Source organism: Ischnura elegans, chromosome 10, assembly GCF_921293095.1.
Source record: "Ischnura elegans chromosome 10, ioIscEleg1.1, whole genome shotgun sequence".
In the NCBI taxonomy this organism is placed as follows: domain Eukaryota; kingdom Metazoa; phylum Arthropoda; class Insecta; order Odonata; family Coenagrionidae; genus Ischnura; species Ischnura elegans.
Window position 1 is genome coordinate 74507858 of NC_060255.1, and position 102819 is coordinate 74610676.

The window sequence follows — 102819 nt, forward strand, 5'->3', positions numbered from 1 at the left end:
CAGGTAGGTCCCCCCGCAATAATTTCTGGGGTTTCTGGGAGAATCGGGGATTGAAAGAAAAAAATTCGGCGAGGGGGTGGTTCATTTAGAGGGCGAACACTTAAGACGTTCGGAGTGGGGTAGACTTCCGTGTGCCGTCCGCGTTGTCATTTTGATGGCGACGTTTCACCCACTGTGACGCATCCTTTGACCTCTTCGGGGTTGGCAGAAGTCTCTTCTGCCTACACCGACAGCAAAGTAGGGGACTCATCAAAATGACGGCTCGGTCAGAACCAAGAAGTTACTGCGAATCTGAACGCCGCGAAAATATACATCAGAAACTTACGACCCTATCTACAGATCATTTCGGGGAATAAATGGGGTCGGGGGGGGCTTCCACCCAGATCGAACCCCTTGTCCCCACCCCCGCTAGAAACGGCCTTCAACGATGAATTTCATGGCCTAAAGTAAACGTAGGCCTCCACGAAAATTGAAGAATAAAGGACGATCCATCACTTCCACACCGCCGGTATGGTTTCAGTAATATTACGTATTATTCGTTAAAATCGTTATGCTTCCATAATGAAAATTTCTCTGTTTAAAATATAGAATACCCATTTAGAAGCAACATTAAAAAAATACACAGCATGAAAATGTAATCGCTGAATTTTCTCTCTTGTCATGTCAGCAAATTTTCATATCCGATTTTGAGGACGGTAAAATGTTAACCCTGAAACTTTCAAGACGATGCCATATAATTTAATCAATAAGCAAGAACGGGAAAAAGAAAATCCGACTGGTCGAGTGAGAGGGATGCACTCGCTCAATGCGGATACATTTGGCATGGACGCATGTAAAATTGGGACGAGGAGGCCAATCTCCCCCACCCCCCCCCCCCCCCCCGAAATGAGGAAGAAAAAGTAAAAATCAAGAACCGTAATCTATATTATTTTAATCAATTTTACGCGGGGCGGTCTGGGCCCTTGGCTGGGGCTCATGATGGGGCCCTCCCCGGAAAAATTTAGGAAATTGTGTGCCCGAAAATTGATTTTTACGCTATTCTGGCTCCTAAAAACTAGATAAAAGTTAATAAAAAAATAGCAATTTCGCTAGAAAAAAATACTGTAAAAAGTGGGAATTTCACAGCCTATAAAATTTAACAAAGCAAATCTAAAGAATCCACTAAAATAAGCTATTCGAATTTGAGCTTTGGAGGCCCCCCCACAACGCTCGTGTCTATCATGCAGGCGGTTATAAATTCTGCGTTTTCATTAGTTGCTTTATAACGAATGATACTCAGTGTAAGAATATTATGTAAAATAAAATAAAAATAAAAGTGTGAGAGGATAAGTGAGAACCTGATACTTTTGAAAGGGTATTTCGAAAAGGTTATTTTTGAGGATTATAAGATTTCAGCGTCGTTTCAAGAAACAAATCCTTAGAATTACAGATAAAAGAACCGTAATACAAAATTGAATTGTTTGAGCAGTGAATTTCTCACTTTTCATAGTATTTTTTCTCTCGAAACAGTTATTTATTATTTACTTTTATATCTGGTTTTCAAGAGCTAGAATAGCGTCAAAATCAATTTCCTGGCGTGAATTTTCCTAAAATTTTCCCGAGGAGGACTCCCGATTCCCCAGGCAAGGGGGGGCTCTTTTCGATGGCCCCCAATCACCCTAGACCGCCCGCACACGGATTGAAGATCTATAACATTTTTTTATACAATCGAATTTTTGCTCTTTCTCCCAATCCGAACAGGGAGAAGGAAAGTTCAAGACGAGGAAACGAAGGGCAGAATATTCTCTCTCGCGAGAATGACCCACACGCGATTTCTCATCGAGCAGTTTATAAATTTCCGCGTCAGACCGTTGGGTGTACCTACTCCTACGCTATGCCTTGCGTGCTGGCGACTCAGCGAGAGATTTCTTTCCTGTTACGTAATTTTACGAGATTTCTTTCCTGTTACGAGATTTCTTACGTTACGTTTCCTGTACGTGTCCTGTCCTCGAGTTACGAGGAAAAATGAGTCAACAACGTTGCAGCTCGTGACTTGAATTGTTGCGTAAGAGTAATTTTTTCTTCCCCGGAATTCTGGTACGACTCCACGTAAAACGAAGCATTAAATGTATTTAATGCATCGGATCTTAGCGGTAAAAATATCGGTTCCATTAAACTTCCGCATGTGTACATAACATGATTTCTGGGACGGATTAACGGGTGTTGTCGCGATCGCACGGCCGAAATTCTTGGAAAAATAAGATGGTAATCATCGCGGTGACGCCACAAAAGTTTTTATTTCACCCGCTAAACAAAAACTGTTAAATAGAAGACAATTACGAATTATCTCTATGCCACTTGTCTATTCAGACGCATTATCCCCGAAAGATAGCGACGACGATCCTCGAATTTGACCGAATTATATACCCGTGGATGGTCCAGCTGCCGGTGAGTATAGCACCTCTTCAGCGGTGATGAATGCACGCAAAGTGCATACGTGGGACAATTTTGACGATACAAGTATAAAGGGACCAGTTTAACCTTTCCAGTGTTAGTGAAGGATCCCTGAAAGATAGCACCAAGGCGCCGTGATATAAGTAGTGAACCCCCCAAAACAACGGCCCTGAATGGTGCCCTGTTCGAAATTACTATAGGTACCATTTATTCAATATTTCCCGCGATAGGAACTGCTCATGTAACTGCTTAAATATGATCGTAAGATTTCAAAACCAGGAAAGGCGGTGATGATAAGTATACTCCTCCGTATCGCCCGTACCTCTTTCCGATGCTGACTCATTATGACCTATCAATGACGTGTACCTTTAACATCGCGGAATTCTTTCCTTTCCACACACTGCCGGCGGGAAATGATGAGTCCTAACTGGGCGCTGCTTGAAATGAGGGGGTGAAGGAGGGAGCCAAGGCCGTAGCGGGCGGGGAGGGAAGGTGGAAGTATTTCATCTACATCTACACAATACCCCGCAAGCCGCATAAAAGGCGTGTGGCAGGGGGTGTTTGGACACCAGCCATTTACAAATAAAAAGGAAGTGCTCTAAGGAAATTACGACTAGCATTTATTGAAATCTTTTATGGTTCGGGGGAAAAACGAATTCGCATATCTATCCGTTCGGCAAAGCATCTCTCTTAATTTATCGCTTCTGTCGGACCTGGAAATATAGTGCGGCTCTAACATTATGTTCTCCGTGTCGCTTTTAAAGATATCCATTCTCAATTGTTCAAGCATTTTAAGCCTACCGCGCAGCCTCCCAGTCTCCAGTGGGTCCCATCCTAATTCGCTCAACATCTGGGTAACGCTGTCTGTACACCTGTAGCCAAGGCCGTAGCCAGAAAATATTCTCGGGGGGGGGCTCTATGGAATAGACCGCTATATAAGATCGTCGTGTGAGCACCAAGCGAGCATAAAGTAGGTAATATCTAATTTTTTTTTCATTTCGGGGGGGATCAATCCCCCTTGATCCCCCACCTGTCTACGGCCTTGCCTGTAGCGGTTTTTGACGAACCGCGCAGCCTTCCTTTGTATTGATCTGAGGTTTCCGCGGCGTTTCTTCATATGAGTCTTGGCTTCCGGGCGTTCCTCCGCGTTTAGATGTCCATTGTATTTTTTTCAGTTCGCGATTTAAGTCTTTCTGCACCGGATCCCATACGCTCGCTTTATATTCAAAGTGCGGCCGGACGAGTGTGTAAATAGCACCTTTCTTTTATTTTCTCATCTCATACTTAAAACATACATAGGAAAACTGTAGGTCTAAGTGAAACCTCGGGCCTGATTTACTATTGGATGATTGGGCTTCGGCCTAGAGCAGTGGCGTAGCGAGGGAGGGGGTCCGGAGCCCCCATCGAAATATAAAAACACATTTAGTTTGCTTCATCCTAAATGAAAATTTTTGAATGAACATGAATTTACAAAATATTTCTTGGAAAAATTAAGTTTTTTCCATAAAGAAAGGCATAGGCGGATTAAGGGTGTGAGGGGGGCACGTGCCCCACCCCAGACGCTTAAAAAAATAGAAAAAATTTTGGTATATAACTTTTTCCATATTTTACTCAAAATATGCATATATATTGTAATCAATAATTTTGCTCCTAATTACCCTAAAATCACAGATCGCCATAAATATTATTCTGTTTTAGTGATTTATCATACATCCAAGTTTTAGCGCACCTGGTAGCTGGTTCAAATTTTTTGAATTCTTTCTTAAAAGGGCCAATAAATATCAACAATAAGGAATACATTTGAAAGATAATTTCCCACATGTGGCAGCAGCAGTGGGTATTTTAGAACATTGGTGGGTAAGCCCTATCCTTCGTGGAGTGTAGGGGAAGGGTAAAGGAAGGGTTGGGCCAGCCTCAATGAAGGGTAGGACTAATATAAAAACTAAAAATCCATAAATTAACATGAAAATTAAAGAAATCGCTAAGCAACTTAATTAAACGAATGGGGATGAGTTGTAACGGTGATTTCTAAAATTATAAGACAGAAAAAAAATAGCCTTCACTTGTGCGAAAGATCCATAGAGAAAAAATCATTTGCCTTGACCGGAATTCGAACCCAGATCCCCCGATTTCCGGTCGAGTGCCTTAGCCAGTTAAGCTACCGAGGCGTCATTCTTCCCTGTGGATATTTTTCGGACACTACCGGACAAGGTGTTACTGGACTGCTGAGCATATGATGCCACAAGCAGAATCCCGGTCAAGGCGAATGATTTTTTCTCTGTGGATCTTTCGCACGATTGTGCATTGCGGGTGACTCCCGTAAAAGTTATCACCGAGGATAGTCCCAGTATACTTTAAACTAGCCTTCACTTGGTCTTGAACCCAGAACTTACACATTGGAGGATGGTGAAGTAGCGCCTTAACAACCTCGGCTATCGAGGTACTTGTGACTTGGTGCTTCTCAATGTGACTTATACTATAAAAAAATTGAGATGAGATTCGCACCCGGGACTATGTGGAAGAAAGCTGTGACTTTTTTCTACCATTCCTATTTCGTTTCAGAAAATAAGATCGGCATTCAAATACCGAACATCACTCTCGCGATGTATCATTGTCAGCCACACAAATAGGTTACATCCTAAAAATGTGAATGAAAGAACTTCTGAATGAGCTTTTTTCACACAATTATAGAAACTATTGTGTACAGTGGCGTAGCCAGGAATTTCATTTGGGGGGGTCCAAAACCAGGTGGGGAAATTTTTGAAAAAAAGGATACTAATTAATGGGTTTTAAACTAATTCAAACACTTTTCATAATCGAAAAAACTTCAATAGTTAAAGAAATATTTTTCAAATTCATTATTTTTCAATATTTTGTTTTCTTTTATGAAGGAAAATGATTGTGTTTTTATATTTTGGGGGGGCGGGGGGTCCGGACCCCCCGGGACCCCACCCCTGGCCATGCCACTGAATATGTATATTATTGCTTTCCTTAGGGAAATTTTAAAGATTAGTTGTGCAGCCCGTATATCTTTGCTTTCAAAGACTGCTTACGTTCCTGTACAGAACTCAATACTCTTTAGCAGGTGAGAGTAGCTGAGGAGACACTTTCAGGATATGTTTTCCTCAGCAATAAATGCTAAGTCCCAAGGAAGGGTAGACGAAGGATATTCCTACACTTCCCTTACCTTTAATGGCGTGTAGAGGAAGGGTAGATGGATGGTAAGGGAAGGAGTTCCAAGGAAGGGTGGACAAAAGATTTTTCTACCCTTCCCTTACCCTTAATGGTAGGTAGAGGATGGGTAGACGGATGGTAAGGGAAGGAGTTCCAAGGAAGGGTAGACGAAGGATTTTTCTACCCTTCCCTTACCCTTAATTGAGGGTAGAGGAAGGGTAGATGGATGGTAAGGGAAGGAGTTCCAAGGAAGGGTAGACGAAGGATTTTTCTTATTTAAAAGGTTGTATGAGTGTTTCAGGGGATTGCTTTTTAAAGTGAATGTCATCAATGCTGATTTTGAGTGGTTGACCCGCTCCAGCCAAGTAGAGCACCATTCGGAGATAAAAGTGAGAGCAGATTGAGGGGAATGTGAGTGGGTGGGGCAATCTGCCTTTATGAAAATCTTGCAATTGCCCATGTACAGCAGAAAATTACAGCAAAAAGGGTTAATGCCATCAGTAATATCATCTATGAAGAGTGCAAATAGGAGGGGACCGAGGACGCTTCCCTACTGTGCACCAAATTTAACTCGTAAGAAAGAGGATGAGATGCCATCAATCAACACACGTCGGTAACGTGAACTGAGGAAGCTGTGGATAAGAGATAGAAACTTTGAATGTAACGGTGTTTAAGTTTATGCATGAGTAATGTACGGTTAACGGTGTCAAAGGCTTTGGAGAAGTCTACATAGCAAACGTCGAGCTGTGAGTTAAGACTCAAAAGAGTTGGTAATATGGTGGTGCAGTACCAGAAGGTTAGAGAGACACGACCCGCCGGGAAGGAAACCATGCTGATGGGGAGATATGTAGGGGAGGGAGAAGTGAAGAAGATGACTATGTATGATTCTCTAGAAAATAATGGACAGTACAGGTAGAATGGAATTTGGACGATTATTTTCAACGATTCCTTTGGAGCCAGATTTTAAAATTGGTGTGACATTTGCACTCTTTCATTGTACAGGGAATGCGCCAACAGAGAAGAACCTATTGAAGAGGATGGATATAGGGATGTAAAGGGTGTTGGCAGTGTGAGAGAGAAAGAGGGAGCCGATATTGTCGTAACCCGTGCCCTTTGAGGAGGGCAGTGAGGTTAGAAAGGACAGAACTTCTTTAGGATTGGTGGAGATGGATGACAGGGAATGGTGGCATATGGGTTGAAGCTTCAGGAGAGGGAGTGTTGGAGTGGCAGAGTTGAAGTTGCACAAAAATACTCATTGAACACATCCTGGTGTTCAACACCTTGAGAAATCAATCCATTGCAGGGCACAGAGGCAGGGATTCTCTGTGGCTTTCTTCTGGCATTAATGAGGGTCCAGAATTGTTTAGGAATGTCACGAATTCCGACAGAAATTTCTGGTACATGGGTCTTATAGTCCCGGCAAATGAGGAAGCATGCATGGCGCCGTAGTGAAACAAACAAGACGCAGGACAGGGAGCTAGTTATGTTCAAGCATTGATGGAATGTCTATGCATTCAAGGATAGGGGAATATTATCAGTCGAATTTTATTGCGAGTTGAAATTGAAGTGAAATATTATTTTCCTGACTCTTTCAACGTTCACCATGATTGACTTTCTCTGATATTCCAGTTATTCCATAGTATTGGCCACTCTGCCAATGGAGAAGTTTAGATGGAAGGAGAGGAAAATGAATAAACATTAGTACAATTAGCTTTGAGCAAGAGTGAATAAATGGCTGGAGATAGACGTGAATATGAACTGTCCACATTGTACTCTTTGCCAGCTTTGTTGAGTAAATCCTGCCAGGACAGGAAAAATTTTTAACCAATTATTGGCTGACATAGGAATTGAATATGCTTACGTGCAAACTGCAGTTAAAAATAAAAAATTGAAATCACATCTTTCTAAACACACCCATTATGGAGAAAAGCTTTAAATACAGCAGTAAGAGGAACAGCAATAAAGATAGCTATTCTAAAAGGAGACGTCATTCATAAATGACATTTTTTTAAAGCAAAGTATGTAGTATGAAATGTCCTGTGAGGACAATATACAGTCTACTTTATGGGTGATTAATGAATACTTCAATCAAATAAATGTTGCTTAGGGCTCAAATATTTCCACATTAGTGGAGTAAATCTGGGTCATAGGTAAAAAATAACTCAAGCTATCTTCATTTAAAGCATGTCTACACTGAGAATGGGCTCCTTAATTCTTTCATCCCTTAATTGGCCAACAGAATAGTTAATCCTGATTGGTGGGTTACCACAGTGACTTAAGTAGGTACCTTTCACTGTGTAGCAGACAGGGACAATGTCCTAATACGACCCTTCATTCCTGACCTTTAAGATCATTGACAAAGTTTCCCTTTCTAGACCTTCTTGAAATGTCGGAAGACAAAGTGCTCCACTGTGTGACCCTTACAATCTTATCGAGTAATTCACTGATTTATCCCGGAGGAAAGGCAACCCAGCCAACATCTACACCCTCTTAACCTAAAGCTGTGAGTGTTTGAACAACTCCCTCCCAGTAAACCAAGCACAAGAGAAGAAATTCCAGATTCCCAGAGGATGATGAAATGATCAAGAGGTAATTTATACTTAAATCATGCAGGTTGAGGAGAACATCTAAAGCCATCCATTACCAAACAGAGATAGCTATTAAATCCTAGCCATAAGACAAGTGAACTCCACCTAATTATTATCTAATAGGGATGTGCGAGTACTAAAAAATTTGAGTCAAATTGACTAGTTGGTATTGGACTCAAATGCTTTGAGTAGCATTACAAATGTTAAGACAAGTTGAGTAGTTTTCGTTACAGAGCTGTCGAGGCTAGTAAGTTCAGAAATCTGCCAACAGGAGACGCTCTCATGAAACTCATGTGATAATACAGTTTTAAAAGTGAATACAACCTTCTAATGCCTTCCACTAGGAGTTTCAGCTTGCTGTATACATATCTGTCAAGCACTATAGTTGTCAACGTGGGAGTCAAATACCATTTAAGCAGGGACATTTAAAAAGGTCAAAACATAGCTGTGGAGACATCTATTAGATACATATATGACACTGTAAATTATTAAAATAATTTCTATATAATATTTGCCCGTGCTACATCAAAGAAGCATTATTTTGACTGATATATATTAAAGAGGGCACGTATCTCAAGATCACAAATGTATGTATTACATTATCTGATTTAACTTTTAATTTTACAATTGCTTCTTAATAAATTCATCAGGATAGGTGTTAGAGGCATACCCAATGCTTGGATGGAATCCTTCCCATCAGACAGAACCTAATAAGTGGTTATCTCTACAAACGGTACAACTTTTGTTTCCCGGGGTAAGATCCCAATTCGAGGTGTTCCTCAAGGACCTGTCTTTAGGCCTGTCCTGTTTCTTTCAAATATCAATGATCTTGTAAATAGTTTTCTACACATAAATGGTACTACCCCCATGTTATCTACAGATGACACCGACATTGTTCTCACAGCACCTACTTTTGGGGGATTAACAAAAAAATGTAAACAGGTGAGCCATACTTTACTTATTTGGTGTCAACATAATTCTCTTGATGTAAATATGGGAAAGTCTAACCTAATTTACTTTGCAAATAGAAATAAAGCTACTAAATATATAAAATAAAGTGCTTTCAGTTGAAGTTGATGGGAAGGTGATCTCACAGGTTCAAAGTAATAAACTCCTGGGCTACAATATTCATTTTCAAATCTGTTGGGATGATCACATCTTTAGCTGGTAAGCTAAGCTCAGCCTTTTGATTATATCTATTAGGCGGCACTGTTTCTGTTGAAGTTCTTCAGGGACTCTCCTATGGTGAATTTTATTCACATATCACCTACAGCATCATTTTCTGGGGTTCATCTCCTAAGTCCTTGTCCATCTTCTGAATTTAGAAAGTAGCCATTCGGCTCATGACTTTTTCCAAACATGATACCACATGCTGTACCCTGTTCAAAGAATTGGATATACTCCCAGTTCCATGTGAATATATATTTCATGTTCTTGTAAATACTAAAAGAAATGCATATAACTATGTAAGCTAAGAACTGTGACATTCACCATTATTCCACGAGACAGATCAGCTGCACGTCTCTTATGTACGCACTAGGAATACAGGTGCTGGTCCTAGTTGTATGGGCATTCAACTGTACAATAAACTAGCAGCTGAGCTGCAGGCTCATAAAAGTGTAGCTGTGTTTAAGAGTAACCTGCTAAGGTATTTGAAATTAAAATGTTTTACTTAATTAATGAGTTTGTTTTAGCAATGTTTAACAAGTGACCTGCATGCTGTTGAACACTATGTTTAACCTGACATGTCCTGTATCGGTGCAACTACTGTAACACCCTGATCTCTGGACAGATAAGGCATTATCATTATTACATATCTTTATATTTTTTCGTTTGTTAAATTTAAATGAGATGATAGTTGAACTAGTTTTAATTAATTGAACAATGTTTAAACTGTGTTTTCATAATAAAACACAAAAATAATAGCATAAATTTTTTCATTATTTACCGCATACATTATTACTTGTTATAGTAGTATTAGCATTGTGATTTAGGGTGTGTCGACGGCTACATCATTGCACCACTACTATATCATTGAATTCCGATATTTCTATGGAAATAGAATAAAAAAGATAGCCACTGTACATTTTGACTTCTTAAAATGGGTGAGTAACCTTAAATTTTATTAAAAATACTTATTTCCTTGAGGAACCGAGGGGTATTATTTAAATTGGTAGTATGATCCCCTAGAAGAGATTCTAGATCTCCCACTAGATTAATCTGTCTCTGCACGTCGCAAAACTTCTCACATTCTATGAGGATATGTCAAATACTTAACCGACATCTACAATCATCGCATTGGGGAGGTTCTTTATCTTCAGCAAAGAGATACAAATGAGTCAATCCTCAACCGTGTAATTACTACCTCCTCCCTCCGATTGATCCGGGAAGAGGAGGGCCACGCTGCTGCTATGCCCTTGATGCCACGGAGTTTGTTATTTTTCAGAGTCCTCCATCACTCCCTCCACTGTTCCAATACAGCATTTCTGAGTGAGGCTCTCAGGTCCTCATAGGGAACTAGCATTGACGCATACTCTTTGTCACTCAGAGCTTCCTTGGCCATAGCATCTACTTTCTCATTCCCGGCTATCCCCTCATGTCCTGGGACCCAAAGAAAACAAATATTAACTCCCTTTCTCATAAGGGTCAGCAGCAGGGAGTGTATTTCTTGTATGATCAGGTGCACGGGTGATAAGCCAGAGATGGATTGTATCGAGCTCAGGGAGTCAGTGCATATGACGAAGGAGCCATCGTCGTCACTTAGGGCTTCTAGAGCTATCTTTATAGCATAAAGCTCTGCTGTGTAAACACTAGACATTTGATGTAACTTTGCCCTGATGTCTCCATAGAGAGGGGAGAATGCTGCACATACACAAGCAGTTCCCTTTTGAACAGTCTGTGTAAACAGGGGTAAGGTTGGGATGATTCCATCGAAACATTGCAAACAGACGCTGGTACTCCGAGAGAGTAGTGGAGGACTTCGATCGAGATCTTAAAAACATATCAACCACTGGAGTGGGAGTCATCCAAGGAAGGGGGGTGTACCGAGTAAGAAACAGGATACACTTTAGGCAGCCTTATACTTGTAACATATTTATATTACAATTGCAAAAAAATAAAAGCCAGAGACCTATTGATACGTCACATATGGCTTGCAACATCTCAAAATGTTTAGGAAAGTTTGGTCTGATTGTACATATTTAATTTTTTGTAACGCCACTGAAAATATGGTTGTTTTATAACATACTGGTGAAAATGTCATTGTATAATGTTTTAAAGCAATAACTATTTATTAAAATAATTAATAAATTAAATAGTGTAACACAATATTACCTATACGTTTGTTTACCTGGTTTGTTGGCATGATTTTGGCCTAAAATAATATAATTCATATGGTGATGGTGAAAGTTTTTTTTCTTTCATCCATTAAATTAGAATTACATAGTTGAATTTAATTTCTAATCCATAATATGTAATATCAATTCAATAATAGTCTATATGAATCATCACCAGGTGGGGGTAGCATCAATGGTAAGATGGAAATCCTGATATGCACACGCAACTTACACCAGTCCACAAAATTTGAATGAGTCTTGAGAAATCATATTCACAGAAATATCACAAAATACTGCCTTCAACAATTGAGCTTTGCATTGCGAAGGCTTCCAGTAGGTTTCAGGTATAGGAAAAAACGAACGCCTTGAAGGCAAAGAAAAACCATCCGTAAATTTGCACACAACGAGTGCATAATTTCCACAATCTGCTTCAATGAGACGTGAAAATCAGTTAAACAATTTAACACCAACCTGAGAGTCACTCAATTCAATATGGATTTCACAGGAGGGCTGTAAATGTTCTCCTCTCTTCCTGTCACAACCACTACGCATCAATCACTGACGTCCTCTTCATCACTGAAGTATGCACTAGGACGTATCTTCTTCTTTTGAGAAGAGGCAGATGGAGCATCATCATAGTTCCCTGTAGCAACTTTAAGTCGGTATGCTTCCAGCTCAGCCTGCTCTTGCTGGAATAGGTAGAAACAGGTCATATGCATAAATAAACAGATCATATCAACCACAATATAAATGAGAGTAAAATATACATATAGAAGTTAGGTTTTCCAACAAGCTAATGAGGTAAATTCTTCAAGCAGGGGCGGATCCAGTATTTTGTTCTGGGGGGGGAGAGGGGGAGGCACAAGGATACCTCGTAATACAAAACGAATGCAATGATAATGGGACTTTATTGAAATTTTCCATATTTTTTAAGGTTCTGGGGGGGCACATATCCCCTCCTAGATCCACCTATGTCTTCAAGGGTTATCTACAGCATCAGGTCTTTGGCTGCTGACGTTTGGATGGCTAACACTGCTATGGTTCTAAGGATGTTGATAGCAGGTTAAGAGTTTCCCTCCTTTATAATGCTCATTATCTGGTCAGGTAGTTCCTAACTGACTACTGATTATTAGCTCTGTGGTGTGTCTTCCTCCTTATTTACTTGATTTGCAGATGATGGGCCGCCACGATTGTCTGAGAGCACAACCCACATCTCTTTTGAATTTTCTCTCCTCCACGCAGATCGCGAAAGCTTCTTTGGTCTATCAGTCATAGCATCTGCCTGCTCTACATATCAATTTGGTCTTGATGAATCAGGCAGAGTACTATTGCCTAATCACACAAATTCATTTCAACAGGGAGGAGAAAATTGTGTCACAAATTTTGAACCCTGCATAGCTGATACCAGTATGAACCAGAATTGATAATGATACTTAGGTCGAAAACGCACCATTTTTAACCTACAGAAGCACTCCAATTGGCTTCGAGATTGCTCCATTGCCGAATGTTTTGGACAACTAACGACCTTGAAAGCTTTGACTGTCAGAGATCATCCGATGCATGATCACTAGCTCAGTGGTAGCGCACAAAACTCACGGCCAATCAGAATGCTTGGACCAAACTTTCTGTAGTTTAAAAATAGTGTGGTTTCGATCTAAATGTTATGAGTCATTTTGGTTCCTACTGGCATGATTTATCCATCTACGAAAAATCTTTGAAATGTCCTTCCTCATAGGAATTTTTTTCCTTTCTGTAGAAACATTAAATTATGGTTTCACTAGTAGTACGACCTGTCCGCCTCTGACGGTGCGGGATTCTTCATCCCAACCATCCCTTCCACACCTATCCTATCCCAGGAAGCATCGTCGGGCTCCTATTGTGGCGGTGCTTCCTTCCTTGTCCTCCCCATCCCATAGTGAGGGTGAAAAGCAAAGGCTTAGGACCCTGCCCCAGGAGTGTAACCTCACGAGCCTGCCCTGCAGTCTTGTTTCCACTGGCATGATTTATCCAGGATTAACATTTCGAGACACAATTTTTCACCACCTGTATTAAGGCCACAAAGTCTTACCCAGGAATGAATTCCTTCAGTTTTATGGCAGAGTTATACCCAAACTTAATCAGCAGAGGACTAGACCCAGTGGAAAAACCACAGCGAATTAACCTGAAATGTGAATATTAGCAAGAGCACTCACTTCCAACTTAATAGCAGCACTAAGTGTTTCCAAATCAGGCTCTTCGGGCTCACTGTGAGAAGATTCCTCTTGTTCGACACCCACAGAGGGCTTCAAATGTGACGTTTTTGAAGTATAACTCTCATCCTCTTCATCTTCCACTTCACCATCACTATCATCCCCATTATGTTTCTTTTTCTTCTTCTTTGGAGGCGGTTGTCTGATGCCAAGGGCATTTTTGGGGCACTCATAACTCAAATGGCTATCAACTTCTCCACATTCATAACACCGACTTTTGTCCGGATAAGATCTGCGGCGAATGAATTCTGATGCACGGCCATTGTCATGAGCAATGCTGCACTTGAGAGTCCTGCCAAACATCTGTTTTGAAGGAAAAAGAGGATAAGATAGCTGTGATGCTGGTACACTGATTATTCTCCAATTACAAGAAACCAAAATCCTCATAAAGAGGAACTCACTTCTCTGTTATTCACAGCTCTAGCACATTTTTGGGCATCATCTTTGCTGAAGAACAAAATGAATGCTACCCCTTTACTCCTACGAGTTATTTTGTCTTTCACGACAGTAACTCTGAAAATAAGAGTAAGAAACAAGATGAACAACTGCCAGGGTACATCTTTAGGACTAACTTAACAGGAACTGTTATTTAGTCCAAAATCAGATTGCTTAGCAATTCATTGCTAAATGATAGGAGAAATTCCTTGATGTTTACAGAGAGGGAGAGAGACTAATATCATCCCAAAGATAGGGTACAAATGCCTCTGTCAACTGCAGAAACCTTTCTCTTCAGTCTCATTCATCATACATTCTGATCAGTTTCATAAAACAATGGATTATAAACAAGATAGATATATATGTTGGAGATGAACAGTTAGAATTAATGTGAAGGAACAAGAGAAACTCCATGACTAAAATTCATTTAGGAAAGACGACTGACTGAATATGTACATCCTCTTAGGAATTAAGGCAACAGGACCCCATCATTAATTTAATAAAGAATTTGAAAAGGTAGATTGGAAACTGCCATTTCAAACTTGTGTCACAGTCTTAGTTGTACTGCACAATGGTCTTAAATTATTTTCGCAAAATTAAGCCCAAAGGTTTAAGTAAGTTACTTTTTAGAGTTGATTGCAATGTTATTTCACCAAATAACGATGGCGACAAGATAAAGCATATTACCCAGTGTAATTGGCTTACTAAGCCCGCTGGACGGGAAGGAGGAGTCCCACATCGAAAGGTTCAATTTGTGTGTGGATGTGACAACATAAAGGATGATAAGAAGTTGAGTACTTTCCTCACTGTCAAAGGAATGATAGCTGAGGACAAACAAGCTTTCTATAGAAAGCTCAATCCCTAAGCGGACAACCATTTCTCGCTGTGATTGCAGTTACTTTATCAGAGAAGAACAGGACAAACAAATTTATGAGGACTGACTAAAGGACCCCATAGAATAGTCGACTGAATTAGTCAGCACTAATTTATAAAATATGAGGCTCCACGCATTTTACTTACTTCACTACTCTGCCATACTTTTCAAAGATTTTATGAAGATCATTATTCGTCAAAGAGTAAGGAATATTGGAGAGATACACTGTGCTTTTACTCGGAGCGAGGCCTTGACTCATCTTGAGACCGAAGAACTAGCTTCAAAAATTAAACAATTGCCCGGTTTCATTCACAAAATGGGTGCAACATTCATGTATTATACATCATAAACAGAATACTCTATTTATCCTGAAGTATTGAAGTCTCCATTGACTTCAAAACTTCCACTTTTGCGCAAAGACATGGACGCTGCTCATCTTTTCAATTCTTTTTAGTTCGCATTGATGCCACCAATGACTCTCGGCCAATATTTTCATTACAAAAAGATAATGATAATTTCCCATATGCAAGATAAATATTATAAATACAATTTTTTGTTTTTATGTAACAGTATCTTAATCGTAAAACTCGTACTTAATGGTAAAGGACCAAATCCGTCGTGCGAGGTCCATTGAAGCGGTGGTTAGTGTCGTCACTCAACTGTTTCTCCCGCACATGCGACCTTACTGAGCAATTTACTGTGTTCTGTCGTGATTAAACGTAAGTTTTTATCAAGGATCATAAATCCGCTATTTTTTTATAAGATTATAATTTTTGAGAAAATTACAAGGTTTTTTATATTCGCACTTTTGACCATCGTCTTGTGGTTACTGCATAATATGTTGAAATGTTTGCGGTCCATCGTTTTCGATGTTATCGTCTGCATTATTGATATATTTCTGATATTATGCTCTGTTTAACCTTATATGTATTTCCTGATGTGCCTCACAATGTAGAGTTAGTCGCCACTAATATCTGAATTGAATCCACTGTTTGAATTCCCTTGTTTTTTAATTGAAGTAAGCTGTCATTCCGCTATGGAAGTTACTCATCAGGAGAATCCTGCGTTGGCTGAAGCGACACAAACTCTGCAGAAATGGGTAGAAGATCATCAGCAACCAGGATACGACCCAGTGCCAACTCTTACAAGGTATGTTTTGATGTTCGGTCGACCTTTGAAAAGAATTTATTAAGATTCGTACTACAGACTTACTCTTCTCCTGTATCCTGTTATACGTCATCACTTCTCCCTTCTATATGTACCTGTTCCGTATTTATTTTCCATCGAAATATGGTGATGGTAATCGCAACTCATTCTATGTATTTCATCGTCCTTAACCTAATACTGTGATGGTGGATGACCTCTTGAAATAACATTTCATTACGTGGTTAAGTTGAGCTCTCGTCAGTGTTTAAAGATTTGCAATGCCTGATATTGAGGACATCTTGTCATTGGCATGGTCATTTGTCAAATTAACCACATTTTTTATTCCTGCTAATGTGTTGTTTTCAGTTGTAAATATTTTTGTTTTCAAGGTTGGCAGAAATCATCGAAGCAGAGACAGAGAATTACATGAAAATGGACCCAGACCCATTTGATGATAGACATCCTTCTAGAGCCGATCCATCGTGTTCTCTTGGCCAGATTTTGAAAGTCCTGTTTCGGAGAGATCTTTTCATGACAAAGGTACCTTGGAGCTAAAAATATCTAGTATCTATGTATCCCAGCAATCAACTGTGTTATTCAGTATGACATTAGAGGTTAAAAACAATGGCCTTAAGTTTCTTATTGAGAGAAGTGTGAAGAGTGCTATGGCATTTGCGAATGTGTGACTTATGAGCACTTGGAAAATTTTTAGATTTATACTACTATGCCTAAGTCTTCATTGATTATTAACGACGTATTAGGCTGCATGAACTATGTCTTGGGTTTGTGATCTTAAATGAATACCTGAATTGAATTAATTGAGCACTGACCTATTACTTCCCATTAGAATGTTTTATAGTAATAATACCATTATTGCTAATCGATGTCACAGGAGTTGCAGTATGTGCAATATACATGCTAATTGTAAATCAAGTGAAGTTTGTATCCTATCTGACCAACTAACATCTCATCGCAAGTGGCCAGCATCTGAATTAGGAAATCGAGTTGAACCTCACATGGTTGTACATGAGGGATAGAGAGTTAAGACTAACCCAAGTGTTCAAGTGATGAAGATTTGGAGTGATTGAGTGACTGAATACTCAAAATTATTTCAGGAATAAACTCTTGCTGTATATGAGCATGATCACCCGTTTTGTGTGTTCAAATTAATGGGGTGAAAGACAATTGGCCTGAATTTCCATACACTGTCACGTTGGAGTGTTTTTGAGGTCTCGGAGGCTAGCCGTTAGTAGACTCCCAAATGACTGGATGGCACACGCAGGGGTGCAGCTAGGAATTAAGGCTAGGGGGGTTTCAGGCGCAACTTATACTGGGGTGCTTGGGGTATTGCATACCCACCAGGGTAAGCGGGAGGTGCCTTCTGCCCAAAAAAAAAATGAAGAGAAATGGTTCAAAATGGTGATTTTTACGGCCTTCTGAGGGATATTTTATTAACCCTCACACTATTATATAAGCAATATTAATCCAATTAAGTAAAATAGATTTAACTTTAAAATTTCTGTGAGCTCTGGGAGGGGTTTTATCCCCCAAAACCCCCCCCTTGCTGCGCCACTGGGCACATGTGCAAACCTGTCTGCTGCCTTTTGCTTTTTTCCGATTCAGTGTGATTCTAGAGTGCTGTGAGCTCAATAACGTGAATAAGGAACCAAGGCTTTCCTGCCATTTGAATGAATTCTTCTCTCGTTTCTTACTGGGTTAATGTCTATATATATGGTGTCAACATTGCGTTATGGGTCTTTCCCAACATCCTCTGTTCTGATGATGCCAATATCTGCTATGGTCCAGTATGTATACACCTCCTCCTGCAGGCTGGAAGTTTGTGTTCGCTGATTGCTCTAAGTCTCAGCTAATGACTCAGAAAGGAAATGATGGGACAAGAATGTACATTGAGGTTGATTTAGGTAATACTTAGGAGAAAGTATTGGTAATGGAGAACTTATTAAAGAGGGTTTTTAGCTAACTTGTGAAGGTGAAATAGAAAGTGCAAAAGATAGTAACCTGAATACGTTGGAAAATACAGAAAGATGATACTGAATTAACTTGAGATTTTTTGCCTCCTTACTATGTACATATGTTGCAGGAAGTTGTTCCTTGAGCTTCCAGATCCATTCACAGTGTTAACCCATTTAAGCCCACAATTCTGGACTCGATAATACCTCCAAATGCCCACAATTCCAAAAATGTTTTTTTAGTGTTTTGGATGTTAAATTTGCATTAAAATGTCACACAAGTGGCAAACAAACAAACAACATTTAAAATTTTAACCGTGAAAATTGTTTATCTGGTGAGGTCGAAAACGACCACTTGGGATAATGGGACATAAATTTACTCATTGTCAGCTCCCACTGATCCCTAATCTTTTTCTTTAGCTCACAAATAACATAACTCATTTTTAAATTAAATTTTCAAGCCTCTGACTTTATTTATTTCAAACAATGTTTAAATATTAACAGGCATTCATAATAATCATTTAAGTGTGGAATGGAATGAAGCATTTATCATGTAAGGGGACATTACACGTTTCACATGCAGTCACAGTTTTGTTTTTACAATGAACACAGTTTCTTCTTGGTTGAGCAGTTACCACTAAATGCCTCCCCAACTCTTTCTGACATTGACTTACTCTATTTTTTTTAAATGGACCACTGACCTTTCGTTTTGTACCATGGGTTTTGCAGAGTGAATCCACAGCCTGACGTAAAAACTCTAGCTTATCCCATCTACACCCATACGATTTACTAAGAAGCCATGCATTGTTCACGCAAACATCAATGGTCCAGAACAAAATAGGCATGTACCATTTTTTACCGCGCATTCCTATCTGATAATTGGAAATATGGTTATCCATTTGATCCACTCCACCCATATATCTGTTGTACATTTTAATTATATTTGGCTCAGGAATCTCAATTTTTCGTTTCTCCTTCAAGGAATACCGCGTTGCTTTCGATAAAGGCTCTACACCAAATTGGTTTGACATAAGTAAAACTGCATTATTATCTTTCCATTCCACTGCGATAATATTTCTTCCTTTTTCAACGCGTTTGTCAATTGTTCCTCTTTCCATTTTTTTCATGTCCTTCTTTGACGTGATGGTGCATTTTTCCGTTCGATTTTCACGTACAGTACCAGTAGCACCTAATCCTCTTTCTGAGAGTTGTGAAATTACTTTAGAGCTGGTAAAAAAATTGTCAAAGAACAAGGAAAATTTAAATCCGGGGTATGAACTCTCCAATAAATCTACAAAACTGAAAATAACGGACCCTCCCAAGCCAAATTCTTTCTTGTTCTCACCATTTGAAGTATCTTTTCCCTGATATAACATAAATTGAAGACAATACCCTGATTTCAAAGCCAATGACCATGCTTTATAACCAAAACGTAGCGGCTTTCCCTTCAAAAACTGTTTGCAGGAATGCTTTCCAAAGTACCTGATCATAGATTCATCAATTGATGCAAAACTCTCTAATGGAGCAAATCGTATGAAAAGTTCATTGACTTTACTTACAAGTGGTCTAACCTTAGCAAACTTATCATTGGCGTCCAAATTCAAATTATCACAAGCGTGAAAATGGCGAAATAGTTCATCGAATTGATTCCGTCTCATGGTGTTTTTCACTAGTGCATTTTCGGTGTCGGCTCTATTTTCCCAATACATTCTTCGGCGAGGGCATGAATTATAACCCGATAGAATTAAAATCCCTATGAACGCGTACATATCATCATGATTCACAAGGAGGGAACCGGTAATTCTGGGAAGAATACATTGAAGTGTGTTTCACCAAACCTTCGACAATTTCTTCATTGAGAAATAGTTTCAGGAAGTCAATTGCCTCGGAGTGTTCCTAGATCGTGAGAGGAGGGAGAAAACATTTTTCTTCAGGCACTGATATAGATTCCACATCACTAATACTTCCGTGGACCCATTCACATACTTTAAGCTTCTTAAAAGCACTTGCACTTTCGTCATGTGGTATGTCATCACTCCTATCCTCACGGTCACTGAAACGCACTTCCGCCGGAGCCGTTAACTGGTTACGATTCAATCTATTGGGGTCAAAATCGTCCTCATCTCCAGAATCTTCATCAGTTTCATCACATGTTTGGATAGGAGGCAATACATAAATTGAATCAGGAATATCATCCTCACTCAAGCGCTCACACTCCTCTATTATTTCTGCGGTGGTGAGGCATTTCCCTCTGAACAGAACAGAAAACACGTAGGTACATAGCTGTAGGTGTATGAACATAGGAACATAAAACTAATAGGTTGTACGAAAATAAAAATATTCAATTAAGCATTTACAGAATTTATACTTTCAGAGTGGGGGACAGTCTTAAACCCATAGGCAAAAACATCGGGACAACGAATCCTTCATCTCACGATTCGCTACGGAAAATAAGCAAGCAGAGCATGCATTATCCCAAGTGGTCGAAAACGACCACTCATAGATAAATAGGCTCTAGGCTCAATAGGACTCTAGATAAACATGTAATTCTCTGGTATACAATAAAACAGGCTATCTATTTTATGAAATACATGTTTTTTTAGTGCTTAAATAAAAAATGGAAAACTTACCGAGACATTTTTCCTGACATGCCAATGTAGAATAGACTTCCCGAAGTTCACGAGGCCGATCTCTCTACCACACTGACTAAATTGCGAGATCTCAACCCCACATAGTTCCGAGAAGTCAAATGTTACATTTAAGTTACATTGTAGATACATCGGTGGATTGCCGGCGCGTAGAACAAAAAAAATACCCCAAGGTCGTTTTCGACCGCTTGGGATAAAATGATACACTGGTCATTTTCGACCGCTTGGGCTTAAATGGGTTAAGTGTGGTCTATCTATAATGCTGTCAAATTCAGAATTTTGTGCAAAGGATGTAAGCCCATGAAAATATATGAGAGATATGATCACTGTTTGAAAATCTGATGAAGAGCTCGGTGCCTATTTACAGGTTAAGCTGATATAGTGTACCGTCCTTGAATGTGGAGAGCAGTCATGAAAGTCTGTGCCTATTAGAATTAGATGTCTCTGAAAGATTTGTAAATAAATTTTAAATTTATGGCTTGTACGTTTGTTGAAATGTCATATTTTTAAGTATAGAACTACTTGATGCAACTGAGACTATCATTGGGGAGTAAGTGTTAGTTAAGTTTTCTAATTTATGTGTATTGAAAAAGCGGCTCTTGTTAATACTAAGTAATAACGCCTAGTGACGTCTAATCAAGATGAAGGTCCAAACATACAACATGGCCATAATCAGATGACGTCAACTACCATAATCAAAAGATGACTTCCATGTTGACTGAAGGAAAAGAGTGACTCCTACCCTTAGGATAACCAAAGACAAGAAAGTTCATTAGGAAAATAAACTTTTGTTTCAAATTGATTTCAGTTTTTAGATTCAATTTGAGGAGAGGAAATGCCCTGTGAGGGCTAATGAATGTTTAGTTGCCCTAAGGACTGGTGTTAGGGGCACTCTAAATCCAGTAAACTGTGATCTGATCTGAATCCAGACAGGACTGATTTTATAACATGTTTATTTCGACAGATACATCTTAATTAAACTTGTCACCCCCAAAGTACATGCCTTGGCTGGCAACATACATTTGCCCACGTTTCTTCCAGCTCTCGAACCCTGCCTGGTAAGCCGCCCTTGGTATCTTCTTCAGGTCTGCTGTACAATTAGTTTTAATGTCCGCAATAGAGTAATCGGTGCCCTTGCAAGGTAGATTTTAACTTAGGAAACAAAAATAAAATGTCAGATGGTGCCACGTCTGGAGGGTAGGGTGGCTGCAATATCACAGAAGTTCTGGTTTTGGTGAAAAACTCAGTCACGATCAGTTTGTGAGTTGGCACATTATGGTGGTGCAAATACTATCATGAGGGACGAATTTTATGCAACGCGTGTCATGCCCAAACTGTCTATCAAAGTTGTCTGACAGGATCCTCAACTAATGTTTACTTCATTGGTTACCTCTCTAACATTTAAACGGCAATTTTCCAGCACCAAATCGTTCACCAATTTGACATGGTTAGGGTCTGTCGATGTGGAAGGCCTTCGCGAAATGAAGTTCGCGAAACTTCATTTGTCAAGGTTCTGTCCGATTTAAATGACTGTACCTCTCAAAACACTGGCTTTGACTCATAGTTTTATTAACTTAGGCTTACTGAATCATCCCAAAGTCTCTGTAGTACTTTTACCTTGTTTGAAACAAAATTTCACGCATACACGCTCATTCATTGCTGCCGTTGCACGCGGCAATGAACAGGTTAAGACACGTAGGGCTGCTGCTGCCTAGCGACTCAACGCAAAAAAATGCAACACCTCGTTTTAGTCGTCAGATGTGTCGCAAGATAGTATTTTTTGTTTCGCTTAGATCTGTTGAACGGTTTATGCAAAATTAAATCAGTCCGGTCTTTTTTTGATCACACCTTGTAATTCACCATTTTTTGCATTAATTAGTATTTTAGAGCAATTATGGGGTTACTTAGTGGCTTTTAAACATATGTCGCTTACTTGGATAGAGGTGAAAGTGCTTGGTGTAGGTTTGGGGGAAAAAATACCCTCAATTTATCATGAGTTGGTGAAAAAGAACAAAAAGCAAGGTTGTGTTGCAGGTGGCATAGTCTCTTCTAAGATGGCATCTTTGTTTGTGTAGAATATCATTAAACTCAAGAAAAATTTTTTCAATTTTTTGGTATTATTGGCTAAATTTTATGATTCCTGGATCTTTGAACTTGAAAAATGTTGTTTTATTACTGCACTTTGACTGAAGGTAGGATAAATTTTTTACTATGCCCGAAAGTCTTATATTATGTGTAAACTCTGAATCTGATGAACCTATAACAAACATAGTTGCTGTGCCTTCATCTCCACTAGCTGCCTCACCTTCCCCTATAACAATTTCTCTCATCAGCCTGTTTTTTAAATGATTATATCATCTTTTGGTAGCAATAAAATATTTTTTCCTTTTCTGCCTTTGCTTACCCCTTTTTAGTTGTTGAATTTACTTTGATAATGTATCCTTAGGTAGAGCCTTAGGAGTGGTATGTTTGAAGTGCTCTAAGTCAATCATCCATAACTTAGGTACTTTTTGTATTTAGAATCTTCTGGTACTGAAGCAATCTGATTTGCTGGCAAATTCACATAAGAGTTGTTTCAATTTCAAAGCACTCATATTGTTCTTTCCTTTCTTTATTGTTATGATTTTCAGTTGGTGAATGACTATTTACGAGACAACTACTGGGAGCGTCTGGGTATGCCAGAAAGGGATTCAAGGCAGTTGAACATTAGCGTATGCCGCCTTGTTCTGGATATTATGCCTGGACTAGAAGCCTCAGCAGTTTTCCAGGTTCGTTATGGTTTAAATTTAGTGGATTCAAGACACTGATGAACATGAAATTTTGAACATGGCATCCCTGTAACAGTTGCAAATATCGGAAAAAACTCAAAGGGGGGGGGGGGGGTGCAAAAGATATTTTGAGTTACCTTTTCTTTTATCGTAATGAAAAATAATCAAGCCGTATGCGAAGTTTAAGAAAGTTTTATTTAAACTGATTGTACACATATAAAATGCAATGTCATCATAACACATTGCGTACCGGGGTAAGCTAATGTTTGGAATATAACGTTACCCAATCAAACATTATGATGCATCAATTCATATGAATAATGAACAACAACTGAAAACGTACTAACGAATAAGTATTGTTCGCTTTAAAATTGTTTAGGTTGACGTGCCTGAATGACAAGAATCTTCGTCATCTGTCCGGAACGTTCGGGAAAAAAATGACGAGAATTCTCGCCATCCGTACGCAACGTGTTAAAAAGAGCTACAATTGTGGCTCTGCAGTGTTAGGCAATGCGAGTGGCCCCACAAGGGGGGGCAAAAACCTACATATGTATCCACCACTGCCCTGTAAACATGCTTAACTGGAAAAGTGATGCTAGAATTTTGCATAACATTTGGGGAAAGAATATCATTAGTGGCCATACATCATTGATGATACTAATATACATGAGGGTTGTTGAGCTCTGCAACATGGTCAATCGAACAATCCAACCTATGTAGTCTACCATGTTCCATTGAATGTTTATTTCATTCAATTTCACAATTATGAGAGCTATGTAAAACATATTAACTGAAACACAAAAAGAAAACCAAATTTGTTCATATTTTGCCCATTCTCTTGTAGCTGATCCTTCCTAAGCCACTCATTGTTCTGAAAATGGTTGTTTTTTTTTGGCCTGGTGGAAAGTACTGAGGAACAAGTGGGTAGAGTGGCAGAGTTGTTGGATCTTTCAGACAGGTTCTCTCAGAGGAATTCTCTCATTCACTAGATTCTACTTTTTTTAAAATGCGTTATGAGGAGTTTTTGCTATCCTGGGTTACAAATTTTTTGCTGTTCAAAATTAATTTAATAGAGCCTTGACATAAGAAAATTCAAGAGGCTCAAAAAGTAGCGATTTTGTTATTGTGAAATTCATTGTGGCTAAGCTAAGATTTTTTCACTAAATTTCGATGAATTTTTATGTTTTAACATAAGGTTCAATGAATCCTGCAAATTTCTTAAACATTGAATTTATTCTTCTTATTAACTTTTAAATCAAAATATAATGTACTGCTGTATTAGTAATGTACTAATGTAATGTAATAGTTAGATGTATTTCCAAATACTTCAAAGAACATGTTTAGTGTTGAAAGAATTTTTTGGAATGGAATTTGAATAATTTTTTCCGTCTGGAATTTGCATTACACTAATTACAATCAAAGACAATGAAAAGTCAAGGGGTTACAGTTATTTTATAAGTACATCACTATATTATGATTTTTCAAGAAATATTTCATACAACATCGACACAATTATGATCTAAGTGATTTCAGTGTCAGAGTAAAAACCATGTGTGTGAGCTTGTGTACTTATATGTTCTGCTTGTTTGATGTGGTGAAAATAGCATGTAAAGAGAGGTGTTGTCTATGAATAACAACTTAAGGTTAGATGCATCTCCTATATATGCTACTTTTTTCTTCTCTAAATCTGTCCTGTGTATTTGTTTTCTCCAAGCAGGATATGGAAGGACTTATTTTGCGTTTGTTTTCCTGGGCGGAAAAGTCTATTGAGCCACTTCAAAGTTATGCAACTGGTCTTTTAGCTTCAGCAATGGAAGTTCAAGATATAGCAGCCAAATGCAGGTGATTGAACTTTTCCTATTTTTTTGTGTATGAAGACTTTGAGTCAATGCTATTGAATTTAATCACTTAGTGATAGATTACCGTATAAGCTTGTGTAAGAGGCGCACACGTGTAAGAGGCGCACCCCTATTTTGAGGAAGGAAGCTATAAAGAAAAAAAATTTTACGGTATTTTTTTATCCTATCGTGCGGTGTTGCAGACGTATGCCTGGAATTTCGACAGTTATCGAAATTTCCTCTTTCAGTACTATTTGAAAGAGGAAATTTTGATAACTGCGGCGGTAATAGCGGCATAAGAGGGAGTAGAAAGAGTTCCGATCCTCTCTTCGCATACGTCATCGCTCTACGTTGCTTGTCCTACTCACGAACAATTTCGTTTAAAAGCTCTCGCAGGAGTATTGCAATAGAATTGCAGCCGTGGAAAATTTTAAGGCAAAACACGACAGGCACATAGCATGAACCTTCCCAAGAGATAGGACAACAATCGGGGCAATCTCAGCGCCTTAGGATAATAACCACGTCGTAGATTTAAGGCCCCTTGCACACACACCGATTTTGGACGGCCGGTAAAATATCGGCCGTCCACATTCCAATAGTGAACAATGGGAGAGCATTGGAGCTTGCACACGTACCGAACACGCGCCGGCACCGGCTAAATGCCGGTTAGCTGCCGGCCATTGTCACTGTGGATCGCCGTCGCCGGCTCAAAAACATAGCAACTTATCGTTTGACCGGTAAAAATCCGGCGTGTGTGCAAGCATCGCTTCGCCGGTAAAATATCGGCCGATATTTTACCGGCCGTCCAAATTCGGTGTGTGTGCAAGGGGCCGTTTTTTTCCTTCCCGGGACTCCATAGGAAAATAGGAAATTATCAAGTTACAGGGGATCAATGGAAACGCGTTTCATCCCTACCCCATCTCACCAACTGACCTTTTTCGGTCTACCAGGTTCAATTCTCCGAGTTTCTGGAGGTCAAATGCTAGGTGAGTCACCTTCTGAGCTCGAAGATATCTCGATATCTTTCAGCAATTGTATGACACGCACGAGGTTCTAAAAAGAATTAGACCTAACGCGACGTAATTCTGACAGCATTTAAGTTTTTTGAGCTCTAATTGATTGACACAAAGATTTATAGCTAAAACAAGGCTACTAATATTCAACATAGTCCAAACAGCACAATTTCGGAAGAAACAAGCGTAGCATGAGCGCATTCAAACAAGACGAGACGGACTGGAAACTTCAGGCAACGCAAACTGCGTATATCACATTGCTGTGCCTTCGCCTCTTCACTTCAACGACGTCACATGCAAGATCGGACGTGTTCTTCCCTTGCTCCTTCGCTCATAGCCTCGTAGCTTGAAATATGGAGCGCGCTCCTTCCCCTCGACCTCTCCTTCAGCGCTAGTCCAACAATGAACACACTCGTTCGAATTTTTTAAACCGCAGGTTTTGACACCAATATAATTTTCAGTTGCATAAATCCTCATATTAGCGTCTGAAGATAATTTTTGAAAAATCAGGTGCTCAGCGTAATGGAAATTGCTCGGCAAGATAGATGTTGACGAATCAGGTATGTCCTTCAAAACTACGCGTTTCTATACGTTTGATAAGCGATTACTATATGCAGTATAAATGCCGCGGGATACCCACTCGTGGCAGTAAATTTAACGCGCGCTCCGGAGCGAATCACCCCGCGCGATCTTTTCAATGTTCACCTCTGGGGTACCGACGTGACGGCGCGATGCTTACGAGAAATTCAAACAGGAGCATTTTAAAAACACGTCACTAAGGGAGAAACTCCCCTACCTGCCGCTTGATTTTGACCCAGGGTTTCAGATGACTGACTCACGCTGTAAACCAAGGCCCCTCAGTTCCCCTTGGACTTGCGACCGGGTAGGGGAGGGGGGGAAGATAAGAAGTTTGTGTAAGAGGCGCACCCCCATTTTCCGCTGCAACATTTGGGAAAAAAGGTGCGCCTCTTACACGAGCTTATACGGTACTCATGCACTGATAATGTCTGTTAATGGGTCTGTGTATAATGTCGTGTACTGTTCCTGAAAATCATGATGTTACTTGAAATGATAAAATGAAGCTTGAAATCCCTTGATGTCAATGGTGAATATAAAAATTGCTTCCTTCACTCACTCAATGTTTCAGCCAGTACGTTGGTTTTAATTGGTGAAGGTATAACCACAGAGTAAGAGCAAAAGCTTACTCTATGGTATAACTCACACCAGACTTGGACACGGATGTATACAATTCATACACTCAGGGAAAGGGGGTCAGTTCCTTTCCCTGGGCCATCCTACACTTCAAAGATTTTTGGGTGGGATGTCGAAAGGCTTCACTTGGGATTTGAAGTCCTCATACAACATTTTTTCACGGCTCCTCCGTGAGATTGTTTAGAGAATTTTCTGAGACATTGGTAATGAAAGAAAGGTCAATTTATATCATTAGAGTGATTGGCTGACTTCATCAGTAAGGTTAGTTGCTCTGATAAGATTCCCTATTCATGTTTTGCAATCATAAAAACGTATGTTTTTCTTTCTATCAATGTGTATCATTATGTATTTAGAGTGCATCAACGCAGGTTTTAAAATCAGAAGCAAACACGCCTTGTGAATGGCATATAAGAATGACACGATGGAGTGAGTCGGAAATAGTAGCTCAAGATTTTGAGGTCCATTGAAGCATTCATCCCCTATCCCGGGCTTAGAAAATGTTGTGAATCATCATCAAGAATTTCCATTCAAGGCTATGATAAAAGTTTAGGTAGGACAAATAATTGGAAAATGGATTCATCTAATGCATCTCATTGACAATACTTATGTATTTGTCTCTCAGATTGAGTCTTACCGTATTCATCTGCCCAAAAAATACTATTGTCTGAATATAGTCCCCGCTTTTTTTTTCCAAAAATGCCTGTGGTATAAGTAAAGGGGGAACTATATTCCTATGCATTTTTTAAAATTTTTCTCAAAACTGAAGCATCAAAATTAGGGGGGGGGCTATATTCAGAGGGGGACTATATTCGGAAAATATGGTAATGAAAGATATGCATTCTGTGTATTTAGGATGTGCCATGATCATTTCACTTTTTATTTGCTCGTTTACTATTTGAACAACTTTATCATGAGGCTATTGTGATATTAAATGAGTGAAGATTATGGAAGTTGGTTGACATCATTGTGAAAAATGGGATGACATTAACTGGCAATTCACTTTTTCCTAGTTTAAATATTTGATTATTTGGGTTGTCAACTCTGTTCTGAAATTGCACTTCATCAAAAGATTTCAGTAGATGTAAAGGTCCGATAGGTTACAATAGAAAAAGAAAAAAAAATCCTCCTCATGCAGCCATTATATCACTAAGTCAATTAAAATTATGAAACTCAATAGTTTCTGCCATCTATTTATGACTTGGTGGAGATCTGGTCTCACAATGTTGTAAATAACAACCTACAACATGAGGCTGACGCGTAAGAATAGCAATGAATCGCAGAACCACTCAGCAGGAGTTAATGAAAAAATCAATTTATTTCTGCAAATGAGCTAAGGCTATCGATTTATTATGGCAATTAGCTTGAGAAGTTGGTGAAGTGTCGAAAAATGGGTAATATAACAACATGAAATAAACTTTTATAAAACAATGTTTTTCTCATAAACTAAAAAGAAAAAAAAATAATTTTACTGCTAGCCTAAGAAGAGCTTTAAATAAATTGGTTTATATTCAACTAAAAATGTTGGATGCATGTACAGAATACTCCCAATTATCCGGCTGCGGTTTATCCGTGAATGAGTTTTACACTTCTTCGACAATGTCCGCGATCCTTTTAAAAAAAATTAATCAGACGCAAAAGTGCCAGGATATTTGTGTGTTTTGTTTTTGAGCTTACTGGGGGTGAAAATTCAGCTGATTACCGGAAGCATGGTTGTTTATAAATTTTTGGTTTGAAGTGATTGTGGAATTGGAATAAATACTTATTTTCGATTCAGATTCTTGGCATAGAATAGGATGGTTTCCTATTATTTTTTTATCGCCTAAATCGAAAGATTATTACTCCTGCAGTACGTATTTCATGCTTTTAGATTTTTTAATGATAATGCCTATTTTTCGCGATTAAATGAAAAGTGAAAATTTTCAAGTGCGCGAAAACGCGACAGCTAAGTATGAATGCCGGGAAAACCCCGTGTGATGTCATTCTGGTTCCCACTGTCCCCGTGTGAGGTGACCTTGGGGCGAGGCTTTGAGCGCTGATACGACGCAGGATGCTAGCAGGTAGCCGAGTACCCTGCTAGCTGGTAGCGCTTTGCTTAAATAAGGGTTATTAATACCTTATCAAATGAAGACAACTTTCCGACCTTAGCCAGTTTTAACAGGTGATTATCAAGACATGTTTCCCTGAGCTCTGTGCCTCATGCATGCATTGGTAATCTCAGACGATGTAAAACTCCTATCTACTCATATAGAAACTAGGTCCCTGTGACGTCACGTGGAGTGGCACCGCATGGGCACCAATCTGGCCTTTTTCAAATGCGGTTTTAATTGAGCATTGCCATTCGTCTAAACTGGGATTTCTAAAACCAAATAATTTGTATGTTTGGAATACACTAATGGTGGGTAACGAATCGCAATCAATGCCTTTCGTTTTCTTTAATGAAGGCTACCCTATTGCTGAATTGAATCAACCCATCACGAAAATAAACCTTAATTTTCAAACCATGCTTTTTTTTGTTTTTAGGGAGCAGAATGCCAAGTTAGTTCCGCTGATGTTGCAGAGACTTCACCAGCTACAAGCTCAAATGGCTTCGAATCCTCATGGCCAAGGGAATGCGACCACTCGACCATTTGCTCATCTTGGAGCAGATGACTTGATGTTGCTGAATGGAGAGGGCACTGTGAAAGGTGGTGTGGAAGAGGGAGGAGGGATGAAAAGTCCAGATGCTAAAAGGTTCTCTCTCACACCAAAGAAAGGTAAAGGTGAGTTGTCCTTCAAGAGATCTTTTCTTTAGCATACCTCACTTTCATTGAGGCCAGATTTTATGTCTCTTCGCCAGTATTAAATTGATTGCCATTTTTACATAAAAAGTCTGTTATATTAAGTGCTGAAGCTTCCTGCAAAATGACTCATTATAATGCTATCTCACTACAGCCAATGTATGTAGGAAATACGACATGAAAAGAAGAAAATTTAGGTCATTTCAATAAATTCAAATGTAAATGCACTTATATATTTCAATTTATTTAACTCATTATTATGAAGGTCCTGGGACAAAAAATATGGAAGTTCGTATTAACTTTGTATGAACATGTCTTATCAGAAAATTTGTTATAAAAGTACATTTTTCATGTTATAGTTGTCAAATACTTAGTAGTTTTACACTCCTGATCATTATCCTGTTAGCTATGGAGGATTATATCCCCTTTCTGCTCACCTTTGAACTCATTCTCATTTCCATCCTATATAGAGTACATGTTTGTATCTCTGAAAGTCGAATGTTCGTCAGAAGAGGACTTATCGTACAGCCAATTAATGATCAGTAAAGAGTGCGTAACCATGATTCCACACAAATGAAGCTTCTTAAATGATGTTGCGTGGATACTAAAGTATCTCCTACTGAATGAAGAACCAAAATTGACGCTCTTGGGCACATTGCACGAGGAGAACTTAAACGTAGCATAATGATTATGAGATGGCGTACTGTTTATCCACCTAAATGCCATCGCTTACCCTTGTAACTTTGTAATAAAGTTCATTTAATGACCACCTGGACTGAGGTTCGTAATTTTGTAATAATGTTTATTTTACTTTAGATTAGATTAGCCTTCTTGTTGGGCCCAACGATTTACTTCGTAAAAACGAGAACTTCCTCATAACATTGTTCTTACTAACGAGAGTCTACTTATTTTTCTGGACCATTAAATATTACTGTAGTGAATTTAATTAGTTTATAATTATTTTTTTCAGCTCCATTAAAAACCCTTCACAACGGTGCTGTTCACAGCAGCTTGCCGAGTGTGGAAGACGACTCGGCTATGGACACTGGGGAGATGGTGAATGGTGTTGGAGGGGCAGAGGATGCCTTATCCCCCAAGCCCTTGCAGACCGGCCACAAGAGGAAGTCTATGGACACTCCTCCCAGTCGAGTCGGCACAAGTCCGTTTGCGATACCAGAGTCATCCCCACAGTCTCATCAATGGACGCATCCCAGTGGTTTGTCCCCAGCTCATGCTCACGCACCCCATCCTATTGTCCCTCCTTCGGTGGGTGAATGCAGCAATTCCTCGTGGGCGGAGATGGAGTCATATGTAATCGGCACTGTACAAATATTCCCCCCTACCCTGTCGACAAGGCAAATTCTAATACTGCGGTACCTGACTCCCATGGGGGAATATCAAGAGGTGAGGCTTTTAAATTATTCTTTGTTATCTAAATACATTGAAGCATTCTTGGGTAGTACAGGCTTTGAATATTCTTGAAATCCAGGAAAATCTCTTAAGATTGAAATGAAATATCTTTATGGGGTTAATTTGAGTCACATTGTAGAGCACAGGGCATTTATTCTTCTACTTTTGTTGCTAAAGGTTGACTGCCGCTAACACTCACTAGCCAGAATAAGGGAGTACAACAATTGGTGTCCACAGCTTTTGGGAGCAGCTGCCTATTGAGCTTTGTCACGTGAGCTTTTCGCGGCCATTGCAGGTCGTATCATCAGGTGATGAATGGCTTCATGATGGAATCATTCATCGCATGATGATGCGACCTGCAATAGCCGCAAAAGCTCGTGTGACAAAGCTCTGTATGCAGCTGCTCCTGAAAGCCGTTGACACCAATGAATTCTCTCTGCAAAAGCGTACATTTCAAGGAGTACAACAATCATAGTCATAGTCACTGATTTCTTTGCTGGAGTTGGTGACAGCTAATAATAATCTGAATAAACATCATAAGTGGTAGATCAATCAAGATTTTCTTGGTAGTTTTTACATCGGTTTCAGTTCCATGTTTGGTTTAGTGATTAATTCATTGAAAATCTCATTGTCATATAGTTTTACATGGTTCCTTTTTGTTTCCTTTTAGTAACTGGTGTTGTCTTGGCATTTATTATTCAATTTTTATTGTTAATTTGTAATGAAATTTTATATGTAATGCATAATTTTTTATGTCCAATTTGTTTTCAGTTTCTCAGTCATGTTTTTGAGCACAATGCGTTGGAGTTGATCCTGAAATACACAAATGTAAGGGAAACTAAAGATGCTCGCCTGGCATTTGAAGCCCTGAAGTATCTGGCTGCTCTACTTTGTCATAAGAAGTTTTCAATAGAGTTTATTAACATGCAGGGTCTTCAGGTACGTAATTAAATTTTTTATGCCAATTAATCTTTCATTATTTTATGCTCATTTCTTCAATTATTTAGTATTAAATTTTGTTTAGCATATGAATGTGTAATAATCGCAATGGAAGCATATACTTGAGTTGCTGTTCATGTGTTGTTGCCCTTAATGAATTTATCATTTAATATCACAGAATGGGGTTGGGAATCCGTTTTGATGAGGCAGTGAGCCTTGCTTTTATCACTTGAGTTCAAAACTTCCACTGAAAATAATCCTCATTGCTCTTTAGTATCGAAAAATTTCTTTATCACTCACAAACTTCACCCACTGTAAATTGTGAGGCTAATCATTGTAGCCATTGTGAACTAATGCAACAAATCAGAATGAAGAAAAGAGCATTGAATGTACATTTTCACTGATTATGAACGTGTGCCGATAGACCTACATTTTAAGGATTATGTCCTAGGTCTTTTTTCCCACATGATGCATATTAAAATTCTTTTCAAATACAGAGGCTACTCGAAGTTCCTAGACCAAGCGTGTCTGCTACTGGTGTATCTATGTGCCTGTACTACTTGGCATATTGTGAAGATGCCATAGAGAGGGTTTGCCTTCTACCTAGGCATATAGTTGCTGATCTAGTCAGGTAAGTCTCCTTTTTTTCTCTATCATAATGTTGCACTGGTTCCATTTATAATATCAGTCAATGGATGAGGAGATCACATTAGAAAACGTTGGAAAATTTGGTAAATATATCAAATTAGATAGGTCAATTGTTTTTCTACTAATGGCTAAAGAAATTTCTCTGAATTATTATTATGGAGTTCCATTTGTGAATCTTTTATATAAACACATTATAGGTGGGTCGTTTTGGTTTATTGGTTCTCATTTCCATAGGTTCTTGAACTTAAGACCAAAACAAAAGCCTTAAATAATATGTTTGTATATTTAGTCATCTTAGTTCTTTCTTGGAAAGTAGTTTTAAACAATTAGAAGACTGCATTCCTAAGTATGCAAGAAGTGTACCCTAATTTTTATTGTTCTTTGGCTTCCATAAGGGTGATGTGCTGGTTCAGATGATCCATGCCACCAACGTTTTGGAGGAAGTGTTAATCTCCATGTTCAGAGCTTTTTTCTGATGCTGGTCGGAGTGTCCGTCCTTCTCTACTTCTGCCCTGGTGTCAATCCAGAACTGAGCGATGCAGCCTTTTGCTTTCAGTTGAGATTGTGCTAAGCTAAATTGATTTCAATGGTGAAGCCTGAGAACTATTCACCTTTGTAATATGCTGGGAAAAAAAGTCTCTTCATACATAACTTATTTCTAAAAAATGATTCAAGGAAAAGGAAACCCTTGATAAAGAACCGGGACCAAGAGGTGATGCCTGCAACCAAATCAGAATTGTACGAGGGTCATTCAATAGGTCCTTAGAATTTCCGAGAGATTGCAGTCTTAATATCAAAAATTATTTTTTCCATAAAGTAGCACTCCTGACCAGTCAGCTGGTAGAGTTTCAGCTGTATTCATGCCATAGTTACATTGTTGCTACTGATTGTTGTGAACAACTTTCATTTGTTTAGAAAAATGGAAAAAAGTGAGTTTCCTGTGGCAATTAAACAATAGGGTAGTTTCCTTCATCAAAGAAAACTAAAGGCATTGATTGCGATTCGTTACCCACCATTAGTGTATTCATAATATACAAATTATTTGGTTTTAGAAATCTGAGTTTAGACGAATTGCAATGGTCAATTTTGACCGCATTCGAAAAAGGCCAGATTGGCACCCATGCGATGCCACTCCACTTGACGTCACAGGGACCTAGTTTCCATACGAGTAGATAGGAGTTATACATTGTCTGAGATTACCAATGCATGCATGAGGCATAGAGCTTAGGGAAACATGTCTTAATAATCACCTATTAAAACTGCCTATGGTCGGAAAGTTTCTTTCGTTTGATAAGATACTAATAATCCAAAATTAAGCCAAGGGCTACCAGCTAGCAGGGTACTCTGCTTCCTTCTAGCATCCTGCGTCATATCAGCGCTCAAAGCCTCGCCCCAAGGTCACCTCACTTTGTGGCAGCGGGAACCAGAATGACGTCACACAGGCTTTTCCCGGCATTCATACTTAGCCGTTGAGTTTTTGCGTGCTTGAAATTTTTCACTTTTGATTTAATCGAGAAAAATAGATATCGTCATTTAAAAATCTAAAAGTGTGAAATGCGTACTCCAGGAGTAATAATCTTTCGATTTAGGCAGTAAAAAAATAAAAGGAAACCACCATATTGTTTTTAAAAGGGTTAATGTGGAAAGAAATCAAAGTAAAGCTGTGTGAAGATCATGTCACATCTTTTCTTTTGCTTGCAACTACATATTTACAATAGGGTGGTTTCCTATTATTTTTTTACTGTCTAAATCGAAAGATTATTACTCCTGGAGTACGTATTTCACGCTTTTAGATTTTTAAATGACGATATCTATTTTTCGCGATTAAATGAAAAGTGAAACTTTTAAAGAGAGCGAAAACACGACGCGTAAGTATGAATGCCGGGAAATCTCTCCGTACGACGTATTTCTGGTTCCAGCTGCCGCCCTGTGAGGTGACCTTGAGGCCAGGCTTAGCGCTGATACGACGCAGACTGCTGGCGGGTAGCTGAGCACCCGGCTGGCTGGTAGCGCTTGGCTTAAATAAGGGTTATTAATACCTTATCAAACGAAGAAAACTTTCCAACCTTAGCCAGTTTTAATAGGTGATTATTAAGACATGTTTCCCTGAGCTATGTGCCTCATGCATGCATTGGTAACCTCAGACGATGTCTAGCTCCTATCTTCTCCTATAGAAACTAGGTCCCTGTGACGTCACGTGGAGTGGCATCGCATGGGCGCCTATCTGGCCCTTTTCAAATGAGGATAAAAATGGACCATTGCCATTCGTCTAAACCGGCATTTCTAGAACGAAATAATTTGTATATTATGAATACACTAATGGTGGGTAACGAATTGCAATCAATGCCTTTCGTTTTCTTTGATGAAGGAAACTACCCTATTGGGTAAATGAATTTAAACGTGGCCGTAGATCCAAAAAATGAACATTGTTCTGTGCACCCTATGGAAGTGTGTACCCCTGAAATGATTGACGGAATCCACGCTCTGGTTATAAGTGACAGACTAATCAACGTGCACAATATGGTTGAGTCCCCCGGCATATTGCAATGCACAATGCCCTAAGTTTCCACGAAAAAGTGGGTGTGAAAAAAACTCGGCAATATGGCTGCTGCATTTGCTTGCAGTGGAGAATAAATTAAATGAAAGAAATCTTGTGGTCAACTACGAGGCTGTTTTGGTGCCTTTCCTCCACAATCCTGAGGATTTTCCACGTCAACACATAGCTGTTGATAAAATATGGATTCATCACTACCCTACAGAGACAAAAACAGTCGAAAAAATGGAATTCTGAAGGTGAACAGGCTCCAAAGGCAGCAAAGATGGTGTAATGGGGAGGTCAGGTCACGGCAACGACATTTTGGGATGCATGCGGAATAATCTACATCGATTACTTAAAAAAAAGAAAAGCAATAACAGGGGAGTATAATGCCTCGTTATTGACCAGTTGTTGGTTGAAATTAAGAAAAGCATCCTCATTTGAAAGAGAAAAAAGTTACTTCTTCGACAAGACAATGTGCAGTTACACACCTGCGCTGTTGTATTGGCCAAAATTATAGAGTTATTGTTCCAATTGTTACATAACTTTCCATATGCACAAGATTTGACCCCCAATGACTTTTCTCATTTTCCAACTTCAATAAATAGCTTGGTGGAGAAAGGTTTATGTCTAAGGAGTAGGTCATAGCCCAAAATAATGCCTATTTTGAGGAGATCCCAAAATTCTATTTTTTGGATGGCTTAAAATGCTTGGGAAAATGCCAATAAAATTTATAGAGCTGAAAGAAGACAGTGTTGAAAAATGTAAAAAAATTAACCCAAAAATAAATTGTTTTTCTACCTTTTTCTATTAACTTATTGAACGACCCTCGTAGCTGAGAAGACAGTGGATTGGGCTCTACCCTTAAATCAATCAATTCTTTATTTACTTGCTTGTGATTCTATAGTTGATTATTTTTTATATTCTCAGGTATTCTCTATGGCTTCTGGAGTGTTCCCATGACTCAGGTCGTTGCCATGCAACTATGTTCTTTGGTCTCTCATTCCAATTTCGGATAATCTTGGAAGAATTTGATGCCCAGGACGGGCTGAGAAAATTATACAATGTGGTTAGTATTGCTTGCATTTTCGTATTTGACTTTGGTAAATGTATTTTTTGTACCTCTTTTTGGGTTTAGATTTGAAATCAATTTTGATGAGAGTGCTGATTTTACGGAGATCAAAGTTGGAATTTTTTTATGTTTTAAGACACATTTGGCTTTCAAGTATGTTGTCAGCAAAGTAGTGCAGAGGCACAAATGAATACGTTATCATGGTGTTCTTACAGTGCCATATCAGATATCTTGTGTGCTGTGAAACCCTATTTGTATTTTTCCATGGACTTAAATGTTAAAGTTTGTGAAGGGAAAAGCAAAAAAAAATGGGTAATAAGAGAAGGATCAGCCTTCATTCAAAGTGACTTCCAGACAGATGGACACCTCTTTATTTTTATATGATGAATATTTAAAGCCATAAATATTCTTGGAACATTTAGCTTTCATCTTGTCTCACTTTCTTCTGCCATTTCTTGTTTAACCCTGCAATTTTCCATGTCAAAGATTCCTGTTTGTTGTGTTTTACCCCAAAAATCTTCCTATGAACTCTGCAGTCAGAAGGCTGACCTTAGAGAGTGAGAATAGCATATTCAGTGTACCTGACTGCAAATGTTAAATTCCGTCACTTGATGAACGTTGTTGGGTTTTGTGCATAATTCTGTGAGACAATCCATTTCTGTAACTTTTTTGCACATTCCTTGTTGTAGTTACTAAATAAATACTCTTTCTGCCTTGTTCCATTCTGAGGGTTGTTGTAAATGGCAGATAATTTAAAATATTGTTAAGTGTAATTATGTACTAACTAGAGAAATCATAGGCACTAAAGGGAAAAATGTGTATGAATGAATGCGATGGTGGTTGGCGTAACATGGTGAAACTCCTTCATGATGCACAAAGGCTTCATGATGCACAAAGGTTAAGAAAACACTTAGCTGTTTCACAAAATAAAATAAATTGCGACCGGTTTCGATACAGCGTATCATCATCTGGCCAGCCAGATGATGATACGCTGTATCGAAACCGGTCGCAATATATTTTATTTTGTGAAACAGCTAAGTGTTTTCTTAACCTTTGTGCATCGAAAAATGTGTAAATTTGAGGGAAGAGATATTGCTCTAGGCTGAAGAGGGAGGCTTTATTGTATCTAAACTTTTGAATTACATGGGTTTGATGTGACAAGGGATTTTAATGATTAGGTTCAAATAGGCTTTTAGGATTACTATGTCTATAATAAAAAGGCAACATTTTATTATCTTTTCTGTATTCATAATTCATATTACAATTGCAACACACCATGAACAATTGTTTTCCGTCATTTCAGGTAAGCACGTTACCAATCCTATCAATAGAAGAAGATGCTGCTTTGAATGAGGATGAGGAGTGTGCAGCCCGTCAGATAGTCCGTCATGTATGTATGGCCCTGAAGAGATACTTTGAGGCACACCTGGCCATAAGGGTGGAGCAGGTGAAGAGGGCAACTCTTAGGGATCAACCAATGAGCCCCCCTGGTGGTGGTTATGACCCAAACATCGGAGAATCACCTCCTGGGTCCCCTAACTTCTCATTGGTACCATCAAACTCCCTTCATTCACAGTCAGCATGGCCTCCATACAAGGTAATTAAATGGGTGTTTGGTGTTTAATTTGTACTTCTATGCTCCAGCTATTATAAAGTGGCCTTTAAAGCTCTGATCAAAAGTATGCTACCTTATACTTAAACACATTTTAAAGTTTTGAAGTTGGGTTGCATAACAGATACAGTGGAACTTGGTTAGTATGTTCCTCCTTAGTACGTTTTCCTCCTTAGTACGGCGATTTCTCTCAGTCCCGGTACCATCAGAACAAAATACAGGTAAAAGTATTTGGTTAGTACGTTTGAAAAAATTGCGCTTTCCTGGTTAGTACGCTCAATTGCTTGCCGTGACGCAACCCGCAATTCGTTGTCTAGTATCTTCTTAAGGGTCATAAACCTCCGAATTCATGATTTAATTTATTATTACTAGCCATTAACATTCTTGTATTAATTTAACATCTCTTTCTTCGACCGTGATTTATCCAAATGCATTTCTCAATTCTTATGACGTGATGAATAATAAAATGCGGCCATTTATCAGGAATGTCTGACTATGCAAAACTGCAGCCAATGAGAAGCCCCAATTTTCCCCACCCCGAGCTCCTCACCTTCTGTTGCCTCTGGAGTGCCCACTGCGCACTTATTTTGCGAGTGGGCAATTGTTGCTATTGCACGAGTTATCATGATGAAGAAATGAGTCTTATCCAATTCCAACTTTATCTAAAGCAGTACTGCACATACTCCATAAACTCGTCGTCAATGCTTCGGAGTACGTGCGTATTTGACTATAACTGCTGCGGGAGCAGGCGATGCTCTGGATCTCCACGCAAAGCTTAGCTTAAAATACTTGATCTCAGCACGAAAGCAGATGACATTATACAAATTTTTAAAGGAAATTTCAACAGTATAATACAAAATCGTCTTGTAATTACGTCGTAATCTTAAAATCTTGCGTGTTATTAATCGATATAACAATTGATATGGTTTTATTCGAGAAGCGATTGTGTACGGCTGTCGCTGTAATTTAAGGTTAATATAATTTTGTCCAATTTTTATGATGTTTAAAAACAACCAGTTGACATACTCAGGGTTGTTGTTATATTTTCCGAGAATGCTGTGAGAAAGAAGAAATGACTTAGCTTTACTTGTCCTCTTTCTATAAATATATATAGGATAAATCACGGGAGATAGACGCCGTTTTCAGGTAATTGTCTTCGGGAAATCCATGAAACATTGTGATTTTTATTCACATGGTATTTTTTCAATGTAGCGCTCATTTTCTTGATTTTAAAGGTGAAAAGAGTTCAGGAGAGCGATCCTACGAGAACTACCGTTAGTAGTTGTAATTATGACGACTTTTCCACAGATTGCAATTACCCCGACTGCTATTATTTACTTTCCTCGTTAGCATGTTTTCCTGGTTATTACGTTCATTTTTGTGGTCCCTTCAAAAACGTACTAAACAAGTTCCACTGTATAATTAGAGATGGGTCAAATAGCATTTTTCTCAAATTCGAATATTGAATATGAATACTTAATTTTTTCCTGAATACCTCACTCAAATAGCGAATACACTAGACTCTTGTTGTTACGAAGTTCACGGGACTGAAAAACTGGAGTTGCATACTAACGAAGTTCGTATGAATGTTTCTTTTAGGATTCGTCGAAAAAAAATAGTATATAATAAGCACGATTAAATTACGCAAAAATAGGTATATATAAACAGGCAAATTCATTTCAGTTCCTCAGCAGAAGGATGTGGCATGATGCAATCTAGGGTTGATAACTTCCCGAATACTGTAAGTCTGATATACAAACTAGATGTATTCCAAGACCTTGTTTCTAAGTTGATAAACCTGCAGTCCGGCCGCCGAGAGTTGTCCGGTGACAGGCAGAATGGTCTAGGTTGGGGTAGGGGGCAAGGTTGCCAGGTTGGAAAGGGAAACGCCTACAAAGGGTTCCGTGAAGAAAGGAGCTGGAAGGGACAATGAACGTGAAGGACCCAGAGGAAGAATCACTTGTTTTGGTGACTCAAAGAAAGGGCTTGTTTTGGTGGATCAGGCTTATTTCGATGCTTCTTATGCATTTGACAACTTAGTATGACTAGGCGAGGGTGTGAGGTGCGTTTGGGGGACAGCGATTGGCTGTAAACCGTGCTTACGTAGGGTTATCTGCCCCTCCTATTGTGCCATCATGGAACAACTCTCGCCAGCCAGACTATGCAAGAAATCGAAGAGTATGGTTATCCTGCAGAATGCAACTCTGCATCACACTTATGTGCTTACTCAGGATTGTAACGAACTGATCTAGCTGGATGTGCAATGCATCCGGGGTCGAACAGTTCCTAAATTCACACGTGATTCAATGATACTTTGTTCAGATTGTGCCCACAGTGACAGTTCCTTTATGCCACACACTTTATGCATTAGTGGTTGCAATTCATTATTTTCACAGGCTATGAAGTGGAGCAGTGAAGAGGTCCAAGCCAGAGTTACCACCTTGCTGGAGTTAATGCCAATGAGAGCTCACTGGGCCCCAGTTGAGGAGTTGCTACGTTTAGGAGGTGTTACACTCCTGCTGCAAATAATAGCTTTCACATATGAGTGGAATTACTCTGGAAGGCAAGTGAATAGATTTTATCCTATTATTTATGGAAGTGTAATTACTGTCAACTTCCAATTATCTGGGTTAATGATGGGGGAGGCAGCACGAGTAGTAAAAAAAAACATGGATAATCCAAAATTTCACTTGCATTTTCCATAATTTTCATATTATACTTAAGGCAAACAATATATTATTCTGATATAACTGACAAATTTAGGCTTAACTATTTGAAACCTTTCCATCATGTAAATTGAAAGAATGAACTTTCTTAGGTTGAAATATATTAGTGAACCTACCAAAATTTATTCTTTCAATTTCCATTATGTAGTGAATACTGTACATACGAAAATGATGCATTCCAAGATCTTGTTTGTGAATTGAAAAACCTGAGCAAGGCAATGAAGAGTTTAGTTATCCTGCATAATGCAACGCTGCAGTGAAATTGCCGTTAACTCACAATAGTGACTTATTTTATCAAGAGTTGTTTTCCTCTACTCGTCATCTTTTGCAGTATTGGAGCAGGGATCCAAGTAAACTTGGAGCTTTGTAAATGTTGACCAGATATGGTGTTGTGGTTGGATGGGCTCAGTCGCTGGTTGTGACTGGCACAGGTGTACTTTTAGTGTGCCTCTCTAATTTTCATTCCATTAGTGTACAGTGGAACCTCGTTAAAGCGAGTACAGGCTATAGCGAGACCCCCGCTATTACGAAGAATAGCAGATGTACCGTCAATTGACCCTATAATGAGCATCTTAAAAATATTCGTTTTAACGAGGCCCTTTTGGTGTTGGCTCTCGCCATAGCGAGGGTTTCACCATCGGAAAAACTTACATCAAGACTCCTTAATCTCTGTAATTGCTAGCGATCTGTTAGAAATGAAGTTAATGGAGTGCTCAGTCTCAGATTTATTAAGAAAATTTCTTAAGAAATTACTTAAGAAAAAGTCTTCTAAGGCAGGAACGTAATAGAACCTTCCACCATTTTCGACTGCAGAAACAAACGCAATACGTTATTTCACTTCACTGCCACTAAACGTACAGGAACAATCAACGTACCCCTATGGAAACATTTGAGGCTTTAAATAACCGCGATACAGTTTTATCAGTTAATTTTTGACTTTTCGGTGGTAAATACCAAAGTAATAGAATGATTACGTAAATGCACTAATTAAGTGCATAGAAAAATGGCTTCGTCAGTTGTGCATTGGCATAATGATTGACAAAGCAATGCTTTGCATGATTTTTATTCAGTGCGGCGCTTATAAATTGTTTGGATAGTTAATTGTTGTTTGAGTAAGGAAATTTATTGATGCAAAAAAACATCGCCTTTCATCTGGATTTATGCTTACGTTTATCGGATATAAATTTATCTGTCACCGCACCACTCCTGTTCCTGTATAACTGTTCGCAACAGATGTATTGGCTATTATTTGCTCCACCTCCGGTAAAGCGACAATTCGCTATAGCGAGTGTTTATTGGTGCACCGTGGGGTGTCATTTTATCGAGGTTGCACTGTACCTCATATTACTTCTTATCATCACCATTATCTGTGCTATTCTCCCATAGATAGATGGATATGAAGTCTGACCTCATTCTTAATGGTAAAATTTCATAATAAAGAAGCTTCCTTATGATTTTACATGTAAATTTTGTTGGAACCAGAGAAAACTTATTGTAATTATGAAATTTTGTTATATCCCTGTTTGGCCCTGTGGTATTTCTACTTTTTGAGCAGATTGCATTTTGTGCGAAAATACCTAAGAAAAAGAATCAATCGCCGTGACTGGTATCCTGGTCGAGGCAAATGATTTTTTTTCACTGTGGAATTTTCACACAATTTGTGCATTGTGGGTGATTCCATAAAGTTATCACCATGGCTAGTCCCGGTATACTCAAATTAAATTACATACATGTTGTACGTAACAACTGTTTCTTCGACAAAATATTTTTCTTGGTCCCACTTTTTGGCTGGTAAAATTTAGTGCATTGGAAAGTAAAGAAATGGCTGTGATGCTGCTGTACTTTGATAAAATATATTCTTTTTGATGTTAAAAAATTGCAATTTTTATCTCTCCTAAGACCTCAAATATGCAATTTTGTAGTTGCAAATATGCAACTATTGATGTTTGAATTTTTAACACTTACCATTCCAATTTTTCATCAATAATAAAAGTGCTCATCACAACCATCTTTTTCTCGTTAACTGGTATAATTTATGCATAATAAATCAAAACTTCATTAATAAGTATGAATTCCAGCAAAATTTTTAAATAATGTGTTAATTATTTTTGTTTTTTCTTCTCCTATGAATATCCATTCATGTGAGATAGTTTATTTTCTAGGGCTGAAACTGTTCGTTCAGCGTTGGATGTTCTGTCTGTATGCTGTGTGATGCCCAGAGTCCAGTCAGTTTTGTGCGAGAGGGTTGAGCTCCCTGAAGAAAGTGTAACCGTCGGGATGAACATAGTTCTTGGTGCTGCCGAGGGGGAAATCGTGGCCGACCCAGATGTCCAGAGAGCTGCTTTGAATGTCATCGCCAACTGTGTCTGTGCTCCCATCAATAGGGTAAATAAAGACTTCATTTGTTAACTGATTGGTCCAATGAAAAAAATGATCCTATGGGATTTTTAAAAATATAACATTTTTTCTGCATTCAAATACCAAACTTACTTCATTTTTGCCAAAATAATAGGGTAAATCAAGACTTTATTTTGTTAACTGAATGGTCCAATTAAAAAAAAATGATCTTATGGGATTTTAAAAAATATAACTTTTTTTCTGTATTCAAATACCAAATCTAGGTATTCCATTTTTGCCAAAATCAAAGTTTTCAATTTATCATTAGATTTTTCAAGTAATGATTTCTACCTCTTGAATTCTACTGTAAAATTTATGTAGTTGTTGCTGCATTCGTTATCTCAGTTGCATTTTAATTTTTTTGTGCTGGAACATAGAATCAGCAAGAATAGTGTTAAAAACAATAAATGATTGATCCGAGAATTGTGGAATCCAAGACCCACCATAATTTTGATAATTTCTATTTTTTTAAAATGCAGCCTCACTAAGGCTCACTTTGAAGATAGCATGCTCAGAGAATTAATTTAGGATCATTTTACAATTATTTTAGGGGGTTTGAACCTCTGGCTTCTGCCTTTAATTTGAGTGAAATGAATGTTATCCTATTGTGATCCTAATGAATGTCATTCTATTTCATTGATGTTTGCAGACCAGTGGAGTTATTGGGAGATATTCTGTCTCAGGATCGTCCAAGAAAAGAACATCAGCTCTTCGCAGCAGTGAAGAGTTAATAAACCGAGTTTGGGAATCTGTGAGGTCAAACAATGGGATAATGATCCTACTCCAGCTGATGACTGTAAAGACACCTATTACAGATGCTGATTCCATCCGTGCCCTTGCCTGCAGAGCACTTGCTGGTTTGGCTCGAAGTGAAACGGTTAGCTATTGTTTTGCCTTTCAGTGTGTACTTGGAAGTTAAATTTATCATATTTTAAATAAAATTGTATGATCACCACTATCAAGTGGTGTGTTTGCTGTAAAATTTTACGTGATTATGGCAAAGTGTTATATTATGACTTGGTTCAAAATCCTCATTATTTGAATAAGGCTCACAACCCTGAAAACTTTAAACTATGAAATTAGTGCATGAGAGAAGAGTGTTGGTGGTCATCACTTTCAGCCAACCAATCGACAATATTTACCTTTTGCACATTGTGTACCGGTCTGATAATTCAAAATAAACAAGATAATATATTTATAAATATCAATCCTGATTGTTGATGATAGTAGGAGATGTTGTGAATTATTGTCACATTCTGTTTATTTTGTACGTATGTGGGTGTCATTATTAGTAAAATAATTTCTGAAAATAATTATTTCAGGAATGCTATGAGAATGGTTTATTTGCCATTTTTTATTTTTGTTGATTGTGATTGAATTTGAAAATTAAAGGGACCCGTGATTTTCAATTTTTTGATCCATTGCCTGTCTCTCAAGCTATCGGTGGGAAAATCTCAATTACCACTTTTGTTTATAAACCCATTGTGTCACTGATTCTAGTCAAGCAGCTCACCACTTCTCCGCTATTTCTCAGTATTGTGCATCTGTCTCCTTTGGTTCATAGTCCATGAGACACTATTGAGCGAATCTTTCTGTCTAGGATCAGCTCTCTAAATGACTTCATGAGCCAGAACTTAAATTATGTCACTAGCACATGAAAAGTTGGTGATAACTTTTGCATTTTTAAATTAAAATGCACAAGTTGCCACAATTGTGAAAAGAAAAATTTAAGTTCTGAGAAAATGTCTGAATGAGGAACTCTTTTTTTCCTGCAGCTAATCTTTCCCATCCATCTACCAAATTATCTTATTGAATTGTGTTTTCAAATCTGAGTGAACAACCCCATCACTGAATAGTGTTTATTATTTTACGTAGAAGAAATATGAAAAAATAACTTATTTGAATTGAGTATGATTTCTTTAGTGAAGTTAATATATATATTGTGGTGTGAAAATTTGATAATGTGAATTTTACCATTTAGCTGTATTAATTGATCCATTTTCAGTCTTTCTCTCATTGCTTTGAGATAACATGTATCCACAGTGAAGAAAGTTGAGTATGAATGGAGATGATTGGGGGAAGTGATTCTGTTAGGATTTATCACAGTAAATTCCTTATGTATTGGAGGCTATATTATAAAAATAACACTGAAATCAATAAATATGTATTTATATCATTCCAGGTTAGGCAAATTGTCAGCAAATTGCCGATGTTCACTGGGGGACAGATCCAGACACTTCTTAGGGACCCAATTCTCCAGGATAAAAGGCAGGAACATGTGAAATTTCAGCGGCATGCCTTGGAGCTATTGGAAAGGGTATCTGGAAAAGTGAAGCCTAATGGATCTGACCCACATTTCGACGTCTCGTTGAATAATATTCACAGGGTAAGTGGTGTAAGATTTATTGCCAAACAGAGTGGAAATCGAGAATGAAATTCTTGCATCGCGGAAGTGCAATAAACTATGAATAGCCTTAACTTGCCAGAATGCCAAACATTCATAAGCTATTAATGTTCTAGAGTTTTCTTTAGATATTAATCCAATTGTGATGATGCAGTAAGCTCATACTTGTGTGGCGTAGTGGTTGAAATATCGCATAACCTCACTCACTCAGCGATTCAACCTTAAAGTTGGTTTGGGTGAGTTGGTTTAAACTAGAGATGTGCGAATAGTATCCGCGAATACTCGAATACCTCGAATAATAGAAAGTATTCGATATTCGAGATCTCGAATAGTTATGCTAAAGGTACCGTCTCGAATACCTCGAATACTTTGAATTTCGCGTCATACACTGTCGCTCCCACGTCGTTGGTAGTTGACTCGGAAAAATGAGAACTCTAGTCGTCTAGTGCATGCAGCGCCGTTTTAGGCAAGCTGACGAAATACATCAAATTCACGGGTTCGAGGGGTGAAAAGAGTTCGACGTGGGGAACCGAAATTGATCGGATGAAAAAAATCCGAAAATCCCAGGTGTCCCCTATCAGGAGAACCTCAGTTCCGTGGGATAGCAACATTGGCGCATTTCCCACGATCCGCTATCCCCATCCATTCAGCGTTCGCCCCACCCCCTCAGACGATTTCCTCTTCCCCGAAAACAAAAAAAAAGGTCCCGGCTCGTGCAGGGATCGTATTACGAAGACCTCAGCTTTGAAAAAAATATCAAGTTACCGGAAAATAATAGAATCGTGTTTCACCCTTCCCTCTTTCTCCCCACTGACCATTTTCCCGCATCCATCTTTTGATAAAATGAGAGGAGGTGTTTGCCATGTGTCCTTTGTGGCTAATAATGACAGGCACTTATTTTGAATCTTCCCCAGGAGATGAAACTACCATAGGGAGGAACTCAGTGCCGTGGGATAGTGACATTGGCGCATTTCCCACGATCTGCTATCCCCCTCCATTCAGCATTCGCCTCACCCACTCTTGAAGATTTCCTCTTCTCCGAAATCAAACAAAAGATCCCAGCTCGCGCAGGGATTGTATTACAAAAACTTTATCTTCAAAAAATATCAAGTTACACGAGAAAAATAAAAACGTGTCTCGCACCCACCCCCTTTTCTCACCCACTGACCTTTTTCTACCTACCTGCTTCGAATTTCCCCCTTTCTCGAGGTCAACTGCTGCATGAGTCATCTACTAGCCCGAAAGGTGTCTAACAATGACTTTCGGCAATTGTTATTACACCTTTATTGGATTGAAATATTAGTAATGTGCGCGTAATTTAAAAAAGAATAAGACCAAACACGACATATTTCTGACTTTATTTAAGCATTTTGCGCAGGAAAATAAATACCGGGAAGAAGAAGAAATACGACGGAGGCGTAATGCTCAAATAGGGTGGTTTCCTATTATTTTTTATTGCCTAAATCGAAATATTAATACTCCTGAAGTACGCATTTAACGCTTTTAGAGTTTTATAAGACGATATCTATTTTTCGCGATTAAATTAAAAGTGAAAATTTTCAAGCGCGCGAAAACGCGACGGGTAAGTATGAATGCCGGGAAAAACTCCGCGTGACGTCGTTCTGGTTCCCGCTGCCGCAAGTGAGGTGACCTTGGGGCGAGGCTCTGAGCGCTATTACGACGCAGGATGCTAGCAGGTAGCCGAGTACCATGCTAGCTGGTAGCGCTTGGCTTAAATAAGGATTATTAATACCTTATCAAACAGACTGTGTGATTATTAAGACATGTTTCCCTGAGCTCTGTGCCTCATGCATGCATTGGTAACCTCAGACGATGTAAAACTCCGATCCTCTCGTGTAGAAACTAGGTCCCTGTGATGTCACGTGGAGTGGCATCGCATAGGCGCCAATCTGGCCTTTTTCAAATGAGGTAAAATTGAACATTGTCATTAGTCTAAACCGGTATTTCTAGAACGAAATAATTTGTATATTATGAATACACTACTGGTGGGTAACGAATCACAATCAATACCTTTCGTTTTCTTTAATGAAGGAAACTACCCTATTGTTTACATAAAATTAAAATATTCCATTAATCAGCTAAATTCCTGTTTGAATCCTTTAAAGGCAATCACAATTACTCGCCAAAATCTTGGGTTTACTGCTGCATAGGCGACCTAGTCAAGCATTTTCACATTCATCGTTTAGTATTCGAGGTATTCAAAATTCGAGGTATTCGAATATTCGAGCAATGATTTAATGTTCGAATTCGATATTCGAATTCGAGAAATCTACTATTCGACCCATCCCTAGTTTAAACCCTGACTTAGCCCCGTACTTAGTATCAAAATTCAGGGCAGGAGAAACATTTGATCAGCAGCCAAGGTTTGCATAACCTGTAAGCTTAAAATAAACATCAATTAGTAATGTAAAACTGATTTCTATTAATTGTTAGGTAATGTGCACATTCAAAATTCACATTATTGAAGGGAAGACTAACACCAAAAAGTGAATGTCTACTGCACATTTTCCATTAGAATTTATTCCTTTTTGTTTTCTTATTGGAAGTTTAGTATCCATTAATGAATTGCAATTAGTTGGTCGAGTAAGTGGAAATGAGGAAGGATTCTGGATCCTAAGTATACCATGGCTAATGAATTTATCTTACAAATTGTGAGAGGAATTTTTGCATTTTGCATGTACTTCTTGTTGAATTTTTAAAGTTTTTTTTTAGGCTTTGGTGTGGTTATTTCTATAAAAAATATCTTTTGAAATGTTAGAATTGCTTGGCAGAGCAGAGAGTAAATTAGATATGCCTCAATGTAGGCTGGTCAAATATTTTAACTATGAAAAGCAGGCAATTAAGTACTTCAACATGTTGCCCAACTCAGCAAGAACGGTTGACAACAATGTCTTCCACAGGACCCTAATTAACTTCCTAATATCTAAACCCATATACTCACTGGAGGAAATTGATTTCTCCACTATCAGCTTTTAAATGTACTTTTGCACTTTGATTCAAATTGTATGATTTCTCTCTTATTTGTATTGTATATGTACATTCTGCTGCCTCTTAAATCCAGGGTATTTCTTATTACTGTGTCCTCACATGAGGTGTATTAATTGACGACATCTACCACAATTATTATTGTGCTACAGATGAATAAAGATATTACAGTGGAACTTGGTTAGTACGTTCCTCCTTGGTACGTTTTCCTCCTTAGTACGACGATTTCTCTCGGTCCCGGTACCATCGGAACAAAATACAGGCAAAAGTATTTGGTTAGTAAGTTTGAAAAAATTGCACTTTCCTGGTTAGTACGCTCAATTGCTAGCCGTGACGCAACCCGCAATTCATTCTCCAGTATCTTCTTAAGGGTCGTAAAGCTCCGAATTCATGATTCAATTTATTGTTACTACATTAACATTCTTGCATTCATTCCACATATCTTTCTTCGACCGTGATTTATTCAAATGCATTTCTCAATTCTTATGACGTGATAAATAATAAAATATGGCCATTTATCAGGAATGTCTGACTATGCAAAACTGCAGCCAATGAGAAGCCCCAATTTTCCCCACCCCTCACCTTCTGTTGCCTCTGGAGTGCCCACTGCGCACAAATTTCATGAGTGGGCAATTGTTGCTATTGCACGAGTTATCATGATGAAGAAATGAGTCTTATCCAATTCCCACTTTATGTAAAGCTGTACTGCACGACGTCAATGCTACGGAGTACGTGCATATTTGACTACTGCTGCGGGAGCAGACGATGCTCTGGATCTCCACGCGAAGCTTAGCTTAAAAATACGTTACCTCGGCACGAAAGCAGACGACATTAAACAAATTTTTAAAGTAAATTTCAACCATATAATATAAAATATTCTTGTAATTACATCGTAATCTATTAATCTTGCGTGTTATTATTCGATATATCGATCGATATAACAATCGATATGGCTTTATTCCAGAAGCGAATGTGTACGGCTGTTGCCGTAATTTAAGGTTAATATAATTTTGTCCAATTTTTATGATGTTTAAAAACAACCCGTTGACATACTCAGGGTTGTTTTTATATTCTCCGAGTATGCTGTGACAAAAAAGAAATGACTTAGCTTTACTTGTCCTCTTTCTATAAATACATATAGGATAAATCACGGGAGAAAGACGCTGTATTCATATATAACTGTCTTCGGGAAATCTATGAAACATTGTGATTTTTATTCACATGGTATTGTTTTTCAATGTAGCGCCCATTTTCTTTATTTTAAAGGTTAAAAGAGTTCAGGAAGGCGATCCTACGAGAACTACCGATAGTAATTGTTATTATGACTACTTTTCCACAGATTGCAATTACCCCGACTGCTATTTTTTACTTTCCTCGTTAGCACGTTTTCCTCGTTAGTACGTTCATATTTTGTGGTCCCTTCAGAAACGTACTAAACAAGTTCCACTGTATTATTATTATGATTGTTTTTTCCAGGCTGATGTTGTGGCTCAGACACGCATTACATTCAACGAGCAGCAGTTGATTCAGCTGATACACAAGCACCTATCTGCCAAGGGTTTCACTGAGTCTGCTGCTGCTCTACAAAGGGAGGCAGCACTGCCTCAGACACCTCCTGCTTTCCGTATATCAAACCCAGCTCATCACTTCCCTCCCTTCTCCTACCGCTCGACGGGAGCAATGCAGTCACCTGTTCCAGCACTGCCATCTACACCTACTACACCCCTCTCATCAAGGGTGAGTATAGAGTATTTGTATGGGTCATGGCTGGGCAATAAGTGATTTATCAGAGACCCCTTATATCTTCGGAGGGAGTATCCTGGGGTAATGCTTTTTATTGTGTATTAAATTTGAATTCCTTTCCTTTAGCCACCTCACACTCTTACGATTAAGTTGGATCTAAGGTTTCCCCGGCATTTCTCCATTTGAGGCACGGCTTTCAGGCATTCCTCTGCGTTGTGTTGTCCATAGGTGACGACAGTTTCTCCAGCCATGCTGCTGGTGTCTTCTCTGCAACAGAGAAGATGGCTACATATTAGCCAAGATATGGAAAAGGGTCATCAAAATCAATGACTGATCAGAGCCCACATGAGAACCAACTGCCGATCCACCAAGTGGCTATATAAGACGGGCAAATTTATGCATCGCCACTTCTGACCTGAAGACACCAGCAGAATGGCTGGAGAAAATGTCGTCACCTATGGACAACACGGTGCGGAGGAATGCCCGAAAGTTTTGACTTATACTGTTATGATTTTTTTGTACCCTAAAGTCACAAGTATTACGCACACTCATGCATATTGCACAGGTCAACCCCCCCCCTCTTGGCCCATGTTGTTCTGTATTTTAGCAATCTCGATGGCCTCTTATATTAACCTGGGGTTGTAGCCTTTATTTCTATGCATGATTTTCACCTCCTTAAAGCTAATGTTGTGTCTAGGTCCACTCCAGTCATGCTCTGCAATTGCGGAGATATAGAACAACGTGAACTGAGAGGTGTCCACCAATCATGTAAGAGATCACTCAGAGAGGTAACAAATCAGCAAGCAGACAAAAAGCCAGCAAAGAAGAGCTTAATAAAGATGTAGAAACATGCATAGTTACACCTTCGACGTGAAGATGTTGATTGGTTTCACATGAAAAAATGGTGAATCATGAGTCACTTCTCGGAATCCTGACGTATAACAATCCTAATTGATCCTAATTTATGTGACGTACTTAAAACATAGTGATGTTTTGTGTCCAATCAATTTGGTGGTAACTCGATTCGTTAAGGCAATTTTTCATTATACCCAAACAAAAATCATTTACATCTTAATACATTTAATGCAAAAGTTGCAATTTTTAAAAATTTATATCGAAGGAAAAAAGAGTGCTCTGACATCACAGGTCCTGTTAGGATACTTATGTTTTGTTATTGGCAGCATAAGAACACCTAAAAAAAGGCATAAGGACAAAAAAAATTTATTTGGTTTCAGCCATTATAATCCAAATAAGAAAAACTTTTGTTGAATAATACCTTTGGCTTAATAATGAAGTGAAACACAATTGGAAAACATTGTCTACTGCCTGAGGAACTAAATACCTTAACTGGTACAGAAAATGAATGTAAACAAAGCTTGCAGTTGCCAGCAGTGAGTCCTGGAAAGTTTACTTATGTCACTAAAGGAGGAAGATGGCGACCATTCGTTTCTGTGCAAGAGCTGTAAAAACACTTTTAAACTGTGACTGCTGAATGATTATGAGTTTTGTATTTGGTAAAAATTTTAATATGAAGTTTTTTGCGTAAATTTTATTTTCTGTTGTTTTTAAGAATATTGTACGTAGATAAGTTGCATTAAAAAAGTAGTGGCAGTATTAAATGAGTAAAGGATATGATATTTGGGTGGTATTTTTTAAATATGATTAAAAGTAGTTCACGGTAAAGAACATGCACTGAACACTAAGAGATAGTATAAAAGTTTAACATGTTTGTATTTACTTTACGTATTCTGTTTTGCCATTTTCACATTAATTCTGATAACCTCAACTGTTAGTGATTTAGTTATTAAGTTTTATTTGTTATTTTTTCACTTTCAGTTTCAAAAGAAGGGATTGTCTTAGAATTTAGATTTTTCTTAGATTAGAGCAAATATGCTAATTTGGAAGTTGTAACATGTTTGTTATCACGTTTATGATTGGATTTCAAATGTATTTTTGTTAGTTATCCATCTGTAGCTTTGATTTCTGTGTGTAATTGAATTAAAAATGAAAAAATCTCACCCAGTAAACATTACTATGAATTGATTTTTAGTACTGTGTGATTTCGGGTCTGAAATAACCATAATGTTAATTAGATTGTGGTATTGTAGGTGCGACTGTTACATATTATAAATTTGTATACTTTCCTCAGTTCAGTTATGTAGTTGGTTTGATGATTTTGCTCTCTAATTGTTTGTCTGTAGAGAGTATTCATGTTGGAATTTTAATAATTCACAGAGTCTTAGAGCAGCTAACAGCCATTCATCATCTGGTCAGTCAACATCAGCTGCATGTGCTGTAGCCAGTAGTTCGAGCAATGCTTCTAACACCCCTACCACAAGTAGCACTGCCATAAACCAGCCTATAAAAGTGAATCTCAGCAGCAGTCGGTGAGTGACTTTATTTTTAATTTCAGTTTTATGTTCTTTGCATGCATTTACTTCAAATAAGCACGTAAAAATTAAATTTCTGCTATGCACTGTTATGTTTCGTATGAATTTAACGAATTTAATTCGAAATTGAATTACAGTAGATTCCGGTTAATTGGGACATATCGGGACTTGTGCACTTTGTCCCAATTAAGCGGCTGCCCCAATTAGGCAAACTATCCTGTATATGGGCATAAACAAATGTTGAAATGTAGAAAGAAGACTAAAGAATGTTTATAATGCAACATAAGTTTATTAATCTATTAATTTGTTTAATAAATCAGGGAGTTTAGTTAGTTTAGTATCATTTTTAAGAATTATAACAATTTAGTTAAAAATATTAATCACAGCCTCGGGCGACACTGAATGAATGTCTTTTACTAAATCCTATTAAAGAAAAGTCCTATCCTCTTGCGGATAGTACAACAAAAAGAACTTTCAAAATAGAGCAAGAATAGGAACGTTTGTAAAAAATAAGAATAAATCAAAGGAGGAAAATATAAAAAATAGTATTCTGAAAACAAAAAAATTTAATTTCGTTGCGAGTATAGAGTCTACGTCGCCGACTCATGGCCCAATAAAGCGGCATGCAGTCCCAATGAAGTGGAGAATACTCTGGGATATTCCTCTATTGGGTTCTGTTCTTCAAGATCTGCCCCAATTAAGCGGCTGCCCCAAGTAACCGGTGGACTCATTAAACGGAATCTACTGTATTAATCCTCAATCACGAGTTATGATGTTGTTTTCTTTTCAAAACAGGAAGCTGGAGAGGCATTCGAGCACATCTGGCTCATTGATGCGAAGCCTTGAGAAGCAGACAACGGCGTCGCCACTGATGGCTCCTACGTCTGCCAGTTCCCCAGTGCCGCCTTCTACCCATCCAGTTGTGACTCCATACAATCCGACTTCCTCGTCTGCCTCATATACCACCACACCCATGGCATCTACGAGTCACCAGTTGACGTTGCCACACCACGTCCCCTCATCCTGCCTGACGGCATCGTTCCAGCAGCATCCACCTCCCGGGCTTACCCTTGACAGTATAATTACAGAGTACCTTATGAACCAGCATGCTCTCTGCAAGAATCCCATGGTCACATGCCCAGAGTTCAACCTCTTTGTGTAAGTATTCATTGATCATTTTCTAGATTAGCCCTTGTAGTGCCACTGGGCTGATCTATTGCCCCGAGGGTATGTGCAAGAGGGCTGATCTATCAGCAGGGTTTCCTTACATTCCCACCTTTTATCTTTTGTGCTTTGTATAGCTTTTGCAACTATTTTTTATTATCTGCCTTACTTAAACATACCCTCAAGTATTCAGAGCACATGGAAAAAAATTAGCTTTGGAAAATGCATATTAGGCTTTATGTAATTTTAAACTGCAAACCTGCTAATTCACCCTGGAATTCTTCAGTATTTCAAGCAAGATAGGCTTGCACTTATAGGATTAATGATTGCAGGTATCCACTATTATGGAAAATCTGGAAAGACATGAAATGTCATTGTTTGTGGAATTCATGAATAGTGACAAAAAAATCATCATCATCAGTTTCAAATCCAAAGATTGGTTAGATGCAGCTCTTGTCAATTCTCCCTTCAGCTGATCTTTTAACACCAGCACAATTCTTTTGCTGTACATCCTTCTTCACCTTCTCCATGTATTTCATCTGAGGCCTTTCTCTGCCTTTCTTCCCTTTCACTTGTCCTTCAGCGATAATTTTCACCAGACCATCATTTGTCGTGATATTGTCAATGAAGTTGTCGAGTCTCTTCTTCCCTAGGTTTTCCGAAGAGTTCTATTCTCCCCCACTTTTCTCAAAGCTTACACATTTCTAATACAATCCATCCATTTTCTCTTAATGATTCTTATCCTACCACACATTTCGAAAGCTTCTAACGTTGTTTTTTCTGCTGCTGTCATTGTTCATAAGTTGCAAAAATGAAAGTGATTTTTCGTCATCTCCAAATGGATAGATATACTTTTAATATTCTAAGTAAAGCATAAAAAAATAAAACATGGTTTTGGTATTATTATAGCTTTTACTATAGGGCTGGTTGAGTTTTTCCTTATCCTTTTGCCACCAGTGCAGTTAAATGGTTTTTCATAGCACTTGAAAAAGATGCGTAAGAGATGCATAAATGTTTCTCTCCTGACCAGGACTTAATATCATGTGTGTAGTTTGCTGATGCACGTCTTTTGTATTAATAAATCTGTGAAATCTATGGCTATACCTATCCTGGTCTGTTGCCAAAATAAAATATCATTTGTATTGTATCCACTGTATGTGAGTCTATTTTTTATTGAACTCAGTCTTTTTTAATGGATTATTTCAATGAAGTTGATTAACTAATATATCTTTTTTTCATTCATAATATAACAACTTGATGTATTTCTTTTGACTCTCTGTGCTTCAACCTTAAGATCAGTTTGGATTGGTGAGGGTAAAGTTCACTCCTGATTAAACTATAAGGGATGTGAATTTCCTATATACAGATAAGCGGTGTCAGTTCCTTTCCGTGGACTACCTTGCACTTCAAGGATTTTTGTATGGCAGTTTGCATCCACAAGTTTAAATCTGAGACCCTTGGATCAGTTAGCCAATGCTGTACCCATTAGGCCACAATGATCCCCTATTTTCATCTAGCCCAGAATGTATGTCATTTTATTTTTGGGAGGTACACATTAAGGAAGCACATAACTCACCCTCAATTCCACCCTCACATTCAATTTTTTGTGGCACATTTCTCATTTAAAATGTGAGCTATCATCTTGAAATTGTCAGGGTGTGTACAATTTAAACTTTTCAGCACTTACCTGTATCTAAAAAAATGTATTGGATAAAATACATGGGTAAAACTTGCATATGTCAGGTACAGGCAAATGTTGAGAAGGGTCCACTTGATATACCCTGAAAATTTCAAGTTGATAACGTTACTTTTACGCAAGTCATTTATCAGGAGTAAAGAATGATATAGCAGAAGTGATGCATCCTGTGTAGAACTTTGCTTACGGAGAAGTTTGGCAAAATATCATTTTCTTTTCTTTATTTGTAGGCCACACAAGTGTCCGGATCCAAATATGAGGAATGCAGTTCCTGCAAATGTGGCCGTGCGCCTTACAAGGCGTCCTATATATCCCCCTCATGGGGGATATGATGGTGCCCGGCTGGATAGGAGGCTAGTTCATTCGCGCTTCTTCCCTGTTCGGTCCTTTCGTCTTGTTGACGATGAAGGATTCTTCACCTGTTGTCAATTTCTGGTAAGGGAAACTATTAGGGAACACATTTATGAAAAAAGGCCCATGTTGGCCTGAGCATAGTATTTGAAGTTCAGTAGATCTATGTACAAGTACTTGTTTTTAATTCATCTGCTTTTTTCTTCGATTAATTTTCTTGTGGAAGATTCGGTGACTTTTTTTCATTGTGGTATTGAATTAACAGCCCGTTAGTTGTGAGTCACAAGATCATTGTCTTTCATTATTCCTGTGTTCAAAGGAATGAAGCTCATCTGCATTTATTTTGATTAGATTTTTTAAAAATTTAATTTTTCTCTATGGTTGATTGAAGAGAAGAAAAGTTCATAGATAATTCTTTTTATACTGTTTTAATTAGATTGGGTTGAACCATCTATTCAGAGACATTGATGTATGACAACTTGATTATGTATTCAAGTGAAATGAATGGAAACAATACCATTCCGGATGTGCCATTTTTTTCAGTAGCCTTTTACAGTAAGATAGGTTTCTGTTAGTCAAACTTCGTCAATCATTAGATTAAATTTTTGTGATATGTGGAATTATATTGTCAATAACTGTATATATAATTTGACAAAGCAAGTAATACTCATTTCCACCAAAATTTCTCATCCATATATTCCAGACAACTTTTGAATTTATTCCTTGACAATCAGATATCATGAATGCCTCATCGTTCATTGCATTCAAGTATTCGAAAGTTGGAGTTGCCCATCCTTAAATGACATTTATTTGCATTTTACTTTCTCGTCTTTGATTGATTGGGGAAGATGAGATGACTTAGTCCATGAATTAATTTAATTTACATCCATGAGTGTTTGATTTCTTAATTATTTATCTTTGAGCTTCTATAATTATAATTACTTTTATGCTTAAAATATTTGGTACGACAAATGATGGATTTCTAAATAGTATACTTTTATAATAATTGTTATTTTTTTCATTTGCAAAGCCTGATGACCAGACCATTGTCATGGGAACGTTCCAAGGAGAAGTGAAACTGTTTAACATCCATTCAGCTGTTGTAAGTATTGGTTCCTATGGTTCGTAGAATACACTTTTGGCTCATCCTTCGATGGCTTGATAATGACTTAGTATTGTCTAAACCATGGTAGGGAATGAAGAATTAGTGTGGAATGTATAGAGTGAATTTTCATTTCCTATTCTATGGTGGTTTCACAAAGTAGATCCACAGACTTTAAACAGATTATGGTTCATGTTGCAGGTTAGTTTAAAGTAATTGTGATTGAAAAAACAAATTTTTGCATTCCAAGCTTTTTTTTTGTGTATGTATAAAGAATTATTTGCATAGGAAATTGATGCTGGTCAAAACTAGACTTAAAATATTAAATTATTATTATCTAAAGATTATCTGTAGCATTGCTGTCATTAAAATTTAAGAATTGAATGGAATAAAATAACAATAGCCGCCGTGGCTACATTGTCGTTTGGCTGCAGTGGCTAAACAATAGTTTAGCATTCATTGCATCCATACATACCAGAGCAGCCTGGTGGGAATGCGGTGGCGGCCGAACACAACTTGTCGAGCCCACCAGGAGGCCGCGGCGGCTTATGCCAACAAGTATCAACTTTCTCAAGGGTTACATTGATGAAACTGGGCTAAACAAATGCGAATGTATCTAAATTTTTATTATTGACGCAGACTCAAGGTTAGTCTATGAAAAAAAGTTATGTATAAAAAACCAGCTCTCTGCGCGGATTTATAAGAAGCTTTTTTTTTTTCAAAGGAAAACTCGCTCTCTGCACGTTTTTATTATCATCAGACTTCAAATATCATTCAAGAATAAAAAAATATAGATTTCAATCTATTATATGTTAAAATTGGTGGTCCAGATGAATTCTCTGATGGTGATTCATAATCGCAATTATTTGATTGGCCGTGATCAGCAGTTAATAAAAGAACAAAAAACGCATGCATTGCTTCCCGATTCCGTGGTTTCCAATTTTTTTTCTCAGAGACTTGCTCATGAACATGCACTATTTCAGGAACTCGTCGGTTTGTTGCTCTTGCCTACGTTTTCATGTTTATGAGGCCGCTTAGGTATGTTCGTCATAGCACCCGCGTGCCAGGTGTATCCTCCGCACGGGCAAGGCTGACACCACGGCCACTTAGGTGTGTGGCGGCCTATATGCCCCAAGCTTTTAGTCTATGCTCAAAACATTTATATTCCCGGAATCGATGGAATCGGGATCGACTTTAGGCGATCGATTCTCGATTCTGATTCCGTGCCCGAGAATCGGTGGATTCGAGAATCGACATTTGGAATCAACTCATCCCCAATTTAAATCCCAAGGGATGGATGTGGATGGGTTGGGCTAAATTTTATATTTTATTACTCACTGTGGTGTGTTATGCAATCTGATTATTCCCCCAAAGCGAAATCTTAGAGATACCACTGATCTAATCTATAGATCTTACGGTAATAATGGAAAACCTACATCAATGTGTGACTAATTTTAATTGCAGGAAGAGTCATCGTTCCAGTGTCATGATTCCTACGTTTATCATATGGCTGCCAACAGGGAAGGAAACCTGCTCCTCACGTCGTCTACGTGGAGGAGGCCTCTATCAGCCCTTTGGAGTGTTAACAAGTACATCGACATGAAGTGAGTTTCGTTATTTAACTAATATTGAGTTTCTAGCAGTATTGTTTTTTTTTAAATTAAATTACGCATCCGTAGTATGTTATACATTTGAGCCCCAACAATTAATACAAGGTATAATTCACTCTTTGGTATCACAAATTCAGAAAAAAAATTATGCCGACCACTTCCTTATTATTTAGATTCTCAGAGATGCCAAAAGCTTTAACAAAATAGATATAGAGTTGAGGACCTCAAATCCGGAAAGCCTGTGACCTAAGGGTTTCCGAATTTCCGGTTTTTCTGGATTTCTGGTCTTCAGGGCCTTCCCAAAGGTATTTCCCATTTTTATTAACTCCTCTTTGATTTAAAGTAGGACAGGTGAATTCTCCATATCTCTAACAAGGAGACATCGCCAAAGTGATGTTCGTGATCTGGATGCGGATGTTATTTCTAAAACTATATCTATATATATATATAAAGCCATGACACTTTTTCTATCTTGCCTATATCTATAGGCAAGATAGAAAAAGTGTCATGGCTTTCTTCCACATAGGCCCGGGTTCGAGAGATATTCGCATGTAAAGATTTCGCACAGCATGACTTCCCTTGAGTAAGCGCCCATTCAACTACGGCCATGGCGGTGCGGTCTAGGGCGTTAGTCTCCTAACCTGTAGTTGGTATCACGGGTTCGAGTCCCAGTGTCGGCAATATTTTTTCTCTCTTCTGATTTTTGAAATCACTGTTATTTTACATTGGTTACATTTTATCCCCATTCGTTTTATTTAGTTTCTTCGCGAAGTTTTAAATTTAATAACAATTTATGGATTTTAAACAAAACTCCGAATTGTGCCTTACCACGCGAATTAGAGGACGAATATAGGTAATTACTTACACGTGAATTTCCGGGGAATTTCGTGGTAAGGCACAATTCGGAGTTTCGTTTATAATCCATAAATTGATATTAAATTTAAAACTTCGTGAAGAAACTAAATAAAACGAATGGGGATAAAATGTGACAAATGTAAAATGTAAAATAATAGTGATTTCAAAAATTAGAAGAGAGAAAAAATATTGCCGACACTGGGACTCGAACCCGGGATACTACGGCAACTACGGTTAGGAGACTAACGCCCTAGACCGCACCGCCATGGCCGTAGTTGAACGGGAGCGCTTACTGAAGGGACGTCGTGCTGCGCGAAATCTTTACATGCGAATATCTCTCGAACCCGGGCCTATGTGGAAGAAAGCCGTGACTTTTTTTCTATCTTGCCTATATAGTTTTAGAAAATAACATCCGCATCCAGATCCCAAACATCACTTTGGCGATGTCTCCTTGTAAGTCATATAATCAAGGAGAGTGAAGCTGATGACTTGTTTCTTCACTCGTATTTTTCCATAGCGAAGGGTGTACATGTGGTCACTGATGACACTTAAATATATAGATGCTTATGTAGCAAAGTAAGCCGTGAACCATTCCGGATGTCTGGTTTTCCGGGTTTCTGGATTCTGGATTTGAGGTCCTCAACTGTAGTTAATATCTATAGATTGAAAGATAGATATTTATTAATGGATTGAAAAAAAATGTAAGATTTTCATTTAATTTCAGATTTGCCATCGAGGAAGAGGAGTATGTTGAATTCAGCAAGTTAACGCAAGATAAGATCATTGGAACCAAAGGACAAACAGCAACCGTAAGTCTTTCTTGCATTCAAGAAGTTCTCGTTGTTTGTCAAATGCATTGCAATTGCCTTTCATATTGATCTAGTTTTTTGTTGGTGGGAATGAGTCATGTATATGCTGTTGATCAGTGCACAACACTGAACATGAAAAATTGAATTTATGGAAGGAAATTGAATTGCCCCTTTTGCTGTAAATGGGTCAATGTACCTGTCGTTTATATCTTATATCTATATATATAAAAGAAAGTCAAAAATCGTGTTAGTTAGAACACTTATAACTCGAGAACGGCTGCACCGATTTTAGTGACATTAGGCTCTTTGGATTCGTCTCAGCCCCGGATAACATATAGGACATTAAAAAATAGGAAAAGTTCACAAAAAAATTCAACTTTATCTTAGAGATATGTTTTTAGGAGTTGATTGTTAAGATGGTCAAAAAATAAGTTTTTTTTTTCGTTTTTACTAATGTCTTGACTGATCTTTTTAACAATATTTAAAAAAATTTAAATGTTCAAACATGTTAAAAATATTAAAGTAATATTAAAATAGTATTAAAATAATTGAATTAAAGGTAAGCTCAGCTCGAATTGAGTTATCAACAAACACATAACTACCGTGTGTGTAAACAAATCTCCAAGCAATTGTTGATTATCAGTAATGTCCGTGTACTCTGCATGAATTCAAATATTTTAACTTTGTAATAAACGAAGACGAAGTCACCAACTATCTATCTGAATATTTAAAGTCCTTGGACGCACCTGGCTTACCACGGAACGATTTACAGCTAAAGGTAGGCTCTGTGTTCATGATCTTTCGAAACCTAAACCAACCAAAACTATCCAACGGAACGTGTTTTCGTTTGTGATGTTTGTTCTCATGTGTCATGTGTGAAAACCCATGATTTTCTCATGGTAAGTAATATGTGGTATGTTTACGAGTCTGTAAACCATCCGCTGTGTTACTTCCTTCGCTTCAAGGGCGCAGCTAGGAATTAAGGATAGGCGCCGCTAATACTGGCGGGTCTGTAGGGTATAGAAAACTCGCCAAGGTAAGCGAGAGATGTGGGGGCCCTCCCCAGACATTTTTTAAGATAAAAGGTTCAAAATGGTAGGTTTTGCGGCTGTGTGAACAGTTAAATATTTTGTGACTCATCCGTCCCCCTAATATTAATAACCAAATGTTTTATAAAAAGATTCTCTGAGCTTTTGGGGGGGTTTTAACCCCCAAAAACCCACCTCGCTGCGTCCCTGCTTCGCTTCGCTATTTTTATTTAGCTTCATTCGCTTTATCTTGTGCCTGATAACAAAACAAAAACTGTTGTTTATGAGAAGGCGCTTGACGCAAGACATTAAGCCCGAATGTGTAGGGCACACCGTGGTGCGTTTACGCATGCAGCACGTTTACGCAGTGCATTTTTTCCAAACAGTGATACTATAACTGGCGCGCCTAAAGTCATTTGATACGAATGCCACTTCATAGGGGCTTTTCTTACACTATTTTGAGCATCAGTCAAGCGTCGGTCTAGCGTTGCGTTAACCTGCCCCGTGAACGAGCCAAGTTTACGCTACGGACTTAGACCTAAAAACATTTTTTTTACGGTTAATAACACAAATAGCCAACAACAGAATGCGTATAATTTTTATTTCATCAATATTTTCTCATTTAATTTATAATGAATCAAATATGATTAAAACGATACAGCCGCTCTTTATGTATAAATGGTGCAACTAAACTATAAGTTCATTGAATGTTAGGCGGTACGAAGTTCGCCGGGTCAGCTAGTATCTTATAAAATAATGTTTAGGAGTCAACTATGTTACCATCAGGAGTCACCCCCAGCCAAATACCTACCCTAGAGGTGGCTCGCAGGGTATTATGCAGATGTGTATGTATGTCTTATAGCAGATTCCTCGAACTTGAATATTGAATTCGAATATTAAATCATTTCTCGAATATTCGAATATCTCGAAATTCGAATACCTCGAATACCAGAATTGTGCAAAGCATATTAAACTTACGTTTTTTCTTCTATTTCACTTGATGAATGTATGTATAAAAAGGTATATACAGTGGAAACCCGATCTATTGTTCCCACATTGGTCGTTTTCCCGCATTCATCACTCGCTGTTCCTGGTCCCAAATAAAGTTCCATTAAGAGAATCTAATTTTCTCTCGCATCTATCGTTCCCTGAAGTATTGCTTTCCCGCATTGATTGTTTGAAGATCGCAGTCCCATCCTATAATTTTCCTGCATCCTTCGTTTGATGAAAATGAGACGAGGTTTACAATGTGTCATTTGTGGCTAATGACGACAGACACATAATTTGAATCTTCCCCAGGATATTGAAATACTCTAGGGAGAAGCTGAGTGCCATGGGATAGTTACATTAGCTCATTTCCTGAGATCCGGTATCCCCCTCCATCCTCGCCTCCCCCCCTCTGACTCTTTCCTCTTCTCCGAAATCAAACAAAATGTCCCAGTTCACGCAGGGATCGTATTGCGAAGACGTTAGCTTCGTAAGAAAATATCAAGATACACAAGAACAAAAGAAATCTTTTTCATGCCTCCCCCTTTTTTGTACGCAGACCTTTTTCAGCTTACCCACTTCCAAGTTCCCCATTTCTGGTGGCCAACTGCTGCATGAGTCACCTATTAGCCCAAAAGTTGTCTAACAATGACTTTCGGCAATTGATACTATACTTTTATTAGATTGAAATATTAGTAATGTGCACGTAAATAAAAAAAGAATGATACCAAACACGACATATTTCTAACGTTATTCAAGCATTTTTCACTAGGAAATAGTCGGAATAATACCATGGTGATTTCTGGCGAATCTCAATATCCTTGCAGCTGAGCTTCTTGGCAGTTGATGTGGCATTTTTTTTCGAAAACAGGACGTCAGGTTACAATTTACGAATCATGCTACAAGTCTTACCTGTCAGAGTTGCTCACAAAGCGATATCTTCTCAGGATATTTTATCGTGTGTTTAATGATGCATTCAGCCAGGGGCCTACGCATATGCCGTTTTTTACTATTACATATTTTAATGAAAATTTCTATCCTTTATCAATTTTTTGCGTCATTGTGGAGCCGTCATTTGACATAAAGAAACAAAACTGATGTCAGGGGTAGCCCGCATTCTTGTAATCTTCGAACCCATGATGATTTTTCCGTTGAGTGGAACGGTTCGGGAGCAGTAGCTCAATGTGCATCGGAGGTACCCCAAAAGTCAATATTTTTTCTGCCATTTCAAATTTTTTTTTAGGGGTTTCGTAGAGGAAATCGGGTATTTTCGGATTTTCCCCCCCCCCCCCATCGGTTCCCCTCATCGTACAATATATTTTTCACCACTCTAATTCGCAAAATTTGACTGAGTTCGTCAACTTGCCTAAAACGGCACTGCATGCACTAAACAACTAAAGTCCGCTATGTTGTTTTGGAGTCAACCACCAATGAGACGACAAACGTGCGACAATGTATGGCACGAAATTTTAAGTATTTGAGGTATTTGACATCGTACTTTTAGCATAATTATTCGAGATCTCGAATATCGAATACTTTCTAGTACTCGAGGTATTTGGGTATTCGCGGATACTATTCGCGCATCTCTAGTATTAATCAAAATTTTTAACTTAAAGAAAAGACAATGCCAATTTGGTGTAAAGGACAAAATATCATAACATACTATTGTTCTGCCCCCAGTGTCTTGTATTTCATTCAATTTTTTGCTCACTTTACTTTGAACGTATGGAATAAAAAATGGGATGACTTTTGATTTTTGACTCCCTTAATTGATCCTGTTGCATATAACCAGGGGTGAATTTAGAGAGGGGGCAGTGATGACCACCCCCAGTAATTTCTGGAAAAATTGAAAAATGGTAATTTTCAAGCTGGCTGTCCAATGAAAGTTATTATTTCATAAGCTCAAAAAACAATGTTCAAAAATGATTGAGGAATATATAAATCATTTGTAGTTGGCTCCTCAAGATAGATAATAATTTATTTATTGTTGTGAAAATTATCTTTCTATGTGACTAAGAGCTATACTTGGATGTTTTTTTACTCTTCCCAGATATATGATGTGGCCACAGCACAAAAGTTGATGACACTCTTCCCAGTAATATCCAATCAGTATACCAAAAACAGGGCAACCTTTTCACCTTCAGATGAGTTGATTCTTTCTGATGGTGTCCTATGGGATGCATCGACTGGGAAAAAAGTGCACAAATTTGATAAACTCAACCAAACTCTCAGTGGAGTTTTCCATCCAAATGGCCTTGAGGTGAGTCAGTCAATTAAAGCTTGTAGTGTTAAATTGAAGCATGATGTGTGATTTATGAGGAGACCTGAAATTTAGACATAGTATAATATTGATGTAAAGCCCCCCCTGATAAAGCATTTTCATCCATGTAAAGATAATCACCAGTTTTCCCAAAAAATTCTCTATCTTTTGTTAAGTAAAAATCCTGACTAATATTCCCACTTAGAATTTTTATTTCACCATTTGAGACAGGTGTCCAATAATTTCAACCTTCAATGATAACTTTTTCAGTAAAAATATTAAAAACATTTGGTGGATTCATGGTTGCACGTGCTATATTCAAAGTTAAAAAGCAGTACTTTATTTACTTAGTAGAGAGGAACTTTGCCATTTGTGATCATTTAAAAATAACATCTCGTATTAAAATGAACTGAGCAGAATCATGTGCTATGAAAGGATCACTTAATGATTCAAAAGGCCTGGGAAAGTCACAGAAGTCGCTGTCGGGGAGTTACTCCGTATTTCCAAATTTGGTTAAAATTTGGATGACATTGCAGATTTAGCCAAATATTGTTTGGAAGTGCAATTAGTGAATGCCGATAGAAAGGGGGACTGCTTAGAGGCAGCCCAATTCCATCCTAGAGAAGGCTGATTTCTGTCGCTACTTCGGTCGCTTTTTAATCGGTTTTCAAAAATGTTCACAGCACAGTGATCCCCTTTTTTTCCAATATTTTGCTATATAAGGTTCGTAATTGCGAGTAATAAAGTTATGAATTTGATCAATCTCATCATTGTGTACATAAATTTTGGTTAATACCCCTAATCATACCTTATTTCCCCGTGAACCTCGGATCACTTTGTCCGTGAGCGATGCAATGGCAACATTGACCAATTTAAATGCACGGTGGGTGAAAACACATTTAGAGGCTGACTTGAGAATCCCCTTTTGTAATATTCGTGCCCTATAGCTTGTGAGTAGTGGCTCTCTTAACCTTCTGTCAGGCGCACTGGATATGACAGGCACAGTGAGAGTTTTTTTTTTCATTTCTCCGCGCCACAATGTGGCATAGACCCTTTATGCTTATAGTAGCTTTTTGTTTTTACACCTTCTATGCAGCCTTTCACTTTTCGCATTTATGCCGACAGATCAGTGGTGGATTATTGAGCATAGTTAAGCAAAATAATGGCACAATAAAGGCAAATAATTACATTATTAGATAAATAAGATAGCAAAATAAAAAACACTAATCTTATAGAATTCACATGCTAAAATACATTACATGTAATACTTAATAGCCTAAATTGCACGTTAAATCATATCTTGCTGGATCAATCCTGGGCCGTATGATGGCATGTAAATGGGTCTATGCATAGCACGAAAGACATCATGTAAGTGTTAGACTACATTATTAATGGTGCTTTAAACTTTAAAGGTGTACCACTGCACCATGCGAAGAGTTAATAATATTTTTCACATCTGTGTCTGTCAGGCACATTGCAACTGAATTCAGCAATTCCAATATTGTGCCTGACAAAAGGTCTCACTTCCACAGGAACTGTTTGTGAGGATTTTGTAGGTGTGGTGGTAGAGTGTTGGCTTCCCTCCCAGTGGGTATGGGTTCAAATCCCAGTAGTGGCAGAAATTTTTCAGAGACAGCCCAATCCCTGCTTGAGTGCTTTGTGGAGAGTTCTTCAAGAACAGCACTCCATCCGTCAGATGGGATGTTGAGCTGCTGTCCCCTTGGTGGCTCTCAGGCTAAGGTTGAATTTCTCTCCACCCTTTCCTTCCTACCCTTCCCTCATGGTGCAAATGGCCTAAGCTGTCAGTCGTTTCCAAATACCATCCCAGGAAAGGTTCATTTCTATTGTGTCAATGTTGTTCCCTCAAGTAATAAATGACTCGTTGAAGGATTCATTTGAAGATCCAGATTGGCTGAAATTCTGGATTTTCCTTACTCGGGATGACCTCAGAGGCCCTGACTACTCAAAGTATCTTAGCCTTTGCTAATATTTGGTTAGGGGGAGGATTGATGGAATTATTTTTATGTCTGTAGACCCATTAAATCCTGAGTAACTAGTCTTCAAAGCTCAATTCAATTGAATGTGCCCTATATGAGGGAACCAAAATTTCAATCCAACACTGAGTCCATGAAACTCTGTCACTTAACAAGTCACAACACAGTGAAATCTAGAAGATATGGAAATATCATCAAAAAATAATTTAAACCCAAGATTCATCCTCCATATCTTATGAATAGCTCATACTAGGGGCTCATTAACATGTAAGCTCTTCATTACTCTAGGTTGTGTCAAATACGGAGGTGTGGGACTTGAGGACATTCCATCTGCTGAGAACGGTGCCAGCTCTGGATCAGTGTGAGGTTGTGTTTGCTCCAGGAGGTGGTGTGTCAGTACCTCCTACGGCCATTTACACAGTCTCATTAGAACAGGAGTGTGAAGAGGATCCATCCTTTGAGTCCTCATTTAAGACTTTAGATGCCTATGACTACTCTTCCATTGGTAAGTTTTGGATTATGTTAGGTTATTTATTGCTGTGTTGTGATTGAGTTATTCAAAAGTGAAAAATTCTGCAATGAATAGGGTGGTTTCCTATTATTTTTTTATTGCCTAAATCGAAAGATTATTATTCCTGGAGTACGTATTTCACGCTTTTAGATTTTTAAATGACGATATCTATTTTTTGCGATTAAATGAAAAGTGAAAATTTTCAACCGCAACAAAAACGCGACGGCTAAGTATGAATGATGGGAAATTTCCGTGTGACGTCGTTCTGGTTCCCGCTGCCGCAAGTGAGGTGACCTTGGGGCGAGGTTTGAGCACTGATACGACGCAGGATGCTAGCAGGTAGCAGAGTACCCTGCTATCAGGTAGAGCTTGGCTTAAATAAGGATTATTAATACCCTATCAAACGAAGAAAACTTTCCGACCATAGCCAGTTTTAATGAGTGATTATTAAGACATGTTTCCCTGAGCTCTGTGCCTCATGCATGTATTGGTAATCTCAGATGATGTAAAACTCCTGTCTACTCATATAGAAACTAGGTCCCTGTGGGAATTCTAAAACCAAATGATAAGTATATTATGAATACAATAATGGTGGGTAAGGAATCGCAATCAATGCCTTTCGTTTTCTTTGATGAAGGAAACTACCCTATTCTTTATGTTTTCAGTAAGAATGTGCGAGGAGTGCTTTTTGATCTAGAGTCTAGTATAAATTTGTTGAAAACTACACGCGAGTATCGAGTCGAGTTCAGTCATTTCTGGATCAGGCAACTTGGTAATGTATGCCACAACTTAATCTCATTTTTCAAATCTCCTTGTGAATTTACTATTCTGAATGCTTAGCTCGATGTAAAAAGGAAAAGATAATGAGGGATGTTGATGGTAATTGTGTCAGAATTAGGAGATGAATGAAAATTATTGCTTCTTCAACAATTCCATAAGCGAAATTGAAGTGAATTAACCTCTGGTAATATGTGGTCAATTTAATTAATACGTATGTATCCAAACTGCTAGAAAGAGCCCTGAGTCAAAGCATTTTACTATTTTAACCCTTTAGCTGCGGGAGCGTCAAAATTTTTCTGCCACTGTGTGCGGGACATGAACGGGGAAGATATTTTTCCGTCGACCCCGGGCGTGTGTCTAGCAGGTAGTGGACCCTCGTAATCCGGGACTACCCACCCCACCCCCTGACGACAGACCATGAATACAATTGAGCCCTTTCAAAGAATAACAATTGGAATTGAAATATTTGATCGTTACTTTTTCTAAATTTAATGTAAATGAAATTTTTTCCTCAAATTTGGCCAGCATGACATTTTTATGAGCGATTTGATATCAAACAGTAAAAAAATCCATTGATTTTTAACCATATTTCTCAATATTTCAACCATACTTCAGCCGATTTGAACTTTGGGGAGCATTTGGAACGTATGTTTGGATGCGGTAGGTAAAGGTAATGGATAATAAAGGTTATAATAGGCATTCTCATGAAGGTGGTCCGATATTACACCAGATGAGGAGCTGTCGAACTGGAAAATCTGAGGAGTAAAATCATCAGTCCTGGACCAAGAAGATGATGCGGATTCAATGTCTTCAGCCAAATTGAATGGACCACCATCGCCGGAATCATTTGCATCATCCTCAACCGTCTCAGTATCCCTGGTATACACAGACACATCGGAAAAATTTCCGTCCTCACTCTCACAATCAGAGTCGAATAAAATATTGAGAACTTCATCCTGGAGAGAAACCTTTCTCCTTTTTGGCCGAGATGGCAAATTTTCACTATCCATAGTGACAATAAATTAAGAGATTCACAATATGTAGTCACTCGAGTAGGTACTTGATTAGGAGCAAACGTACACCACCGAAACTCTGGAAAAACTGAGCAAAGATCAATAGAGCATGTGGAAAAGACAGGATATTCGAAGGGAAACCCATTCGGTGGGAAATCCAGAACGAGATTATAATACTCAAAGGAAAGAAATGTCCATGGTAATTACGCAGGTACGACTGACCCACCACCGAAAGTATAAGAAAGAATAACCAATGCTTTCAAATAAGTTTCCCCGGCTAATGGACAATGACAAGATTAAAAAATTCCTAGGAAATGTAAGGATTCATTGGAATTGTTTTCTTCGTGAATGTGCCGCGGAGAGCTGGGAGCTCTCTCCCTCGGTGAAGGGATAATCTGGGTAGCGCTCCCCGTGGTGAGGGTATCCAGTCCTCGAAAGACGCCTTTGTGCTCTCTGCCACTAGGTTGGGCTGAGTTCAAGCAACCGCGGAAAGGACGGCAATAAAATCCTAAGGAAAGTCTGCTAGTGGTAAGAAAATCTGGTCAAACGTAGAAAAACGTTTTTCCCGCACTCACCATGCAGAACGTTTAAAAACGTTCCCGCAGCCTAAGGGTTAATAATGTTTCATGAAAGCACCTCCTGTTGGCAGATTTCTGAACTTACTGTCCTCGACTGCTTTGTAACCGAAACTATTCGACTTGGCTCGGCATTCGTATTACTACTCGTATCACTTGAGTTGAGTACCTCAACCTACTCAACTCTAGTTGAATTTTCGAGTACTCACTCATCCCTAGTTTTCAGTGTATTTTATGTTGCATCGAAGAAGGAAGCATATTGGAATGACATTTCTTTGTCTGCTTTGTTTATCATCATAGGTGCCCTCAAAAAAAGCAACTTATTAACAATATAATTATGCTAAATGATCTCTAGCATTGGTAGAATATACATAATTGTTTTCAAGAATCATTCCTACGCCATAATCTGACAATCAAAATACTCTCTTGTTTTTCAGCTACCATTGATGTGAAAAGAAACATATACTACCTCTGTGTTAATCGCCTTGACACTCAGATTGCTGTGGTGGAAAATTTGGGTATGTTTGACAGTGTGCAGGAGTCAACGGTTCGTCTTTATGATGTTGGGAGGAGAAAGGATGATGAGGATGAAGGGGTAAGTGAAACAACCTTATTGTCAGACAATTGTATCATGGCATGCCCCTCATAGAAATTGTCAATGAATCAGTTAGATCATGTTAAATCACATTGAAAAGTCTAAGTTTCATTGAATTAGCCATTTTGTAATTGTAATTGATGAAAAACTGGTTAATATTGACAAAATATTTTTACGTTTACTGAAATAAGTTATAGCAAATTAAATAATGGACTAAGTAAGAGCCGATATATCAGCCCGCTGCTTTTTTTGCCTGAGCGGCAAAAGCCAATATACTGGCCCACTGCACTAAAAGGGTTATTTTTCATTAATTTTTGCTGTTTCATGTCCATTATATGTACACCCATGTCTCGTATAGCGCAATTTCGATTAGCGCAATTTCGATATAGCGCAAATTCGTTCCTCGGGGAAACATTGCAACGCAGTGTAGCCTAATCAAAAATCTTAAACGCTCTCGTGATAAAACGTGAACTTGCGCTAAGTACACACGAAATTTCTATCAATTTACGTATATTAATATTATTTCTTGCCTCAAATCTTCTTTTTTGTTTATATATTAATCGAAATTCATTGATGCGCAATTGCCAAAAGTATTACTCGTCATTGGGTCTAGATAGCCGGCCTTCCGAAGATTTATCTCGTCTCCTTAACAGAATGATAATAAATAATTTAGATCGTTAATTAAGCGTGGGGCTAGTTGAAATGAGTTTTTTTTCAGTAATACGGTTTGAGACGTATTTTTGCCGTCGTAGGTTACCGGGCGATTGACTTCCAGGTAGAGAGTCTACGCTAAAGCCTTCAAGGTCATCGGTATTCACGGGGGAGAAACGGAGCGGTGGCCGAGTTGCGCATGAATAGCATCAACACATAAAAGGGTCCGCTATAGAGTCTTAAACACAATGGCTTCGTTCCCTCCCCGCAGTCATAGCCCTTCTGCGTCTCAGGAATACAGTTCAGCAGAAGAAGGTGATTTAGATAGAACCATACAGAGTAAAAACCAAGAGAATATGGCAAAAAATAGGAATGCGTGTAGAAAAATCAAGAATTTATCAAGAAAAACCATTAACCTAGAAGAGGACTTGAGAGAGGTCAATTGCTTTGAAAATGGAGAGCGTCAAAGCGATATTGCGCGGAAGTTTAAACTCACGATGCCTTATTCTGAATAAAGACGAAGCTAAAATATCAGTGACCTCAGCCGCACCAACTTCAACCGAGCGGTCTACACATACGGAAAGTTCATGGTGAATCAGTACAAAAAGACGAGAGTGGTAATCGCTCCGAGACATTAAGTGAAAGCTCCGGTTGGTTCCAGAATTTAAACGGCAAGCAGGTATTTTCAGTGCGGCGATATCAGGTGAATCTGCAAGTGTTGATAGCGCAGCCACCACAACATTTTCTGATGAACTCCAAGCTGTTATTGAAAGTGGCTCCTTTCCCCCTCAACTAGTTTTTAGTGTTGATGAGACGATATTCTTTAGGAAAAGAATGCATTCTCGTTCATTCATTTTCAGGGAAGGAAAACCTGGGTCAGGTTTCAAGGCATTTAAAGACTGTTTCACGTAGCTGCTAATGACTCGGAGGACTTCAAATTAAAATGATTTATCATTCATAAACTCCGCTAGCTATGAAATGGCATTTAAAGTAGCATTTTCCTGTCATTTCGATGAGCGACAAAAGGGCCTGGGTGACACAATAGTTGTTTTTAGACTAGTTTGAAAAATCATCAACTGCCGGCAACGCATTACGATCCCCTGAGATAGCAGATGTTAGCCCACCCGCACGACAGGATGGAATTTCGAAAGCACGTAAGAATTTTTTTTAACGTGAATAAAAGTCTTTGAATGCGTGAATACTATCTTTAAAGATGTTTAAAATATAAATATTTATAGAAATAATGTTTTCTAAGGCTTTTTATGGGAATATAGATGTTTTAGAGGAAATTCAATACCCAAGACCTATGCTACCAGGAACGCATCCCTATCTTCCCTATGTTAAAACGCTCTCGTATAACGCAAATTCGTATAGCGCAAAGACCCCAAGGAACGCATCCCTTGCGCTATACGAGACATGGGTGTACTATTTATTTAAGAGGGCCATTTTTTTCGAGGGAGAAAGATTTTTGCTTGTCAACTTAATTTGTCATTTTTAAACTATTTTCTGTATGCATACTTACTAAGTAAGGAATTGAACACAGTCACCTTCAAAATTGAATTTTATAAACCTCCCTAGCAATTGTTTAAATTTAAGAAAGTTATGTAGCCATGAAAGGGTAGAGCAATTGGAGTATCTTAGTATGTGCTACAGCTTTAGTTACAGAAGGATCGGGTGTTTTGTGTGAAAATCTTCTTCAAGTTGTCTAATACTATTTTCCAATAATAATAATAATAATAATATATAATTTATTCCATTTACAATCAAATATTACATTTTAGAACATACTTAAATATTTTGGAATATATAGGTACCCCTTTTAGTAGTTTTGGGGCTACCATCATAAACTTTTTACATAGGTCTGGTGCTAGCACACATGAGAAGTAAAATTTCTTTGTATTCAGTTATTTGTTCTATTGCCGATTGCATTCATTATTACAAAACGTATTTCAAATATTTGGACAAGGATAACTATTTTTCTTATTTTTCTTATATAAACGCATAATTACATACATAGAATATACAATATACCTTTTATTGTAAACTTTTTAACCCACCTTTCTTAGTAGAAACTCTACTTCCTCACACATCATAAGCCATTTTTTAACGGCGGATTTAAATCCCCATCTTTTTTCCGAGTTTGCTACATTACTTGGCAACATGCTAAACAATTTAGGCCCTAAGTAATTGTATGACTGTCGATAAATTTCGGTCGTCGGCCTAGGTATATGGAAGTTTCTCCAAGCTCTAATGTCATAGTTTTGTGGTCGGGCCTTTTCACCACTACGGTTATAGAATATTCTAAGGACTTTATAAATGAATAAATGCCTTAGTGGGAGGACATCTAATTTTTTGAATAGAGGAAATGAGTGGCTTTTCCTATACGATCGTGTTATAACCCTGATAACCCTTTTTTGCGCCACTATCAATGGTTTAATGTTGATAAAATATGCTCCACCCCAGCAGGCTATTCCGTATTGCAATCTTGAATTAACGAGAGCATAATATACCATTTTTAACACTGATTCAGGGCATATGTATCTGAGGAAGTAGAATTTTCTTACAATAGTAATCATTTCTGATTTTAATTTATTTATGTGAGACTTCCATTTACAATTTTGGTCAAAATATATACCTAAATATTTTATGTGACTAACCTGTTCGATCAAAATACATTTATCACAGGAAGTAACATTATCTTTTATACAATTTGCACATTGATAGTATAGTTTACTTTTGTTTGAGGTAGATTTACTCATGCTAAACATAATATATTTCGTTTTTTCACTTAACAACATATAATTAGCCGAAAACCACATATTGAGTGTTAATAGATCACTTTGTATGTGTTCATATAGATCATCAACACTATTAACAGAGTAACTTAGTGCAGTGTCATCTGCGAATGACGTTAATTGACCTTTAAACCTGCCAGCACATAAATTGTTTACATATATTAAAAACAGTATGGGTCCCAACACAGAACCCTGTGGGACACCACAGGTGAGTCGAATCTTTTCACTGTAGCAATTTTTGAGACGCACACATTGATCTCGATCACAAAGATAACTTTGAAACCAATCATATGCGGTTCCACGTATACCCGCTTCCCATAATCGATTCATTAGTATGTTATGATTAATGGAGTCGAAGGCTTTGGTAATGTCTACAAATAAGCCAGCAACTCTACAGTTCTTATTCAGTCCGTCGTTCAGCTCTGAACAGAATTTTAATAATGCATCCTCTGTACTCTTACCACTCATAAATCCAAATTGGTTTTTATTGAAAAAACTATGCTGCTTTAGAAATTTAAGAAGTCTGACTTTAACAACTTTTTCTATTATTTTAGCAAATACAGATAATAGGGATATTGGTCTGTAATTATTTACGTTCATTTTATCACCTTTTTTAAAAATTGGTATCACTATTGCAGTTTTTAATTGTTTAGGAAATATTCCAGTATACATACTTAGATTAGCAATATGGGCAAGGACCTCCGAAATATTTGCATTTACTTCTTTTATAACTTGTGTGGAAATATTATCAACACCTTTAGATTTTTTAGACTTTAATTCCTTAATAATGCTGCTAATTTCTTTCGCATCAGTAGGAACAAAAAACAGTGAGTCAATTGAATTGGAGGTTGGGAATATTTCTTTGTATTTATTCGTATTACTTTCAAAATAATTGTTCTGGGTCAATTCTTGAATTACTTTACCATAATGTGAACTAAATTCGTTTACAATGTCCTGGCACTTAGTGACAACGATACCATTACTAGTTCTAATTTTTACACAATTCTCATTTCCTTGCTTTCCTCCCGTGAGTGAATCTAAAATGCGCCATTGAGCAGCGGTATTATTGACATTACTATCAAATAGGTCTCTGTAATACTTTTCTTTGCGCTTTTTAATATCATATTCTAATCTTTGCGTGTACGATACGTAGTACCTATTTAGCTTTTCATTTTCAGGGTGTTTCCTCATTTTTTTATACAGAAAATTTCGCCTAGAAATTCTCCCGCACAAAGCGTAAGTCATCCATGGCCTCTTCATTCCTCCCGATCTGTCACTGTCTGACACGTATTCAGCTTTTTCAATGCAGCATTTCAATTTATTTATAAATATTTCATAGGCTTCATTGACATTTTGTTGTGAATAAACATCATTCCAGTCACATCTTAGCAAACTATTATTTAGATGGTTAAAGTTTATCCGGCAATGGCTTCGATAAACTCGTTCGTATATATTAATGGGTACATTAATATTTAAAGAACATGATACAGCATGATGGTCTGTTAAACCCCAATCGTCCGCTCTTCCCTCATACTTATAGTTATCTCTACTTCTGCAAAAAATGTGATCTATACATGTACTACCCGTTTTGCTAATTCTAGTTGGTACTCGAATAAGCTGGTCCAGTCCATGACTAGCCATAAGGGTTTGATATTCAAAGGAAATATCGTTGGGTTGTAATATACATAAATTAATATCACCAATTACAATTAAATTCCTCTCACTAGAGATGGTTAATACATTCTCCAATTCACTCAAAAAATGTTCAACAGCATTAAAATTAAGTCTATATACACCAATAATGCTTATCCAAGAAGAATCATTTATCCCTACTGATATTTTAACCATATCAGCAGTTTTTAATTCACCCAGATCAATAGAAGAACACTCATAAGTATCTGCTACATATGCAATAACTCCTCCAGCCCTATAGTTATTGTTACACACATCAAAACTCCGATAGCCAGTTATTTGATACATAGATACTTCAGTGTCATTGACCCAAATTTCTGTCAAAACAATTACAGCGGGTTTTATATCGAGATTAATTAGTTGAAATACAAATTTATCAAAATTAGCTCTTAGACTTCTTATATTTTGATGCAAGACAAGGAACCTGCCACCATTAAATTCACTATCATTAACAGTACTCTGCATTTTGTTAGTAAAGATAGGTTGAAGACATACATAACTCACTCACAGAATGCTTACAGTTTCTCCAGGTCATCAGAGGATTTCAGAGTGATTACTTGATCATTCTCCTTCTTCCTCATAAGTATTGTCCCATGCCTTAGCCATAAATATTTGTATCCCTTTTCTTTCTTCGCAAGACGCGCAGCAGCGAAGAGTCTCCTCCGACCTGGACTCAGGCTCTCGTTAATGTACACCGGAGTATCGGTCGCCAAGCCCAGGTGCCGTGTGGAGAAGGTCCTTTTCACTCGCCTCTTTTGAAGAATTTCTTCTTTTGTATACCTACGGACGAATTTGACTATGATACCTCTCGTTCCGCCTTCGTGTCCCTTCTTTCCCAATCGGTGGCATGTGTTCACCATATCGTCGGTTATTTTAACACCAAGGGCGTCCCCCACACTTTTCACGATTTCTAAGGTATTTTCATTTGGTTGCTGGGGAATGCCGTGTATTTCAAGGTCATTAACGCGAGAATATTGCTCTTGGTCGTCTAACCTCTTTTCTAATTCACTCACTCGAGATTTTAAGCCAACATTTTCTTGCCTAAGTAAGTCTATTGTCGCTAAATATTCAGCAATCTGCGTTGAGTTTTCTTGAAGCACTTTAGTATTTTCATCTAATCTATTGTGCACAAACTCAATAGCCTTGTTCAAGTCCAATTCCATGCGTTTCCTGTCCTCTTTAGCTTCTTCTAGAAGGTTTATAATATGAGAGATACTAGCAGTGTCCGTATCCGCCAGTGGAACTACTGACATGCTCTTACGTTTTTCCGCAGCACAGGTAGGACAACGCCAACTTTGCTTTTCAGCGCCAATATACTCGATATCCTCTTTGGACAAGTGAACACAAGTAGCGTGACACTGAGTTTGACATTCACTGCAGGTAATCCTTAGCTGGCGCTTAAGAACATTCACATTACATACACTGCAATTAGCCATTTTAAACTGCGGTTTCCACTTAATATTAGTAACTCGAGCTTCTAAATTGAGTAGGAAGTTATCCTCGTAATTGAATGCACTTATACTCTGGACGCAACTGAACACATCACTAAGGCACCTGCCTGTCTCGAGCGAAGCACCAGCCCACGTCTGTCTCGCGTGGAAGCTCAACCATGACTGAAATTTTGTTAATTTGGTAATTTTTATGGTAATTTTAAATAGTTATTTTCTGCTGTATTTGATAATAATTTGAAACATAGCCCATAAATTCTGTGCTAACGTAATTTTTATGGAATTCATAAAATATTTGTGGCTTTTTTAATCATTCGAAGATACTTTCCAGCTTGAAATGGAATTTCTCCATTAGAAATGCATGGAATTCATGCTGCTGTGAACTAAACCTGGGATTTCACCAATAATGGCATGTTGAGAGATAAAGGGAATGGTGTTAGAGTAATTTCATTAAAATGCTGTTGAATAGTTGGGTCAGCCGTTATCGTCTAGAAAGCAAACATTCTGTACTCCTTTTAGTTAGTGTCTTCAGCAATTCCTTTTAGGATACTAGCTCATAATTGTCTGCATTGCATTGATGAAGGTTTGACCAAAAGTTAGTGTTTGGGTCAGATAGCATGGGGGAGTTTCATCTAAATCCTCTCCACATGCACAATACAAATTTTTGTTAATTATATTATTTCTATCACAATTATATCAGCCTTGTGGTGATCCTCTAACAGAAAGCAGTCACTGGTAACATTTTGCCTCACTTTCTCATTTTAAGTGAATGGGAATGATAGGCGATACTATGAGATTGTCAATTATTTGTTGTCTCTCCTTTGCAGGAGGATGAGGAGGAGGAGGACATTGACGGTGGCAGTGAAGATGGCTCCGACGGCTCTGGCTCAGGCAGTGATGATGATGACAATGACGATGATGACGACGACTCCTTTGAAGGTTTGTTCTTTTAATTAATTGCGTGTGTTATTTGTAGAATACAGTACATACACTCCCGATTTGTCGCGGCTCCAGCGACATTCTCGGTTGCGAGGGAGACCTGGGATCGGGTGATCATGGCGTTGAGTAAAGGAAAGGCCGGGATAGGAATTTAAAACACCCGGGGGGGGTGCGTTTATTAGTTTCAGAAAGTTACAGGGGGGGTCTGTAAGGGCGAGCGAGGTCCGCGGCTGCTGCTTCCGCGTGGCTGGGTCCGGCTCTGTCCGGAACTGCCTCTCTGGGAATCTCCGTGGATCCGCGACAGCTTTGGCGGGGTTCCGGCGTTGGCGGCGGGTCCAGGCGCTACGGCGGGGTCATGGGTCTCGTCCTCCGTCTGCTTCCGCGGGTGATGACCTCAGGCGGGCGGCGGTGTCCGGGGAGAGGACCCTCTGGGACAGCGTGCGCGCTCCTCGCTGAGGGTGCGAGTGCGGCGCCGGTCCACCCGCAGTTTACGGGGCATCCGGCCGATTGAGGGCCTGTGGTAGGAACTATGAGGATATGCTCGCTCTTAGTCCTAGCTTCGGCCTCCTCAACCCCGACTGCCTTCCATGGCCCGGGCAGCGTCTTTTAAATCCAACCCTGGCCTCCCTCCGTCCAATGAGGGTGCTCCGCTTGGTCACGAGGTGACGCGTTCGCTGAGGAGGTGGGATGGGAACAGGTGCACGATTGTGTGCAGGTGTGCGGTCGGGGTGTGAGGGCAGGTGCGCAATTAAAAGCGGGAGTGGGGAAATCACGTGGTGTGAGGGGAAGGCAGCCGGCTGGAGTGGGGAAGGTGAGGAGATGAGGAGAGCGTTCCGGTGGAGTGGGGAGGGTCACGTGGTGACGCGTTCTTCACCGGGGGCGCGTGTTTCAAGTGGGTTTTGCCCATGTTCCAATGCAGCACAACAGATTATCCGGGCTAATGATGAGGAGAGACGGCACGAATAAATGGAAAACATGAATAACCCAAACTTTCACTTAAATGTCTTTAAATGTTCATAATTTACGTAAAACAAGCAATATGTTATTATTTATGCAGTTATTCTGTTATTTTGGAGGGCTTTCTTCACCAGTCCGCGATATTTTTAGCAGCGATAACATGGTTACTGCTCCATATAAGACCTGGTTTTTAAAATCTTACATCCGTGACTGCGTGATCATGGACACAGAATAGTGGTTTGCACGAATGCTTCAAAACCACTTCGTGATGTCGGAAACTACACTTTCAGGCACCATGCCACGTAGTCACGTCTTGCACAAGTTGCTTGGGTTGCAACTGTTGTGAGACGTGTATATGTGATCACGGAGCATGGTCGCACACTGCGAGGCTTGGAAAACAGAAACACGGTGCTCCCGTGAATGCAGCTAGCATGCAATCACATCTGATTTACGAAGTGGATTCTAATGGAAATAGTAACTCCAGTGTATCCTAGTATTAAAATACAGTAATTCCAGTGATTTTGCATTAGGTTTCATTTTTTTATAAAGATCATGGAAAACACTGAGTGGGAGTGAAAATTATGGACGGATAATCTGCAACACGGATATACTGCAGCCGTATAATCCGGAGTCTGCTGTATTGGGTCCATATTTTCATGGATTTGGTTTTATAATCTATGTATTTTTGACCTGGCCTCCATTACCTGCCTCAACTTTCTCAATTCCCTCTCTTCAGCCAACAACATCCTGGGCGATTGGGAGCAGCAGAACAACAATGGCGAGGACGGCAGGCGCCTCAGGAGACGACGAAGGGGCCGAGAGGGTCGTGGCCGAGGGGCTGCAGGCGGTGCTGGGGAGGAAGGCTCGGCTGCAGAGGACGCGGCCAACCAGGACGAAGGTGGTGAGGAAGGGGGTGGGGAGGAAGGGGGCGATTTGGAAGCGGGGGATGGGGAAGATGGTGCGGAAGGAAGGGAGGGCGAAGAGGAGGGAGCGGAAGGGGGCAGGGGCCAAGGAGAGAGGGGTGGGAGGAGAAGACGGAGGGCAGGAGACCAGGCGAACAACGAAGACGAGGTCATGGACGAAGATGATGATGATGAAGATGACGACAGTAGCAGCAATGGTAGCGACAGCAGTAGCACAAGTATGGACAGTAGCTCGGATCTGGACGGCCTGGAGGCATTGGCCATGGAGGTAATCTTTGACTCCATGGATGAGGAAAGTGCTGCGCCAAGGAGGACGAACCGGCGTCTCAGGCGGAGGCGCCGGTGAAGGGTTTAGCCCCCTTTCTTGCGGAAAAAGTCTCCTCTTTCAACAGCCGGCCAGAGCCTTGAGTCATCAGCCACCGTGCAGACATCGTTGTCCTTCCCTTGCGTGATTGTTGTTGTGCCTGTGTGTGTGAGAGTGTAAGAACGTGAGCGTGGATCCATGACACCTCAAGTTTTTTTCGGATGCGACTCGGCTGGTGGCTGTGTTTTTTTTTTTTTTTTACTTTTAATCTACAATCTTCCTGTGCGTTTTATCTGTTGATCTTAGATAGTTATCAGGTTGATCTGGATGTGAACTGTGTGAAACAAGGTGTATAAAAAAAGATACTAGAAAACAGTCTGAATGAATGGCTGACATCTGTGATTTAAAAGTTAAACTTATGTGTTGTTGTGGCTTCAGTGTAGAGGCAGATAGACAGCAATGCATAAAGGGCATTTTCTGTTTTCTCTGTCTCCCTAATTTGTGTGTTAAATACAAGAAATGGTCAGTATGGGATGTTCATTTATTCTATTTTTTTTCCTTGATGAGTTGTAAGTATGTTAGACCAATAATGTCATGTCTTGGAGGCTAATATAATTAGGTGAATAGTTATTTTTCTTCCCAAGGGCTTTATTTTGTCTTCAATACCTTCTTCATACTGTCTCTAAAGTTTATGAGTCTGGGATACTCAATTTTTGTGTTGATAGTAGAAGAGTTGATCCAAATATTTTAAGAAAAATCATTTTCCATAGGTAATTCTACCAGAAACTAGGGATTGTTCCATTATATTTTATGTGAGGGATATTGAACTATGTATCTTCTTTGAAAGACTAGTTTCATTGTAAATACAGACTGAAGAAGTTAAATCTAAAGATTATTCTGGGTTTCTTTACAGCATTTGTGTGGATTCATATTTCGATATTTTTTATCATTGAGAAAAGACAGTCGTTAATTATGCCAACGAAAGAATATTTTTGCCTTAAATGCATGTTACAATTAGTTTCATTTGTTATTGGTTACTGTTAAAAAGGGATGATCAAGAATTCTCTTTGTCTTTCTAATTTTAAAGACACATCTTTCCATAAATAGGGAGAGAATTTTTATTCTTGATTTTTTATGCATGCATACACAAAGGACACTAAGCATAGCCATCACAGGGTTAATAAATACCTCCGTCATGAGTGCTTGTTATATTTTATTGGGAACCCCTTTCAGTGATGGAGGGCTGCAAATTTGAAGTTGTTGTTTGCTGTCCTTCCGTTTAATGCTAAGAGGTTAGAATGCATATCAGGCTTTGATTTAAGCTGACTCCTATTAGAATCAGCATAGAGTAGAGTTTTTATTGCCTATTTTGGATGCTGGACTGAAGTGAAAAATTGAATGATGTGAGTGGTTATTGGTGCTTTCTCTTGACTCATTTTTACAGTTTCATAGCTAATAAATATTGTGTTTTTGACGAAAACAATGTTAGGCATTTGGAAATCCTGACAATGGTACACTTTCTGTTCTACGGTTGTTCTTGAATTGTACTTTTTTCTAGGTAGCATTGATTAAGGCATGAATATGTTCAACTGATTAGAATGCTGTTTCTATGCCAAAGTATCTCTGGATTAGGCACTCTGTAGTCCAAAGGTTAATGACTAAAGAGTTACCCTTATGTGAGCTGATGTCATAAAATTTTTTATATTGATACACCTATTTTTTCGTAATTATATTTTGCGGTACTTGGATGTCAAAAATATGTTCTTAATAAACTCATTTGACACACTCACGATTATCTGTTCCAATTTCATGCATGGACATCATAATCCTACATTGCTGAAGATTATAGTTTGTAAATTGAAGGTAATGCAGCATTATAATCAAATAACAGTGAGACCTAGTATTTTTTTTTAACAATATTCATTTGAAATATCACATCCTAGGTGATAGTGATACAGCTAAAAGAGTTAATCTTTCACTTTACTTCTATATAATCCAATTAAAATCATTTGTCACTAGCATGTAAAGTATCAAAGTGAAGCCTGAAGAAGTCATTGCTAACCTGGATAACACACCTCTTCTATCCCTCCTTTAAAAGCTAAACAATTCTTTAGAGTTCAATATGGTGACTTCTCTCCCTACCTGTGTATGTTCAAGTTCACAAGGCTCATTTAATTGCTAAGATCAGAAAAGGAATTTGCAGGATCTGTGTCCTGGAGGATGGCTCATCATCAGTCCTAAGATTGGTTCAGTTTAGCTCTCCTCTCAATTCTCCCTATCAGCTTATCTTTACATATTCTTCTCTTTTACATCCTTAATCAACTGTTCTGTACATTTCATTCGAGTTATTCCTTTTCCGTTTTTGCCATCCACTCGTCCCTTGTCTATTGTCTTCATCAGGCCTTCACGTCTCATGATATGGCCAATAAGGTTGTTGCATCTTCTTGTCAAGGTTTTCATGAAGCTTCCCTTCTCTCCTACTCTTCTTAAGATTTCCTCATTGCTTACCTGGTCGATCCATTTGATCCTCTTCATTCTTCTGTGGCATCATGTTTTGATTGCTTTCAACCTTTCTTTTTCTAACCAGGATTGATCGTCTGCAAAATGTACGAGTACAGTAATAGGGTGGTTCCCAATTATTTTTTTATTGCCTACATCGAAAGATTATTACTCCTGGAATACGCATTTCACACTTTTAGATTTTTAAATGACGACATCTATTTTTCGCGATTAAATGAAAAGTGAAAATTTTCAAGCACGCGAAAATGCGACGGCCAAGTATGAATGATGGGAAAACTCCTGTGTGACATCATTCTTGTTCCCGCTGCCGGCAAGCGAGGTGACCTTGGGGCGAGAATATGTGCGCTGCTGAGATGCAGGCTGCTAGCAGGTAGCAGAGTATCCTGCTAGCAGGTAACACTTGGCTTAAAAAAAGGATTATTAATACCCTATCAAACCCAGGAAACTTTCCGACCATAGGCAGTTTTAATAGGTGATTATTAAGAGATGTTTCCCTGAACTCTGTGCCTCATGCATGCATTGGTAATCTCAGACGATGTAAAACTCCTATCTACTCGTATAGAAACTAGGTTACTGTGACGTCACATGGAGTGGCATCGCATAGGCGCCAATATGGCCTTTTTCAAATGCGGTTAAAATTGGCCATTGCTGTTCGTCTAAACTGGGATTTCTAAAACCAAATAATTTAAATATTATGAATACACTAATGATGGGTAACAAATCACAATCAATGCCTTTCGTTTTCTTTAATGAAGGAAACTACCCTATTCAAATACTGATGGGAAACCCTAGTATTTCTGTGGATACTTGATTACTCAGATATGTATGTTAGATCCGCATTCTATGATCAGGTCATTTTATGATGGATTTGGTGTATGATCTCCCCTGATTTTGCGTGCACTTCCTTAAATTTAAAATTTTGCTAATTTTGTTTCCACTCAAAGGATGTCATCGATTACATAATTGTACGCTGTTTAACAAAACACATTTTCTAACGTAGTTCTATTTACATGCTCTGATGCTATGAACTGATTCTTAGTTTAAAAAATTATGCTGTTTTCACATTAGGTGGAATTCACTCCAGGAACATGGATTAACATTGTAAAGCCATGGTCTACTGTACTTAATTACCCTGGCTGATACCTGTGGCCCAACTTAAAATTAATCCAAAAGACTGAGAATTCCCAGAATGATTTCAGTTTAGCATTTACTATTCATGTAAGCTTGATTTTATGTATCCGAGGAATAAGGGTATATGTAATATCATTTAAACTGAATTTCCTTGCTGCATGTTATGAAATGTTTTGTAGGGTTTGGAGTCTGGCTTCGTATTAACTCCCGAACAGGGGCGCAGCTAAGAATGAAGGCTAGGGGGGGTTTTAGGCACAAGTAATACTTAGGAGTGTGGGGGTATTGCATACCCGCCAGGGTAAGCAGGAGTTGCGGGGGCCATCCTTCAGAAAAAATTTAAGAATAATGGTGAGTTTTACGGCTTTCTGAGGAATATTTGATAAATCCTAACACTATCCTATAAGTAATACTGATCCAATTAAGTAAAATGGATGAAACTTTAAAAGTTCTCTGAGCTCTGGGGGGGGGGGGGGGGTTTTATACCCCAAAACCCCCCCTCGCTTCGCCTCTGCTCCCAAATGCCCAAATGTTAAGTGTGCTAGCACTCATCTGTGGCCTCATGCCTACATCCACGGGAATGTGGTTTTAGTCCGTAAAACACCAAGAGTCTGGTCTCTTGGTGCTCTAGAGACTTTGGGTCTCCGTCATTGATCAAGAAAGGGTGAGTAAGAGTGGGTAATATTTAACACGTTGCGTACGGATGGCGAGAATTCTCGTCATTTTTTCCCGAATGTTCCTGACAGATGACGAAGATTCTCGTCATTTAGGCGCGTCAACCTAAACAATTTTAAAGCGTACAATACGTATTAGTTCGTACGTTTTCAGTTGTTGTTCATTATTCATAATGAATTGATGCATCATAACGTTTGATTGGGTAAAGTTATATTCTAAACATTAGCTTTTTAACCATGTTTAAACCTAAGGCATTATGCTTTAATAGGCACATATTTCCAATCTCAACACCTCCACCCAGAATCGGCGTTCCTAGGAATTTAAATACCCCGGTATGCAACGTGTTAATAATTCTGTTTTCATGGAGGTACCCAGCAAGGGAGTGGAGCTTCCCCCTCCCCTCCCCACCTAGAAGCAAAATTTGCAAGTCTTTTAGAAAAATCAGGACTGGATTGAAATAAAAGTTATAACAAATTTTCTTTAAACCCATGAAAAATGATAATAGTACTTATAAGACATGTAACTAAAATAATTTTTTTTCAAGCCAGTAATCTTGAAAACTAATAAAACGCTGCTATAGTTTTCTTAAAATATTGATTTCATTCAACTTCTCCATGCTTAAATGGTACAACTTAAACAACCATGGCTTGCCCCCCCTGTTCCTCCCCTCAGTTTTGATCTTTGGCACGCCCTTGCCTGTTTCTTGAAGTTCACTATGGGAGCATGGTCGCCGAGTGGGTGGAGCACATGACAGCTGATCGAGTGTGGTCTCAGGTTCAAATCACAGGAGATGCCTTCTGATATGCCAAATCAAAATCGTGAAGTGCAATCGTATGGGGGCGTCTATTGATTACGTGAGTTGATTTTGGCAATTTTTGGACCCACCCCTTCTCCCCTCAGTGAGATATCCCTGCCGGCCTCAGCGGGGTAAAGTCCTTGCCTGCCAAACAAGAGGTCGCAGGTTCGAGTCCCGCCAGGGAAGTTTTCCTCTATCCAGGGCGTGGTTGTTCCTGTACGCTTGATTGTCAATATTTGTTGAATACCCCGATCTAAAATGGCCAGTACGAGCTGTATTCGGTGGTTTAGGAATAAAATAAAAATAAATAAAATATCGTGAGAGCCTCAATCCCCTCCCTCTAATCTCACATGAGATTGTTCAAAATGCATTAGTGTAAATACATTAATATATGCTTTATTGCATTAGATTCATCAAAAGGAATCAATTTTTTAAATTATTTTAGTTAAGACTGGTATATCAGATTACTTAGACCATGGTATAGAATTACATTGTACCGGTTTGCTTTGGGGGGGAGGATGGGATGGCCTGGAGTGGCTACCCCCCTCCCCCCCCTCAGGCAATGGGAGTTCGGGAAATGTTTTGAAAAATTACTTTCCAGGAAATAAATTTTACTTTATTTTGGCACTTGAAATTTAACTTTAAGCAGATGCAGTTATTATTATTATTATAGTATTCTACAATTAAGGTAGGTTTCCATGGAGTATTAAAGAAGTGATCTGGGAGCCTCCCTTTCCTTCCAGCACTGCCTTCTTACTGTAAGGCTTACTCCATTTCAATCTATCTAAAAATCCTATTCTTTTCCTTCCCCTCCCTCGATTCCCTTACATTCTACCCTCTAACACCATTTTCAACATCCCCTACCCTCTAACTACTCCCTCCATCCATACCTTCTGTCTCCTCTGTATCTCATCTAAAAGCTGCCTCTCCTCACCAACCATATCCAGCACTTCGTCATTCCTTTTCCTCTCCATCCATTTCACCCTCTCCATTCTTCTCCATACCCACATCTCGAATGCCTCCAATCTTCTCTCGTCTTCTTTCCTCAGTGTCCACATTTCCGCACCATAGGGAGCTACACTCCAGATCAAACTCTTCACTAACCTTTTCTTTAAACTCTTACATAACGATCCTTTCAGGAGCTCTTCCTGTTCATGAACGGCTCCTTTGCTAGTGCAATTCGCTTCCTGATGTCCTTGCTACTGTGTCCGTTTTCCTCTAATGTGCTGCCCAAATAGTTGAATTGCTATGCCTGCTCAAGTTTTTCCCCACCTACTTTTATCTTGAGTCTCACATTCCTCGCTCGCGATACTTTACAAAACCGCATTACCTTAGTCTTCTTGTGATTAATCCTCATCCCATACTCCTTGCACTGCCCGTCTAACGCAACCTACTAGAGCCTGCAGTCCCCTGGCTGACTGGCTAATCAGCGCCTAATCATCCACAAACCTTACCGATTCAAACATCATTTCCCCCATTTTCACTCCAGCTTCCAACTTCTACCACGTTTCTCTTACCATTTCTTCAGCGTATACATTAAAAAACAGCATAAGTAAAAAAAATACAATGGTTTCAAATATGTATTGTTTTTATTTCTCTTGAGGCGGATCTATACCCTCATCCACCCCATAATTATGCCACTGCATTGTACACTGTGTCTTGCAGGAAAAAATTACATGATACTTGCCAGGATCCACCCTCTCCACCACGTCAGATTGGGTGAGAATCTGCTTGATTCTCTCCCCCCCCCCCTAAACACCGCACATAATTAATGAATGCCCCTAGCCCAAGAAAAGAAACTGGCCACCCTACCCTGAATATGTGAAATTCACTAGCCTGTGGATTAGTCCAGGGTGAGTTCTACCCTCATTTATCCAAATCAACTTTCACATCAAATAACTGAGTGAGTGGATGAATGTTGAAGTGTATAACTTACATATCCTGGTAAGTGTAGAAGATTTAGAAAGATATTTATTGCTCTGTGACTCATGTCCTTTTAGAACAAAAATAATTTACTGTTTAAACATCATAGCATACAGTGGCGTACCTATGGTGGGGATGAGGGGGATAGATTCCCCTCAAAGCCTCAGAGATATAAGAATAATATTCAAAACTAATTGTCTAGTTTTGACGCATAGTAAATTTTAACGTAATTTTAATGAAACCCAAGTTTTAAGTGCCATAATTATGTAAAATGTATTTGCTGGAATGTCATTTTTCCATATATTTCCCAAAAGGAGCGGTGAGGGGTGGGAGGTCGCCCTTCCCCATCCCCTTTCACCCCCACCCCCCCGAAGCATATTCCTAGTTACGCCACTGTTAGTGTAAATATAAACATAGAATCATGAAGTCAACTCACTTGTATCAACACTCATGTATGGTTATTTTTTGCTCACATTCTCATGTAGTGGAGGGATAATTTTAAGGGCAATAGGGTAGTTTCCTTCATCAAAGAAAAAGAAAGGCATTGATTGTGATTCGTTACCCACCATTAGTGTATTCAAAATATACAAATTATTTCGTTTTAGAAATACCGGTTTAGACGAATGGCAATGGTAAATTTTAACCTCATTTGAAAAAGGCCAGATTGGCGCCCATGCGATGCCACTCCACGTGACGTCACAGGGACCTAGTTTCTATACGAGTAGATAGGAGTTTTACATCGTCTGAGAATACCAATGCAGGCATGAGGCACAGATCTCAGGGAAGCATCTCTTAATAATCACCTATTAAAACTGGCTAAGGTCGGAAAGTTTTCTTCGTTTGATAGGGTCTTAATAATCCGTATTTAAGCCATGCGCTACCTGATAGCAGAGTACTCTGCTACCTGCTAGCATCCTGCGTCGTATCAGCGCTCAAGCCTTGCCCCAAGGTCACCTCACTTGCGGCAGCGGGAACCAGAACGACGTCACACGGAGATTTCCCATCATTCATACTTAGCCGTCGCGTTTTCGCGCGCTTGAAAATTTTCAGTTTTCATTTAATCGCGAGAAATAGGTATCGTCATTTAAAAATCTAAAAGCGTGAAATACGCACTCCAGGAGTAATAATCATTCGATTTAGGCAATAAAAAAATAATAGGAAACCACCCTATTGGCCCTTTGATTCCTTTGACCAATCATTCCCTGAATCATTCGGTCATTCCTACCGTCCCATTTTCAATCGCTTTTTCTGTCAGATTCCGTACCTACGAATGTCATTCAATTAAAAGCTAAGCGTGGTGTTGTAATCGCCTTTAGCGGCCGTGCGTTCGCACAGGCTGAAGAACTGTGCCAGCGAAGGGGACTGCATAGATTAATTTAGTTTCGTTCCCGGGAGTAAAGTTTCGTCCTGGGTCGAAGCTAAACTCCTTGGTGATTTTAATTTCGCGCGGGAACGAGACTAAACCTAGGCCTCGTATTTTCGTTTCCCTCCGGGTCGGAACGAATCATTTTCGTTTCGTTTCGCTTACCATCCCTGCTGTCATCACAAAGCGTAGCTGACGAGAGAGCGTTCCGAATTTCATAGGTTTACTAGAAATGAGTATAGAAGAGCCTTATGGGTGAGTAAGGAGTCTGGTATTTGTAGGAGGAGACCGACAGCTACGGTCCTTTACGCCATGAGGGAATGGTGAGAGAAACCCAGCATCGGTATCAGCCTGCTCTTAACAAAAGCGTAGCTTAACTGCCAATTCGACAGATAGATTCGATTGAAGGATGTTGTATTTGAAATACCCTCCAAAAAACTAGCAGGGAACGGGTAGTCTCCGAAAAGTCTCTACATCGCCGGGATTTGAACTCGAACCCACTGGATGGGAGGCCAACATTCTAGCCTCCCCACCAACCCGAATCCTATTTCATAGGGAAATGAGCTAAACCGAAATTATATTCGTGATGATGTAATCAATCAAATTCATAACTTTTCATGCGATACCTCGCGAATGCTAAGTATTGTATTCAAGATATTGAGTATACATGAATGGATCGCTCAACCCTTAGCGGATATTTTTGAAAACCTATTAATATGGGCCCAGAAAAGATCGTAGCCAGAAATTTGCCGTGCGGTAGGGGTTAGAGGTAGCTTGAGAGGCTTGCGGGTTACCTACATTGATTTTTGCTGTCAATTAGCCGGCATCGGATGTCTCTACATTTCAATAAGGACCATGATTTAATTCAGCAATATTTCTACTTGAGGCTTTCGCAACGCTGGATTGCAGTTCTCTCTACGTTTTCCGGGTTAGCTGCGACGAAATTGTTTTCAGGATGACGTTTCGTGGCTAATGCTGGCCAGTGGCGCAGCGAGGGGGGGGGGGTTTGGGGGGATTAAACCCCCCTCCCAGAGCTCAGAGAAATTTTTGTTTATTCCACTTCACTTAATTGGATCAATATTACTTATAGAATAGTGTAAATATTTACAAAATATCCATCAGAAGGCCGTAAAACTTACCATTTTGAACCATTTCTCGGAAAAATTTTCTAGGGGAGGGTCCCCGCACCTCCCGCTTACCCTGGCGGGTATTCCACACCCTCGGACACCCCAGTGTTTTATGCCCTGAAAACCCCCCTAGCCTTAAGTCCTAGCTGCGCCCCTGATGCTGGCCGCATCTTCAGATCAGGTCTGAGTGATTCATACTAAGTGATTCAGACCTGATCTGAATTTGTGGCCAGCATAGGCTGCGAAACGTCATGCTGAAAACAACTTACATGCAGCTAACCCGAAAACCGTAGAGAGAACTGCAAATCAGCCATATATTTCGTGCGCTTAGTTTTGAAAGTTCAATTATTCGCTAGTTGTCGGCAGATATTACGTGCTTAAGTATATCGAACTATGGAGTGGATGCCTTTGAGGATGTCGTCTCCTCAGCTGATGTATCGAGGGTAGTCGCTACAAGTGTAAACATATGGGGGAGGTGGCCTGAAATAGTCAAGGAAAATTGTCGGTCGATATAGATTTTTCGAGCAATCGATTCATAATCGAAGTGAAAATATCGGCTTTAGAACAAAAATCGAAATTTGAACCAAAGGATCGATTAATCGAAAAAAATGACATTTGTTTCTTCTAAAGAATATAGTTTGAACAAGAATATCTTTATTATTCATTCGAAAAACACTCAATGTACTTACACTCTTGAACAATAGAAAAAAATCTACTCAGTATACACAATTCCGTATTCTAATTAAGTGTGTATCTGTGAAAAAATTACTAATTCACGCACATTTAAGCATTGGGATCACCGCAAAGAGCCATTGGGCTCTTTTTCAAAATCTTAAAAAGATGAACTAATTTAAATGCTTTTATGATGAGCGAGGGCGTGCCTTTCCAATTCTACCGGCCTTAGAGAAAAGTCTTTCACATGGAAAGGATCATGTTATCATAGGCGGGTAGTAACGCTGCTGAGATGAAACCAAATGGTCAAGATCGAATTTTCTGCTATGACTAGGGGGCGGAAGAGAGATAAAATGACAACTCCTTCACCCCCTGCCTTTTCAAACTCCTTCCCTCCATGCAGGGGCGCAGCCAGGAATTAAGGGTGGGGGTGGAGGTTATGTGCTACTAATACCGGGATGTGTGGGATATGGAATACCCACAAGGTTAAGCGGAAGGTGCGAGATTAATAAATTACGGAATTTTAAGATAAATGGTTCAAAATGGTGATTTTTACGGCTTTCTGAGGGATATATTATTAATCCTTTGACTATTCTATTAGTAATATCAATCCAATTTAGTAAAATGGATTTAACTTAAAATTTCTCTAAGCTCTGGGGGGGGGGGTTTATCCCCCAAACCCCCCCCCCTCTCGCTGCGCCACTGCCTCCATGAACCCTTGTAAATACCCTCGTCGGAAAAACTATCGTTATTCTCTCAGAAAAGGTGACCGGTAACGCTCACGAAACGTCTGGCAACAAACCCAATAAGTATGCTTCGCACACCCGAAAAACATTATCAACAGCCCGTGAAAGCTTCAACGAAGAAATATTCATTTGGACATATGGCGAGAAAAGACTGGAGGCGTTTGAGATATGGGTCTGAAGAAGAATGGGGAAGGTGAAGTGGACGGAGAGGAAGAGGAAAGACGACGTAAGTGCTGGACACGGTGGGGTGAGGAGAGGCAGCTTCTAGATGAGATACGGAGGAGACAGAGGGGTGGATGGAGCGAATACTGACTGTGAGAGGTGAGGGAATGTTGAAAACGGTTTTAGAGGGTAAAATGTTGGGTAGACGCGGAAGGAATAGGATAGGATTTTTATAGTCTGTATACCGTAAGTTGGTGCACGGGCCCGTGAAGTACCTGAGCCGCGAGCAAAGGAGGGGAGGAAAGGACCGACGAAGAAACTGTTTAGGACCGGCACTTGTAACTGGCGGGTCCGTTCGCCCGTCCCTTTCCTCGCCCCGGCGAAGGTAACTAGCGCCTCTAATAGAATTATCAACTTTTTTTACTTTCTCATAATATCTCAATCTAAATAGCATAGTTATTTTTTAGTCGTAATACTGTATCTTTTGTTTTAACTTTCGACCATTCCGTTATTTATGATCGGAGCACTTCGTGTTTTATATCATTCTTCTTAGATTTTTTAGTACTTTACAAATATGCTATTTATATTACACACTATATACAGAATGAAAGGGAGTAGACCTTATTATGAATTGAAAAGGAAAGCTCACGAAGAATGAGAGACTGTCAGAATACTTTAGTACTCCATGTAAACCTACCTTAAATGATAGAATACTTGAATAATATTGTTTTGCATCTGAGAAGCAATAAAATGTTGACAAAGGTTTGCTCTATATACTCCGAAAATTTCAAGCTGACAGGCTAAATTTTAACCGAGGTATCTATTATCAAAAAAGAGAAAATGCTGCTACCGAGAAGGCGGTAATAGTCCTCTTCAGTATCATTATGGGATGTGAAGTACTTACGCTCGTACATCCATTGCGACATTGAAGGTGAGGGAAGCCTTGTGGCCACCCACGGAGACAAGGGTTGAAACTTAAGTTTTCTTTTAACCTTACTCCCTTAGTTAGAATTCAAACTGCATGTTAACGTTTGCCAATGGCGTAAAAAGGCCTTAACTTGCTGACCCGATTTGTAATTACGAGGGTTTAGCACGATAGAAGAATAATGACACTGACATTACCAGCAGGAGGACGTACGTCGTCACTGGCATTTCAAAATCGGGTTTCATGAAATTTTCATGAATCTACTTTGATTGGGCTCAACAGATGGCAGCCGCGAACGTGGGGGAGTAACTTTAATAACTCCAGTCGATGAATCTCGTGGGAAAGTGCATTTATAACTGATAATTTGCGTCAGAAATGAAAGTGAGTTTTTGATTTATATAATCAATTCATTGACATTGTGCCGCCTTCTCATGACATTTGAGGGGATCGGGTTGGTGTGGTCACTAGAGCGACTTCTTATATTGTGATATGATAACTAATGCAATAGGTTTTCAGGGGACAAAAGAGTGGTCGCTAGATCCATAATAGGGTGGTTTCCTGTTTTTTTAAATTGCCCAAATCGAAAGATTATTACTCCTAGAGTATATATTTCACGCTTTTAGATTTTTAAATGACAATATCTATTTTTCGTGATTCAATTAAAAGTGAAGAATTTCAAGCGCGCGAAAACGCGACGGCTAAGAATTATGCTGGGAAGAGTACGAGTGACTTCATTCTGGTTCCAGCTGCCGCTGTGTTAGGCCACCTCGGCCACGAGGCTATGAGCGCCGCTACGATGCAGGCTGCTAGCTGGTAGCCTGGTAGCATAGTACCCTGCTAGCAGGTAGCGCTTCGCTTAAATAAGGATTATTAATACCCTATCAAACGAAGGAAACTCTCCGACCTTAGCAATTTTAATAGGTGATTAATAATTTATTAATTAATAGTAATTTTAATAGGTGAGATGTTTCCCTGAGCTCTGTGCCTCATGCATGCGTTGGTAATCTCAGACGATGTAAAACTCCTTACTACTCGTATAGCATCTAGGTCCCTGTGACGTCACGTGGAGTGACATCGCATGGACGCCAATCTGGCCTTTTTCAAATGAGGTTAAATTGACCATTAACATTCGTCTAATCTGGGACTTTTATAACCAAAGAATTTGTATTTTATGAATACACTAATGGTGGGTAACGAATCGCAATCAATACCTTTCGTTTTCTTTAATGAAGGAAACTACCCTATTTTCTGAATCACACGGTCATTCCAACCGTCCCTTTTACCATCCTTTATTCCGTCACTTTCCGTATTCCATTCAATTTACACTTTCCGCTTTCAAAATCCATTCAATTAACAGCCAAGTGTGACGTTACAATTACTGTTAGCGGCCGTCCATTCTGATTGGATGAAGGACGATGTCAGCTTTGGTTTCAGCGACGGAAAAAGGGACGTGCTGAATATTGGAAAAAGGGATAGGATATCCATCTCTAATAATAATTAGTCTCTAGTAAGTTAAGTCTCTAGTAATAGTTAGTCTGTAGTAATTTGTTCCCTCATCATTGAAGGGATCGCTGGAGCTGTCCCTCCTAAGGGACAGAAAAAATTGTCGTGTGATTCAGTCGTTATTATTAAATTATGTTCTGTTGTAAAGAACATTGAATTATGGAAAGAAGGCTTCCGCGGAGTGGTGTCGATGATTGGCTGCTTTCAGGTTATCTCCCAGGTCTGTTCATCTCAGGCGACGGCATGTTTCGCAAACGTTGCTGTTTGCTTCTTCAGGTCCGAAATGTAGGAAACAAGTTTTCAGTGAAATCAAGTAAACGCACCAAAACGAAGCGTCCCCCGGCTGAAGGAAAGGTATATAAGGAAATAAGCGACTGCATCCTACACTTCGGACCTAAAGAATCAAAAACTGCAACGTTTGCGAAGCATGTCGTCGCCTGAGTTGAACAGACGCGGGAGATAACCTGAAAGCAGCCAATCAAAGATTGAATTGTTTTTTTCTTCAACGTGATTCTGCGGTAATTATTATGAAATGAAACTAAATGAAAAGTGAAATTTCTGTGAAGGTGCCCCTGGCCTAGTGGTTTCCTCGGCGGTTTCATTGCGGGTAGTCGCCACCAGGGGTGCAGCTAGGAATTATGGCTGGGGGGGGGGGGTTTAGGTGCAACTAATACCGGGGTGTGTGACGGCATGGAATACCTACCAGGGTAATCGGTTTGTGCGAGATTAGCATATTGCGGAATTTTAAGATAAATGGTCCAAAATTGTGAGTTTTAAGGTGTTTGGTTGTGAATTTCCCAGAAAAAGTCGAGCCTCGCCACCTGTTGGCGATACCACGAATTGTCGGGTTTTCGTTTTGGTTTTGTTTTTGGTTTGTCACTCCGAGAATGGGAGTGAATAGGCAGTCGTCCAGTGAACTTCGCAAGCGTATGAGAAACCCCAGGAGAAGGAGCCATGTCGCGCCCCCGACGGGAACAACAGCAGCGGTGAGTGGTATGCCATCGGCCCGGCTCGACTTTGATTTAAACAGTATACAGTCCACAATTATAATAACGATCGAAAGTGATCATATGGTCCTTCGGGCCGGATTTGTTGTTGTAGAATCAGTGTTGGTGTTAGAATACTTTTGGTTTTCCCTTTTTTGGTTGGTTTTATTAGGGAACGTTGAAAATGCCAGCGATCGACGATGTAGAGTTTCGTATTGCATCTCTCTTAGCGAAGATGGGTCGTATTGATAATGTCGCTAAAGATTTCGAAAAGAATTTGAGTGATGTAAAAAAGAGGAATTTATTACGAGCTATGACGGACCACGTGGATAGTCTTTTGGAGGAATTCAATGAGGGTATTTTGAAATTAGCCTCGTTGTACGCGAAACAGTCCCCTCCCGTCGAAAAGGACAAGGAATTGCGTAAGTCTACGGAGGAGTTCGAGGCTATGTTTTTTAATACTAATTGTATGGCAATTCTTCTGACATATTTCCCAGATATAGAGCCACACTTAAGGTCAACGGGCCATCTTGCGACCGGGGAAAGTAATTCAACTCATACCGTAGCTCTCCCTAAGCTCGATTTAGTCGCGTTTAATGGCGATTTAATGCAATGGCAGTCATTTTATGATGTATACCTATCTGCGGTTCATGAAAACCCGTCCTTGAGTGACGTGCAGAAATTTTTGTATCTCAAATCTATTCTTAAGGGGGAAGCACATTCGTATGTTTCGTCTTTACCTGTGTCCTCGGCGAATTACTCGGTCGCGTGGGAGAGTTTGAAAGCGCGCTATATGGACTCAAACAGGTTGACTAATGCCTATCTGGAGGCTTTGTTCGATATCAACCCGATCACCCGGGAAGGTCAAGCTATTCGCAAATTTTGCACATTAATTACTGAGTATGTTGGTGCGTTAAGCGCGGTGGGGCATAATGTCGAAAGTTGGTCGGTCCCAATGCTTTTTATGTTGCGCCGCAAACTCAATTCCGTGTTACGGGAGCGGTGGGAAAAGGTAGCGGTCAACGTTGGTGAGCCTTCCCTACAAACATTTTTTGATTTTTTAAGTGAAGAAGCCAAGATTTTGGAAGCAGCTTCATCGTTTCATTCAGATACTGGTCTGAATAAAAGGCCCCATAAGCCAATGCAATCTTTAAGAAAGTCTACTAGTATGGTTGTTAATACTGATAGGCAAAGGGTCCAGAAATCGTGCCCAACTTGTTCGTTGCCGCATTCTTTGGAAAAAAGCAGGAAGTTTTTGAAACTGTCAGTGGGATCTCGGCTAAGATTAGTTAAGGCTAAAGGGTGTTGTTTAGTTTGTTTCAGCCAAGACCATTATTTAAAAGATTGTGAATTCAAAATGCCATGCCCTAAGTGTAAATTGCCTCACAATGAATTAATTTGTTTTGCCAATTGTGAGGGTTCATGTTCGAAATTAGATAAAGATAATACTGCGGTAGAGCAGAAGCAGCAAAACCCTCAATTAGTGAGCGCAGACCCAGATGAGACGAAAGAAAATCCAGTTCGAGAGGTGTCTTCTTTCCAAACGTGCACTCATCGGTTGGGGTCTGTCGTGATGCTTGCGACTGCCAGGGCGATCGTATTGGACATTGATGGCAATGGCCGCGTAATTAAACTCTTGCTTGACACTGCAAGTCAGGGAACCTTTATCACGGAATCTTGCGTTCGAAAGCCACGGTTGAATTCCAATAAAATTAGAACTCCTATTTTTGGGTTTGGAAATAATAATTCCGTGATATCGTCTGGAATTGTCAGTTTGATAATGAAACCTTTGTCTGAAAGCACGTTGAAATTGGAAGTCAAAGCTATGGTGGTTCCTCATATTGCTCAATGCCCAAAATTATCGGTCTTTAATAGATCATGGCCTCATATAAAGGGGTTGAAACTTGCGGACCCGAGCTATTACGATGAGGAAGAAATAGCTGTATTATTGGGGGCAGAATGGTTTGCGCGCGTGGTAGTTAACGCGCCGATAATTGGTCCTCCAGGGACACCAGATATTTTGCCAACTGTTTTTGGTCATTGCCTAATGGGGAAAATTGAAAATAAAGCAAATCAAATCCGAGTGTTCTGCTCAACACTTGGTGATAATATTGAAGGTTTACTGCGAAAGTTCTGGGAGTCTGAGGAACCTCCTAAGAGATATCAGTGTAGTCCAGAAGATGATGCTTGCGAGCAGCATTATAAGAACAATATCTCTCGTGAATTGAAACAGTATGTTGTTCGTTTACCTTTTATCTCATCTACCCTTGAATTGGGGCAAAGCCATGGTTCCGCGCTGCCAAGGTTCTATGTGCTAGAACGCAGATTAACCAAAAACTCCGCTTTACGCTCGAAGTATAACGAATTTATGAAGGATTATTTTGAGCAAGGCCATATGATTGTGGCAACGAGTGCCCCAATGAGAACATCTTATTACATTCCGCACCATTGCATTTATCGTTCGAAGGCGGAATTATCGCGATTTAGAGTGGTTTTTGATTGTTCTATGAAAACCACTAATGGCATATCATTGAATGATGTGTTGCATAAGGGTCCCAAATTACAAGTGGGTCTAATCAACATTTTGATGCGCTTTCGATTGCATGAGGTTGTGGTGATCGCTGATATACGCCAGATGTATAGAAATATTAAGCTACACCCGGCCGATTATGATATGCAACGAATATTTTTTTGGAGATTTAGTCCCGAGGAAGAGCTCCAAGAATATTGCTTGACCACTGTGACTTATGGAATGAAATCAACTCCATTTTTAGCAATTCGGACACTTCATCAGTTGGTATGCGATGAAGGCGCAGAATTTCCACTTGCATCTCGAATACTTCGAGAAAATACTTACATGGACGACATAGTTTCTTCAGTTCGAACCATTGACGAAGCATTAGTATTGCAGAGCCAATTAAAGAAGCTTTTAGATCGTGGAGGATTTGAGTTGCGCAAATGGTTGAGTAACCAGTTGGAACTGCTAGAGAATGTACCCTCAGAATTTTGCATTCTGAAACCAGAGTGTTTTACTTTTCAGCATGAAAACCAACCTGCCCCCCGCACGGGGGGAAGAGAGTAATCTCTTCCTTTGGGGAGCCGCGCCCCCACGGACCCGAGCCCACCGAGGAGACAAGCTCGTTAAAAAACCCCGTCGCTCGCTCGGAGAGTGTCCAGACAGCATGTGACTCTGCTGTTCTGAGTAGCCGTAACATCTGGCGTCCAGAATCACCCACGTGTTTGCCGTGCGTGGAGACCCGTACAAGGGGGAGAAGGGGATCCTGGTGGGTGAGTTCTCCGGCACCCAGCTGGGCGTCGGAAACCCGGTATGGGCCGGAGTTCAATACCCCACTTCGGCCCTGGATTCCCCGAAAACGGGCGGCCGAGAAGAGCCCAGCTCGGTCAATCGGCTCCTGGCGGCTGGGGAGCTTGGCGGCTCCTTCCGAGCGTACGCCAGGACGGGTTAGTGCTGGAGATATGGGGGTCTCCGTAGGGCGGCCGAAGGCGTGTGGGTTCGGAGGGCCCCTGCGCTGGAGGTTCTAACCCGAAAGGGATCTCCTGTCAAAGGTTCCTATATCCCTTGGGTAGCCCTGACGTCCATTCCGGCTTGCGGGTGGCGTCCCAAATGTGTGGCTCCGTGGTGGGTGGGGAGCCCAGGGGATGAATTCTATATACTTGGATGGCTGAAGAAACTCTACCTCCAACAAAAAGATCCCGTCCAGACGACGGGAGAGTTAAAGTTAAAGGCGCTAGTCAGCGCTACCTAGTAATGAGGTGCCAGAAGGAAGGGGAGAACCTGAAAAAGGTGTCCCCCTTCCTTATTCGTAAAGTTTTGTCGGGTTTGGTTCCCGGGGAGCTGAAATCAGCTAAAAAGCTTCGCGATGGCACACTGCTCATTGAAACTGAAAATGAAGCCCAGAGCGAAAAGTTACTTAAGGTTAATAAGCTGCATGATATTCCCGTCAGGGTCGAGGTGCACTCCACCCTAAACACCTGTCGGGGAGTTATAAGCCACTTTGATCTGCTGTACGTTGAGATCGACGAGATCAAACGTGAGATGGCCTCCCAAGGAGTCTCTGATGCTCGTCGACTCACTACAAGGCGCAACGGAGAGAAAATCGACTCGACATCAGTCGTACTCACGTTCGCGCGTGACAAACTCCCTGACAGAGTGTTTATCGGATACGAATCGGTCCCAGTGCGACCATTCATACCGGCACCCCTGAGATGTTTCCAGTGCCAGCAGTTCGGTCATATAGCCACGAGGTGCCAAGGCAAAGCCACCTGCCCACGATGCGGCCTGGACAAGCATGAGGGTGAGTGCAATGGTGACCAGCGTTGCGTCAACTGCGAGGGTGCTCATCCCGTGTACTCCCGCAAATGCCCGAAGCTGATAGAAGAGCGGAAAATAATGGAGATCAAGACGGTAGAAAAGATCCCGTACTTTGAGGCGAGGAAAAAGTACAGAGCTCAAGTAGCTCCTACTTTTTCCAGATCTTTCGCCCAAATAGCTTCCGCTCCTATCGCCAAAATCACCATCTCGACTCAGACGGAAGAAAATTTGAACAAGAAGGCTGGAGAACAAAAATCGGCCGCGCCGGCTAAGGCCACAGATCCGGCAAACAAGGATAAAGTCGTGGGAACGAAATCTCCAAATAAGAAACCCAACAAAAACAACGCCGGGGCTACACAAACCAAACGCGGGAACTCTCAGTCCCCCGGCCCCTCTGATAAGGCTCCAAAGAGCCAAACCAATTTAATGGAATTGGAATACCTATCCGATACGGATATTTTAAAAATTGAGAGCAAAGGGAAGAAGAGTCACGTCAAGCGCCTCAAGCGCCCTTCGTGACTCAACTGCTCCTTTTAGTTTTAATCCTCTTTTATATTTTAATCATGGCTTTTATCGTGCAGTGGAACTGCAACGGTTTTTATAAGCATAAGGAGGAACTTGAAATTTTAATAAGAGATTTTAACCCTTCCTGTATATGTTTGCAGGAAACGCGTTTTAAAGATACAGACAAGGGATATTTAAAACATTTTAACACTTTTAGACTGGACGATACTAGTGGCCAACGAGCCCATGGTGGAGTTTCGGTTTTTGTCCGGGAGGCTCTTTACACCTCCCGAATAAATCTTAACACACCGTTCCAAGCGGTAGCGGTGACGGTGCACGCTCCCGAGGCGATAACGGTGTGCAACGTTTACCTGCCGGAAGGTGCACCCGTCACCCGTTTTAATCTAGAATCCCTTGTTCACCAGCTACCTCAGCCTTTTATTTTACTCGGAGATTTTAATGCTCACGATCGTCTATGGGGAAGCACCCCGGAACAGTGCAACCGCAGGGGACGTATTTTATCAAGTTTTATTAGTGATTTTAACCTTTTTTTACTCAATAACGGCGAGAAAACCCGTTTTAACTCTTATAGCGGCGATTCTTCCTCCATTGACTTGAGTATTTTATCGACTAGTTTGGTCAATAAACTCAAACTCTCTGTGCATAAGGATCTTAGTGGGAGCGATCACTTTCCCCTTTTAATCAAAAGGGAGCAAAATGTAAACCCCGATTTTATTAGACCAGGCTGTTGGATTGTCCGGAAAGCTGATTGGCATCTTTTTAACTCAAATTTTAACTACGTGTGGGATAAAAACAACGACTGTGTAACAAACGTAAATCTTTTGACATCCAGCATCATTCAAGCCGCCGAAATTAGCATACCACGATCTCGAAGCATCCTTCCAAGAAATGCGGTGCCATGGTGGAATGAAACCTGCGCAGAAGCCATTAAAAAACGTAAGAAAGCTCTCCGAATTTTCAACAAGTATCCTACAGCAAATGATCTCTCCGCTTTTCGGCGACTAAGAGCGAAAGCGCGTCAGGTAATAAAGGACGCAAAGAGGATTTCTTGGATAAATTTTGTCTCCGGTGTCAACCACAGGACTCCACTTGCACAGGTATGGCGTAAGGTGAGGAGCATATCGGGTAGCAGCCAGCATCTAGGTATATCCTTCCTAGAAGTCGAAGGAAAGGTTATCACTTCTCCAGCTGCGATAGGGAACGTATTCGCCCAATTACTCGCCAAAGTGAGCAGCGACGAATTCTATGAACCTTCTTTTGCGATCCTCAAGAAAAGGCTCGAGAACGTCCCTATATCCTTTATGGAGCCTAAAACAACGGCAGACTACAATATGCCATTTACCATTTGGGAGCTGAAATCTGCCATCCATGACTCCCACGACACGTCCCCAGGACCCGACGAGATCCACAATGCCTTCCTCCGAAATCTATCGGAATCGGCGTTGCTGGAAATCCTTGAAACTTTTAATCAGCTCTGGGCCAATGGGGATTTTCCTCCGTCCTGGCGGGAGTCCGTCATTGTTCCCATCCCAAAACATGGAAAAGACCGAACTGATCCGAATTCTTACCGGCCGATTTCTCTCACCAGCTGCCTGTGCAAGTTAATGGAGCGAATGGTAAATCGACGTCTTATTTGGTGGCTGGAGCGTCGATAACTCCTCTCTAGGATACAATGCGGATTCAGACGGAACCGTTCCACAATGGACCACTTGGTTAGAATTGAAAATTTCATCCAAGAAGCCTTCCTTCTCCGCCAACACGTAGTCGGTGTATTTTTCGACTTAGAGAAGGCTTACGACCGGGTCTGGCGACGTAAGATTCTACGCGTATTACGCGAGTGGGGTTTTAGAGGCTGTTTGCCCATTTTTATACAAAATTTTTTAACCAACCGTGTTTTTAAAGTAAGGACGGGACAGTTGTTGTCAAATTTTTACCCTCTTGACAACGGAGTTCCCCAAGGCTCCGTTCTGAGCGTGACGTTGTTCGCTATTGCGATCAACGACATAGCTCACTGCATCAAGGAGCCAGTGTTAGGGTCACTGTTTGTGGATGATCTCGCGATTTTCTGCAGATCATCTAGGGTCGTGAATGCATCGCGTATGGCGCAACTCACCATCAATAAACTTCACAAATGGACCCAAAATAACGGCTTCCTTTTCTCTTTGGAGAAAACAAAGTGCGTTCACTTTTCTCGCACCTGGGGCGTCCATGTAAATCCCACGTTACACCTAGGTGGTAGAAACCTCCCATTTGTGGAATCAGTCCGTTTTCTGGGGATGACCCTCGACCACAAACTCAACTGGAAGGAGCACATTAATTCTGTCAAGGTAAACTGTTTGAAGTCTTTGAACATTTTAAAGTTTTTAAGCCACGCATCTTGGGGAGCAGACCGCACCACCTTAATTTTACTTTACCGCACACTGGTGCGGTCGAAACTAGACTACGGCTCATTCGTGTATGCGTCCGCTCGCGAGACGTATTTGAAAGCACTTAATTCAGTGCACAACGCAGGTCTGCGACTATGCACTGGGGCGTTTAGGACCAGCCCGATTCCCAGTATATATACCGACGCAGGCGAGCCTCCTCTATGCTACCGAAGGACCTGGCTTCTTTGTAGCTACGTTTCCAAAATTTTAGCAATGACGAGTCACCCATGTTATAGTTTACTTTTTAAACCCCGTTTTATTAATGTTTTTAACCGAAGGACTAAAGCAACCAGACCAGTAAGCGTTCGTTTTAACGATTTTATTCGCGGATGCGAATTCACGCTACCTGAAGTGTATCCTGTTTCATTCTCGGAACACCCCCCTTGGATCACTCCCACTCCGATGGTGAATATTCTTTCACGATCTCGACCGAAGTCTTCCACAACTCCCTCGGAGTACCAGCGTTTGTTTGCCATGTTCCGATGGAATCACCCCAACCTTACCCCCGTTTACACTGACGGTTCGAAAGATAACTCTGCTTGTGCATGTGCAGTGTTCTCCCCTGTCCACGGGAACATCAGAGCAAAGCTTCACCCGATGTGCAGTGTGTACACGGCGGAGCTTTAT

At 39.5% G+C, this 102819-nt stretch overlaps 2 protein-coding genes across 2 annotated transcripts; one reads left to right on the plus strand and one right to left on the minus strand.

The window, feature by feature from the left end:
• Window positions 1-11256: 11256 nt before the first annotated feature.
• LOC124166599 (zinc finger CCHC-type and RNA-binding motif-containing protein 1-like) lies at window positions 11257-15524 on the minus strand. The gene is made up of 4 exons (XM_046544191.1): window positions 15235-15524; window positions 14181-14292; window positions 13723-14082; window positions 11257-12219 (listed from the first exon to the last, which is right to left on the minus strand). Exons 1-4 carry the CDS (start codon window positions 15345-15347, stop codon window positions 12082-12084), a joined length of 723 nt encoding a protein of 240 aa, XP_046400147.1. The 5' UTR covers window positions 15348-15524; the 3' UTR covers window positions 11257-12081.
• Window positions 15525-15701: 177 nt separating this feature from the next.
• LOC124166457 (DDB1- and CUL4-associated factor 1) lies at window positions 15702-80424 on the plus strand. Its single transcript, XM_046543987.1, has 27 exons — window positions 15702-15807; window positions 16108-16237; window positions 16624-16774; window positions 23483-23620; window positions 25338-25462; window positions 30204-30442; window positions 31431-31864; window positions 32642-32809; window positions 33307-33440; window positions 36924-37062; window positions 38369-38662; window positions 41074-41240; window positions 43566-43788; window positions 44450-44677; window positions 45983-46186; window positions 50687-50947; window positions 53189-53340; window positions 54139-54501; window positions 56434-56638; window positions 57585-57656; window positions 59121-59260; window positions 60846-60930; window positions 64996-65205; window positions 67488-67704; window positions 70516-70673; window positions 78087-78198; window positions 79892-80424. The coding sequence occupies exons 2-27, from the start codon at window positions 16125-16127 to the stop codon at window positions 80422-80424; spliced, it is 5265 nt and encodes a 1754-aa protein (XP_046399943.1). The 5' UTR covers window positions 15702-15807; window positions 16108-16124.
• Window positions 80425-102819: the final 22395 nt, after the last annotated feature.

Bases quoted from the DNA above. Each gene is read 5' to 3' on its own strand.
- LOC124166457 (XM_046543987.1), top strand. From the start codon at position 16,125: ATGGAAGTTACTCATCAGGAGAATCCTGCGTTGGCTGAAGCGACACAA. The intron at 56,639-57,584 runs GTAAGGGAAACT...TCATTTGCAAAG, and splicing joins TCACCTGTTGTCAATTTCTG to CCTGATGACCAGACCATTGT. The intron at 67,705-70,515 runs GTAAGTTTTGGA...CTTGTTTTTCAG, and splicing joins CTATGACTACTCTTCCATTG to CTACCATTGATGTGAAAAGA.
- LOC124166599 (XM_046544191.1), bottom strand. From the start codon at position 15,347: ATGAGTCAAGGCCTCGCTCCGAGTAAAAGCACAGTGTATCTCTCCAAT. The intron at 14,083-14,180 runs GTGAGTTCCTCT...CCTTCAAAACAG, and splicing joins GAGCTGTGAATAACAGAGAA to ATGTTTGGCAGGACTCTCAA. The intron at 12,220-13,722 runs GTGAGTGCTCTT...TACCTATTCCAG, and splicing joins GTGCTGCTATTAAGTTGGAA to CAAGAGCAGGCTGAGCTGGA.